General features: G+C 42.2%; 3 protein-coding genes and 1 long non-coding RNA gene across 4 annotated transcripts; all 4 read left to right on the top strand.

Annotated features, from left to right (window-relative positions):
* Positions 1–27,122: 27,122 nt before the first annotated feature.
* PARD6G (par-6 family cell polarity regulator gamma) lies at positions 27,123–92,543 on the top strand. The gene is made up of 3 exons (XM_039711112.1): positions 27,123–27,319; positions 40,534–40,756; positions 89,886–92,543. Exons 1-3 carry the CDS (start codon positions 27,248–27,250, stop codon positions 90,743–90,745), a joined length of 1,155 nt encoding a protein of 384 aa, XP_039567046.1. The 5' UTR covers positions 27,123–27,247; the 3' UTR covers positions 90,746–92,543.
* Positions 92,544–93,600: 1,057 nt separating this feature from the next.
* On the top strand, positions 93,601–100,632 carry BLOC1S4 (biogenesis of lysosomal organelles complex 1 subunit 4). Its single transcript, XM_039711113.1, has 5 exons — positions 93,601–93,865; positions 94,188–94,259; positions 95,405–95,506; positions 96,184–96,318; positions 99,637–100,632. The coding sequence occupies exons 1-5, from the start codon at positions 93,653–93,655 to the stop codon at positions 99,733–99,735; spliced, it is 621 nt and encodes a 206-aa protein (XP_039567047.1). The 5' UTR covers positions 93,601–93,652; the 3' UTR covers positions 99,736–100,632.
* A 3,554-nt stretch (positions 100,633–104,186) lies between these two features.
* LOC120503008 lies at positions 104,187–107,953 on the top strand. Its single transcript, XR_005627632.1, has 3 exons — positions 104,187–104,491; positions 104,946–105,004; positions 107,823–107,953. It is a non-coding gene; the product is annotated as an uncharacterized LOC120503008 (long non-coding RNA).
* A 3,141-nt stretch (positions 107,954–111,094) lies between these two features.
* GLIPR2 (GLI pathogenesis related 2) lies at positions 111,095–136,571 on the top strand. Its single transcript, XM_039711163.1, has 5 exons — positions 111,095–112,229; positions 123,375–123,483; positions 126,942–127,045; positions 133,987–134,064; positions 135,016–136,571. Exons 1-5 carry the CDS (start codon positions 112,217–112,219, stop codon positions 135,174–135,176), a joined length of 465 nt encoding a protein of 154 aa, XP_039567097.1. The 5' UTR covers positions 111,095–112,216; the 3' UTR covers positions 135,177–136,571.
* Positions 136,572–143,403: the final 6,832 nt, after the last annotated feature.

Below are 143,403 nucleotides of genomic sequence, written 5' to 3'. Positions count from 1 at the left end.
TGAGCACTTTTATACAGTGCATTGAATATGTCTCTCTAGCTTTATCTCCAGGAGACAGAGCAAATATCCCCAGATTGAGGGTAGTATAGGGCACTTTGCAAAGTGTCTGAATCCAGAAATAATTTGGAGAAGTGCTGCTGCAGGGTGTAATTCTCTCTCTGCCTGCTTTTTGCTCCTTTTCTTCCACAGAAAAAAAAGGGGGGGTTATTAGAAACATTTCTGTTACCCATCTTTGAAATGGTTCTGTGCTAAAGCTAAATGGAGACAGGAGACGTTTCTCTCCTCATTATCTTCAGAGTGACCTCGGCACTGGTTTTGCCTATGGAATGCAGGGGTACATCTGCTCCACATCAAAGTTCATTCCACATTTTTCTGCCCTCTGTCATGCCACATTTGCAGTACATTCCCCTCTCTTTCCTTAATTTTCTTTTGCTTTTCCCCATTCTTGGCAGACTTCAAGGACACTGGAAAATTCACCATAGCATGTGTTACAAAAACAAAGAAGAATAAGCCTTTGTTATTTGAGGATCATCAGAACAATTTCTGATGAATTATCAGCACTCTTGAATGTAGCCTGCTTTTCTAATGCTGTTATTCATATAATTTCCAATATAAACTTTTTCCATCCACTGTTTATTTTATTAGGTTTTGGTGAGCTTTGCTGCACATGGATTGCAGTTTGGATTACAAAGGTACCTTTAATTCTGCAACAGCAAACTTTGCTCTGTAAAACATGAATTTTTCTTTTGTTTATGGTGCAGGGGTGCCAAAATACACACACACACACACACAAAAGAAAGTGTGACAAATCTCAATAAAGGTCCTCAGCATAGCACACAAGCATACATTTACTAAAATGAGATGCTGCTGAGCTCTCTGCTAGCAGATATGTTCCATGAAGTGTACAGGCAGGTCTCTGGAGTATTTTCCTCACAAGGATGGAGCCAAAAGATTATTTGACTCTGATCTGAGTAACCTATGAACCAATAATGGCCAGAGTAAACTTAAAACACCAGATAATTTTGTTGCCTGGTCTGCACCTTTTAGCCATCTGCACTGTGCTGCAGATACTGATGTTCTTGGGATCCCTTTTTAGTAAGTTGTTTCATTTCCTTTAGGACAGTGTCTGGAGCTCATCTTCTAAAGGGCTAAATGATTAGTGTTCTAAAGAACAGCACAGGAACTACATAGGTTTTAGTCCAACTCACCGCCACAAAAGGTTGTACTCTCGGGCTGCTCCCTGTGCTACAGGTTAGTGCATGCAATGTGCAAACTTCAACTTCCTGCCATTAAAACACCCACTCTGGCTGCAATACTTCCATTTCAGATGCACTGGAATAAAAACCAAGCATATTTTTAGGGTGCCACATTGGGCACAATAGAACCAGGTCATGTAATTTGCAGAGCAGATGGAACTAGGCTGCCCTGAGGGTGGCTGCCATGAGCAGCATGGATAAGACCTTTTCTGTGCCACTTGGCCTGGCCACACAAGTGCTTCATGTCCTGCCACAGATGTTGTTGTGACTGCAGGGATGTATCTGAAGACAGTGAAAACTTCTCCACCAGTGATGACAAGAAGCATTATTCCTTCTTACTGCACAGTGAAGTACACAACATCCCTGAGTATCAGTTCTGCTGGACTAGAAGTGAATTGGGCTTCTATGATGAGCATATGGGTAAAAATAAATGTTCTGGGCATCCTCCTTATTCCTTCTACTCCAGGCTACTCCTGCTACCCTCTATACAGAATTTGCATGTATAATTTGCATGCATTCGAGATGGGAGAGGATTTTTAGTTTTACTCAAACTCTTGGATGTGACTTTGGCATAGGAAGCTCAAAACCTAAAGCCCAGAAAGGTCAACTGGATCCTATTTAATTTGCACATCTTTTATCCTCTTCAGGCTTTTTAACAGATATCTCTCTCAAAGAACAAACTTAAGTCCTTTGCCTAGTGTTGCCTTTTTTGTGTTGGAGGCCACTCACTGGTGTAACACTGGATCAGCTTTCAACAGCTTCACCAGTGTGACAAGAACAATTTAAGGGCTGAGATCACTATAAGGCAGGCATGGAAGAGAGTCTGTGGCTCTTCCCAAATTCATTGGTGGTGTGCTTTTTCTCATAGTTCCCATCTGCATTACATTTAGTGCCTCATTTTCCAGTTGCTTTTGTTTTCAGGAAAACAGAAACAATTTGTGCCATTACATTGCATTTCTTGTCTATAGTCAGACAAAGGGTAAAGGGTGAGAATCCACTGTGAGCATTCACAGAGTCTTCTCTGAGCTCCTCACTTCTCTGTTTTTGAATTCCAGGGATAAAAAAAACCCTCTGCTATTCTCTTTTGCCTGTGAAGAAACATTTCAGTTTCAATCTTGCCTTTTAGGTTGTTCTGCTCCCCAGCCCACTGCTGGTTTTACAGAACACAAATAGTTGGAATATGCCATCTATGGGCCTGAGGAAGGCTTGCAAGCTCTAACAATTGGTTACAGAGGCCTGTTTTGCTATTTAAAGAGGGAGGCAAGCTGTATATTCCATTAAAGAAGTAATGACAATGTTTGGAGACAACTCCCATCCCTCATCTTAAACCACTCCCATTCTAAATATAAACCTGCCTGGCCACAAAAGTGCTTCCTGTTAGGAACTGAATACTGATCATGTCTGATTCAATAGCACTTTACAGTGGTGATATGAAGGAGAAACAGATGAAACAAAATTCTCCTGTTGTTTTGGTGTTTTTTTTCAGTAAAATATAAATTAATGTCTTACTTCACAGCTCCTACCAAAGTCCCAGCTGCTGAGCCAGCCTAGGGTTGTCTAAGACCAGAGCTGGACTTTCTGTTACTCCTGTCAAAGTCATATTTGGTTCATTTGCCTTATTCAGCACCTTTTTTAAGTGAGACATCATTTCAGTCAATAAAAGTCTGCAAGGTGAAAACTTCAGATAGATCTAACAGGGAACGGAGGAAAGAATGCTTGTCATGAAAGTGCACAGCATGACAAATCGTGAGACGTCTCTGTATGTAACCAAACCTCAGCAGCAGTGAGAGGTACTTAGGAAGGGACAAGACTAATATTCTTTTTCATGAGGCTGGATTCACTGTTTTTCACACTGAAGCTGCTCCAGTGTTTCAATGGAGCCAGAATCCAACCCTAGTCTATGGTGTGATACACTTCAGTCCTTCAGTGACATGCTGGAGGAGAACAGAGGATCCAAGGTACACAAAGTAGTCATTGCATGCAATTTGTGGTAACTACTCATGTGCATGCTTTAGACCGAGGCTGATTGAATTACCCCTCAATGGGAGACAGTTAGCTGATCAACTCAAATTCCCTGAAATTTATCTTGACCTTAGAGCATGCACAGGGACACTCATTAGCAAGCACAAACTCTGGCAAGGGCTTAACTTCCCCTCACCACCCAGTGGTGCAAATTCTGCTCTTTGTTACACGTGCCTATAGAACCAGACATGTCAGGGACTGAGAGGAGTGAAAAGAGGTTCATGTCCCATTTTAAGTCATGGCCAGCAGGAATTAACTCAGTGAGACAACAATATCAGCCAGCACTTTCGAATTTGGAGTCTTTGGTACAGACCCATAGATCTATATTTAGCATCTTTTGACAAATGAAGGGGCATTGCCTGTCCAGCACCTTTTAAGAGAAATAAACTTTGGGTTTTAAATATTCTAAACATTTAAGCCAAAGAGGACAGCAGTTACTGTCTCCTCAGTGGATGTCTGTCAACTGCATGTCAAGCCAAGTCTTTCCTGGAATGATCCTGTTGCTTTGTGCTGAGTTTGCATTAAACCTGTGTAAACCTGTTTGTTCATCAGTGGCCAGAAAGGTTGTTCCCAGAGCAAAAGTCCCCAAATTCTCATGGGGATAGTGCTCAGAATCTATTTCCTGAAAAATATTACAAAGGGCATGCAGTAGAAAAGGCAACCTAGTCAAGAGACAGCCACTAGCGGGCATTTTACAGTGGACACTAAGAATAAGCAAAGAAAGAGGCCTCTGTCCAGAGACACTGAAGCTGCTCATGCCACAGGCATAAGCAACCTCTGAATTAAATCTGCTGCCATCTTCTTGAGAAAGGCTGACTTTCACTGATGTGTTGGTGTGGTTCACTAGATGCTCCCTCAGAGTAGAAGTGATACAAAGATATTCTTCTCAGTCAGCCTCCAAGTGAGTCTTGGTTATGCCTCCAGTGATGTTATCTTGAGGTTAGTGGACTTGAGAAATAGTGACCAACTCAATTTTACTCATTAAAGAGAACAACAAGGCTGAAAGGAGAAAGTTTTAAAGATGTGTGAGCAGTTTCTATAAACAGCAAGCTAATCTAGATGCAGCAGCTGTTCTGCATTCTCATTTGATTGTTTCTGAATAAAAGTGTTCTTCAGCAGAGTGTGATATGGATTCTCTTGCTTGCTGCAGACAGCATGGTCGTAATGCTACTCTCATACATCTACAGCTTATCCATGAACTGCTACTTTGACCTGATACTCTTTTTTCATATCCTCAGACATTGGCAGCATCTAAATCATGCCAATTTTCTGCACAGCTTCTTGCTCAGCTCATACACATATCTAAATATTAATCTTTTTCTAATCTCCTAAACCTCTCCTCCAGGCTTGCGTTACTTTCTTTGCATGCCTATCACCGATCCAACTTCTTGACAGCATCAAATACAGGCACTTTCAAAGCCCTTCATAAGTAAAATAAGGATCCAGTCTTCCCTTTTGGATACAGACAGGACCCTTGGAGAACTTCAGTGATGGCAGAGAGAACTGTGGGTGGCTACTTGTAAGTTAAAAACCTAAAAGAATAAAATGATAGTTGCTAACTGTACTCAGATGAATGCCAGTGGTCTTCCTCATCACATAGCTCCACAAGGAGCTCTAGAAATTACTGTGGGGGACACTCCTCTGAGCAGCACAAGCTGTATGTCTTCCCTCCTCCTCTTTCTCCATTGAGTGTAACTCACAGAAGAAAGTGAGTGCCTGGAGGGTGTGAGGATCTACCACAGCAGTTGCTAGTGCTCCGTTGGTGGAGCTCAGACCTGTTTCTTGAGACCTGTGCATTTAGCTTGAAACAACATGGACACACCACTGCTGGTGTCATGGTATTATGGGGTTTGTGTGAAGTGAAGCACCAATATGTGCTTATGCAGAAGTCCAGAATTAAGTGGCAAAACAGTTTGCATATACATCAGCCCCAGTTTCCTGTTCATTATTCACAGTTTGTTAGATGGAACAGGTAGTTCAGTCAGAGTTCTGCTTTTCGAACCTGTATGGTTGCTGCAAGTGATGGTTACATTATTATGCCAGGTGCAGAGGGATGAGTAGGAGTACTTATCTTTTCATCCACAAATAAACATTTTTCCAAAACATTTTTTAAGTAGCCATCCCAGCATTTAGATTTCCTTTTGCTTAATTCCATTGTTTTTCCTGTGGGTTTGTTTAAAAACAGGAGAGGAGAGGAAATTCATAATTTAGTAACTGCTGTAACCTTTCCAAGGACAAAAACGAGACCTGATCATGCCTGTGTGCTTTTTGGTAGACACAGGATGGCAGAAAAATAGACTAGTCTAGATTAGACTAGAATCTCAGTTTGGAGACATAGTGTCTCACCTTTACTCACCATAAGTGCATTCTTCCAGATGCATACCCTAAATCTGATATGCATAAACCACATGCTGTGAGCTGCTGGGCCTATCAGTCCAAAATATCTATGAGACCACAGAATAAATCTCATTACGGCCTGGTGGCTGTTGTACAAAGCTTTAAATACATGTTTTGTTTTTACCTTTGTGTTTTTGGGCTTTGGATGGGAAGCATAAAGTTAATATTTCCTTCACTTGGCAGGAGATAGCTGCACACCCCACACCATGTTTTGTTCCTCTATTTGTGGCCGGCTCTCTTCTTCCGCTGCATTGGTACAAACACCTGCAAAACCCAGTGTTTCCAGCTAGCTGAGTGAATGAAGCCACTAAAAGAGCTTACAAAAAGAGCAGCCCTTGGAACCGTGAAGCAATTAACACCTTCATGAGGGTGATAAAAGAAGTAATGGTGGCAGGGACAAAGAGGCTTCCCAAGGTCACAGCAGGGTCGGGGCAATGCCAGTGGCAAAGCCTATGGCTCTCCCTTCCAGGACTTGGCTTCAAGTCACCTCTGCCCTGGCTCAGCACTGCTCCCACTGACCAGAGCACAGGGTACATGCTGCTCTTTGTGACATGGCCACCTTGGTTGGCAAACAAGAACTTTGGGGTTTAATTCTGCTTTCTTTCACTTGTTCAGATTCAGCACTTCCAACACATCAATACTGTAAATAAAAGGGAGACATGAAACTGAGGGGGTTTTAGGCTGCTACTGCAAGTGGTTATTTATTTTCCTTTGTTTTGTGGTCTCACTGGCATGCTTGTCTCATTTTACAGTCCAGAAATGTGGACCTCCATCACATGGTACTTGTCACTTAACTCCAGACGAGATCTGACGTCTCCTTTTGTTATTTCTAGAATAACAAAACAGAAGAAACAGCTGATGTGTATAGAGAAATTTCATATCTTGTGATTTCAAAAGAACGACATCTTCATATGGTCTTTTTGGAGAAGAAGTTTTGCTGCTTTAGGAGTCCTTGGACTTCTTCCATTTGAGTCTTGGTGAAAACTGGGTGACAACCGGTGCCTCTCTGCTCCTGCTGCATGCTGGGCCTTCTGTCTGCTCACTGAGTTTTACCAGTGCCAGAAACTCAGAAATGGTAATTTATGCCTACTGGAACAAGCATTGCCTGCAACAAGAACACCTGCTCCTGTGTAAGAGACATTCCACTGTGCAAGGTGATCAGTCCTGCCTGTCCTTCCTTCCTGCACTATAGTACCTGATTTGAACTTGCCCCAGAAATCCTGGTTTAAAAGCTTGCACTGTGCTTGAGGATGGACCACTCTGAGACCTTCAACATACCACTGTAAGCCCAGATGAGAAAAAGGATTAAGGCTTGTGCTCCAGGTGTGCAATAACTCTACTCATCAGAGACTGGAATCCAAACAAAGTCAAGGCATGTGCTTACATACATTTCATAGTGAAACACCAATTTTCACTCTCATGTAACAAAGTGCAGCGAGTGTTTAATGGACATAAACTGGGAGCAGTGAAAACATGGATAGAAAGTACCAAAGAAGGCAAAACAGGGCAATGTCAGTCTCAAGGAACAAGTTCTAAGAAAGCAGGACTGGGATAATACTAGGTTTTTAAAGTTGCTATTTACCAGATTGGACATATGTCTACTTGAAATTAACACCAGCATTAGTAAAAAAAATCGACTTAAATCTGCTTAAGTCAATAGAAAAGAGGGTTTGTCACTGAAATGTCTGCCAGATGAAAATTTCATGTCTGAATAGGAAGGTAGATTTGGGATTTAAAAGGGCATTCCATACCAAAACAGGGAAGTCCAAATGCCATGTTAAATACTCTGTTAAATGCTTTGTTAAATAGAAATTTTTTTCCTCCCTGTTCCCACTCTTGCAAAAAATTGGTAAGTGGGATAAACAACACAGGACTCTTTCCTCCCTTGGATATCTCTGCTGCCGGCTGAAGACAGCACAGCACTCCTCAGATGGCAAAAGCAGGAGGAATTCCTTTCGTAACATCTGCCTACGTGAGGGTCCTGGAATTTGCATCTTCCCTGAGCCTGCTTTAGCTCACCTCCCTGCCTTCTTGACATTCCCCTCTTGTCCAGCAGATAAGAGCACATTTTCAGAATCAGTTTTGCAATTACCCATCTTCTCAGTTTTCTTTCCTGACCTTTAAAGGGGATGCACCGAATAAATGCCTTTGTACAAGTGCCAGACTTTCTGCAGGGTGGCTGTTTCAAAGGAATAAATATGATCTTTTCATAAATACCATGTCAGGCCCATGTAACTCACAACTTATTTATTACAGTCCTAATGCACACCGTGGAAGCCAGGGCTAGTGTTGCACAAGAACATCCATCTAAAGCATTTCAGAACTTCAGAGCAAGGTAGACAGCTAAATTTTTGTGCAAGCTTGTGCTGCTTGGCCATTGTTGAGTGTAGTTTTTACTTGAGTTTAGTGAAGCATTTAAAACTATTCAGAGTTTAGAATCAAATAATAAAAATATTGCAGCCTGTGAATTGTTTGTTAGGTATGTATTCTTGGTATTCAAAATCCAACCTAGCCACCTAGGTAAAAGGACAGAAAACTCTTCTGTTACATTGAGTGTTATCAGTTTGTCCCTATTGACTAAGTATTTCCAGCCTCCTTTCCAACCTTTTGGGGTTTGCACACCCCCACAGGGCTCACCTGAGCTGGACAGAAAGCTGCCTTAATGAAAAGCTTTCCCACACTTTGCTGTTGCCATGATATTCTCAGGATGGGAAAATAGCCCCATCTTTGGTGTGCATTGGCTCCACACTTGTGTCCCCAAATATGGGAGGTGGGAAGCTAACAGAAATTCCTTGTTTTACTGAGAAGCTCAGCAAGGACCACCTAAGGGGTGCCCATACCCAGATGGCAGTCAGCAAGTAGTATTGGTTGGGAAGCATGGCTGGGTGACAAGTGTCACCGCTTCATTTAACCCCTTCGTTTCCCAAATACAGCAGGGTATGGGAGGGTTTCACCCAGTATTGAAGAGCCATGAGTTCAGAACATCACACCCTGCAGATGGCTTTCCTGCCATACATGTGTAGCATAGATAGCTAAATCCTCCTTCACTCCTCTGTCTTCCCCTGGTGCACACGTGCATGGTGGATTGTGAACCTTGAGGAGGTGGTGGGTCCTTGTGCTTCAATACAGTTGGGGTCAATCTGGTTGTGCTCAATGCCTTTGCTCACAGTTTCTGCTGTGGAAACTGTGTGTGTAGCTCTAACAGATCAGGGACACATATTTTGTGCTTAGCAGAAGCAGAGAAACCATCTCAGGGAGTTTTTTGGTCCCACTGAGTACGCCTTGGCATTTTTACAGGGCTGGGTTCTTACTGAAAATGTGGCTCTAAGACCTTTGGTGGAAGAAATTTGTCCTTAAGATGAAAAAAAATTTCAAGGCACTTTCTATCCACTGTCATCCTGCACAATAGCATATGATAGCATTTGATACATCCTGAGACAAAAGCTGACATACCATAGCATTTGATACATCCTGAGACAAAAGCTGACATACCAATAGTAAATTCACAAGATAAAAATAGTTAATGAGCAAACTGCACTTGCTTCACTCTGTGTCTCATGCATAATCATAGACAGATCTTAACCTAAAAAAATCTGATGTAGCATACGTTGCTGCAGAGGTGAAAACGCTCTCTTCATCTCACACAGTCTGGTTTTGTTTATCAAGACACAAGTAGGTATCAGCATTGGATGCTTAGCTTTCACCTCTAAATCTGGCTTTCAGATCTAGTGGCACAACTTCTTCCATTTTTGGGGGGAGTTGAATTAAACATCAATTCTTTTCTGCTTTTAAAACACTTTGATTAAAGTGTTTTAAAAACAGCAACTCCACCAAGAGGTTTTGAAAGTCAGGTTGCTTGAACGCAAGTAAAAAGAAATTGCAAATAACTTTGGTTTTTTACTGTAATTTTCAGGTGGGAAGAATAAACTAGAACTATAAAAGAGATGTTAGCAGAGCCAAAGTTATTTAGTGTTTAGGTTCAATAGGGCCATTGGCAAGATAAAGTCTTTTGTGGCTCTATATCAACCTTCTTACAAATAATCCAGAAAGCTGTACTATCTGCTGAGCCCAGGGGTAACTTCATTGGTAGTCACCACATCTTATTCAAATTACACATACAGTTGGGTGTTTAAATTACAGGAAAACTTTGTGTTTAAGAGTTTCCGCATCACGCCGAGGCTTGGGGAAAAAAGTCAGGTTTGACACATAATAGGGATTGATGTGCTACTTCAAATGCTGGTGTTACTGGAAAGGAAGGAACTTCCACAGGAAGAGCAAAGGAAATTATACAGGAATCAATAAAGAATGCTAAAAATAGTGCTTGACTTATCTTCCACATGAGTCAAAATACCCTACTCAAGGGATACACATGCTATGTCTTGGCTGGTATATCCAAACTGCTTTTACTGGTGCACAGGTTGTCAGGATTTCCTCCTAAGTCAATGGGGAGAGGCAAGAGTCTCTAGAGGACCGTTCATCTCACCTACCTAAGGAATTGCCAGCAAAAAGAGAGTGCTGTAGAACCTGCCATTTTCCTAATTGCCATCAGCTTCACATGCTTAAAGTCAAGCATGTGCTTAATTAATTTCCTGGGGGGTGCCCAGGGAGCTGAGTGCCTGGCAGGACTGAACAGCTAGCTTGGAGGAAAACGAATAAATTTGCAAATGTTCTGGATGAACCTGATGAACAAAACTGGGAAATGAGGAGAGCTTGCCTGCAAGGATGACTAAGTTGCAAGCTTGGAAGCATAATAAGTCTCAGGAGAGAGAATATGATTAGTCAGGTAATTTACAGGTAATATGCTTTCATGGTTTTCTACTTAGCATTAATTTTCTTAAGCACCCGGCATAAGCTTGCTCATAGGGGAGGAGGGAGGTAGCGGTGAAGAAAGGGGCTGGGGTGGCTTTGTCCTGGGGAATGCCATGCCATGCCATGTCCACAGCTCTGGTCCCCGAATCCTGCCATGCCCAGCCTTGTCTGGCTATGCTTTTGCTTAGACAAAAAGCAAAAGCAGCATCCATGAGCATCCTCTTTCCATCCATCAGACACCTCTGACAGCATCAGCACAGAGCAGTCATGCTCAGAAAGGAGGAACAGCCAAAGCCTTTTGCGTACACATTGGAAAAACTTGATATTTTGGAATTCAAAGCAGAAGCTTCAGCTGGGAAGTTCACAGGGATTTTAGCTGTGCAAAGCAGAAGCAAAACTGAGCAGTGTGAGTTGGGAGATGATGTTGTTAACCAAGGCTCTAACAAACAGTGGAGAATGTGACAGGGAAAATGATGGGTGTATGGCAAATTCTGGGGGAGGGAAAGAGAAGATGTCACTTGGCTTTCTTCACACTTGGGATTAACCTTTCTGCACTGTAGTGGTTGTTATATCTGACTAAGCAGCTGGTCAGATCTGTTAATTAGATCTATTTTAAACCCACGTTTAGATGAGCACTCTTAAAGAACAACAGATTAGATGAAGGACAAATACACTAGTATCCAAGGTCCTTCTGCAAAATGTGAGAAGAGATGGTTCGAGAACAATTAAGGAGGAGATTTTTGTTTCTTAGATACTACTAAAGCCTATTACACAAACTCTTCAGGGCTCTCTACTCTCCTTAATGGGGATTTTGTGACTAGACTGAGAGCAATACAAGGCTCTAAATTTGAAGATTATAGACTGTAACATGTCACAGAAAGTTTTTAACATTGCCCCTTTTAATCAGCACCAGACAAACATGTGCAAGGAATAATACTCTCCCTACATGCCTCCCACCTCCAACCTCCCCATCTTCCAAACAAAAAACTGCAAGAGCCAACAGATCTGCTCTGGCTTGTTTTATTTCACTTTGAGCTTATTAAAATGCTGTGTTTGCAGTTTATATTTGTTGGCACACTGTTATTTCAACGACATTTAAACAAGAACTACATAAGCAACAGGCAGATCAAGAGAATAACTCGTTTCATTCTGTGTTTTGAAGGGATCCTATGTAGTCTTATAATCACCAATTATATTATCTGTGCTATTTATTTGCGTTTGATTTACTTACTTCAGAGGATGACTGACTGACTGACTTCAGCTGTTTCCCTTTGTTTCTACTTGTTTCCGCTTTCAGTTTCTCGAGTACCAGCATGACAAATACAGCAACAACCAAATTAATCTACCAGCAGCAAGTGTTTACAACTCTAAAGGATTGTCTGTGTGGGTGTTTAAATTAAATAGGAAAAAATAAATCTTTATTAGAAACAGTGTTTGTAATGTGTGACTTCACTCTCTTCTCCTCTACAAGGCCAGACCTTGGTATCCAAAGTCTCTGGCATGGAGTGAATGCTGCTTCCACGGCTGGCCATCCCCCAGCTGATGGCTGCAGCCCTTCATGAGTTGGTACCATCCAGAGCATTGTTGCAGGCCTTTGTTTTGGCTTGGTAAACACTCCTTTTAAAATAATTGCTGGTTCCCAAATAGGTTGTTCAGGAGCATTCAAATCAAGCTGTTATTTTCTCTGTACAACTTGTAGCTACATCTGTACAAGTAAATTTATTGTGCCCTGCTCCACGCCCTGGCACTAAGGGCCCCAGTACCATATGTTTAACCTCTGCTACTCACCAAAAAGTGTGCCTGTCTCAAGCTGCCTCCTGGGAACAGTTTCTGGGCCAGGAGATCTTTGGAGGATGCTCTTTGGCAGGAGCTATGCTAACAATTTGACAATACTTTGCAATTGTTCAACAATTTGAACAAAATTGTTTTACAACAGAACGAGCAAGTTCTGCCTCCTGGGAATGGTCCCAGGCATTGTTAGTGGCTGTGTGCTTGGACTAGTAAATTAATATTTGCATGTGACTTCTCTTTGTGCTGCTCAGCAAAGCTTGACTTGGTCCCACCCCAAGTTCCAGCCTTGTACTCCTCCATCCCAGAGCTGAATGTCCATAGCCAGGCAGGACAAACTTGATGCCATCCACAAACTGCCTGAACTTCACCCCCTTGTTGTGTCTTTCAAACAATCAGCCTTTCACTTGGGACTCTAATTTGAATGTTCTTAATAAATGTGAGCCTTTTTTATTATACACTGAGCTTATGCAATTCTCAGGCAATACTTACAACTTTTTTGGATTCAGGAATCAAATTAAATTGACTTCAGCAGTAGAGCCAGTATCACAGCTCTGTGGATGCTCAGCTTTCCTGCATACACTGGTGCCTTCATATGGTGAGGAGTTGGGCCACAACAAAAGAATTTAAAGATAAATTCATCTTCTGTGGAATGCACAAGGCAGTTTTAGCTCTATCTCCTGAAACCAGGCCAAGATGAGAAGGCAAAATGTTTCCTTTCCCATAGTCCAACAATGATAACATTTTTCATATCAGGTTCTTTTAAGAAAAAAATATACTATGCCTGTGTATATGGGAAATAAGTTCATCTGACTATTTCATCTCTGTAATTTCTTCCCTTTCTTGTCAGCTTCAATTTTTCCATAGGCTCTGAGAAATGAGCAGTTCTTTCCTCTTTGTCACTGGAAATAAACAGCTATTTTGTGTGATACTTTTCCATCAGGAAGCAAAGCCGAATCTACTATTCCCCTACACCCTGATTATTGATTGCTTGGTCTTTTGGGTGTAATGGTGCTTTCTCTGCTCTGTCAAGGGTGATATTAATGGTAAAACCTCTGAAAAATGTTCGTGAAAATTTGAATCCTTTTATATGTATATACAACCCAGAATAATTCTGGGTCAGGCTTTACTGTCTACCAAGACCTGCCTCATCCTCACTGGGAGCCCTGCATATCTTTGCTGATCTCCACTTCTCCATCTTCTAAAGTTTAAGGAAGCTGGAGTTACAGCCAGTCACTCTGCAGCAGACCTACTGTAAGTTAGCATGAAAGTGCCAGAATGAGTCAAAGCTTTACTTGCAGGAGAGCTTTGCCTCCCTCTTAGAAACAGCATGGAAAATTGTTTATATCAGATTACCCAAATAGACAGAGAAATGGGGAAAATAGTCTGATATTAGGATTTGATGAAATGAACACAAGGCACTTGGACAGTAAGTGATCTATGGGCTGAAGGAAAGAAAGTCTTGTATTAGGAAATGACAAGATGATGCGTAAGTTCAGATGAAGGGGGAATGGTAAGTTCCTTGTAGTATGTTCTTAAAGACTGGAGGAAAATCTTATCATGATGTGGGGTCTGGTATCAAAGGCCCGCTCTGAAACTTGAGGAGGTGGATACAGACCAGTCTCATGTCACTGAAAAGGCAGAAGAAAATATTTCCCACAGCTTTCTTCTCTAGGAGGAGGAAGTCTTACTGGTATCACAAGACCACAGGATTGTCCCCAGCTGAGGAAACAAGGAGGTGAATCAAAAATTCCCAGGCTTCCATACAGAGAAGAACAATGGTGGGGAATGCCGTGGTAAAAGCAAGGAGCTGCTCCATGCTGTGTCAGACTCTGCCCAGCCACGGCAGTCACTTCAGTGCCATCAGCAACCTCACAACAAAGTGATGGTGGACAGCAGAGGAGGCAAAATGTGGGGTATCTGAAAGGCACAATTATCTAAAGCCTCCTACTTCCATCAGCAACAGGTTTGAGGTCCTTTATTCAGAGGTGGGATGATCTGGATGAAACCCAAGGCAGCAGACAGCAGGGTCCTACAGAGCTTCAGACAAATTCCTGCAGGAAGAAATAAATAAACAAGAAGGACTCCTGGCCTGTTTTTGATGTTCTTTCACTCATACAGGTTAATTAGCAGACAAAATTGTCTTGCAGGCAGCACAGGCTCTTCTTCCTCACATGCTTTCCCAGCTTCTCTGACAGGAGATAATGACTTGCCAACTGTCTTAGGCTGATTAGCAGCATAATTTCACATTTTAGCTTTCCTGTAACTGTGTTGGACGGCCAATCCTAGCTTCCCTGCTCCTGTGAAGTAACTCTTCCTGTTGTAGAGAAAACTCTTGGCAGTGTATTAAAGAGAAAATATACCTTTGGAGATTTTTTTTGCTTCCAGGATCACTATTCAGTCATTCACTTTGAAGCTGATTTAAACTGGGAGGTCTGCTTCTGTAATCTAGTGGCTGGCTTAAAAACTCACAGGTTCCAAGGTACTGCTTATCTTCTCAGGAGTACTCAAATTGCACATGACAAGCTTAGTGACAGAGGGTTCACCATTCTTTCTGTGATTTTATGCCTGTCACCCACTCCTTTACTTAATCTATTTCCAGATCACCTAACTGATAGCACATTTTTCAAAAAATAATTTTAAATAGCAAAGCTAGACATTTCCCATGAGAATCCCCAGGAAGAAATATGTAGGTTTTATCAGTATTAATTCTTAGCATTCTGGCACTTCCTCCCAAGAATTATTGTTCCCTAAGAAATGGTTTTGAGGCAACTACACAAAGTAACTTAAAACATGTTGCACATTACTCCAGTCTCATGCTTTTTATAAAGACAGAAGACCAGCAGCCAGCCAAAGCACTCTTGGTACTTGTCTTGCTTATGGCTATTTTATACACTGTAACCTTCCTAAGGAAGCATAACCCACTAAAGCTAGCTGGAAGGGACTCATGCTCCAGGCAGCTACTTGTAGAAAATGAACAGTACAAATTGATGCCTGATGTAGTTCTGCTGATGGGGTGTTAATGATCTTCCAGCCCAGAAAGCTCTGTCTTGGACATGCTGTATTCCCAGTTGCCTCAAATGATAGATGGTGCATTTTCACACTTGTTGCACTTTAAGGAAAGCAACCATCTTACATGCAACGCCACTCAGCCTGTAGCCTCAGAAAAAATGTTAGCATTGAATGCAAAAGGAATAAATTTAAAAAAAAAATTAAGGATTGGGATCTGCATACGGTACTGCTCGTCATGTGTTGTTCTGGCTTCTAGCAGCTGGCAGACAGAGGTTTCTAGACCTAAAGAACATACCTGCAGCTCTGTGTTTATTAGTCCTGAAAGTGTGTCTTCCCTAAGTGCTTTAGAACTTATTTAATCTTTTAGCTTTCACAGCATCCTATGGCATCCCTCTGTTTAATGAAGTGCTATGGGGAAAAATGTTTTCTCTTCTTTGCTTTAAATCTCTATCTTAAGGTTCCTGTTTTTTGTCTTATGAGCAACTTCCAATAACTACTCATTATTCACCTTCCTGTCCCCAGCATGGGAAGGACAACAACCTCTTGAAGTGAGTCCAGGGCCACTAAGATGATTGGAGAGATAGAGCACCTCTCCTATGAGGAAAGGCTGAGACAATTTGTTTTGTTCAGCCTGGAAAAGTGAAGGCTTAGGGGTGGCCTGTGTCCTTCCAGTAACCTGAAGGAAGCCCACAAGAAACATGGAGAGGGACTATTTACAAGAACATGTAATGACAGCACAAATGGAGAGTAGGTTAAGATTAGGTATTAGAAAAAAATTCTTTACTCTGAGAGTGGTGAGGTGCTGGAACAGGCTGTCCAGACAAATTGTGGGTGTCCCATTACTGGAAGTGCTCAAGACCAGGTTGGATGGAGCTCTGAGCAACTTGGTCCAGAGAAGGGTATCTCTGTCTGTGACAGGAGGTTGGAACTTGACAATCTTTAAGGTTTCTTCCAACCCAAAGCATTCTGTGATTAATTCACTTAATGGTTTTTTATCCTCTCCAGTTTCTCCTCTCCGTCTTTTGTTTTTTTTTTCCCCAGACTGCAGAACTTCAGTTCATCTTCTGTATTAGAGAAGCTGTATCACAGCTGTGGCCAGCTTTGTTGGCCCTTTATGCACCTTTTCAAATTCTGCTGTGCCACCTTTGAGAGATGGGGCTGGGACCAGACACCAGATAAGTGGGTTTATGTAATGACATTGCTGAAGCTTTGCTCTTCCCCTCCTAATAAACCCAGGAGTCCATTTGTGTTTTCCATTAGCACTGAATCAATGTCCCAGGAAATTGCTCTTTCAGAATCCAGGTATCAAGCCTCTGCACAGTGATTACCCAAAAGGCCTCACATCATCCTCACTACTTCACATGCTTCAAACTGCTTTGCATTAAGTAAAAAAGTCGCTGCTTTTCAGGTGCAGGCTTGCCAGCAGGAATCCATAAGAGAGACTACCTGTCATCCACATCCAACGCACCTGGAATGGAGTGCCAAGTGTCCAGGCCAGCTCAGTGGGCAAGAGGAGCAGCCTGCCTCAGGTTGCCTGGCATTTCCTGGCATGAGATCCTGCCTCCACTTCCTTACGGCACTGCCAAAAGTGAGTGAGCTGAAATCTTCCCCGGGTGCCTACCTCAGGCTAGTTAAGTCTTGTTGGGAGTTGATTTCGGTTTGGGATTTTTGTGGTTTGGAGGGGGTTGTTTGTGATTATTTTATATTGTTTCTCCCAGGCAAAACAGCTCTACCATTGCCAAGGAAGAAGCTAGGGAAGGTACCTCTTACCCATATTTAAAAGAAATAAATTGTATGATCTTTCACTTGGAAATTACTAACACTAGCAAGACCTAAGAGAGTATTCATGCAGATGACATTTTTACTTTGTGTTTTGCTGAGTGCACTGAGTATGAGACTGATGGCATCGCCACTGATGTGCACCTAATTTCTTCCAAACGTGTGAGGAGTCCTAGTCTGAACAACTTTCAGAGATCTGAGTGGTTAAATTTGCAGAAAACCTGTCCTGGTTAGCCACTCACAGCTCCTGCAGGTCATGCTAGGCCAGAGCACCCCAGTAGGGTAAAAGCCCCATCAGTCCTGTGAACAGCAAGGACCCCAGGCTTGGTGCGAAACAGCTCCAGGCTGCAACAGAAGAAAAAACATCCAGCTAAGGAGAAGGAATGCAGTGAAGCAAAGGAGGCAGGGGAACTTGAGAAGCTATAGGGGCGAAGAACAGAGCAGGAGAACCAAGATTCACCTTGATGCAAAGGACTGACTTGCGCTGGAGAGGAAGGAGAGTAATGAAGGCAGTTGTTATTTACAGGATCCTGTTTTATCTCTGTTCTCCTGCCTGGATCCAGACTATTGAGCTCCCAGCCCTTACTTAGTGTAGGTACCTTCATTCCTTCCTTTTCATGTCCATTCCCTCCTGTCCACTACATCAAGCACCACAGGTACAAATAGACTGAATCTCTGCTCTGCAGACAGGCATTTTTTCTAACAAATTTCGAGTTTGAAGCATGGAGCAGGCTAAAACCAAATACCATCACTTCCCCCTGAATATCGACTGGGGCCCATCAACATTATGCTGGCTTCTCCCAAACACCCACTCTCCAGGGACTGCTTTCTCCTTGAACTCAGGGGAATAATGTCAGATCCTAGCCAGCTGCATGGCGCCAGTGTAAAGGGAACAAAAGCCAAGGCAGTTGTGGGAAAAAGGCCATTGTTCCAAAAAATGTAAGTGATGTCACTCTGCTCCCTAACAGTGTCAGTAAAGTGTGCTTCCCAATAGCAAGTGCCTCTCTCTTGCAGTTGCCTGCAGTGAGGGTAGAAGGCATAGAACAGATTAATCTGCTTTGCAGAGGCTGCATGATTATCATAAAACACCATTTTTGAGCATAATCTCCCTTTCCCCCTGGACATGGAGCTGAGCAGCACCGTGGTATGGGGCTGGATCCCTTGAAGGGACCTCACCCTACACAAGGGTGTGTGGGCAGCAGCGATGGCGTGAGTGTACCTGTCCTCAGGGGAAGGAGAGCTGCTCGTGCTCCTCATTCCTGTACTCCCACTTACAAGTCATTGCTATTTGCATTGTGACATCTGCTAGAAATCTTAATCAAGGGTTGTGGCCCCAGCGGAGTAGCCCTGAACAGATGTAAGAGTTACATTTCTAATTATCTTAACACCTTTTTGGCAGGGTGTCATAAACACAAGTTAATTAAGACTCGTGCTAAGCCTGTGATGCAGAGTTACAGCTATTTCTCTTCATTCTGATTTACAAAGGAAGAAGATGAGGGACCAGCTTATACCTGCTACTCAGTCCTAAACCCCAAGCCCTCTGCTGGCCTCTCCAGTTTAGCCACTAGGTGCACTCCCACCTGACAGATCATCCACAAGTTTTGACCTGTTGTTGACAAAATTAACAGACTACATCCAGTGCCCCTGCAAAACCCCAACAAAGTTTTCTTACAAAGATGAAAATCATGAAGAATTTCAATGTTTGTTATTGTCTCTACATCACTGCCCAGGAAGTGCCTCCTCCCTCTCAAAAACCTGGGAGCTCACCATGGACGCACTCCTGAAGACACCCATACCCACATGAATCATTAGGCAGGCAAGGAATGACTCTTAGTTGTCCATGGGTTGTACCTCTCTGTCACTCCCAGCATGTGGCCCTCATGACACCTGCACCTACAGCTGAATCCAAGGAGTCAAAGCCAGACATAGCTCCATTGCACCCTACAATCCACTCACGCTGAACTGCCTGCACCATGGTAAAACCCAGCCAGCACGAAGACCTGTGCAGTGGGTGGCAGCTGTAATAACTATGTCCTGTGAGAAACATCCTGGGAGATCAGGGTACTGACACCCTCTGGAGGTGATCCCAGAGCTGTGTGTGTAGGAGGACTACAGGAAGGAGGTGACTCTATTGCAGAACCATGCTGGTGCACCAGACGTACTCAGGTGGATTTTGGGCAAAAAGGGTGGAATAAGGCTTGAGAGACATCCTGCCCTTCCTCTGAACCTTTACAGGAAAGGAGGAAACAACTTCAACCTCTGTTATGAAAGACATCTTCATTCCAGCCCTCTTGCTACTATTCATGAACTGGGTACAAGTATTTCCCGGCTCCTCTAGCCCGGAAACAAGGGAGGTTGGGGCAAACTAGGCTTGGTGGGCATCACTCTTTACCCACAGGCAAAGCATGTGCACCAGCAAGGCTGACTCCCCAGACCAACAACGACCCCTTTCCACAAGCAAGCATTGAAACTGCATTTTATTTTTCAGATCAGGTTCTCTCAGGAAAAGCACAAGCAGAGCTGTCAAGGGAATCTCAATCAGATGGAGAAACTTAAGTAGACTTTGAAGTAACTCAAAGCAGATACTTAGAAATGGAGATATGCAGAATTAAGCAACTATAAAACTCTGACCTGGTGTTTCCATAAGATCTTCATTGCACTAAGCAAAACTTGCTGATGTTCATGGTGATGATAAAAATCCCAGGCACTAATCTTCAATTAGAGGAATCTCATAAATTAAATCCTTTGTCTTTTATTTAATAATCTTTTTATTGCAGAATTGTTCTGGTAAACTAGCCTAAACCTAGAGTGCTGCAATCAGGCACCCTTTATTCAAAACTCTTCAAGCTGTCAAGAGAAAAAAACCAAAGTCTATTTTAGCCCAGTTTTAATACATCAGTTCTGAGATTAATGAGTTTTTTATTATTATTATTATTCATTTATTGTGGATTTGGAAGAATTGTCAAAACTGATCACAGAGAAAGCTTAACTTACAAGTGGGTGCTCTAGTGCTCTACTACTCTGCAGTGCCCTTAGCAGTCAAAACAGTATGTAAGAAAAATACATCTTGGCAAATGTGCAAATTGTTATGGAGCCCTTTCTATTGGTGTCTTCTGTTTTGAAGAAAACATTATCATTGAAAACTGAGGCTCCTTTGTTGAGCTGCTTATTCTGGTGAGCTACAGGCAGAACTGTACTTAGTGGGAATGCTGTTGAACAGATGGGATCCCTGTTTTGCACATGATTCTGGAATGCAATAAAATTGTTTGGTTCTGGGAAACAGTTTTTTCCTCCCATGACACTGTCAAAATGACCAAAAGGTCTGATTCTGAAATCCATACTCCTGTGAGCAATTCTCACTTATGTTTCAGGAAAATGCAAGTTATGAAGGGAACAAAAATACAGGAACATCACCTCTACTTAGAAATATTCTCATTTCCTGATCTTAAGTGGACGGAAAAGTGAACTTGCTTTGGGAGTAAACAGATATAAAGAGTCTACGTACATTGCTAGCAGCAGAAACATGGGAGGGAAAATATGTAAATGCTTCACAACCAAAAACCTGTGCTTACTTCAGCAATCTGGCCTGGAGAAGTGGTGTCAGGAGTCTTCGGAGAGATTTCTCTTTTCAGCACCTTCAGCCAGTAATCCTGAACACTTCCCATCCCTCCTCACCTCACAAAACCATGCTCTTCAGCAGCAGAGGTTGGGGAAGTCAATTGGCTGAAACACAATGGGCCAGATTCTAGAGTGGTATAAATCAGTGTGGCCCCCCAAAAAACCCACACTGAGGCTCTGTTGCTTTACACCCACTGAACATCTGGCCCTCAGCCTGTGGGAAGAGAATATAATGTGCCTCATGCTTCATGCATTCCTAAACAGCTGCTCTGAAGGCCTTCTTCAAGCCTCACATGAGGCTGTTTGCCTTCACTGAGAGCTCTGGAAAGGATTGATTGTGCACAAATGATTTAAATTTCAGCATTTGCAGGGCACAAAGGCATGTTGAAGGACATCTCCAGTGTAGTAAGCCGCTTCTTGGCAAATCCCTTTGCAAATCAGGTGGGTGAAGAAGAGATTATGTCCAGTCTCAGCCAATTAGATCTTCAAAGTGCCTTTCCATACAGGAGTTTGCTTCAGTAGTTCTGACAGGATCAGGTGATTTCAGCCTGGTACAGCCTGTGTAGTAAACATAGATGGAGTTTGCTATGTGAATATGTGACCTTTCCCTCTAACCTTTTTTTTTGTTATTATTTTTTAATCAGGAATGACATATTTGATCTATCTTTATCTTAACGCTGCCACTGGTCTAGCAGATCTGCCAAAAAAATTTTGCACAGAGCAGACTTAAGAAGTCATCTGACAATTTTTTACCTTTTTTTTACTAAGAAGCTTTCAGCTGTAGCTTGTTACAATTTTTAGAAATTCAAGTCAGTAAGCAAAGAGACAAGATTTATTTGTTGTATGACTCACATGGCTAGGATGGTTTCTTTATTAGCAGGTGAGACCACAAACCACCACTTCTGAGAGGGCTTGACTTACTAGCTAGACATAGTGCCTTACAAATTGCCTAAAGCTGCAATTTGGTAATATTTGGCTTGTTTATTAAAGGTGACATTCAGTCACTTCCCAAGTGGAAGTTCTCAATAAATTATATTCTCCCAAATTTCTGGTTGCTCCTTGCAGTTAATTGCATTCCATACAAAGCTAAAAACCTCTCTGTGCTTACCCTCTTGGTGAGGGAGTGAGTCAGTCTGCACAAAATTCATACTCTCTTACCCTGTTACCAGACCCTACACTTCAGCTGCCAGGAAAAAAAGATGGTAGATGGCATTCAGACGAGTTAAATTGTTATCCAAAAGAGATTAAAGCCAGTTTGTGATTGAGAAGAATGGCAGAAATGTTCCACAGGCAGGATTCTCTGTTCGCTGAGAGAGTTAGATAAGCACTTCAAAGCAAGGCGTGATTATATCTTCATGATAGCAGTATTCTCCAAAAGACAATAACAATAACACTAATTTTCTTTCCAGATTTGGTCATGCAAGGCGTGATTATATCTTCATGATAGCAGTATTCTCCAAAAGACAATAACTTGGAAAAATTAACCACACTAATTTTCTTTCCAGATTTGGTCAGCTTAACTCCACTAGAAAATTTGGTAACTACTACCAAAAAATTACTCCAGTGTCATAGTGTGTTTCAGTATTCATAGTTTCAAACAGAAAAAGTGCTTGGGAAGATAAAGATGATGCCATCTACATGAATTATTTGATAGCACTGGACTAATTAGAAGATGTATGCTGCACTTGCCAACTTCCAACTGTGATTCAGTTTCCTGTAGAAGTAGAACCAGCAACAAAGGTAGAAGAGAATGAGGCAGATGCTTGCACACCCTAGGCCTGTGATTAGCAGTACTTCCTTTAAATTAATAATATTTTAAAAGTATTTGCAGTAATCATTCTAACATCATGAGTAGCTACTATCTGCAGAGCAGCATATTGTAAACAAAGTTTTTTACCTATGTGGAAGTAGAAGGACCTACTTCTAGACACTGGAAGAGGATGATATCTATTCCTCTGCTGCAATGCATGACATCTGGGAAACATTATTGCTTTTCCTGTTTTTCTCCTTGGTAAAGAATAGAAAACCAAGAATCAAAGCAATTGAAAGGGTGCTAAAGATCATTAAATTCAGCAGAATCATGTACAGAACAAATAAAGTTTGAATATTTTTGTATTTCATGGGAAATTGAATCCTTGTGAGTCATGTAGTTAAAGCATATTTTGGATGCAGAATGAGGAGCATGATCCTCCCTCTTCCCTCCTTCCAATCCTAAACTCATGCCTGGCAACAAAACTCACCTTTCCCATCCTTGTAAAGCACTGCTGCTTTTAATCCCAATTGAGGTGTAATTTGAAAAAAAAGACACAAGATCTCATAACCCACCTTACTCCCTCTCTTGTGATGCTCAGAGTTTGGCTGCCGGGATTCCGGTATCCTGGCAGCTTTGGTTCCTGCGTTATTTTCACACTGATACATGTCAAAGCATAACTGGTTATATAACATGGAAAATAATGGGAAAATTTTCAGGTGACACAAGAGCATGTTGGTTTGATCTGCTGAAGCCAGAGTACCTGTGTGCAGACAGCTTGGGGACCTCCATTTGCTCCCCCCGGCACATCTCTCAGGATAAATACTGGGAGCTACAATGGCAAGTGCTCATCCTCGTGCTTGATTTTGAGCTCTGCGTGCAGCTCAGCAGGTGCCATTCCCTCAACTACTGCTCTGGTCTCCCCTCTTCAAGTGCTTTGTAATAGTCACACAAGAGGTTTCCTCAAATGCTTCATCATCCCTGGTAGAAAAGGAGCATCAAGTTCCCCATGCCTTGAGAACAATCCTGCCCTCTCTCTGCTCTTTCTCCTCTTAAATGCACATACATCTTTTGTAGGCCGCAAGGCAAAAGCTCTTAAAAGGAAAGAAAAAGAAAATATTTCACTGCCACAAGGGATGAAAAGATGGAAAACCATTGGAACATCTGGTCTCTGGTCCTGGAGCATCCATTACTGTTATGGCTGGTAGCATTATTCTTCTTGCTCCCCTCTAGGTAACTCCTGCACTAGGGCACTGGATGTTCCCTGGCATTGTATTCTGTGTTTGATGAAGTAGAAACCATCTTCACTGTGGCAGGAACATTGCTTGCTACAAGCAAAACAATAGCTGTCATCCTCCCTCTTCCCTTATTTGTGCTATGCTTCATTTTGATTTACATTTAAAGAAACCAAAACCAGTCTGTCGCTTCAGCAGTTTCCCCAAGCCCTTCGGATGTGCTATTAGTAACTCTTGCAAGTTCAATGCAGGGTGTAGAGTTAGAAAAATAACTCCTTGCATGTGAGTCTGGGGTATTTTTTTCCTCTCAGAGCACGTAGATGACTTGTCAATACTGATGAGGCACACAGCAAGTCAGAGGGAAGCCCCTTGCGAGCTGAAAACCAGTATTGCAGGAATGAGTGAAATTGCAGAAATGTGAGTCTGGCACATGTTGCAGCACTTTTTGTTGGTCTGGTAAATAAAAAGCAGTGAAAACAAGAAAATCTGAATGTTTTTTAAATGGCCTGTTAGAATCCCTGCACTGTCGCTTCCCTGCCCAGTTTTGGGCAAGAAACAAGAGTATTTGGTGAAGCACTGCATGCAGGAAGGGGCTGGGTGACAGCAAATGTGCCCCCCACCTTCCACATGCATCTGGGAGCAAGGCTTCAAGAAAGGGATGAGAGACAGGCACGTGGGAAGAAACGGTGATTTAAAAGCTCTTCATGTCAGAAATAGGGTAAAGTAACCACAGATTACTAAAACAGATGAAGATTTATAGAAATTGTCAAAGGAATGCTGTGCCCTTGGCAAGCGATGAGAAAAAAACCCAAAAACAAAAAACCAAACTAAAAACGAACTAAAAAAACCCCTGAAAGGTGGCTAAGCAAAAGCAGTTAAATGAAAACCATCTTTGTGACCCAGTCTGAGGAGGAAAACAGCTGGCAGGGGCTGCAGCTCCTCGTCCAGCCCGGGCTGGGGCGGCCTGGGAGCAGCCCTGGTGCTTTGGCTGCTGCTGGTGCACAGAGCCCAAATCACTGCTCCGTACAGCACAGCACGGCACGGAGAAGGGAGGCAGGAGAACAAGGAATTTTCTTAAGCTGTCCTAGTCGTGCCTCAGCTCTGCTCCGGAGGAAATGGACTAAAGCTGCAACTAATTTGGAAATAGCGAAAAGGAAAGTGTATCTTAGAGAATTTACAAGACCGGACTGAGTTGGATTTCACGGAGGTTTGATTGAGAAGCATTCACTTTTAATAAATTATTAAATGCTATTAAGAAACAATACTGATAAATCATACTGAATTTATAAATACTTACAAAATATTCTATTTTTCTACTAGCCAAAGAATACAGCCAGTTTCTCACACATGACCCCCAGTTTTTGCCTAATTAATAAGCTATCCAGAAGCTGTTCATTTCTCAGATCAGAGTGGGTTAAAGGTGTCTACACTGACCTACAAAAAGATGGATATTTAACTCAGATTGAGAAAAAACAGCAGAAATCAGATTTTCTTGAAGTAATTTGAAAGGAATCTTTGCTACCAATAGCCTTTTTGGATATATAAAAGCATATTTCTTCATATTAGTGTATTCCCCTTGTTTCTAGAATAAGTGTTTAGTGCAAGGCTGAAAAGAAAAAGAGAAGCAGTAATCTACCATTTCTAAGTTCTTGTAGGACAGAACAGAAAAAATATTAGCTCCACTCCTCAAATAAAGTAATTTTTGTCCTCAATATACCTCTTAGCTTCAAAGACAGGGTAGATGAGAAGAAGAGAATTGTCTCTTCATGTGGTGGTGGAAAAATGAACAGGATCTGCAATGGCTGGGGAAGGGAGAGTGGAAATCCCTTTAGCTCTGCTGGTAAATAAACCCCTGTTTTGTGCTTTGAAACATGCATCTTCATTCTTTATTAATTCAGTATGGGTTACCAACTTTTATCTCACCAAAAAAAAAAAAAAAAAAAAAAATTTTAATTGAATTCTCATTCTGGTTACACAATTCGGTAGCATTGGTAGTTTGAAGAGTCTTTATTAATATAAAATAGATGGTAATAAAACATTGGCGTTCCCTGAAGGAAGCATAAAATAAAAGTCAAGTAAGTTTAATGTGTACTTCTCAAATGGGCACCACAAATGCAACAAGCACAGAATTTAAAATTAAGACTAAAATTGCTTGCTGGTTTCTTCCTATTGAGAACTTGGTTTCTTCAAAAAAACTAACAAAACAACAACAACGACAACAAAAAAAATCCCAAAAAAACCAAACCCAAAAACAGACCAAAGAAATTGAAACAAAAAAAATTCAAAAATTGGACTGAAGAGCAGTCCTCCAGCCACTGATTAACTTCATGCCAGTGAACTGGCCTTGTTGCTCCAGATGTCGAAGCACTAAATCATACAGATCCAGCTGCTGGACTTTAAGATTCATCTTCACACCGAAACATGCCAAAAGGGTTGTTCAGCCTCTGAGCACCCCGGGGATGCTGTAATCTCCACAGCTTGGCCTTGGCCATCACAGCAGGAAAGCAAAGCTGCTGCATTGCTCGTGCTAAGATGAAAAGAGGAAAGAGCAAGTTCATACAAACATTTCCTTTCTCAGCTCTCTAGACTTTATTTTTGCAGTTTAACTTACAGCAAACCTTCCAAACACAGTGCAAGACCAGAACATGTGGCAAATGTTCATTTCAGGTCCTTTTTCCAATGAGATGGAGCTAGTTTGTATTTGGGGCATGTGCTTTGATCCTCCTACTTGGAGTCACATGAGAAGTCAACTCAGTTGTTGTTTTTTGCCCCTAAATTCGTGGTTATTCCCATCACTGCCATTGACACCCGCCCAGCAAGCCTGGAGAAGAGATGGGTGGCTTTTAATGTCTGTCAGGACTTTGTGCTCCTTGCTTAGACGGGCAGACGATCCTAGGAGATGTCGAGCAGCAGAAAACTGGTTGCACAGGTCTGCGCCGTGTCCTGAGCTTCTGTACATCACGACTTGATGTTTTGGGCAGGATTGTGTAGGAAAAAAATACCACTTTCAAAGGCTACCAGTGACTAAAAGATGCTGACTGAAGGAAAAAGGTCTGTTAAAATTAAAAAGATCCTTGGCAGAAGACGTAAAGAAGCTAAGTTCCTTCGAGATTCTCAAATTAATAACCTACCTAATTAGTGAGAGCTGCTAGCAGAGGGAGGCAGTCCACCGATTTATTTCAAGGAGGGCGTGGTGGAAACTCTCCTCCCAAACCTGGTGCTCTGTGGTCTCAAATTAATGACTCGCAGCACTTTTCAGATCCCAACCCTCTTTCAAGAACAATCAGCGCCATCTGGAAAAGTTTGTGCGGGTCTCTTTTGTGGCGCGCACAGCGGGCACCTCCGAGCGCCGGGGGGCACCCGGGGAGCCACCGGCGGGCGGTGCCGCGGGGGCTGCGGCAGCGGGGCCCGCCAGCCGCCCGGGACGCCGCTTCCCGCACCAATCCCCGCGCGGATCCCTGCGGCCGCCGCCGCTGCCGTTGGCGCGCGCGCGCCGGGAACAAAGTGGCCGCGGGAGCGGAGCGGGAGCGGCGGGAGGCGGCGGCGGCGGCGCGGGAAGGGGAGGCAGCGGGGCCGGGAAGATGAACCGGAGTTTCAACAAATCTCAGACTCTGCGGTATCTGGAGTGCAGCGCGGTGGAAGTGAAGAGTAAGGTGAGCAGACCGCGGCGCGGCCTCGGCCGGGAGCGCCCCTGCCCGGTGGTGCTCCCGAAAATGAATGGAGCCCCCCGCCCCCTTGCCCCGTGTCTCCCCTCCCCGCCCGGAGCCGAGTCCCGGCTTAGCCCGCAGAGCGGGGTCGGGCTGGCGGCGGAGAGGCGGGATCAGCGCTCCGGGCGCAGCTCCCGGCGAGCCGCCCCTGCCCGGCCGAGGCGGCGGCGCGACCCTTCCCCGCCCGCCCCCGGCGCGGCGCCCGCCGCTCCTGCTCCGTCTTTTGTTCCGCCGCCGGGGCTCCGGAGGTAACTTGGTGCGGCGGCTCGGGAAGCGCCGCTGGCCTCGCCTGGCGGGCGGGCTGGGGCTCGGCCCGGGAGCACCGGGAGGCGCGGCGGCGGTGCCGCTCCCGCCCCGCCCCGGGGCGTTTCAGCCCCCGGTGCTCCGACCGGCTCCCGGTGGGCGGGATGGGTGCCCCGACGCCTTCTGAGGAGAGGACGCCTTTTGGAGGGAGGAGGGCCGGGTCCCCCCGCCGGTGCTGCCGTAGGTGCGAGCCGCAGGAGCCAGAGGGAGACCTGCGGGAAGCTTCCCCCTCCTGCGGCGGCTGTGCCGGGATGCCGGCACCGGCCTCAGCTTGGGCACGCTGGTGGTGCTGGGGCGGGAGCCGAGACCGGCAGGGCCGGCACCGGCCTCAGCTTGGGCACGCTGGTGGTGCTGGGGCGGGAGCCGAGATCGGTGCCGGAGCTGCCCGCCGCGCATCGTGGTGTCGGGTGGCCGTGCGTGACATTGGTCGTGCGCAGCTCCCGTCGAGAGACTTCGGTCGCTCTCGGTTGAACCAGCGCATCAAAATCTTGCCTGTGCCTCTGAGGGCAAGAATTTTGCGTTCAAGCAAAAATGAGAAATCTCCCCAAAAGTCCGTGTTTTATACACGTGTAACAGGCAAGGTGTAAGCAATGCATAAGTTGAAAAGAGTACGGATAACGTTAACCTTTCCTGGAGTCCCTGATCACCTGCTGAGATGGTGTTGGAGGTGATGTCTTTGGGACTCTCTGCTTGGTGCTGCTCATTTTTGTCCAATTTTCTGTTAAAATTTTTGTTCAGATCAAATGGCCTTGAGCAACACACAGAGCAGAGATGGGTTCAGTGGGAGAAGTACCTTGTATCCAAGGGAGCCTCCAGTCTTTTTTAAACATGGCACCTGAAATGTGGGTTCAGGCCTTTATTTCCTAACCTGCTGCTGCCACTTGAAAGGGCTCAACTGACCTAGAAAGTTCCATTCTGCTTCCATAGCTGGAAACTGTTGGTTCGGCTACTACTGGTTCTAAGATGTAACCCACCCACAACATTCCTTGTGGCTCCCAAACGCTCCAGATCCTGTCTTCTGAATTATACCCCTTACATTCTATGAGTGTTAAACTAAAGCCTTGACCACATATGAGAATTTTTAAGTTCATCCTCTCTCTTGTCCTTCAGTGTTGCCGTAGCTTGAGTTTGTTCCAGTAACAATTGGAAAGCAACCTTGTAATAAAGAGCTCATAGCTTCCCTTACAGCTGCAGGAATTCTGTAAGTGAATCCTACCTGATTCCATAGACACAGAGTGATGTATAGGGAGACTGTAAGCCTAAGAATCACTGCAGGTTTTTGGAGGGAAGGAAAATTAACTTGTATGGGTGGGACTGAAGGCCTTCTGTAGCTCGGGGTTGTCACTGCTGATGGCCCAGAAATTAGTATGGAGAACTCTACTGCACTGGAAGAAAACTTAAAATAGAAGCTAAATTGAAAATACCCTGTTGAGGGCCTACACCCAGCGATGATCTGTGAACCTGCAGTGTGTGTCAGTGGAAGCCGTGCTGTTGAATTTCCTGGTGCTGGTGAGTTTTACTGTTAGCATGACTTGGGCACAATAACAGCTAAGCTGTTGATGTAGCAGGCTGTCGGTGCTGACACTGCAAGATAGTTTTATTTTGCTTGTAGAGCTCTTAGGCTCCCTCTCACAGAGTTACTCTTCAGTGATCTGAAGGAAGTCCAGTGAAAAGCTCTGGCCAATGGTACCTGGTGAGGTGCTGTATAAAAACCTTATAACTCTCACAAAAACATGGTGCTCTTGTAGGATGGGTTGTGATGCTGGTGGCCTTGTCCCTGTGGATCACTGAGTTGTTGTGCTGTAATCATCTAGAAATACAGAGCGTTGAGATTTTTTTGTCTGCATGGACTATCTGAGGCTGGGGGAACAAAAAGGTTCAGTAATGCTACTTTTGGTAGCCCTATGTAGTCAACCTTTTAAACACTTAGTTGCTTGTGTTTTGTAAGTATGAGGCCTGCCTGGGCTTGCCTGAGAACTTGAAAGTTGAGTCTGAGAACTCATGATTTTGCAGCTATCGCCTGAGAGCACAGGCTGCCAGGTGAGCGGAGGTGGGTGCAGCTCAGCCTCTGCGCCAGGGCATGCTGCTGGCCGGGGATCAAGGGATTCTTGGTGGCTTTTCAAAGGCTGGGGAAGTGGCAGTCCGTGGGCAGGTGGAATCCCTTTTAGCAGAGGAGCTGAGTGTGAGAGAGTGCTGCTTTTACACAATGGTGTGAAATAGCTTTTCTCCTCTGAAGATTGAGTTTGATCAGAAGGAGCTCTGGGAAAAAATGGTTGTGGGGTGTTGGATGGGAGATAGTTTGCAGATGCTGGGGTTTTGATATCCCTGCCTCTGTTGTGATAACCAGGTGGTTCCTTCCTTAAGGATAAACCAGCATCCTTCTGGTGCCTTGCATTAGTCACAATTCAAAAATGGTTCCTGTGAAATCTGATTTTTCTGGATTTTCTGAACTTCTTTCATTTTCTCCAAAAAACAAGTTATTGAAAGTTAGTTTGTGCTCTTGATTATTGCAAAGGAGGGGGGGGGGTTTGGCAGTGGTAAGTCCTATGCTGGGTAAGACACTTCTCTGGAAATCCCCAAGTATCCTTAAGTTATAAGGTTCTTGATGTGTGCCAGAGGGTTGTTAAAAACAAAGAGTGTGTGTATCTGTGTGTTGGAAGGGGTGGGAAGGAGGAGGAGAAGGAAGGAGCATCTTGATGGCTGAACTCATGCCAGTTTTCAACATCCTTCTTGTGCCATTGGGCCAAAACCTGCAGGCGATATTCCTCTTTTTTAGTCCAGTAGGCCTGTGAGGTTTGTGGATGATTGGATTTCTGCGGATCTGAACCAGCCTGCAGCTCTGCTGAACCTAGCCTGACCCATCACCCCTGCTGGGAACGTGGCCCAAAGCATGCTTCAGCCCACGATTCCTGTGTCCGTGGACTTTTCATGTCTGTCACTACGTGGTGGGGGGGGACACTGGCAGGGATATATTCTCTGGCTCTGTCATTGCAGAAGGATGAGCTTTGTGGCACTGTCTTGTACCTTGTGCTGTATGCCAGGTCACTTTTCTCTGGGTTACTGTCAGGTGCTACAAAAGCTTAATGGGTCTCTGTGCTGCAGCAAATACTGAAGGGGAAAACCCTCTGCCATCTGTGCACACCTCTGTTTCAGACATGGCAGTGGTGGAAATTGCTGCAATAATCTTCTTTAAGGAGTCCCCTTCTGTCCAGCTCCCCCTGCTTTTTCCCTTGTTACCCTCATCCTCAAAGAGCTGGCCTAAAATCAAAACACTTAAAAGCTTATTGCTAGATAGAAAAGAGGAAGGGTAAAGAAAAGAGGAAGGGTAAAGAGAAACCTGCTTAGAAGTTGGCACATGTCATAAGAAAATATTAATTGAATTGTAATTATACCTTAGCCCTTCTATCCCATCTTTCATGACAAAATAAATTAGAAGCTCAGTTCTTATCTAGGTGTTGTCTCTGTAGCTCAGGATTAATGTTTCAGCCCTTTTAGACAGGATCTGAAAACACATTAGCTTGCTGGCTTAGAACAACTGTGTATTCTCATGTGTCTAGTACTCACTGGCTCCTTTTCTCTGTTGGGTGACAAGTGAAGTATCTGTCCCCTCTCAAGAAACTGCCTCTAATCTCTGAAAAAGGTTTCCAGATGACTCTTTCTCTCCCCTTTTTTCCCTTTTGCCAAGAGCTCCACTGCCTGCAATGTGTGGGGCTTTTTGTGTTTGTTTTGTTTGGGATCTTGTGGCCACAGGCAGAGTTCTTAACCTATTTTTCATTTTCTGTCTTTAGCTTTGCAGAGAGGTTACAGGCATCTTTGCTCATGAATATAAGCCTACAGAAGAACAAATGCTTTTAAAATAGGAATTCCTACATTAGTGGTGGGACTTCTTTTGAATTATAACTCCATGTAGCCAATCTTCTTTTGTCTTGCTCTGAGTGAAAGGAGATTTTATTTTTTTCTTCCCTTGAATACCATATGCAGTTTTTCAAATGGGAGGGTAACTATCAGCCCAAATGTGTATTTCTTTTCCAATCTCTTAGAAATTTTGGAATAGTAGATGTATGAGATTGCCTTGGGCCTTTAAATAATAGCATTTTGAATAGTTTGTGAAAGTGTGTTTGGGTTTTTGGGGTTGGGGTTTTTTTTGGGTTTTTTGTTTTTGGTTTTTTTTTTTGCTTTGAAACTGACAGGTCCATATTTCTGGCTTAAAAGCAGCAGAGTACTGTTTTTCTGTTACTACTATATGAATTCCTGTGAACTGTATGTACTAGTAAGAACTAATTTTCATGATTTCAAACTTGGCTAAATGTACTTGTCGTTCCCTGATAAAAGTGCTTTGCAGAAGAACCCTTTGTTGTTGATGAACCCTCTCGGACAATGGATCTTTTGATAGTGGCTGAGGATTGTAAAAGCACAGCTACCTGACTCACGTGCTGACTGTCACATTTCTGCCTTATTGATACTGTCACGTTTTCTTGCATTGCAAACTGATTTACAAATTAACAATAACGTGACTAACATCCTACTACTATAAACAAACCCATTAAGATAAATAGAACCAGTTAATTGTAACCATATTTTTTAATACTCTCTTTTCCTATCCTGTTTTGACTCTCATTAAATGCTGGTGTTTAGATGGGTACTGCGAATGGATTGTTAATAAATTTTCAATCATTTTCTGATGTGTCCTGAGTAGACATGATACTGTTACGGTGTTCAAAGACAAAAAACGTGTTTGGGGTCAGCTGTGCTCCCTGCTCTTACGCAGTCACTAGCAGCTGAAAGACTGTTTGGTCTGAGGCACGTGTAGCAGTCAGTGCTTTAGTGAGCCTGCCCAGCTGGCAGATAGATGTAGCATTCAAACAGCTTGTGGGTGCTTTGTGCTGCTCACGTGTTGGCCCCCCCTTCTTAGAAGAAGTGTGCCTGTGCTGTTGCATAAAGAGTGATGGTTTAAACATTTTGCATCTTCCTCCCTGCCAAAGTTGCTGGTATTGCATGACTGTTGCTGAACATGACTGTTCAGCTATGGCAGTGTATGTATACACATTGTGTATTTGAAATGTATAGAGTGTAACATCAAGCAGTGCAGCAACAGCAGTAAGAGCAAGCTTGCTTTTAATAGCCCCCTCTAAAGAGATTTTAAAGGTCTGGTTCTGCACTGTCTGGTGCTAACTAACAGAGGTCTACAAATTGTGTTTTCCAGCCTTCTGTACTTTGATTTCACTCTAACCCTGAAGCTGTACAGGCCTTCTGAAGTTTTAGGAGAAGTTTTCCATGCGTAGCACACTTCAAAATAGATCAAAAAGCAGCGCTCTTTTAAAATGCTACAGAATGTTAAAACAGACTTTAAGTCTGCTTAAAGTTTTTAAGCAGTACTTTAAATTCTTCCAAGTTAAAGTCATACTTGTCATACCTGGCATAAAAGTAAAATAAATGCAGTAAAAAGCCCTGTAACCATCTGATTTAACTTCTGTTTTTGAGCTTGAAAACATATTTGATTATATGCAAACCAAATGTGGCACGGACTCAGAAAACCGCAGTGCTTCCCCCTCTCAAATGAAGACAGTGTGCCACAGTAATAGCAACTTGAGACAGTCTGGATTGTTGCAAAACGTGTCAAGAGAAAGAGACTGTGAACATTAATCTCTTAAGAAGTGTTGCCTCTGTTCCTTTCCCTCCCAGTTTGCTGGGCTTTTCACAGCAGGTATTGTGCTTATTCTGATGTGCTAAATAGCACCTACTAAACTCCTGGTTCCTCTCTCATTACAAACAGATCTTTGTTCTTCATAGTAGGATAGCTTTCTGAAGTGGTCATAGCTAGTTACCCTAAGTCTTTCTGCAAGTGCCATGAGAGAAAGTGACCACAGCTTTCAGCTGAGCCACAGCAGCGGGTCCTGTGCATGCTTGCTGCCCTTCACAGATGAGAGGCCAAACCTTTCAGCTGAAAAGTGTGGCCACAAACCAGACATCTTGGGATAGTTCTGTTCAGGTGGCTGCTGCAATAAGCTCCAGTGCAGTGTAACTCACTTCTCTGACCTGTTCTCTGGTACTGTGGGAGCAGTAGTGCCTCTAGGAGATGCGGGGAAGGCTGGAACACTGCTTTGAGCTACCTGGTGTCACAGAGCATGGTGTGGTGGAGGATATGCTCTGCTGCTCAGGTCTGATGTTGTTTCAGGTCTGTCTTGTCACAGAAAGATGGTAGTTCCTCCAACAACGTTCCTGAAGCAAGTGTACTGGTATGGGCTTGGGTACCAGCTGTGCTAACTGGATGGATGGCACTGACCAGAAAGCTGCTATCTTGTGTTCCAGTATTCCCATGCTTTCCCATTCTTGATCCTACCTCCAGCTTCTCTCCTGTTTGTAATACTTTTTAGTCTAGTAACTTGGGAATTTCTGATCTGCTTAAAACTTTGTCCAGCCAGTCTGTCTTATGTGAGTAGTCTTCTCAAATTTAGTCTCGCCACACTGAAACAGTCCTAAAGGATACTGAACAATGGACCTTTCAACTTTAAAGAGCACCTCAGAAAATTATATGTTGTTTACAGCCAAGTCAGAAAGGAATGTCTCCTGTGTGAGGTTAACATACCTGTGGAGCTCTGTCTAACAGGCTCCAGGACTAGCCACCTCCAAGGAGTGCTTCAGAGGTGCAATTAATAGTGCCTTCCTCTGTAGTCCCTTATCATTCCCTTTCTGAGAGACTTTGTGTGCACTTATTCTGAGCTTTTAGGAACCAAGAAAGGTCTTCCAAGGATTCACTGCTTGCCTCTAATTACCTTTACAATGGCAGGCCATGAGTTAAAAGATGAAATGTACCTTGGGAGATGTTGCCCTCCTCTAAGTGAAAGCAAAATCACCCCATACAGAGGTATTCCCATTCCCACTGGAAATGCCTGAAGTTCATTCAAGCAGAAATGGCTGGTGTGCTGCTCCAGCCCCAGGGCCACCCAGCCTTGTGCCATCCCTCCTGCTTCCACCCTGCACAGCTGTTCCCAGTCCCCCTTCAGGTCTGGCCAGGGGTGTGCGTGCATCTGCATCAAATTACTTCTCTGCAGCTGTTGCTGGCACTGAGCTCATGGGGAAGCCTCTGGCAGCAGCTAAAAGGCTCCTAAATAAGTTTGCAACCAGCCAGACCCTTACTGATTGCAGGTTTCCTGTATCCATGTAGATACCTCTCAGTAAGTGTTCTGAAAGTGGTTTGCTCTCGCTGGAGACTGGAGTAGGGCAGGGCTGCCTTTCTGCAGGAAGCTACGCTGTTCACCAGAGCAGATTGCTTTGTCCCTCTGGGTGGCAAGGTGCCAAATCTTCTTTTTCTCCCAGAGCAGATTGCTTTGTCCCTCTGGGTGGCAAGGTGCCAAATCTTTTTCTCTCTCATGCTGATGGTGACATGCCATGGATGTGTGCATCCTGTGCTGTGTTAGTGCTTAAGCTCTGTGGTATGATAGAGTATGTGTTGCACAGGACCATCTCAATCTGCATCATTTGCAAACACACTTGTTGGTTTGCTCCCAGAGATGCAGGGGACTGGAATAAAAAAGGAGGATATTTGCTTTTGGAAAGGTAGGCTGGGCACTTAAATCACAGCTGCATTTTAAAGGCTTTGCTTTCCTGCAAACAATTGTTTCTGGAAGAGAGTGGCACTGGGGGTTTCAACATCGGGAGGTGAGGCAGTGAGGAAGGCTGGCAGTGCGCTGCTTGGAGGCAGCACTGACAGAGGTGGTAGGGAGAAAGCAGCTACGTGGGTGACCTGATAGGAGAGGAGCTACTGGAGCAGGGCTGGCAAAGAAAGGGATGATGGTTCCAAACAAACAGGTTGAAAAAAATTGTTTTTGTGGATAACTATTTTCACAGACTGCCATGCAGTGATGAGGCAAAAAAGCAGTGTAGTGGTCTAGTTCTCAAAAGTTGTGAAATAAAGTAAGCGAGGCAGGGGAAAGGGTAACTTTGGCTTTAAGTTGCCCTTGAGCTGACAGCCAAGTATCTGAGAGACTGAATGTGAGGTGCATCTCAGGAGCAGAAAGTGGTCTGATGGTGATGGGAACAGAGTGAGAATTTCTTTTCCAAGTAGATGCAGAAGAGAGAAAAGTGTTCCTGAGCCTGTCCTCGCAGACCCCTGGAGAGAGTTGAAGGAGTTACAAAGGTTGTTCTTTAAACCAACAGAAATGTGAAACATTGTGTCAGAGAAGCAGGAAAAAGAAGGGGAACCACTGGTTTTCTTTGGTAAGAGAAACTATTCTAAGTGTTTAAGATACTAAAGCATGGCTGTGTTTCTCTGGGAGAGTAAAAGGAGGGAATAGAAGGAAGTATGGCATGATGTCAATCAGGGAAAATGTTTGGGGCTGAAGCTAGTGAAATTGTGTCCCTGATGGGATTTCCATGAAGGGTAGACAGAAGAGGAGGTGTCTTGCTCTTGTGACTCCCTCTTGAAAGAAACAGCAAGATCTAAGCAGAACATGAAATCTCACACTTTCCACTAGCTCGATCATATTAGTGAAGCAGAGCTGCTCTGGAGCAAGCCATTGAAGAGAAAACTTGTTGCAGAGAACATCTGCCTGCTTGGTGGCTTCTTGCCACTAGTGACAGCCACTCTGAGGCTAGGAGCAGAGCCAGAGAATGCTGTGTGAGCTGGGAAAGGTGTAACTGGGGGAGAAAAAGGAAACAAAGAAACAGAGACATGAATGTGACAGCAGAGCTCTGAAGTCCCAGTTGAAGTCAGCAAGCACAAAACCATTTACTTTTTCCCTCCTCCTCTTCCTTGCCCTCTGCTCATTCTCACTGATAAAGCATGCCTGATTAGGTCTTCCCAGTTTTGAAATTCTCACATGTAAGCAGAAATTACAGTCTATGCAAGGATGAAAGTCTTTAGTTTTCTTTCTGTTCTTGACTTTTTTACTTCATGGGAGAAGTAGGTGGCTAATGTAACTCATGTTTATTGCTAAATGTTGCTCTTTGATGTCTTCTTATTACAATAGCCTGATTTCAAAGTCAGCAATAAACTAGAGGGATGGCACCTCATAAACATAGGGCTTAATTTTTGGCTCTGTAAACATCTTGAAACATAAAATTTAAAGGGAAAAAAAAAAGAGTTGCCCTCTTTGCTTGCAAATAACGCCTTCATTTCATAAAACAACAGCTCTCTAAGTAAACAAACCTCAAAATCCTGCTCCCTCATCTCCTCTGACCTCTTGTACCCTTTAGCCAGAAAAAAAGCCAAAGAAAGCAGTTGACTGCTCTTGATCAGCCTGTGTAAGTTTTGATCAGCTAGCTGTGTCTTCCTTCTTCTTTAACACAACTTTTATCAGAACATTTTTTCTGGGCATCTGTTTTTGTTTGGGGTTCCTGCCTGATGCATTTTGTTGTGTGCTTTTTGTCATCAAACTGCAGACAACAAATACAGTGATTGGCTGATACTTTGAGGAACTTGGGGCGGAGGTTATTTTTGTGAAACAAAATGTGCAGTTGTTTCTAAGTTATTTTTTTCAGTCATAATAAGCTCTGTCAGACTAAATTCTTTTTAACTTCCCTGCGTTCCTCCTGTCCTCTGACTTCTGCAATACTGGATGCAGTATTTGCATTAGTTAAATAGGCCTAATTTACTTCATTATGGAAAACTAATCTGCTTGTTAAAACTGTTAGTTTATCAAACAGTGAAATACAGTATTGTTCTGGGCAGAGACTTTCCGGGCAGACACCAGTCCTTGTGAGTCTTTCTGTGAAGGGATATGATAAGATGAACTTTGTGGCTTAGCGAAGCAGATCAGTCCTTTTGGCTATCAGAATCTGTAGTTTCTGTAAGATACACGGTGGATGTTATCTTGAAATCCTGGCTGAATACAATGCAGAGCACCCAGTCTCCAAGCTGAGTGGCACTGCAAACTCCATTATTACTGTGATACTCTCTATCAGCCTCATTAGGGATGATGAATGAGCTGAAGCAGTTTTTCCCCCTCTTCTGAAAAGACCTGCTGACAATGGTTGCTGCCTGTGTATATACACAGGGTGAATAAATCAGCTAAACTATTACTACAGTAATACTAACCTTTAAACAAAAAGAAAGTCATTCTCATTATCTGTTTAAACCTCTTGACTCTTCCCTCCGCTTATACAGAACCTCCTTCTAGCTCCCTTGCCTTAAAAAGCTGGGTCATGCAGAAAGCACAAGTGAAATCTTTCGCATTTGTTTACTACTGTGCTATTCCCAGGCAAATGAAATTGACCCTTGGGCTTTCCCAAGGCTGAACATGTGAACAAGTCAATTTGACTGGACAGCATTCCTGTCAGACCTCAGTGCCCCAAGCCTGCAGTGGCATTCCCACATGTCAGGCTCCACTGATCAGTAGTTTCCAGTGTGCCTGCAGGGGCTAGGCTGGGAGGCTTGGCCCTTTTTCCAGCTGTCTTCTCATGTGGCAATTTAAGCTGAGCTTTGGGTCATACCAGCCAAGTGCAAGTAACCATCCTTGGTTCTCTCCTCTGTCCTTTTCCATGACACTTTCCTGCTGGGTGCAATGTCCTGAGCTCTGCCTCAGCTGTGTTGGGCAGAGCAGGATGGGTTCCCCCAGCAGACCATGGGTCCCAGGGGGCTGTGTGGGGTGGGTGTTGTACTGCCTGGGTAGGACTGCACAGCAGCTGCTTCTTCCACAGTGCCATGTGTGCTAATGGTCCTGAACAAGCTGTCCAGTAAACAAATGGGCTACGGGGAGTGGTGTCTGAGTGCCCTGGCATTTTGGCTAAGGGAATCCCAAGGAATCCCGGGATCCTGTTCAGGTGTGCAGAACAGGATGCAGTTCTAAGCAAAACCTACAGGGTGTCTGAGTGCCCTGGCATTTTGGCTAAGGGAATCCCAAGGAATCCTGGGATCCTGTTCAGGTGTGCAGAACAGTAGATGCAGTTCTAAGCAAAACCTACAAAGATCTTGGTCCCTCCCCTTTGGTTTATCATGTACGTAGGTGTTAAACTTGACACTTGAAGATGGTTTTTTCCAGCTTGAATCTAAGAAAAAAACAACTTTAGGATTATCATGTACGTAGGTGTTAAACTTGACACTTGAAGATGGTTTTTTCCAGCTTGAATCTAAGAAAAAAAAAACAACTTTAGGACACTTTTTAAATAAAAAGACTTCAGCTTTTTCTTTTCAGTTTGAAGTGTGTCCACAGAAGTAAGTTGCTGCTCAGATTTTTCTGGAGAGGAGCAGGGGGTGGAGGACAAAGGAGAACTTTTTTCCTCCATTGGAACCAGCTGTGGTTTGTTCGCCTTTTGTGCATTTGGATGGGCACTCTGAAATCCAAACTGGAACTAGCAGTTAATATTGCAAACAAGCAGCATAATTTGACTAAACAAGCTTTCAGATGATCACAACTAGGCTTTGATGCTCAAGAGTGGGATTTTCATAACTGCGGAAGTAATTTGAGAACATGCTTGTGCCCAAAGCCAGTAGGGTTATGTTGGCTTCTTTTTTTACTTTTTGCTTGAAGATGATTATGGTGATGATTCATACTTTTGTTAGTCTCAGCAAAAGAGTGGCTTGCATGTATGGTTGATTTAACAGCTGAGAACCTCTAAGCAAGTCATTCTCCATTTTGAGGAAGAATTTGTCTAGAGAAGATTCTCCCCCTTCTTATTTCTTTTGTGTGCTTGTTAGTTTTATGTCTTTGGTTCTAGCCCTGGTCTTGGCTGACTTTGCAAATAAGAACTTCCATGAGGTCCTAGTTACAGCTTTACTTGTTCTTAGATTTGTGGCTGCGGTTCCATGTGTTCATGAGTGAGTTAGGATGGCTTCAGAGGTTCAGTTGATGAACAGTAGTTTACTCATACTATACAATCTGAAATATTAAGTTAAATGTACCAGAAAGGTGATTTAAGCTGTTTAGTCTAACTAGATGCCTGTCTTCATTATCATGATTTCCTTAAACAGAGGATCAAATTCTTCCCTCCGCTTCTTAACAGCATACTTTATTTCTAATATCAGAAATAAGGACCATTGAAATCATCTCCTCAGTCACTTTGACTTACTTAAAACAGCTTCATGGATTTATAACATTTTCTATTGTCTTGTGCCAAATCACACTCTCCTACCCCTGCTTCTTTTTTTTTTTTTTTTTTTTTTTTTTTTTTTTTTGACAAGCACTTAATGGTCTGTAAAGCTTTAAAAATAAAAACCAGTGGAGTGACAGAAAAATTAAAGCCATGAAAACTAACTTTCCTTTCGCTGCATGGGTTGCCAGGAAATTCAGGGGTCATGTAGAGTGAGTGTATTTTCTAATAACAAGCTGTGTGCTCACATACCATGCTTCTTTAAAGGTCTTGTGGTTGGGATCCCAGTGGTATTGATGGGAAATGTGCAAAGAATTTTTATAAGGTTGTTTGAATAGCTGAGTAACTTCTTTTGAAAGCAGTAGAGTGAATACTTCTGCTATGGTGAGAAATGGTTCTGTGGATGCCTGAGATGATGATAATGAATGATGGATCTTCAAAGTTAAGTCCTACAAATGCAGTTATCCTCTAGAGGATTTAATGAAAATGTAAATTTTTAAAAAAAATCACGTTTTAAAAATGTGATTTTTTTTTTAACATGGAACACTTGAGTGTACCTGTGATGTCTTGGTAGCCATGATTGTGTTCTGATGGGATGACCTAAAAAGCCATTAGTAGACTTGTAAGCACCAACATATGACTGTATTCACCACAGAATAGATTTGAATAGTAGAAGTTGGACTTAATCTCAGAAGTCTTTTCCAACATGATTGATCCTGTGGCTCTCTCATTCTGTGAAGAGAGGTGATCTATACCACGTTCAAATGCCAAACTGGAGCATTGGCCTGTGGTGACACAGCTGCTGATGCTCTGTTTGCTTTCTCTTGCAGTTTGGGGCAGAGTTCAGAAGGTTCTCTCTGGATCGCTACAAGCCAGGAAAGTTTGAAGACTTCTACAAACTAATTCTTCACATCCATCACATAGCCAACCTGGAAGTGATGATCGGATATGCTGATGTGCATGGAGACCTTCTCCCTATTAATAATGATGACAACTTCTTCAAGGCTGTTTCAAGTGCTCATCCACTGCTCAGGGTTTTTATCCAAAGACAAGGTAAGATGCAGTTTCATTTCAGTGCCTCAGATTGTGCTGCAGCAAGGGAAAGAATGGATTTGTGCACCCATTTAAAGGCTGAAATCATGTAAGAGGCGTCTAGGAGCCATCTTGCTCTTCCTCACAGGCACTTCACTGCAGCTGGCAGGAATGGCATGGCTTCATGGCAGGGAGAGGGACTGCACTGCTGCCTATAAGATATTTGAAGGATACCATGCTGAGAATCACCGTGAGCCCCTTTGCTGTCTGAGGTGAACGTACCTCGTGCCACTGGTACCCTGTGCCACTGGTACCCTGTCATCACCTGAGCATGCCAAGTGCACCGTTCTGCTTGGTGGAGGGAGGGGATCTTAGTACTACTGCTTCACATTAAGAGATCTTACCTATCCATCTTGATTGTCAGCATCATACCCACGTTATTCATGCCTGTGTGTGAATGCACACAGATGTGTAGTTCTGAAAGGAAGAAAAAATTGTCACAAATGACATCTTGTTTGACTATGTTAACCTGGCAAATGATGAATTTTTTTCCCCTCTGTCCTTATACTAAGGAATGCTGATTCTTCCCATTTTGGATCATCAAGGAAACCTTGGGAAGAGCTGCCTGAATGTCAAGATGACATCAGGTTTAAGGCCTGTGTGTTATTCTCCTTAAGGACCATGTTTGTCAGTCTCTTCAGAAGAGGATTGGTTTTTATAAAAAGGTGTCTTCTCCTTAAACAGAGCTCCTTAAATCCCAGAGGAATCTAACACTGTGTTAACACTTCCTCCACAGTGGTTTGTTTTGGTTTTTTTTTTTGGTTTTTTTTTTTTCAGCCATTTAGTGATTTATAGTACAGGGCCTTTTGGAATTAAAATCTCATCAGCAACAGATTCAGAAACAAGACTTGATTTGAGATTTGGAGCAGTCATGTGGCTTTTTTTTGGCCTGGACTCTTGCTGTGTCCTGATAAGGATTTAGCAAGAGGTTCCAACCTGCTCATTGGTGTGAGCTGGTGGAGTGTGTTTGATTTGGTGTCATCAAATACGTCTAGGACTGTGTGTCTCCTGTCTGCTCAGAGCATATTGTCTGCCCCCTTTTAGATGTGATTTTTAGATGCTCAAAGAGCCAATTGAGAAGAGGGTTTAGAGCATTTTGTTTAGCTGATCTGTCTGTTAGGTGAGTGGAAATGTCTATGGGAGAAAACTTGCTCCTCCTTCTTGTGCAGAAAGTGCAAATGTGTATCACAAATCCGATTAGGTCTTCTTGCAATGCCTGTTGGGGCTTGTGAATGTTCGTGGTGGGTCAAGTGATGAGCAATCCTTTGCTTGACTTTGTCATGCCTACTTCAGTTTAAGTTTATTCATGTCTCTGGATCAGTCCTGTTCAGAGCACAGGTCTCTGTGCTCTGGACAGACTGCTGAAACCACTGGCCTAACCCTGCACTGGGAGGGGCTTGCCACCAAAATGCTGATCACAGAAACAGGCAAATCAGAGAATTGTTGTCTACATATAGAAAAAATTCTCTCTCTTCTTCTAGGAAAAGTGTGCTGGTTATTAAGGTTTCTAACTTTTAACCTTAATGGAAAAGGGCAATATTTCCTTTTTAAAAAGCTTTTATTTTACCTGTTGTTCAGTGAAAAGACTCATGCAAACAAGTGAAGGAAGACAGGCCTATTCTTCCTCACGTGTGGTAGAGCCTGAAATCTTTCCCAGCCCACCTTCTCCCTCTATAAAGCTGAAGGGAACAGTAAATTCTGCCCCATCCCTTTGCTTGGTGCTAACTTTCATAGGGGACTCCTGAGGTTAACATTTGAGATTCATACTTGTGGATGGCCCCTAACAGTCATGCTCATCGCCTTTGCTTAGACAAAGCCTTTAGAAATTTTTCTCTTCAAGAATGAAGGTGAAATCTTCATCTCTTTTTCCTTTGCTCTGCTGGGGTGATAGAGTAGTGCTGGTCCTTCCGCTAGAAACCTGCACAAGAGAACAAGGTGACTAGCACCAAGGAATCATTGTGCCATTCAGGGGAATGTGGTGTGCCTGCACCCTAAATTGTGACTTCAGAGGCAGGAAATTAGCATGACAGGGATGCTAGTAAAATATGTGAGCATTGCTCTCTTGGGGCTTTGAAGGAGACTGCAGAGCATGGGTTCTCTAGGCTGTTGGATCAGGGATCACTGCCTTTCAGTGGGAGTAGTCCTGGGAGCTGGCTGCCAGAGGTTGTTCTCTGTGTTGTAGAGTAGGGAGAGTTTCAGGGAAGAGAGCAGAAGTATGCAGGCACAGGAGGACTGAATAGTTGAAGGTCAGGTCTCTTTTTCTAGCAAAGCAAACTGTTTATCAGCTGCATGATTAGTCATCCTGTCTGTTTTCCCAGTTTATAGCTGAGTTACCCTTTCTCTTGTCAGGTCAATTTCACAGTCATGTTAAAACACTTAAAACATTCTCAGAGTGGCAAAATAGGTAACTTAGTCTTTGCACAATAATCAAGCAACAGCTTCCTAGTTTGATGTTTTCCATCTGAGCTTAGTCTTGCACTTTTTCAGTTCAAAAGCCGTTCTTTCACTTGTCCCTGGAGGAAAACATTGTGCTCATTGCTTGGACTTTTCATACCAGGTTGGTATCCAGGTATAGGATGACTGTTTTATTCCCCTTTCTCTCTCTCTCTTTTTTTTTTTTTTTTTTTTTTTTTTTTTTTTTTTTTTTTTTTGTTAAAATCTCCTGAGTGCCAAATTTTTCAGGATCACAGTAGTCCCACACTGGGGATGTTAGTGCTTATTGGCCAGCCATTTTAATAAGGACTAGAATTGGTGTTCCCAGTGTGCTTGCAACGATTGCTGTTGATAGTTTTTGTGTCTTGAAGAATTTGGGACATTTTCAGGTTATGTTTGAGTAAATTAATCTGTAGCAAGTTTTTATAGCTCATGGCAATTTGTCTGCTTAAAGTATATGGTGCTCTTTTTTTTTTTTTTTTTTTTTTTTTTTTGTCTCCAATACCAAATTACAGTGTGGACAAAAATCCTAATTAGAGAACCAGGCTATAAAAAGAAAAAGCAGTTTTCCTTTGACTTGCTTTCCCAGGCTGCAAGTATGGGTCATGTCCTCTGTTGTAAACTGACGTGGCTCTTTTGGCTTTGTTAGTACAGTAGTGATTTACAACTGATGCTTTGAGCATGAGGATTTGTTCACTCAGCTGTAACTGATACCAGACATGCACAGAACTCCCTATGGAAGGTGCCTGCTGCTGTGGAAGGGATAGATGTCTCAAAGACCTTAGAACAATGCAGGAACTTGAGGATGTGTTTGACTTGCTCCATAATAACTTTTGCATTTTACCCAAGACCTGTATCAAGGAAGAGCTTATCTGATGATGCTGATCATGTTTTTCAAGAGTGTTTGGTCTGTGTCTGACTTAAACAACAGCACTTGAAGCAATCTCTTGTATACTGCAAAAATATTTAAGTGTAACCTATGAATTCAAGCAGAAACATAAACCAGAAAAACTGAAAGGAGTTAGTGTTATATACTGTGAACACATTACACTATTTCTTGTATGATTAAATGGAATGAAATTATTATCAAATCTTGCTTTAATGCCTGTCTTACAGAGGCATTGTATGTGTTCAAACTGATCTGTATTGGAGCATTCTAAATAGAATGGAATAAGTAGCAGAATTATAATGAGTTCTTAATTGTTAACCTACCTCAAATGACTCCTTGAACTTTGCAGGGGCGTATAAGGGTGTAAGTGGACGTCTACCATGTAAAAGAGATTTGGGAATTTCTCCTCTTTTGCTTGTGTTACCTACTGGGTTGTGTTCAATCTGGTAAGTTCAGAAACTCAAGCAAGTGTGGCAAAATGAACAAGCTGATCACTCTGTCAGTACTCTGCAGTGCTTTTTTTCCAAGGTTTCTTTTTTTCCCAGGTGGGATGTCTAGGACCAAGTGTAGCAAGCAGAGTGAACAGAGTGGTTAACTGAGCACATTGCTGTAAATCTGGGGTAATGATTTTGATACTGGGAGAACTGATGATGGCTGCTGATGTCCAGACCTTCACTTCTACCAGGGATAGCCAGGTTTATAGGGTTTACATGGGCAGTAGCAGAAAATCTGCTGTAGCTCAAGTTGCAAAGGAGGTGGGAGAGGTGGTGCACAAGCCTATCTGGTGTCATCCTGATGCCAGACTGAGGTCAAATGGACTCAACTGAGAAGCCTTTCTGCTTTGTCCACAACAGGAGAAAATATAATAATAACAATATTAAAAATATAAACATAAATAATAACAATATAAAAATAACAATAAATTAATAAAGGGGGGGCACTTTGTCAATCGTAAAGCAAATTCTAGATCAAATTCAAAATCTTTCCATCAGTAAACCTAATTTTAAAGCTTTGTAAAGGTTTAAATGGTTTCGTTGTATGTGTCCTGCAAGTAGGATGAAGCACTGAAGTGGCAGGTGACAAATTTGTATTTCAGGTTAACTTTGTCAAGTATTACACTTCCTGCAGGAACAGGAAAAGCAAAAAAAAAATCTGAACAAGCTGAAGAATATTCTAATAGCCATTACACTAAATCACACTTCACAGCAAGATGGAGCAGAGCTTTACATCATAAATTAGTAAAACCACAAATTAACTGCAGCTGTTAATTGACAGGGATGGAAGTTAGAGAAGGCTGATGACTTCTGATATCTGTGTTGTCTTGCATTTTGCAGTCTAGAAAACTGATAGTGTAAAAAGTCATCAAGTACCACCTTCAGAAACTTGGTAAAGTGTCTTTTCTTTTGTAGTTATATTTTTTAATATTCCATTACTGTGACAGTAAACCAGCACTGAACACCAGTCATTGCTTTCCTCCTTCAGTGGTTAAAACTGCTGTCTACCATCAGTTCTCACTTAAAGCTTGATCCAAAATCAACAGGGGAAAATGTGCATTTACCTGGTTGGGTTTGGGATTTGGCTTGTTTTAATGTAAAGATTGGAAGATGCTGTTTTTCTTCAACTGCATGCAGTGACTAATTTAAACTGCTGTGCCATGCAATATATTTGTGCATGTTCAGAAGCAGTTCATAACTCTGCAATTTGTTATTTACCTGGCAAAGTTTTGTGCAGCTCTAAGTACCAACATCTGTGCTTAGCTTTCTTGTATTATAAAATCAGAGCAATCACATTCAGTTTTAAATAAAAATGTGCTAATGGGAATCATGCCCAGGTCTGCCTGAAAAAGCAATGGTTGGTTGTTTTATTGTCTTTCATACTCTGAGCAGATAATCCCCAGGAATGGTTGTTGGCTGTCTAACCACATGTGTTAAACACAAAAACTGGCTTTGAGGCAGCAGCTATTTCCAGCTACCTAAAACTTTTAACTCTCTGCTCAGCCTTCTAGAGTGGGTACAGTTACAAAAGTTTGAGTTCAATTCCTTCACATCTTTTTGGTTCTTCAGTAACCCTCCTGTTTGTTTTGCAGCACAGGCATTGACTTTGTTTTCTCAAAATGTATTTCTAAACAAGAACAATATGATGTTACTGCTGTTGTCAAAGGTATTTTATATATTAATACAGCAGTTTGCAGCACTTATTAAGGGAAAATACTGAACTCCTTTTGGTTGAGCTGAGCAGATTTTCACAATAATCTTCTAGGAGTCTGAGAGAATAGAATAAATTTTATTAAAGTGTGCAGAGGAGGTGATTTGAGGTCTTCAGTTTATCTGCTCCAAAGGAGGGTGGGAGGGTGAAGAAGAAACTCTGCTGACACTCAGTGTAGCTCATGGGTGCGCTGGAGGATGTGGCTCTGGTGTTGGTCAGACCGTCCCAAGGCTGCTTTCCTGTCTCCTCTGCCCTGGCACTAACGTGACCCAGTGGCTGAGCTCCCTGAGCCAGCCCTTGAGCAGAAAACAAGGTGCTCGAGTGAGGAGCTAGCATGGGATGGGCAGATTTAAAGCAACTTAACACTGCCATGAAGCCTCTGCTTCCTGGGAGGAAGAACATGTCTGCTTCTAGCCTTTGCAAGTGTGCAGTTCCACTGCATTTGGAAAGGAGGAAAAGCATCTTGTCTTAGCTTTGACAAGATTAGAGGATGGCGGTAAATTTTGTGCTAGTATATAGGAATTGCTGCTAGGCTTATATTAAATCCTTTCATGACTTTCTTCAGAAACATTTCTGGTTTTGAGCTGGAGGGGTCTTTGAAAGCTTGTCAAGCCAAGTAATCTTTGTCCCACTCAAGTCCTTTGATATTTGAAGATAAGTAAAATGCAGCTGTTTGTTCCAGTGAAGTCTGGCAACAAATTACTGTAGCTTCTCTGTTCCACCTTTCATGTGCAAATTATGAGACTGGGTAATCATTACCTTTCTACTGGTTTATTAAGCAACTTTAAAAACATAAAGTTTTTAATCTGGCTTGTCAGACATAAACAAAAAACAGGCTTGGATTTTGTTGCTTGCATGGCTAGTGATACCTGGTGCCTGAGCAGAGCCAGTGTGAGGCTGCTTCTTTCTTTCTCCTCAAAAACTCCATTTGTAGAGTGTGAGGATATTTTATTTTCATCACCAGTTACTTTTAATTGCAACCAGAACAGCTGCTAAGGAAGAATTTCAGTGAAAGAGGGATGGAAATAGCATAGTCTACAACTAGGCTTTGTGGGGTCAGTGGATAGCTGATAGTGGGAACTGTTGCAGAAATATGTGCTACATAAATATTTGTAGTTGCAGTGCACAGTAAGCACAGAACAGAAGCCCGGCAAAACCAGCAAACATTTGTTGCACTTCCATGTTAAAGCTGCATGGGATTTGTTTTCAGTTTCAAAGTTTAATAACTTAATAATAAATACACATAACCAACTATATTAAGAATAAAAATAGACTTTCACAGTCATAAAAATTGCATCAAGCAGCACCACACACTGTGCTGAATTTAGGCTGAAGAAACTTGTTAACAGTGGGAACTCGTGCAGCCTTTAATAGGAGCCTCTCCTCAGCTCCATGCCTAGCTTCAGTTCCTAACCCACATAAGAGTGAGCAAATAAACACTCTTCTGTCCCTCCAAACTTCTGTTTGTTGTCTCATAGTTGTGGATTGCTGCCTTACAAGTACTTGAAAAAAACAAAATTCAAGAACTTCCAATTATGTGTATTCACAGTCTCAAGTAATGCTATTTCTTGGTTTGATGTTTTTTCTTTAAGATAGTGAAGCTACTCTGACAGGTGGCTTGGCTGTGTAAAAACAGTGGTGAGGAAGACTTGTCAAATGATCCACCTCTGTTATGGTCCCTGTATGAGGGGAATTTTCCACTATTTACCTTTTCTTACCTTAGTAGTCAAAACAAGTGATTCTGTTTCCTGCTCATGGCTCAGGTTTTTTCCTGTTGGGCCTAGTTGTCATTTCCCTTCTGTGAGTGATGGAAACAAGTACAATGTGCAGATAAAAATGAGAGTGGACAGTCTCTTCTTTGACTCTGATTTTCCTGACAAGACCTCAAAACTGGAAGTAGCTTTCACACAGCACATAAAGGTACATAGCACAGTGCAAATACAAACATTAACTCAAGATTCAGGCCTTCAGGAATAGGTATTCTGCTGAAGTTTTGAAGTATTCTAAACCCTTAAGTACATTAAAGGTCTTAGGACAACTTAATTGATAGACTCTTGCACTGAAAACAAGCATGCAATGAAGGATATTTCTGCTATGTGTTTGTAGTAGGCATTGAAAAATTAACTCCAAATATAGTTCAACAAATATAACTCCACTCAAACTATTTTTTTAAAATTAATGAAACCTTCTCATGTGTCTTCAGTCTGCCTGTGTGGTTGGGATTGTGTGTTTCAAATTTAAATGGGTCAGTATTAACACTGCATAAGAACTCTGGGTATTTTTCAGCTCCAAGAGAGAAAGCAGTTTGGGGGAGGTTGAATGAACCCTTTCTTGAACCTGCCCCTGATGATGATCTCTTTGGATCTTATTTTTTCCTCTGCGCTATGTTTAGAGTAGTAACGAATCCTGTGGGAATATTAAGGAAACTATTAACCTAGAAAACTTCACTGTTGTTCTTGCTCTTCAGGCCCCTGCCATATGCTGATATTAAGTAACCTCTAAAAGCTCCACGTGAATAACTTCCTCACCACTGATCTGCCCTCCCACCCCCAATATTTTTGTAGTTTTTCTCTTCTGCTTTTTCTCCCTCTTTTTGCTTTTTTCTCCCTCTCAGCTGTTGGCTTTCTACTCCTTGCCTCAGGTTTTTAATTGCTCTGCAACGCTGTTGCTCCCTGGGCAGGAGAATGTGTTAGGTGAAAGCACACAAGTGCTGGTGTTGCTTTACTCTCAGCACTAGAAAAAGACTTGGAGAGCAGTGACAGAACAGGTATGGAAGTAACCCTGAGTGAGGAGAATTGGCCTTTTGCTGTGAGTCTTTGACCAGTTAGTTTTCTTCTCTGATTATCCCTTTGCAAAGGGATAATCGGAGAAGATTCTCTTTTACTTGAGAATTAAAAGAAAGAGGTTATAAACTGTTGAAGAAGAATGACTATTGAATTGGAATTGATATATAAATAAGAAATTCTGTACAGTCTGGTGTCTTGAGAAACCAGCTGGAACTCAGTGGAGTTGGGGAAAAGCTCTGTCTGCAAGGGCACTGCAGGGCTGCCCAGCTGCTGGTAGGGGCGAGCTCTGAGCCAGCCTTTCTGCCTCCTCAGCTGCTGTGGGTGAACACAACTGCATCCTCTAAAGATGAGTTACCAGCTGGGATTTGAAAAGGGCTAAAGCTCTTTCCCTCATCCCTGGATGCCATGAAGGGGTCCTAAGAGGAGGTCTGTTAGTTATGGCCTGGGATGGACACTGGTGATGACCTGTTTGTTCACTTTATTGGCCTGGTTTAGTATGGCTTTGTGTTTATCCTGACAAGCAATTTGGTAGTTTTAGTAGTATGATGCAGTGATTTTGTACACAAGTAATGTAATCTCTACATTTTTGCTTTTGTGTGCTTACTGAGGTTTAGTTTGAAAAGCAGCTGACATGAGTAAAGGGAGGAAAACCCATTGCATTAACAAAACACATTGTGTTAATCAGAAAACCATTAAGTTTCTTGCAGTTTGGGAGAAATTCTTTCTGACTCTGAGTGAATAAACGAATGCTTTATAATAGAGCCCATAAATAACTCCTGGGGTAGTACCTTTGTGGCTAATAAAAATTAAAAATTGAGTTTCCTAAGCTTGTATTCCTTGAAGCAGCATGATTTTAACATGCCTTATCCTTTGTGGTGGTATGTGGGGGGGAAATATAAGACATTTGGAACACAGTATGCAACAAGAAACGTTAAAAATCTTGTTTCAGAACTGTTCCTAGCTGAGACAAAGAATATCAATAGCAGGAGGAGTGTTTGTACCTGAATTATTCTTCAGTCACTTAAAAGTGCACTGAACACTAATGCAATGTAATCATTGCATTTTAAAATCCTTGCATGTTGGAGGGGAAAAGGTAGCATGTAGGGAGACAACATTTGGGCATCAAGTCCTGGTACAGGATTTATCTGTGCTGCTTACAAAATGTGAGATCCTTGCTTCCAGTGTTAAACTGAACTCGGGTCATACAATGCTATGGTTCAAAAGTTGCTTCTTCATCCATGAGGTTCTTTAATGAGGGAGTTACTTTTCTGTATGGGTAACCACATGATGTCTCCATTTATCAGCTTGTACCCAAAAGTATCCCAAATGTTTGCCATGGGCAGACAATAATTGAGGACAAACTGTGCTGACAATGGTCTGTAAGTGAGCATAACATGTTCATGGGTGACTGAAAATGCTGATACTGGTCATGATTTTTGCTAGATCTGGCTAACACTTCTTGTGTAAATAGACCAAGCCCAGAGGCACATCAGATTACTTTTTTTTTAGTTGGTCTCAGTAGTTGTGTGGCTGGTGCCTGTCTGACCTCATCAAGGTATCTGTGCTTGTAATGGGCTGTGACTCTGAAAAACAGGAAACTTTTTTTATTTAACTTAATTTAAATAAACTTTATTTAACTTCTGTTGAAGTCTCTTACCTTTTGCTTGTGGATGCAAAGGTTCTGTTGATAGTATTGTGGAATATTCCCTTCCCTGTTTTTTTGGCTGACTTCAAAGGACATGTGACAGCATTACCTGGCAGCTTTTGTCACCCACGTGTAGAGTTAACATTTCTTGCCCTGAAAGAGAGGAATTGAATAGCTGTCTGCAGGCTGTCCTGAGGGTCCCAGCCTGTCCCCCAGAAAAACACTAGTTCCTGTGCTGTATTTTGCTTAAAGTGGGATTTTATTTTTCCTTCCTTGATATGCTTGGCTATCATACCATAGCAGGCTTCCCCCTGCCGCAGCTTCCAGTCACCTGGCAGGGGACATGCTGAGTAACAAAGGAGGGTGGTCCCTGTGGGTGTCACAGAGGGTCTGTGTCAGAGGCTGTTCTTTGCTGTACAGTGCTCTCTGTTGTACAGGTGCTGCTGGGCTCTCTGGGGTGCAGGCAGGTTTTTAGCTCATCTCACAGGCGTGCCATGTCATCTATGAGGGATGGAGAGAAGAGGAGAGGGGGAACTCTGGGAGAAGCTGCAGACTGGATATCTGTTGTCATTGAGCATGTTCTGCTGTGGGCAGAGTGGCTTGGCAGTACCTCAGAACCCATCTCCTGTCTCTGAAACATTCCCAGAAGCAGCTGGCCACAGGAGCCAGCTCATGGGGTGCAGATCACAGGAAACAGCTTGCTGCAACAAACTCATCTTCCTTTGCTCAGATGACCCCTGAGCAAGGGTACGTGTCATCTGCATCAGCTCTGGCAAGTGCACAGTGGTGGTGAGCAGGAGAAAGGATATTGTTGGAGGTGTGCGCCAAGCCCTGTCTTACAGTGAACTTCACCAGTGTTGATCACCAGACCATGTGCAGAGCATCCCTGCAGCTAGTTTGTCCTGCCTCTGGATGCCTGGAATAATAATTTCCCTGGTGGATTTTTTTAGCACTACCTCATTCGGTCTCAGTTCAGCTGGTAAGTGGCGGCAGTGTCCCACACCCTTCCTCTCACCAGTTGCATCCTGAGATCCCAGAGCTGTGTTGCATCATGAGGAAGCATTGGAGCTGCAGAGTGTGGCCCGGGTGCCTTTCTACCATGATGGGTTTCATGCAATGTGTGGGTAGCACACTCCTGAGTCTTGTTGGTCTGGTTTATGGGTGTGTGCTTATCTTGGAAAATCAGAGTTCCTAGCACCATCTGCCTTCAGAAATGTTATTGCCTCTGTTTCAGACCACTTCGGTTCCATGTAGGTGTCCCAAGGGAGCTGAAAGAGATCACTGTGATGAAGATGCTTACCTATGTGCATCAGCAGCAGCTGTGAGAGAATCTGCTAGTGTAATCTAGGTTAGCTGGGCTGCCTGCCAGCATCTTGCTGAATGGTACCTTCCCATGGTGGCTCACAACTGGTGTGAACTGAACAATTCCAGCAAACCAGGTCTCCTTACCTCAGAGACCTCCTCGCACTACCAGGCACGTCAGTGTCAGTAGCATTCATTGCTGGATAGCTGCTTGCAAATGGAAGTAACAAGCAGATGTTGCATCCCTGCTCAGGAGGGATCACTGTGGAGGGGATGCTGCTGGAGGCATTTCAGGAGCTGTGCTGAGATGCAAAGATCTGAAAAGGTGGCTTGCTACAGTCCTGTGTCTGTAAGGTGCACAAAGGCTCTGGCATGGCCTTGCATCCCTCCTGCATGATAGGACTGTGTCAGCTCTGTGCCATGCAGTTATGGGATCTCTGTCCCTGCTCATTGCAGGGGGATTGGACTAGATGACCTTTAGAGCCACCTTCCTACCCAAACTCCTCTGTGATTACTCACATTTGGTTCCTGCTGTCTTGCTGAGACATTGTTCCCTGCCTCTTAGTGTTTGTACTGTTTCAAGACAAACATAAGATTTGCTTATGTTATTAGCTTTCATGCAGCCTAAAATAAATCAGGAATGCTTATTATTGCATGCAGTGAACCCTGTCCTGTTGGACATGGTGTTTGGCTACAGCACACATGGATCTGTGAGCTGATACAGAGGTTGGTGCACTTTGGTGCAAAGCATCAGGGCAGAGTTCAGGATCAAAAGGGAAGTCTTGTCCCTGTTCAGGTGCAGTCTGGGTCTCTTTGGGTTCACATGGAACCTAACTTCCAACTGTGTACTTGGCTGCTTCATTAGCTTGCAGGAGATCTAATGGTTCTGAGATTGCTGTCTTCATATCTCTGAGTTTTCCTCCAAAATCCACTTCCCACAAACACAAAGTTCTAGTAAAATTCAAAGGGGGAAGAGAGAATGCACAGGAAATATCTATGGGAAAGATGGGGAAAAAAAACTGGAGGGGAAAAAAAAAGGCAAAATCTCACTGATTTTAAGAAGAAACACTTCAGTTCTAAATTCACATATTTTATCTGCAAAACCTGGCTTCCTGGACCATTTACCTAAAAACTTTCTTAATGTAGTTAAAGCATGAATAATTTAAAAATAAATAATCAGCTTAACTCTATAGCATTTAGCATTCTCAACCAACTGGCTTGAAAATAAAAGTGCAGAAACAGTAGTTGTTCTAAAGAGCAATTTGGGAGACTTAGGTAGCTGAAATCCCACAATCTGGCTAGAATGGCTTTGGAGAAACCCTATCAGAAAGGCCATCACAAGGAGACTGGATGTTGAATTTGGATAGTAAAGTACAGTATACAGTTCAAGCATGTTATCAGTGTCAATGGCACTGCAAATTCTGCCATTTGGAAGAAACAGAATCGTTGTAATATTTGTCTACACTTGTTTTTACCTAAATCTCAACTCTGGCAACTTGAATGTCAGTAAAATAAAGTTTTTTTGTAAGATGTGGAAGAGTAGAGCTACTGAAATATAGCCCCTGAAGTTGCTTGCAGTGTAGAGCTTCTGTGGAGAGCTTTGTTTTTTGCTCTTCAGAGTGGTGCTTCTTTTGGAAACAGAGGCTGGGAGACTGATGATTGCCAAGTTGCCAGTTCACACAAGTGGTGTGTCTGCCAGGGTGGTGGCACAGTCACTGCCACCAGCCACTCCTGAGTAATGTAATCATTTCCATGATAAAGCAGATGAGCTTTTGCAACTTGCAGAAGCCTGCTTTCCCAACAACCGGAGGTGGGTATGCTTCTTTTTGTGCTCTTGTAATGTGCAAGCTGTGTACCTCATTATCATCCCAGCAGGAGCTGGGTGAACAGCTTTTACACTGGTCTGATAAGATTTTATTGAGGACAACAATCATCAGGTGTTTTTAAGACATTTAGATCCCCTGCCACTTAACTGTTTTTAAAGATGGGGGAAAATACTAAGGAGTTTAGGTCTGTTGTCTAGTGCACCTTCAACTGGGAGTCCATATCAACTGGGAAATAATTGCCAACTAATAGTTTTTAAATGGTTATGATGAGTAATCTGCTCAGAACACATGTATACATTTCTGAGTGGTTTACTTTGATTAAAAACACTGTCAAATGCATAATTCTACGATTTTAAAAAAAGTTGTTCCCTATCTGTAATTTTCTCTATGCCTCTCCAAACATCAGCATGGTACCACTGCTACACGGTACTGCTGCTGCTCTTTATTTGTACTCTGATTCCCAGCCCTCCCAAGGGGGCAATGATCAGTAACAATCTGAATAGGCAGCAGCCCAGGACCTTTGGAGGAAGGTGAGGTTCAAAGCTGATGGGCCAGGTTCAATTAAAGCCTTATAAAGACTCCGAGGAGACTAATTGTTCCTCCAAATTGGGTTGGAAGATTCTGACTCCTCATATATGACAGTGGTTGTGTCTGACAGCTCAGAGGATCTGATGTGACCAATGCAAGACAAAAACGCTCCTGTCTGTGGCAACTCTCCTGCCCAGATGTGTAAATTGGGAGCTGTTAAACAGCTTCTTCTCTGCAGACGTGGAGTGTTTGTCTGTTTTGAAAGCAAAAGATGGAGTTTAAAGGGAAGTCTTTAAACACAACCACAGCCATCTTCCTCATGGTCATCTCTGTTTGCATTCCTCTGGAAATGCTAAATATGGTGTGTTATGCCTGTAGTTTAAGTACAGATTTACAGGAAGGAAGGGAGTTTTATTTCAACTGTTTTGAAACTGTGTGGTACAATCTTTTTTGCATTGTAATATATTTACAAGAAGTCTTGGGCATATGTTACTCCCTGTGCTCTTCATATGGAAAAAATTAGAGAAAAACATCACTTTGTACATCCATTTAGTTACTTTTTTTGCCCGGCCCTCTTTGAAATGAGGAATTTTCATTATTCTTTAAAAGAACCAACCAACCAACCAAACCTAACAGTGGTTGTTTTTTTATTTAGTACGTTGACTGCTCTCTGCAACTGCTGGGATGTGTTACATGTCCAGTTTTATTATCTCAGCAGCAGTTGGGTAAACAACTCCTGTGCTGGCGTGACACATTTAAAGCAGTCAAAAGCTGCTTCAGAGCGCATCACTTCTGTAGGTAGAGAGAGGAGCTGTGCTGTGGGTGTGTGTGTACCTGTATTATCTTTGAGAGGGAGGTGAGATACTTGCTCCTTAAATAACAACTCTGGTCTTAAGCAAGCGTTTCATAATGAAGTTATTTGACTCACCAGCTACTGGGAATAGCCCAGGTCCGTTTTGCTCATGGGGAAACAGGGCTCTGTGGGAGAGGCTTTGTGAAGGCTTAGCACAATTCTCTGCCTGCAACTGCTTTTAGTCTGTGTTTTCTCTTGTGGCTAGAATGCAGTGTGGTGGTAAATTGGTTAAGCTTGGGCATGAGGTCCTCTCCTAGGCTGCTTGTGCAGCTCCATGGTTCTTTTTCAGAAAAAGGAGGAAGAGACCTTATTTTGGAGTGCTGCCACTGTGTCTGCTGAATCATGACCATGAAAACTGCTGAAGGGGGTCTGTGCTAAATAACAAGTGTTGTATGCCAGTGGTTATTTTTGGTGGTTTCAATTACAATCCTCCTTTCTCCAAGAACCACACTGGTGTTTGTGTAAATGGATGCTGAACAGCAAACAGCAAAGCCATTGAGTACCAGAGCCAAATCTGAGGAAGAGTGGACACGTTTGCAGCAATGTGCCTGTTCTTCTCAGCTGTTCCACCCTGTGACCCTCAGCCTCTTCCTTGTGTAAACATAGATGGAAACAGTCAGGGACATCTGTATTTAGGAGCAATATCAGCAGCTTAGCTGGGAAGAAGGAGCGCAGAGGATGGAGCAGTTGTTAGGCTATTCAGGCTTTGTCTCAGTGGGAAAGTATGAATGCATTTAATACTGTATTTGCATTCCTGGCTGGCTGGGACCCAGCACTGACCACAGTGCCTGCTGATGCTGCAGGGTTTGCTCTGGCCTTTAGTACATGGATGAAGGAAGAATACTTCAGGAGCTTATTAGTAGGTGGAGAAGAGCAACCTTCTTTCTTTCCTTTCACTTTTTTCTCTTTTTGTTTTTCTTTCTTTTCTTATTCTTCCAGCAAGACTCACTGTTTAGACATCTTGTGAATAAATGGAGGAAACTTTTTGACTTCTGTTTTGAGGGGAAGCCAGGAGTGACTAACATTCCTTAATCTGATTTTATTGCACATTCTTGTCTTGGATATGTTTTCTCTTTTTTCCCTAAGCAGAAGAAGAAAACAATCCCTGATGCAAGTGGCTTCTAAGCTCTGTCTTCCTGTAGCTCCACATGTAGCTCTCTGTATCCGTTTGGGAGCTGACTTCACATATTGTTTTTCTTTTCATGCAAAAGATCTTTCTGCAAACTGTGGCCTGAATAAAAACAGGAGGAGGGAGTTCAGATACTGGGAGTCCCTGGTGTCAGCTGAGGCAGGCAGCAGATAATCCCTGCTCTGTTCTGTACATTCATTAGCATTCTAGAAATACCTGACCTGTCTGTTTCCTGATTAGGAGATCACTAGTCAAATGCTTATTTTCTCACAGGAAACAAAGTATTCAGAATTTGTCTGGAAAAATTTAGGAATGCCTTTCCATGTACATAACTGGCTTTTTTTCATCTGCATGTGTTGCTGGTCCCTGTTTGTCAGGGACCTCTCTGCATCCTAGTAAAGTTTTTGACACACAAACAAAGCACACTAGCTTGCTCCCTGCACCCCCATTTATTTAAATTTCTGCTTCTTCCTTTAATTGGCAGATGTTGGAGATGGGCTTGACATGAGTTGAGAGAACTGCAAATTATTTGAAGGGGAGGGTTATCCTAAAGGAATGTGATCAAAGCTGGCTGTTATCACTGAAATATGATTGTTGCTATTGATGCTTGCTTACAGCTTGTTAAGTCTTATGTATGTGTAAAGTTTCATTTGTAGGCACATGGCTTTTAAGTCAGATAATGAGTTCTCAGTGTGCTCTCCTAAAGTGAAACACTGCTTCCTTCCTTTCTGTCTGCCCCCCACAATGTGAAGTTTAAAGTCTTCAGCTAACCAGGAGTGCTCCATTCTACCAAAGACAAAATGTGTCCTGTTTGTTTAATAAATAATCAGCTGGCTTTGATTTTTTGGCTTTATTTAGTCCAAGTGCTTGGGGGTGGCTAGATGGGAATGTGATGTAAGGGGTGGAGACTTCCAAGGAAAAATTCAAGGAGTAGAAAATTAAAGTAGCAGCGTATATCCTCCGTGCAAGCTGGGGAGGCAGCACTGCAGCACATGCTGTTGCTTGTCGTTTCAAAGAATGAAACAGTGACTTCCAAGAATGTATGTTATAGATAACATGCTCTTAGCTAGGTAAACTTCAGCTGCTTTATTTAGTTGTGACAGGATGTTTCTATTTGCAAAGCCCTTGCATTCTAGAGTCTGTGGTCAACTTCTGAGACACTTCTGAAAGTTGTCTGTTTTTCACAGTTACCAAGGAAAAAAGAATTTGACCTGAAAACACGAGCAGTGCAAGTATCTAAGGGCATAGTGGTACAGGCAGCTGCATTTTGGCTGCTCTTTCTTGGCTGAACATGACCTGGTTTTGCTCCAGAAGCCACATAGCTGGGTTAGTGTGGTGCCAAGCTCATAGTCCTGTGCCTGGTGTCTGGATTGGGCTGGGAGAGCAGCCATCCTCTGTGGACAGGAAAGCAATGCCCTTGGCCTTGGTCCTTTGTGGGTGAATTAACAGAACTATGTATATTTGGTTTACTTTCACTGCACTATGCCCTATTTCTGGGTGAGGAAGTGGAGGAGGGGAATTTACAATGTGAGGCTCACACCAGTTATTTACTATACTATAAACAGACATTTTCTCTACTGCACCTCAATTTTTGGAGCATATGTGGTATGAACAGTTCTTTACCAGCAAAGAAAAATAAGAAACTATTATTATTATTTTGGCTGCACAGGTGCTCTTTGAAATAAGCACCTGTGCAGCCAAAAGGGTCACTGGGTGACAGCAAACAGATGCATGCCCTCAGGGGGCAAATTTTTCCTGAAAAGTTTGTATGGTCTCTATCACCATGCATTACAGGAAGAAAGAAAATTGGTGGTTTCCAGGCTAACCTCAGTCCTTGGATGGTGACTCACAGCAATGGGGACTAGAAGGAAAGGTGGCCTCAGTGAGGAGTGGGACTGAAGGAGGCTGTTGCTTGAGGGCAGAGAAGCAGACCCTTCTGAAAGCACAGGGGTCTGGCTTTGCTGCTTACACGGTTTGAATCCCCCTTTGCATGCACTGAGTTACCCTGGTTGTTGCTTTCTGAACCAGCTGGGAGCGTGGTGCAGACAAGCTCTGTCAGCCTCGAGAGCATCAGTGACTGTGGCGATGGAGGGAGGAAATGAAATGCCAGTGTATTGATGTGAAAGTCCTTTGGAAGAGGAGGAAAACTTACTTGATGCAGTTTTTCCACTTATACTCAATTTTCTGCCATACAGCAGTCTGTGCCTGGCAGTGTCTTTCAGATTGCTATTGCACAGAAGCTTGTAAGACTTAGAATTATAGTATGCATACTAATAAGAATTTATTGGGTTTTTTTTCCCTTGAAATAAACAAAAACACTCCCACTTGGTATCTCCTAGCTGGAGAAAAGCACACTGTTCCCCTTGTGCTTTCCTCCTCCCTATCTGAAGCACTCTTTTGTGCTGTATGAAGTTGCTGCAGATCTTCTGTGTAGATCATGCAGCTTTGTTCCCTCAGCTGCCAGAAGTGTAACCCCTGTCTATCTTCATGTGGGCAACAGTGGCTCTCTGGGAACCTGGGGGAGACATGCATGTGAGAAGAGGGAAAAATGTATGGCCCTGTATAAAGCAATTAAGCTGAGACAGTAACTGGAGTCTTGGGAGTGTTTTGAGTATTGCTTGAAGTTCTTCAAAGCATGTAAGGGTGTGTGTATGTGTGTGTTTGTGTGTAATTTACATTCTCTGCAAAAGCTTCCCATGAGTGACAGTCTCTTTTTAAAAGCGAGATTATTATATAGGACCAAGTTATGCTTTCAGACTCTGCAGCCTAGCAGAGTATCCATCTTTTCTTGGCCTGTGGCCCTCCATGGCACTGCCCATGTGCCTGGTGAAGCTGGTGGTAATGTCCATTTTCTAGGGAAGGTTCCTCAGCCAAGGAGCTTTTAAGTTCACAGTGGCTGCTGATACCCCTCCCACTCCACCAGTAAGTGCTTTCAGCTGGACCTGAGTCCTTGTCCTGGCTGCTGTTTCCCATCCGTCTGTGCTCCAGCAGCAGCCCAGCACCTGGCCCATGCAATGGACTTGCAGTGCAGTGTCTTCTTCCTCCCAAACCGCTCCCAGCCTTGAGCTGTTTCATAAGCAATGCTGCAAGCAGTAGGGGAGCTCTTCAAAAGCAGTTGTAAAAGCTGTTCTTTAAGTCAGTGGTTTCATCCAGTGTTGTCAATGGCAGGCTAGGGAATGTGACATAAAATCATGCTGTAAAAATTGCATTCATCAATAAAATCAGCACACCAGTAGCTGAGAAGCAGTTTGGCACAAAGGAAGCTTCTATTTAACATGCTGTGCCCTTTTTTACTATTAACCTTTATCCTATGAAAGAAGGGTCCAGAGGTATGCAGCAAGAAGGCAAAGAGGCTTAAGAAACTTTTTTCTTTCTCTTGTTTCCTAAGTGAGCAGATGAACTGAGGGGGAAAACAAGTGTCTGATACTGGTATGGGGTAAAGGCATAGGAAGTTTAGTATGCCTGTCTTTTATATTTTGATTTGGATGAAGAAGGCACTTGTGAAGTGAGCTTCTTGACTGTATTGCCCTGTGTTGCTGAGTGGCATCAGGAGATGCAAGCTGGATTCCTTCTACCTAAAACAAAACCAGAGGCTGCATTCTCAAAGCCCAGCTGGCTCACCTGATGTGCTGGGTTCTTGATCAGTGGCAGGAGACCTGGTCTGAAATAAAAGCCTTGTAGACCTTTAATAATCAGGCTGTTGAAACCTTCTATATCATTATTCTGTGGGTTGCTTCAAGTGGGCCAAGCTATTTGGAACTGCAGAGCCAGCTCTAGTGTGGTGGTAAGAACAGATTGCCCAGAGGGGAGGCTGGAATTGGTGAATGATAACTTGCTGTGGCTGCAGATCCCCTTGTTCCAGTGGAAACGTGTGGCATGCTTTTGTGTTCCCTTTCAGTGGATTCACATTTTTGGGTGGGTGGGGTTTTTTGTGTTTGTTGGGATTTGTTTGTTTTTTATAGCTGCCTTCCATGCTGTCAGTGAAAGTTGTCAGAAGCCCTTTTTTCATCATCTTGCTATTTTCCCATCCTGGGAAAAACTGATTTTTGCCTTGCTGTAGAGAATTGCACTAAATGGTCTCTTAGAAGCTTTCTCAGTCCCTGCATACCAAGCAGGTTGTATGTGGTAGGAGTTTTCCTTGACTGCTGTGTGTTCCTGCAGAGATATTTAGAGATGCCTCTGTGTCTTTCACTGTAAGCATATGCTGTTGTTGCAGTCTTAGCATATTTTACCCAGATTGAAATGATGGTTAGGAGAGTGAATAAGACAAAAATCAAAAATTAAGTGGGGGAAGCAAAGCCATGCTTTTCCCCAGAGCAGGTTTACAAAAGGTAACATAAGAAAGATTGGACCCACCAGAAAAGAAGTACTATCTTTCCTCATGGTAAACACTGAAACTGATTGCCCAAGAAACTGGGGATGCCCCATCCCTGGTAGTATTTCAGGCCAAGTTGGATGGAGCTCTGAACAACCTGGTCTAGTGAAAAGTGTCCCTGCCCATGGCATGGGGCTTGGAACTGGATGGTCTTTAAAGGTCCCTTCCAACCCAGGCCATTCTATGATTCTATGATTTTGCTAATTCTTCATTCTTTCCCTCTCCTTCTCCCCCGCTGACATTTGAAATTGCCTAAGATGGAATAGGAGGGAACATTATAGACTGACATAAACAGTAAATAAATAAAACCTAATCTTAATGAAGAATGCTGTGTCCTAAATGGCACACACCTTGCATAAGCTCATTATGCTGTGTGTTTAAATTTGGCCAGCTCAGGAAGCAATTCTAACTATAACCACCATTAATTTCCCTGTGACTGGGTGGTTGGGACACGCTCCTGACACAGGAGAGAGAGGTGCATTAAAGGCTCTACGTTTGTCTTGTTTTGAAGTTCCAAGGCAGATACAGGTCAGTGTTCTTAAGCCCCCATCAGTAAAATGGAGCAGTTCCACAGCTTAGCAACTTGGTCTTTCACAGGGCTCTCCATTACTGAATTTGTAGCTTGTGCTCTGTGTCTTGCCTCTTCTTGGGGAGTTTGCTGCTTGCTGTGACTTTTGGCCATGCTCTGCCCTGTTCAGGTGCACCAGATGTTTGCTGTAAGTAGCTGACTGTGAGAAAAGCTTCTGTCTTTGGTGGCTAGACTGGTTTTTGCTCTGATGATGACTTCATCTTTTGACTATGCAATGTGTCTCAGACTAGGTCTGCTGGAGACACACCTGAGTAACTTCAGTTGTGGAGATTATTAAAGAAAAATGTTCCCCCTCTAGTTATAATAAAACTTCTGCCATCTATTTCCTGAGTCTTCGTGCAAAGGCAGTCTCTGAGAGAACTATTATGTTAATTATTTTAAAAAATAATTTCTCCCTTGTTGTTTGATCAGCATTCAATGCCAGCGTTGCTGGATCAGGTTAAGTTCAGAAGACCTAGTTTTGCTGCTTTTATATGAGGGAAGGAAATGGTATGCTACTCTGTCCTAGAAAAGGAAATCCTCCCTGGATCAAGGCATAAAAACTTGATTCCATTTAAACGTGGCATGTTATAGCAGGAAAGGGCTGGAGTGCCTTGAGCCTGCTTAGGTTTAGGGTTTTTACTGTCCAGTCCTGTTTCTGTTAACTTCTTAAAATGGTCTCTGCTGGAATTCACATGTGTTGGAAGCTGCTGTTCACCTCCTTGATCTTCCCATATAACTTGGCAGTTGTAAGATGAAAGGAGTTCACAGCAGACTCTTGACTGCTTGGTCTCTTCTATTTAGTAAGTAGAAGAGACTTCATTGATGTACTATGAACCTCTGGACTCAGAATTAATTCAATCTATAATTAAGTTTGCATTACATTACAACCTTGTGGCCATCTGCACTGGGCTGTACCTAATTTATAGCAGATGCTTCTGCCCCCATGTCTAAAGAAGCATTTCCTGGCTGCAGCCTCCATCTCAGGGCCTGTGGGATCTGGCATCAAACATTGTTTGTGTTCATTGGTGGGGATAGAAGAAGGAAAGGTGTGGAACTCCTCCTGCTTAACAGCATCTTTTTTTCTGCTCCTTAGCCAGAAGCTTTTGCATGTGGCCTTGGGTGCAAAATCATGTTCCAGCAGGTTGAATGGGAGGATTAGTAAGAGCCAGCTGTTGGCAGGAGGGCGTCCTACTGTCAGTGTCATGGCGTGAAATCGATTGGATCACTACAGCTCTTGTGTCTTACTGGGGAACTTTTTAAAAATGCGTTAATCACTGTGGGAAATCTGAAATCAAATACCAGACACTTCCCCCACCTCCTCCAGCCCTAAAGTGAGGTGAAAATCCTGGGAATTCTTGGCTTTGTTTTTGATGACTGCTGTATGGGATAAATAAGGACCTGGTCTTTATGCAGTGGGCTTGTGTCCTGCTGTGTCTCAGCTAAAGCTTCCCAAAATTTCCTCCTTCAGACTCTGAAACAAAGTTGCAGTCTTGCTGGGTGAAAAGCAAGCACCTCGTAAATGGCAAAATTTTGAAGAATATGAGATGTCCCCAGGGAACTGCTTACAGTGAGAAAATTCACTCACTGCAAGTGTTGTGGGGTGGCTGCTGGAACATGTGAAGAGTTCTGCATTTCTCATGCCTGATAAAATTATATAGCACAATGTTGCAGAACTCTCGACCTTAGCTAGCAGGCAACATGACTGCAGTTCGTTTGGTACTGGCCAGTCTCCTCAAGACAGGAGATTAAAGGACTTTTAAGATGGCTCTTCAAATGCCATTTCAGTAGATGGTTGCTTGTCCTGATGTTTTCAGACTATAAATTTGGCAGAGTACCTTCTAGGGTAGCTTGTCCTTAAGTCTGTGTGTGCTCTGTAAACCAAATATTTTTATATCTTTGAGTTTGAATAGGCTGATCACTGAGATATGAGTCTGGTGGAGGTAGTGACTAAGGTAGAAAAGCAATGGATCATTAATGTGTGGGTTCTCTTTGAAAGAGTATATTGTTTTTCAGAGTTCTTCCATTGTGCACATTGGGTGTTTATCTTGGTTTGCAGTCATCAGTGATTTTCTCCTTAGATAAGTGACCAGCAGCTGAGCTGTCAGGCAAATGATTTCATGCCTGCACCACCCCGACTGGGCACCTAAATGAGAATTCAAAACACAAACCTAGGGCTGTATATTGTGTGGCTGCTGCATTTCATAACTGCTGTGAAACAATCACAGTGGGGCTTTTCCTTTCCAAAATATCAAGACAATAGAGATATTTCTTCTAAAGAGAGAACAAATGGAAGAGGAAGGCTCTAATTGCCCTTTAAAAACAAAATCCCTATCTTGCTGTGCTGCTTCTGGTTTAAAACTAAAATGTTAGATTAATCTTTGAAGCAATGCAAGAATCTCCAAGTGGTTTTCCTCTATACACCCAGCACCCTCTTGATTTAGGAGCAGACCTCTCTCTCATAGGGATGAGCCAGATTTTGTTTGTTGTTGCCATGAGCAGTGAGATGGATTCAAAGTTGAGGAGGCAAGAGGAGCAGCACACTGATCTCCCTTCTCCTCTTCCAAAACAAATAAGGGTTGGATTTTTATTAAAACCACAGTTAAGTTTTGTTTCTTAAATGAAAAACACACTTTATTGACTTTTTAAATCAGGTCTAGCCCTTCCAGTCATGTTTTGTTATTAAGCGTGCCCTTCTCTTAGTCTGTCTGAAATTACTTGCAAGTGGAGTTTAATAAAGAATATGTTTTGATGTTTTTATAGTAAGGAGGGAGGAGATCAGGCTCTAGTTGATCTGCTAATGAGACTCTTCGAGGAAATCTATCCCCAGTGCTCATCTCCATTTCAATTACTTCTGCGATGGCTGACCTTCCCCTGTGCCTTGGCAGAAGGGCATTTGCTTTGCCAGCAGTCAGGGGATGAGATGCTGAAAGCTGTTCTCATGTTTGTCTTGCTGATACTGGCAATACTGCTCCTTCCGTCCTCTGCCTTCTTTCAGCAGCTGCCTCTGTTGAATGAGAAATGCTCTGTCCTGATCTGCTATGTATGAAGGGAGAATTCATTTTTTGGTTTTATCTTATTTCTGTCTTCACTCAAAATGCCTTTGCTGTCTGACTGGGGAGAAGAAATGAACGTGGTTTTGTGCTTGAAGCATCCAAGATGAATGGTGTTCTATCCTTGCTGTAGAAGTTGGTTAAATCTTGTATTTGAAAAACTGTTCTCTGGAACCTTGCTTGCTTGCAGGTCTGACTTAGAGCAGCAGGTGTTAACCACTGGTTTCCCTCCGACACTGATGCCACTTTGGTTTGCTGTTTTTGGCAACTGTTTCTGCTTGCCAGCATTCCATAGGTCTCCTCAGCACATGGGGCCAAGCTGTGACTTCACAAGGATGCGTAGGTGGCTGTGCAGTGTGTTGCTAAAGCTGCTTTAATTTCTTCACAAATATGTCTGTGCTGGCAAGATGCAAGCTGCCTGTCACAGCAGTCTCACAGCACCACGGCTGTATGGCACACCTGACTTCTTCTTCTCTTACTGCTGTGAAGAAAGGGACTTTTGCTGACTAGAAAGACTGGAATTGTTGGAATCTGGAGGAGGCGAGTGGCAGATACTGGGAAATGTCTTCTCCACACTACTTGCTGCAGAAGAAGCATTGCGTTTTGCTGATGTGAAACTGTGACTTGGTTATTTTGTTTCTGTTCGGTTTTTTCTTTCACGCCTGGAGTCTCAGCAAACCATCCTTGCTGGGAATCCACAGGAAATGGGTGGCTGGAGATGTGTCAGTACCTTCTGAAAACATGTCAGTTGTGTGATGTCTGCTCTTTCAGCAGGTGGTGCTTATACAATGAGTGGCCTTACATGGAGTGTGGGAGGGCAGATTGAGTGAGGAGTGGTAGTGCTGATTTGACATACTTGAAAATGCTCAAGCAGTTTGTTGGAGACTTTCATGATCAGGTCTAGTGTGATAGAGAATGCCAGGGGAGCCAAGGGGAGAGAAACAGATGCCGGAGTCTGGATTATACATCCCACAACCCCCCTAAAAAAGGGCAGGATAAGCAAATGCAATAAACAAAGGACTTAATTATTTTCTGTTAACTCTGGTGAAAGTGAAGGGTGAAGTTTAAATATAGGCAAAAACCATGAATGTTTTCTCAGTAAGTTTCTCATAAAACTCTGAGAATTATGCTATTTTTTTTTTAATTGACATGCCCTCATGCTCCTATTTTCAAGCCCCAGCTTGTCAAAACCGACATGCCTATTCCTATTCTGTTCTTGTAAACTCCTGACTTTGTCATAGGTGAAATAATGGAGCAGAAGCTGTGAAATGCTTCTGCTTGCAGTCCAGGCCTTGCAGGCAGATGCCTTCAGAGCTAGAAAGACAGAAACAAACTGGGAGCTCATTAGATGGCAAAGATCTGGTGATACTGATCCAAATGTCACTGCCCCTGGCCAGAAAATCATATAAAGAGGAGTTATGTGGATGTCAATATATGAAGCACTGATGAGACTGGGAAAAGGAAAGGAGGTGAAGAAGCTGAAGGCTCATTTTGGCATGAGAATAAATGCTTGTGAACTGACAGAAATACACCTGTGTGCAGCTCAAATGGTCTCTAATCAAAGGAGCATGTGATTTCAGAGAGCCTTCCCATGACACAAAATAAGAAAAAGCATCTAACTGGCTTCAGGAGACCAATCTTTAAAACCAAGTGTGTTAGTGAGAGATTGGACACGTGCTCTGTGAAATTCCTCCAAACCTGAAAGCTGACAGATACCTTACTCTGCCCTTCTAGGGCTCTTGTTTCTGGGCTGAGGAGGAGCTGTATTATGAGGGAGGCTTGTGCTGCTACTGAGTGTACTGTGCTACTCTGGAGAGTTGTAAGAGACCTATTTATTCAAACAGGAATAAGCTGTGACAAATATCAAATCATTGTAGTGATCCAGCAGCACTGAATACTGACATACAGCTATAGCTGCATCATGTTGGATTTAAAATCCATGCTCTTAAAATCCTGCTCTTGTGAGGATAGACCAATTTTGCCAGAAGTAAGAGTTGGAGTGTGTACTCCTGGAGTAATGTGGCTGCACTGTACAGACACTCACTGCAGGAGATGGGTAAGTCTGGTGGTGCTGACTCAGGAAAGGCTTGGTGATAATTTTAAGTCATGACCATATTTATCATGTGACAAAGCTTTATAAATTGAGTGGCTTTTATAGTGAATCCTTTCAGCCTTTGGCTACAGCGACGGTGAGAGAGGAGTGAAATGGCTGATTAATCATCCAGCTGTTGAGGAAGTATATGCTCAGTTTTTCAAGTTATGCAGAAGAATTTTTAAGTGGGTTGAATCCAGTATCCAAACTTGAATGGGCATGTTTTCAGGCTAAATGTCGGGTACAGTTGTACTGGAATACCTTATAGCAAAGGTAGGGTGGAAGATCTTTTGTCTTAATTACCTAAACAAGCTTAGGCTGGAATATGTTTTCGCAAGGCAGTGTCATGTTTTGTGGGATTAAGTCTGTAACCTGGTGTTATCAGGCTTGCTTTTTCTTTCCCTAGGAAGCAAACTGATCACCTCTTCTGGATTGCTAAAGTTGTGGACAAGCGTGCTTAATAAACTGATGGTGATAGTTCAGTATATAATTCTCATCATCCTGTTCCAAATGGTTGTGTGAATTATGACTCTCTTTTGACAGAGTTGCATAACTAGTAAGTTGACTGAAAACTCACTGCTTCCTTCCTTCAGCAGCTGTTTGGTTACAGCATAGCAGTCACCACTCCTGAAAAAGAAATGATGTTTTGGGAGAGTCTGATGTAAGTGGGAATATGAAGGAAGTCAGCAATGTGACACTGGTTATTCAAAGGAGGTTAGATAAGGATTGTTCCAGGCATACGGCACATGGACATTTTGTATGTCTTGGCTTTTCCCAAACAAAATGTTTGTGCTGCTTCTTATGCTCTCCCCTTTTCCCATATCTGCTCTTCTCTTCCTGTTGAGAGCCTGTTAGAGTCTTCCTTCAATTCCCATCTTTTATTCCTCAGGAGTTCTGTAGAGTATACGCACTCAAGTGATTGATAAGCTTTTAGTTGCAGAACTGCTTTTACTTCCACAACTCCCAAGAGACTGGTGTGGTTTTGGGCCAGCCCTGCTCTTGTTCAGACATCTCTTAACATGTCTGTCAGGTGTGCTTTCTTTCCTATCCCTCTCTCCTGTTTTTCTTGATAGCTGTGTGAGATCATCTTTTACCACCACCTCCAGCACCCTTATCCCTCCTCCCAACACTTAGTATTTGTTACTTGAGAGAACAGAGTCACGGGAGTGAGATTTTTCTCTGTGGCCTCATGTTGTATTGCACTGAATAGTTTATTTAGTTGTTGTTTTTGCACTGGGTGTATCAGTTCAGGGAACAGGAATTCTCTGCTGACTACAGTGTAGCAGCTGGCTCAACCTCCTGTCTCCTCAGCCCTTAGTTCTGTTTTTGTGCTCTAGGAGTGGAGCTGTACAACTTGATTGCTTCAGCAGCTGAGAGAAGCAGGGAGAATAGGCATGAAATTAGGTTAGGATCAGAATTTATTTTGCACAATGTGTTGCTGGGTTGGAAATGCCATGTCTTTTCCTAGTTTTAAGCAATGCTTCTGTCTTTCAGCAGCACCAAAGTTGAATGGTGTGGCTCCTGCCCACTTGCAAGTTAACCTTAGCCTTCATAGAGAAGTCACCAAGACAGGGTGTGATAGATCTATCCCTGTAGACAAAGAGCTTATAAAGCACTATTCATTGAACACCTGTGTAGACTTTGGGCAATGCAATCCACCTATCTGTATGTTGCCAGGAGTGAGTCTCCAGAGGACATCTCAGCACTGTTAGGCTGCAAATGCTGGTGCCAAGCTCTGAGCAGTTGAGGCAGACACTGGCCTCCAGAAGACTCGGCCCAGACCTTGAAGGCGTGACCAAAATAGAAGTCAGGATTCAGTGTCTTGGTAGAAAATATATAAATCTCTGAAAGATAGATTTGTTTTTTTTCTGCAATTGGGCAGCACATCAGGCTGATGTTTAAACAGTAAAGTTCATGAAGCAGATCCAGCTGCAACTCTACTGACTTCAGTGGAGTGATAGTGATACATGACACATTGTAAGGAGGCCTTACAGTGCAGAGTCCTTAATGTATCATTTGACAATAAAAGCTACAGCTTTCTTTTTTCTAGAGATGAAAATGAAAGATTTTGGTGTGAGTTTGGAATAGGATTTTCTACCTGCATACTGTCCTCAGTGGAAAGAAAGGAGGATACAAATAAATCAGCACTTGGTATCTAGATGGGGTGAATTGTAAACTTTTTCTTTATAGGCCTCCTGGAATCTGCATTATGAAGAGCATATCTCAGACTGAAGTGAGGTGTTTGAGGAAATGTATGTAGTTCTTTTAACAGAAATCCTTTCAGTTTTTAGCACTGGTTTTGGTTTCATCCTCTCCCAAATAATGAATCTCATTTTTTCTCAGTGCTGGCCACAGTGCTCTTTTTACTTCATGAGCTGATGCCATACCCTCTAGTTTTCTTATTGTCTTTCTCTATGGCCAGCCTTCTAAGACTATACAGACTTTGACTCTTGTAAATGCTCTCAGTGCTTCTTTTCCATGATACATGCTCCTTTAGCTCAGCACTAACTTCCTCCACACCCCCCTTTTCGACTCTTGTAAATGCTCTCAGTGCTTCTTTTCCATGATACATGCTCCTTGTAATGTAGTCTTTAGCTCAGCACTAACCCCCTCCACACCCCCTTTATTTCCTCTCTCCTCTGTTCCTGTTAATTTTTATTATTTCTCTTTCTTCACTGTGCTCCTCTAAATATCTCTGTAACTGAGTGTCCATGACAGCCTTTGGCTGTCTGTGTGTATACTACTGCCTTGTATGCTTCTGCTGTAAAATCCAGATTCTTAGAATGGATATATATAAAGTTGACTGTCTGAAGAACAGGCTGTACTTGCTTTTGTTTTTCTGGAAGTTAATTTTTTCACTTAAGTAGCCACTGTTTCAGTGAGCTCAGCAGATGGTCAGATGCTTTTTGCTCCTGCCACAGTAGCACTTAACACTGCTTTCCATCTGCTGGCATATCACCATAGCTCTGCTGGCCTTTGTTAGTGATGCTGACCAGACCCTAAGTATTGCTTTAAGATCCTGTCAGAACCTCCTAGGACAAACAACCCTGGTTTTTGTCTGCTCTTACTCCAAATCTCACTCAACATCAGATCCAAACCTTTCCTTTCTTTAGATGTTCCTTCAGAATTTAACCAGATTGTCAAAGTGAGCCGTGGCACTGTCCCTTCTCCAGGTTCCTCTGCTCATACTGAAGCAACTTGCTGTCAGTCCTCTGCAGATTGGACTGAAGGATGTCTGATGTTTAGAACAGAACCTGGGTTACAGCCCTATGTTTAGGAACTTGGGGTTACATTCATAAGTGGTAAATGCACAGGTCAGCTTCTCTTTCACACTGCAAGGCAATGAGGGGCCATACAGACAGCAGGCATCCTTTTGGTTCAAGTTGTTGGCTAGTAACTGTAGCAGCAGCACATCCTGCAGTCAGCAATCTGACTTTAAAGGCCTTTTCTATACAGATATATTCACACGGAGTTTATCACCCCTCTGATGTTGGCCACATGGCCTAGCTGCAGGGAGTGCTCTGCAGAGCTTATCATCATCTGTGCTCCAGCACATGTGTGCGTGTATGTCTTTGTTCCAGAAGGAGCTTGATGAGGGCAGAGGTTCTTCGCTGTCCTTTTGATCCTGGGGCTGCTCAGGGATTGGTAGACAAATTTCAAGGATTTATTCTGAAGCCAGGACAGATGAACAGCCAGTTACTAGCTTGCTATCTTTGTGGTTTTTGTTAATAGTCCTTCAAGCGTTTTTCTTATCTCCAAAGCAGAAGTCATGACTTTACTTCCTGCCTGCTTTCCTCAGTAGCTGCTTTAGAGGTGTTGTCTGTATAGTCAGGTGATAACAGGCATAAGATTGCTGATTACTGCTATAAAGGTGTCCAGAAATAGCTGATACAGAGCTATCATATGTATTTGACTTTATTTAACAGGCCTCTCTTGACTTGAAAAGAATCCTTCACAAAGCAGTCTGCAAATCAAACTTGGAGCAGGGAAGGCTTAGGCTTCTGAGCTAAGACAACATAGGAAACATTTGTCTCTAAGGACTGATGTTTTCAATGTGTGATATAACTTACTCATCCTGAATTGGTAGTCTTCTACTACAAACTTGCACATAAACTGCATTAAATAATTCTGTCATACCATGGCATGGCTTATGGCAGCCTGAGATGATAGAGGCAGGGACCAATTGGATTAGCCACAAAAGCTAGATGGAAGTGTAGGCAAGAAGCCAACCCAAATTCAAGCTTGAGTGCAACGGGTATTTAAAATTCTCAATCTGAGACCAAAACTTGTAGCCTTGAACCATGGAGGCATGCTGGAATTGCTCATGAATTGAATCTGTCCTTTCTGCAAAACTAGCAATAAGCTGGATGTGGTCCTCATTGCTCACATCTTTGTTCATAGCCCTTCTTCATGACTTAACAGTATTGATTCTTCTTTCCTACTGCTTCTCAAATTGTTTCCATATTGCTTTTTTACTTTTCATGGTGTAAACAGAGAAAAACTTTCACACTGAAAATCTGTCTGTGAAAATGGAATGTAACACTGACATGAGCCTTCCCTTCTCTTAGGTTGCCTCTTCACAAGCAGAATTGCCAATAAAGTTCAATTGAGGCAAAGTTGGTTTTTGGGTTGAATCCAGATTGTCTTCAGGCCTGTTCTGTCTAAACTTGGAAACTGTGGAATGTTCAATACAGTGTGGCTGTCTTCCAAACAGCAGTGGGCCAAAGCAAATGAAAATGTGTGATTGAAAATTGTGAAATGCTTGTTCATATGTATGTATGAACCTAACTCTAATATATATATATGAAAGACATTGCATTATTTTTACAGGAAAATGTTGAAGATTGTTTACAAATCAGTGCTTTCTCTGCTTGTATTTTTTCTTCCACAAGGTTCAATGATCTCTGTATTGTGTTTAGAATTTGAAGACCCAGTGTACCAAAAATATGGATCCAGTCCTGCCCTGAAAGAAGTCTGTCAGGAGAGACTGGACAGGGATGCTGCACGAGCAAGCAGTGTGGCAGACCAATGGCTGACAAATTATTTGCTTCTTTAAGCAGTTCATCTGTCTATGGCCCTGTTTTTTATTGGTGTGATGATTGGGTTTTTGTCTCCTCAAGCTTTCTGTTGTGTAGAACCAGCTGCTAGAGTGTTGCCTGTATTAGTACAACCAGCAGTAATCAAAAGCAGTTCGCTTATCAGCCAGGGCATCCTGGACAGCCTAGTCTCTTGTCAGGATGAAAGAGCTGAGGGTGGAGTTTGGTTAGCAAAGATCAGTTTGTCCATGGGAATCTGGCAGCACTGGAGGTTTCAGACTGGGCCTGTTGGGTGAGTTTGGCAGAACTACACTATTGGTACGAGTCAGCCACCCATGAATAGGCAGAAATGAGATCAGTCTGTGTGTTACAGCTCAGAAATGAGATCTGTCTGTGTGTTACAACTCGGAAATGAGCCAGCTTGTGTTCTGAGGGCCTTGCTGCCCTTACTCAGGAGAGATGTGGTGATATCCTGAGCAGGTGTGTTCTTTCCCAACACTGGACAGGAATCTGGCTTTTATTTGGGTTGGGAGCTTTCATGAGAAGACCCTCAGTGTGTCTACTTCCCCTGTCCCCATTTTGCAGTGATTAATTGAATATGAGTAGGACAGAGCTGTGCTTAGCCCTGGCTGGAGCAGGTGGCATCCACTTGTGCATGCTGCAGGATGGTAGGTGTCTCCTTGCAGTGGCAGTCCCAGCTTTGCCAGCTTTATTTCGCTCTCACACTTGGATACTAGTGACTCTTTGCCTGCATTTTGTGCTCATGTTTGAGTTTCAAGTGACTTAACTTTTAAGGGACCTGTAAAAGTAATACAGCATCTAAAGTATAAAATATTACAAAGTCAAGCCTGTCCTAAAGTGAAATGACAGCTTTTGGAAGCTGAAGCCTGGCAGCTCAGTGTCAGAATCCATATAGCACTCTGAGCCCTGACAATGACATTTGAGAGGGCAGTAGCTTGACAGAGAGTACACCTTCTTTTGCACGGTTGTCCTCTGAGAGGACAGGGCCACATCTCTCCACAGGGCCACATCTTCCTACCCTAACAAGTAGGAATGAGCAATGTTCTTCTGTGTGTCCCATTCCTCTCGTGTTAGTTGCTGGTCACCCTTCTGCAACGATTCTTCATCCACAAACTTTAGGTTGGTCTTCTAGATAAACATCTGTGCTAATGACACGCAAATTGATGTGGTGTTTCAGGTATTGGCTTGTGATTGGAAGTCCTTTTCCCAGTAAATTTTCAAGTCTAACAGTAAACAGGAATTCCGGCACTTTCTGCACCCCACTGACAGCATAACTTCTTCTGATGAAAATTGTTTGAAGGATGTGATCTGGCTTTTTTTTAATATATATTATAGGTGCCAATAATACAGTCTGTAAATTTTAGAGCTAGAATCTCTTGATAGCAGAGGGGGCAGAGCAACAGCTTTCATGCTTCATTAGACATGTGAAGGGGGGAAAATAAAAATGTTGCAGGAGGGAAGAAGTCTGATACAGTAGTCTGTCTTTCTTTTCATTGGCTTTCCCTGCTAGAGAAATAGAGAGAAATTTCTCAGTATTGATCTTGTGTAAATTCCTAGAAACAAAATACCTTCTCCCTCATTCTGAGTCAAGCTCCACAGTGTGAGAAGTCTAAAGGTTCTTGCCATGCTTGGCTGCCTTACCTTGCCCCTAGACTGCAAGGCTTGATACAGAAGTTGAATTTGGAAGCAGTTTTGTCAGGTGGTGGTGCCGGCTGCCACTGAACTGATGAAAACTGGCAGTAGGCAGCAGAGCTGGCAAAGCCCCTGTGAGAGGAATTGTGGTTCAGAGTTTCAGCCAGTTTCAGTGACAGCTTAGTCATCTAAAGAGAACTTGCTGTGCAAACATTCTGCCTAAACCAAATTCTCAAACTTTACAAGTTACTCCAGTTGTAAATGCTCTATCAATCTAGTCACTTTAATTTGTTTACCTCCGTTGTAATGTGAATGATTTCTTGAATGGGTGTAGTGAGAACACTATTATAGAAAGACAAACTGTCTCTTGAAGAGTCTGCAAATAGTCGTGGTTGGTGATAAGTTTGTGCTGACAATTAATATCTGCATGAGCAAATAATTCAAACAGCAATAACTGCAAATGTCAGTTAGGGACACTTCGAGTGTTCTGCTGCCCCGTGGGCTGACACCTCAGAAATGGAAATCAGAAAGTCACATTCAGAAAACTGTTTCCTCATGAGAAGAAATGAACATAGGTCTTGTAAGGCTGCCTTCCTTGAGTTTGCTAAGACACAGTTTCTGTTGGCTTAGAAAATAAGGATGTTTGAAGTCCCCTCACGAATAGGGGGACTTAGCATAAACTTAGTATTTTATTAGAAGGAAATGAGGCTCTTGCAAGGCTTTATTTTGTGGATTTGGGGTTACAGTGTTAAAAACCTATGACACCTTTGTTTCTGCCTGTTAACCTGTTGGCTGCTGATAGGGCATAGAGTATACACAGTGAAGGAGAAAAACCCAGGGGATTTAAGCATTTTGGTCAAACTGCTGTGCTTTACTTCAAGTCTTACTTAAGGCATCTATAAATTCCAGAGGCGAATAGGGGAGAGTTTTTACTTACAGCTCCTTTCTTCCATTTGTGGCCTTAAGGAAAGCATCCTAGAAACTTACAATAATACACGCAAATTAAAAGGCTTGAAAGGATGTATATGTTGCCTATTGTCACACAGATTTAAAACTTCCTATGGAGGGGAAAAAGTGACAAGATATGTCTCCTGATTTGTGAATCAATGCAGTGGAAGGGGTTTGCATCCTCATTTTTTGCAGACCATTTTGAAAACATGCAATTGTTGCATGTGATACTTGCTCATACAAGTGTCCAGCTTTTTATAAAGCATTTCTGGTAGTGAAGGCAGTTGGCATGCTTTTGAAAGAATAAATCCTCTGAGGGTAATAGATCTGTTGGAAGTAGACAAAAACCAGCTTAAGAGTCTTGCTTCATTAATACACTTTCTCTCAAGTGGCTGCTTAGTGGTATTCTCACAGCTTCCTAGCCAGCCTTTGGTGTGACATTCATCCTAACTCTGCCATGCCATAAACTTGGCTCTGTGCTGCTCCCTCACTGTCTGCTTCAAAGGTGCAGTCGATGCATCTCCATTAGCACTTTATAAAAGTTAACTTTTAGCTTAAGATGTGAATAAGTCATGTGCAGAGTGTATATGCTGTGAAGTAAGAAAGACTTCCTTAAGTGCACTGCTGAGTGTCTTTAGTACTGCTCATCAGGTAGCAGGGGGGAAAATTGCTAGATCTTATTGAGCAAACTGATGTGTTGAGAGCCCTTAGTTCCTCAGTTTATTCTTAGCCTTAGCTAGTAAATAAGTGCCGCCTTGTACAGTGTTAACCATCTCATTTGACACATAAGAAGTCCTCTTAATTATTCAGTGCCTTGTTTATTGATATTTCCCTCAAAACTCAGTTTGACCAGTACAGAATGTGTTGGGGTGGGGGCTTTGTTTGTTTTTTCCTAACTAGCTTGGTCACAGCTTACAAATTCTTGATGGTGGTCAACTGTAGCTGCTGAAATCCTAAACCTTCCTCAGGCTGTCAAAATCAATCAGGTTGAATATCCCTGCCTTGCTTCTGTCTTTGCTGACATGCTGTGGTTTCTGCCCTGTGAGTGCCCTGTGCCACCATGCCTGGCTCCTGTTTGTGAAGGCTTCCTCCTCCCTCTCAGAGACTGGACAAGGTGGCAGCCACTCTGAACTTCTGCATTTCCCGTGTCCAAAATTCTCACTTTGCTAAAGGCCTTGCAGAGATCAGGCAAGGACAATATGGTATTCAAAAGAATTTACCACTTGGTGGGATTCTAATGTCTAGTATTCATCTTCAGTGATTGGGATAACTTTTTAAGATCTCTAATTTTCAGACATATTAAATAGTAAATTGCTTCTGAGCTGGAAGTTTTATGACCTGTGAATTGGAGATTTGCTGTTGGCCACACTTAACTGAAAGTACCGAGACACGAGCTTGTTTAGGCTGGTAAACATAGCTGCTGCCTCACCAACTGGTGACATTATTTCCTTCTGGATATTCCCTGTTGGCCTGCAAGTTGCTGCCAAGGTATATAGAGTGACTCACTCCTTGTAGTGCTTCCAAGATGGAAATTCTAAAGAGTAAGCTTGGAGGTGACAATAGTAATATTTTTTACTTGTTAGGCTAGGGGTGAGCCCAAAGGGGACACATTCATATCCAGTAACTCCCCAGCTAGCGACTACCTTTGCTTACCGAGTGGATTTTTGTGAGGCTGGCTTTCTGTTTGGGAAATTCGCTCTGTCAGGCTTGTAGTTTTAGGGAGGATTTTATGTTGCTCTTTGGCAGAAAGCTCCCATTGTGAAGGAGCTCGGGCTGACGCTGCACAACGTGAGGAGTCTCCTACGCAGCATCCTCCCACAGCCTGCCAGCCCGAGAGCGCAGCGCTGGTGCTCAGCGGAGCAGCGTGGAGAGCACTGGGAGCTGTTGGCTAACGTGATTATGAAGTTAGGAATCTCCTCCTCACTTCCTGTGGGCTGTGTAACACAAGAGCAAGACTTTTTAATTAACACAACAATCTGAAGCGAGCAAAAGAGCGGAGCTCAGCTAAAACAGTTTTCCCAGCTGTTTGGGCAAGTAGATGATGTGAAATGTGGCATGTTAACTTTACATTGGCCTTTGACTGATCTGACATGAGAGGCATAAAACCAAACAGGACAGTGGTGCTTTCCCAGGAGAAATGTGTGTTACAAATGAGATTGTCCCTTCTATTGACTGGCTTTTTTGATCTCTGTGATGCCTAGCTGGTCTTGAATGCTTCACCACTCTTTCACTGTACTTCAGGTAGTCTTAGTATCAGGATTGTCCAGATTTTTTTTTCTACAGACAAGCAGGTAATAAGGGCCACAGCCCTTTTATTTCTTAAACTTTCAGTACTGTGTCTGTGTACTAAAAAGTGGAGAGTAAGAGTTCAAGTGGATTCCTTTCAACTCACAAATCATTTGATTTGCCATGGTCGAAGGCCTGACTTGTGTGAAATGAGCTGATACAGACAACAGCAAGACGATCTGTCTTGTCTACAGTTTTAGCATGGTGATGTGGTTGTTAAATTGTGTCCACGCAGAAGGAAAAACTGGATCTGAGCAGATAAATACAGAGCAGATAAATACAATCTGCCTGGGTAAGGAAAAGGAGCCCAGAAAAAACAATTCTACTTCTCTGTTTTATTTTATTTTTTCTCACTGCAGCTCCCTGAATTAATGTGGTGTTAGCTGCTAAGCTAAGGACAGGCATCTTTAACTTTGGAACTTGTTTAACCTGTCTCTTTGACGCTCTCTATCTGTCCTTCAGCATGGGAGGAAGCTCTGGGATCTTCCTGGTGTTTGCAGGAGGTGCCCTGCACTGATGCTTGTACAGAACAAAAAGGTGCTGCGCTTGGGTTTTTGGCCACCTTAAAACATGTCCATAACACTTAACATAAGCACAAAGAAAACTTCCTTAACCTTGAGAGTGAGTTGTTGGTTCTTAATGTTCTACATCTTAATCTCTACACTGCAGTTGCAAAACTTTGTCAAGCTGGTAAACTGTAAATAAGATGTTCCATTAGCTTGTGTGTTATTAAAATATGGCACAACTTAGTGCTGAGTGTTTGTATCCCCCCACCCCCAAGAGCACCTTAGCAAGAAAGCATTTTAATCACATCAATGTCTGAGCCATTGTTTTGTTTTATATAGTTATTTGTCTTCACATTTCACGTCCTTGGAATGCTTTTCTTCTGAAGATGGAACACATCATTGAATAAATATTCTTGTCTTGGTCACCATTTGGCTCCTGTTGTGGGAATTTAGTATGCATTTAGTAATGCTGCCTGATCTTATTATTAAAGATCTTGGCAATTCCTGATACTGTCTAGCAATTTAAGTGAGGTGAGGAAAGATAGAAAAGGGACACTAGGCTTTTGTCTAAAGAAAGCAGAAGGTGGTTTTAATTCATTCTTGTTTCATATGGGAGGCGAAGATGTGATCTGGCTGCTCACGGGTAAAGCCCCCAAGGGACTGAAAGTGGAGAAGGGTCTCAGAAGCAGACACAAGAAGTGGTGAGCCAAGGTTACTGGTAGCAGTTCACTGTCTGTGGGCTGGGACACAGCTTGTGTGGAAGCTTGTCAGCTCAACAAGCACTTGCCTTTTGTATGGAGAGTATGCTTCTGTTGAAAGCATTCTTGGAAACAAACTATGCAGTGTAATGAAAATAAGTCCTAACATACCTCATCTGTTCTTTCCTGCCTTTGAACCCTGTAAATCCCTCCTCTTTTCTTTAAAGCTGCTGGGCTTTGCATAACCTCTGATGTATTCTCCAGGTTTTTAGTTAAACCATTTTAATGGGAGCTTAGTCTCCCGTGAACAGTAAACTTTTATTTTTAGCATTTCAGGATTCACAGATGAAAAGGACTTTATGTAATTAGTTTTCTTGTGTGGGATGCTTTTCTTTAAGGTGTCTTTTCTGGAACTTGAAATGGTAGTAAATCAGGAGGAGCAATTCCACACTAAGGAGTAGTACAGCAGTAGTCTGGCCACAATTTAATTTTACAGCTACAGTAAAATTCATGTCCTAACATAGTTTGTGCACTTAGAGCAGGGATCAGGCTATGAAGGCTGTATGTTGTGTCAGGTAGATGTCTACCCCCTAACAATCAACAGGCAAATGCGGTGGTGACTCAGTGTTGTTATCTCTTGTGTAACAGGAAAACTGAGATCATTAAGGGAATTCCCAGTGGCATGAATACTGGGTGTACCCGTGGCATTGGGAACCTCCGTTCATTGTGGCAGGAGATTGTTAGCAACCGAGATGAGGGCTGAACTGGAGCAGTGTCTGTGTTTAGCATCTCTGGGGCAGCCGTGCCAGTCAGACCATGAGGAGAAGTGCCATCACTTGCTGCTGCTACTGACAGAGTTATGCTTTCATTAAAAAAAAACAAAAAACAAAAACTTGTTTGGGTAGAAGCTGTATGTCTGTATTTCTGTGTTTGGTGTAACTTTGCTGGTGAAATACATGGTGTAACTGGTGCTCCCATGAGACATGTCAATGCTCACATCTGCCAACACTGATACTCATTAAGGAGGTAAAATGGTTGCATGAGGACTGAATTACATTTAGTAAATAAAGAAAAGTTTTCTTACATTTGAGCCAGTAAATGTCAGTTTGACTTGCCATGTGTCATGTTTTGTTCTGATATCGTGGAACCTGATCTAATTCTTTAATTTCTGAATAATCGCTTCCTGTCTGCCACTCCCTTGTTTGTATCATGTGCTCATAGGAAGAAGCACTTTTTTAAAGGAAAAAGTGCACCAGCCACGAGCTTACCACACTCACATAGTGATGGAGCATCTCAAAAGTGGGAAGAAGCCAGGTTTTAAGCAGTGTAAACATAGGTGGTGTACGTGGGATATTTTCCTCCCATTTGTTTTTTCAGTGTTGCAGATCCGTGCTTAATGTTCTAGGAAAAGAGAAACTTCACAGTCCAGTCAGTGGTCATTGTGGGATAAGCCCCTCAAGTATGCAGGTGCTGTGAGTGTCAGCAGATCTTGGGGAGTCTCTTCAGGTGGAAAGTTTGCCCAAGCTGCAGCCTTTAATTACTTTGTGTACCTAATTGGGTATGGACCTGCAGCCAGTGATGGAGAAAGGAATACAGCATTATAAAAATGTTACAGAAATCACTTAGCCAGTAACTCTACACAGCTGATCCTTCTGCCTGAATCACCATGATCCTTTAAGCTGCTTCTAAGAAAAACATGCACTTTACTGACAGTATTGGGGATGAGAGTTAAGGGCCTCTTGCTTCTGATGATGGCTGGAAAAGATTTTTGCTAATCTAACATTAAAAGTAACAAGTTGATTTTGTTTTAAGCAGTGTAAGCCAAGATTCTTGTATGTTAGGCAAGGCTTCATTTCTGTTTTGAGGACGAGGGGTGGGGACATAGCTGTAACCCTCTTCCTTCATGATGTTAAGGCACCAAAGGAAACGAGATGATGTGGTGCTGAAGCCCAGGTAAGAGCCACCATTGCAGCAGGGGTTATGGGAGTCACACAGAAATGTGCCATGTGTGTGTACGAGTGTGAAGACCACTGAGATTATGATAAATATCACACTGAGAGCCTGTGAGGTCTTTTTTCTTTAAATGTCTACTGTTATACTGGGGAAAGAAAAGATATATTGTGGAGCCTCTCCCTCCACCAAGATGGCCAGCATGTCCTCGGCTCTGTAGGGAGGCTGTATGGGAGGCAGAGACAGGCAGCCCTCCTCGGACTGACTTTTTTTCCTTAGCTTGTGGGCAGGGACTCAGGGCACACCAGTAGCAGTGTTCAGCTGGGGGCATTTGTGCATTGGGGATGGGGTTGGCATTTTGTTTCCCAAGTGGGAAGCTCTTCCCAGCCTCTCTCTCTGTAGAGCAGGTTGGCTCTGCACTGCCTGGCACACGGCTGGGCCTCTGCAGGAGTGACTGAGCTCTACAGAAAAGCCTCCTTTGCTTCTGCCCTCATCATCATTCAGGAAAATTCTGACTTTGCACTCCACAGGCAGCTTTTACTGCTTTGCAACCTGTCCTCAGGAAAGAAGGCTTGCTGGCTTTTGCTTTGATTATAACCGGGAAGATGATTTCTATTTGTGAGGTGAGCAGCCATGTCATCTGGAGGTGGAAGAGTGCCGGCAGCTTGGGGAAGTGTTACAGATGCAGTTTGAATTGTAATAGACTGGGCCCTTGACCTTGCTTCTCCTCTCTCTGCATTAGAAAACCAAACATTAAATATATTTATATAGTAGGTGTCTGTAACTGCTTTTCCGCTTTGCACCGCAGCAGCACTTTGAGGTTGCTCCTCGCTTGTCCCCCACCACCTGAGGTGCCCACGATTTTGCTTCACTTGCTGATGCTCCTTTCCAGTGCCGTCATCTCCGTGCGGGACGCGCGGGGTTGCGCTGGCTGGACTCCTTGGCGTGGATGATGACTGGCTCAGACCTGCTCCTGCCAGGGCTCCGTGCCGCTCCTCCTCCTCCTGCCCGCGGGCCTGCTCCTGCCTGCCCCGGCCTGCTCCAGCCTGGGGAGCGGGGGGCTGGAAGACGTGTTTCTGCAGGGGAAAACATGTCTGCTGCCCCACCAGAACACAGGAGATAAGCTGTCTGGCATTCCCACAGTCCCACCAGCCAGGAGGGCATCCCGGTGCATCCGGGAGGCCGCAGGTGGAGGCAGGAGCCTGCCAGTGCCGTGGGGCCCGGGGCATCCGGGGCAGCGGCTGTGCGGGGCTGATGAGGCGGCGCAGCTGTCGGCGCTGGCCACCGCCGCTGTTTGTCTTGTGACTAACCTGACTGCAGCCAGCAAAGTTTGGGAGACTCCCAGAGGTCGTGACTTGAAAGACAAGTGTTGTAATTAATTTCTTATGCCACGCTTGTTTTGAAGCCTTTTTAATTCCATGATAAGAGGCAGAATCTGGACTTCATTTACAATGTCCTGGGTTGGAGGCAGGAACCAGAAAAGTGCTTTGAGAAGCACTGCAAATGTTTTTCTCTCCCTCTCCCCCCCCCTTTGCAGGATGTATGTGGCATTATCACACCACAACAGTGAAGCTATAAAAACATTGTGTCCTTTTTTATGAAGAGAGAAAACACAATCTTAGAAAAATTTTTGACTGCATAAAACCACATCTTTCTCTGAGAAAGTCTGGTAGCAACTTCAAAACAGGATATAAAGAGTGTGGAAGAGACTGACATTTATTTCTTTGAGACTTATATTTCCATTAAATATGAACTTCTCCACAGTTGGGTGATTTTTTAAAAAATGATTTTTACTGGGAATTTTGAAGAATGAGTGAAAAGGCACTTCCTAGCTTGCCTGTCTGAACTAGCTTGGGATGAATAAGGTGTTACTCAGCAAAAGAATGCGTGAGAAAGAATTACTTCAGAATAGAAAACAGTCTTTTTAGTAGTATCCTTGTTTGTCACAGATTTAATGTTTGTAGCCTTTGAGGTCTCTATTGCCACCTTTGAATAAGTGCTCCCAGTTTTGGGATATCTGTTCCTTCCAAGAAGGAAAACTGCTTGCATGCTACAGAAACATGCTTAGCAGGTAGCTGAGCACGGGGCAACAAAAGAATCTTGATCGGTATCAGTTTTGCTTTTAGCTAGGAAGGGAGGATCACCCCAGACTGGAGAGGAGGAGAGCACCTGGCAGAGAAGGTGTGCCTAAGTGGCAGACAGGAGCAGAAGGGAGTGTGAAGTACCACAGTGGCTTCGGGTTCCCTCGGGTGAGCCACAAGTGTGTTAGCTGGGTAATAGAGATCCTACCTTCCTCACCTGTTGGCTGTTGAAATGATCTTTGATGCTGATCAAGTTACCTCTGAACAGAGAAAAAGGCTGTGTTTTAATATTTTTGTCTGTAGGATGATGGTTCTGATCAGGTTCAGTATTGCAGCCCTTAAAAATAATTTCCTTTTACCTATGCCTGTGTAAATAGTCTCATCATGTACATAGACCACCTTCATGTGGTGCTGCCTGATATTGTGCTGCCTTTTCAAGCTACAGTTGAAGCTTCTCCAGAGATTAGTATGAGACAAAATTTTGTTTCTTTTCAGAGGTATAAAATTCGTATTCTGAATTCATGTGATCCTGAGGTGAATGTATTTTTATTGCTTGTGTTTTTTCCAAATATTGCAGCTGTGAAAAATAGAATTACATTCTCCTGAGTTTGCTCCTTGGCTCAATCTGTAAACATTTCATGCCTTCTACATTTTAGACTTGTTCAAGAAGTAATATTTTCTAGTACCAATTGGGAAACTGTTCAATATAATTTACCACTTTTTGTATCATTAGTGAGATTTTTATTGTATATACACTGGCTAATAAGAGTTATTGTAGTTTCATCTCTCATCAAGAGTTTCATCTCTTTTGTTTTGCATAACACATACACATTTTCTGTGGGAAAAAGTGATTCCTTTAGTGCCTGTTTGAGGGAGAAAATGGTGTTCCCCTCAATTGCCTGATCTGAATGAATAGGACAGTGTTTGCAGGTGAAAAATTGAGTGGTTGAAGTAGAATAATTAAAGGTTGCTTTTTAATAACTTTAAATCTTAACGTTGATAATGATAACTTGCTCAATAGATTGTATGAAATTACCGGTTGGGGAGGGCAGTTTTGAGGGTGGTTTTTTTGTCCCCCCAAACATCTTTGAATAGGTTTGATAGCCCTCCCATTTTGGTGCCATCAGCTGAACTACTACAGTTGTTGATGGTTGCTGGGAGTTGTTGGATACACGGTGCTAGGCTTCTTGTGGCAGGCCAGCAGGAGAGTTGTTTGCAGGTGATGCTGTTGCCCTCTGCATGCATCACGGATCCAGTACTGCTGCTGGGTGTCCTCACTGCTGACTGTCCTGGGAAGCCAGCTCACCTCCCTGGGGCAACACCTGTGACCTGGCATGAACATAATAATGATTGATATCTGAGAAGTGCAGCAGAATCATGACTCCTCCCAACTTCCGACTGACCTCCTGCAGGAAGTGGGAAAGATTAACTAATACTTTAAAAAAAACTGGCAATGAAGCCAAAGCTCAAACCCCACAATTTTCTAGTGCTGCAATAACGGAATCTTGGCATAATGTGGTTTGTGGAAAGCAGCAATGGGAGAAAAGCTGTTCTTTCTGGGATGTTTTAGGATAGAAGAGAAGTCACATATCAAACTTAGAGGAAGAAAACCCTGAAAATCCTAGTAATCACTATCTGAACTTCCACTGTAAATTTGGAGTCCTGTAGTTGGCTTATGGGACAGTTTGGAAAGCTGGGTTTTGATATTTCTGAGGACAAGGATAGCATTGGGAGGTACATGCCTGGATGCTTACTTATATTTGGTAGCGCCCATCTCTTCCAAAGGCCTCCCTTCTTTCATAGGGCAAACTTGCAGATCATGCTTCTGCTGCATTGAAGCAGGGCTGGGAGTCAAAAATAAGTGCCTCCTGCTGGGAAAGGAAGAGATTCAGCAAGGGAACAGTGGCCTCTGATGACAAGCAGTGAGAAGTGCAGGAGGCCATGCCAGCAGCACAGGCTAAAGTCCCAAGGAACTGATTGTCTCCATCCTCAAGGCAACAAGCTTTAAAATGTTTTTTATACCTGTCTGACACTGTAAAGAGACTAAGATTGATGAAATGCTAGTTTTGAGTGCTGTAACATGCTAAATCAAAGAACAAAATAACATTTACCTTCTTGAAAGAAGGTAGGATATTACAAGTTTATAAACATGTTGGAAGTAGAAATACATTTGTATTATTCATCTGTATAAGGTTTTAATCCTAACCTACTAATGAACACTTCCTAAGCAGGAAGGCAAATTTATCTCTCTAGTGCTGACTGAATCACTGCAGAAAGAAGGTTGCCTTTTGCAAAACTGTAGTTTATTCGGCCAAGTTCCTGCTTCAAAAGTCCTGTTGAATGTTAATGATAAACTGTAACATTTAGGTGGTCTTCTAAATGTTGATGAGATAGTGTCCAGTTTCTTCTGATACAGTTATATGAGGGAAGAGAGGGAGTGAGTATCTGTGTGTGCGTCTGTGCATGTGTGGGATACATACTTGATTTTTGACAGAATAGCAGCTACAACTTCTTTACCTAGTGTGGTTTTTTTTGTTTGGTTCACCCAGAGGTTGCTGGCAGCAGTATGGCTGGGGTTTTTTTTAATATTCCTGCAACACATACAATGCAATGTTAGCATTGAGATAACCTTCTTTTCCTCGCCATTAAGTACTCCTTGATGAGCAGTATTGGCACTGGTTCTCCCCTCAAGTCATAGTTCATTTTGTATCTGTTTCCTCTTAAATCCCGTCGCATGCAGTCAGCCTTACAGGTCATAAAGGAGAGACTGCCAGCTTGTTTGCTGTCTGATTGCTTTCACAAATGCTTCTGGTGTTGATCTTTCTGAGAAAATAGAAAGTGATTGCAATTTCTGTCAAACATGGACAGTGTTTTGTAGCCAGGACACAGAAAGGTAGAAGGGTTAAACATGACAACATTCCCTTGAAGTGGCTTTATGACTGCTGCTAATTTGAATGCTCAGTAATAGAGATCTGTTGGATGGAGGGGTTACCCTTCACTATTAATGACTCATTGGCCTCCTTCCCAAGCTGCCTGAAGTGCCGCTCTCCCTAGTGGAAGTAATTTTGTCTTTGAAGTACTTTCCAGGGCTGTCAACTAACGTTCCACAGTTCCCAGAGGAAATAATAAGCCATGAGTGCATGTACACTGAAAATGTAGAGTCTGGAACGAACTGTTCCTATAGGAGCCTGGCAGTCTGCTTCTCTGTGGAATTCAGCTTGTTTATACAATCTTATCTGGCTAAGCTTTGGTATTTTATCTGGCAGGCAGTTCCTATGAAAAGCAGCTGTCCAAGCAGTGGGAGTGGTGCTCCTGGTGGTTTTTTCAGAAGGTCTATAATTTCTTGTTTCATGTAAATTACAGAAATACAATACTCTCTTGGCTACAACCAAATGCTCTAAGCAGTTTTCTTAGCCTTATAAATAGCCCTTTAGTAGGCTCTGCTGTATGTCCTGTGTGACTTAATGATAGGATTCATGATGCCCACTAGGAAGGTGTAAGGTGTTCTGTAAAGCCACAGGATGACTACAGAATTGTTAGAAGAGCACCTCAAAGTTATAGGTTTTACAGGTATGTTTTTATCATCACCACCATCACTGTTGACAAGAAAATGAGCACAGTCTCCATCTCTGCATGAAGAGATCTGTACATGCATCTTCTCTAACTCAAAGGTCCCTGTGGGTGAGTAGGTCGTGACAATGCTATTAGAAAAAAACAAAAAAAAACAAAAAAAACCCGAAAACACCCCACCGACCAAACACACAGTAACAGAAAACATTCAGCCAAAATACTTCAGATTTTGTGTAACTCATTAACAGAGAAAATGTTTCTTCAAATGTACTGAAAGCTGAAGCTTTTGGGGAAAAGCTTTTGGCTATTCAGTGCCTACAGAGGAGTTTGAGGTATTTTATGTGTAGCTTTGGGTTGCAGATTCAAGTAAGAGAGAATTGAAAAGGTCAGGAATTCTTCTCCAACTGTGGTAAATTATGTTCCTCATCTCTTTTACAGGAACAGTATTTTCAGTCTCAAGCAAATTATGGGCACAAGTAAAATTCAGTCCAAGTCTGTTAAAGTTTAGTGGTTATCCAGGATTATCCATCCAGTTCATAGTGCATCTTATCTGAAAGAACTGCATCTTGTAGATTAAAATGATCCATGTAGTCTGATGTATTCCAAGAAATGAGGGACATGTTCAAGACCTAAAAGACTAATTCTCCCTCTGTCACCTGCATGTAAGTAACATTTAAGTCTGGCCTCCTTAGAGACATAAGAAAATATGAGACCCTGTAAGATTCAGTGCTTTAAGCATTGCTCAGATGTGCCATTTGATGCTGCTTCTCATGCTAGTTCTATAGACCCCTTCTGTTCTGCAAAAAGGGAATTTGATATGGCAACAAATGAAAAAAATGAGCTCTGTTCCATATGGTACATTCTGGTCTTGCCTGAAACCTGGCATCAAGCACAGTCCATCTCTTTAGCTGAAGTGGCATTCCTGCTTGCAGTCCTTTATGGTGAGAAACTCAAAACCTAACAAGTTGCTGACCTTCATTAAAAGAGTGTCATCATAAATTATGCACTGATACAGTTTCCATTTCAGCCTGACACATGCCACCTGAGCAGTTTAGTATTGGTCACCTTTTTGTGACCACCCCATAGTTGATAAAAGTGAATGATGTTGGCTAACTGCTCTCAGTTCCCCTCTGAAGAAGGAAATTTTATTTTCATTGTGGTAGGGATTGATGACTTTCTGCTGCCACAGCAACAGCTGATGATGTTAAATTTCAGTTGACATACTTTGCTTTATTCCTGCAGCAAGAGTAGTGGTTCTAAATAACATTGAGGATGTAGCTGTTTTGTTCTATAGAATTGTTTTTTCTTTTTTTTTTTTTTAAGGTTATGTCTCAATTGAATGTAACCACTAGAGAGCAGGATATCTTGAATTCAAGTAATGTAATAATCCCTGTATTGTCAAAGAGCATGTATTCTGAATTTGAATTTTTTTTTTCTAGAAAATAAAGTTTGTATTTTTTCTTAGAAACTCTTCAAATTAGCCTCATTTCTCCAACCTGTAATAGCTTTTAAGAGTTTTTACTTGTTACAATTAGATTTCCTCTTCCTCATATAGAACCCCATTTATAGTCAGAGTTGGAAACTACTGCTTGGCACTGTTTTAAAAACAAAAACTCCAGTCATCAGCAGGATATGGACTTCATTTTTTAACATAGTCCAGCCCTGTAATACTAAATCCTAGTACAGTCAGTGAAGGTAACCTGCATCACTTGTAATGTAATCCTTGCTCATGCCTGGTTTGTGTTTGGAGGAAAAAGTTAGCATTTTTGTGGTGAGATGGGCTTTTTGTTATTAAAGGGGGTGGTTGTTTTGAAGCTGTTCAGAGGTTAGGAATGCTGGCAATCATCTGGGGAGACTGGTTAGTGGGCTGAGCACAGGTGAGGAGGTCACAGGCACAAAACAACCACTTCTTTTGTGCCAGTGCCCTGCTGGTGGTTCAGCTCAAGGGAGATGCTTCAGAAATTACTTACGTGTGTTAGGAGGGCCATCATACTTCTGTGACTTTGCTACTTTATCATCACAAACTTGTATCTTGTGAGAATTAACTCTCTAGGTTGTTGTTAATTTAAGGGAAAGAAAACAGTTTTGTCAACAAATATTCACAGATTAATTATTTGGTAAAACTTTTGCAAGTTTGCCCTGAAGTAATTAAGTATGAATATACTTTCAGAGAGAGAGAGAGGGAGATAACAGCTACCTGTGTGTTTCCAGGGGATGGATGGCTAACCAGGGCATGTGTTTAATTTTACTGGCAGTGCAATGATCTGTACCGACCTATCTAATTTTCTGAGTCTTTAAGGAATGCAGGTTTTGTTTTAAGCTTCTTTGCCCGTACTCCTAGAGACAGTCTTAAATGCACAAACCCATGTGTAATTTTAATTGGCATCTTAAACTGAAAATTTGTGATAAAGGTTCTTTTGGACCTTAAGGCACAGCAGTACAGTTCTACAGCACTGTATTTCAAGTAAGGAAGAATTTGGATTCTAGAAGCCTCAAGCTGTTTTCATAGGACTATCACAGAAATTTATCAGTGAATTGTGGGGGTGAGCTGGGTACAGTGTTGGAGACTGTGGTGATGAAGATATCTCTTGTACACCCATACTTTACAAGGAAAAATATTTGTTGTGAACCTTTGGAATCATCCACCAGAAATAGCTGAATGTATATGGTGATCTTGTTGATGGAAGAAGAGGAGCAATACCTGGCTTTGGCTGCAGTAATTTGCTACTGTACTCAAAAGAGTAGTCACTGCACTGACTGTTCACCAGGTGGACTTGAGAAGGTGCCATCTCTCCTCAGTCACTGTTTTGGCTGTGAATACCCTTCCAAAAACCAGCTGAGTTTGGGTGATTTTAAGGACTTCCAATCCTGTGCCTCACTGGTCTAAATAACACAATAGGGCCTGTGAAGCTGGTACAGCTCTGAACATCCTGGGAAGAGAGAGAAGAGGTGAAGGTGAAATTAAACACAACAGATCTGTCAAAGGAATATCTCCATTTCACAAAAACTTTTTCTTCAGGATGACCTTCCAGATGCCTTGTGATGTCCTCAGGCTTACTATAGCCAGTGTAAATAAGTTATAGGAGAATGCAGAAATAATATTTCTCAAGTCTTTAAATTATTTTTTTCCAGCCCAAAGGACTATGTAGGATCACTGTATGACTTAGACTGGAAGAGACCACCTCTGGAGCCCAGCTAATCTAACACCCTGCTCCAAGGAGGCTCAGTTAGGTCAGGTTGCTATTGAGCACTTTTTTTAGTGTCCTTTAATTAGTGTAACTTAATGTCACTTAATTGAAATCTGTCAATAATACATCTTGAAAGAGGACTTGAAAATGGAACCTTGCAAGACATAAAAATGCAATTATAAGCTTGTTTTTACTACCACCCTTTTCCCTCCTCCAACCTTTATCAGGTGTTAGGAGGGAAAAGGGTGTTAGTAAAAGACCTTTATCAGGTCTTACTCTTTCAAGCATTGCTATGCAAGGTTAATTTGTCACAGAAGCAATTTTCTAGGGGGCAGTTCTGTAATTGTACTTTTTATGGTACTGCTCATCTTCAACAGGAGAATAAACTGAAAGTCTGTTAGTTTATCTGAAAAGAATGCTTAAACTCCTGGTGAAATAACTTTCTAGCTAGTGCATGCTTCATGTCTAAAATATGCACAGTATTTTTATTGTGAAATGCAGAGATGCAATTTGTACACTAACAACTTCATGACTTAAGTATTTTTAATGCAAAGCACAACATGAACTTCCTATGTGGAATAACTTAGTTTACTTGGATGAATTAAAGGTGATCACTTTTCACATGCCCTTGAGATAACTGCCACAGAGACTGAAATATTTAAACAATCCCTTAAACTGCAGACCCCAGAAAGGCATTTTCCTGTGAATCTTGCTCTCAAGGCAGTATGGGTGTGAATCCATGTCCATTCTGTGATCCTTAGCATACAGACTAAGCAAAGGAGTTTCCTTCTACCTGCTTCTATTTCTGCCAGGCTGCATGCTTACACACTACCCTTTGTTGTATGGCACTTATAGCATTTTTTATTGCTGTCAAGTTAGCTGAACTGAAGTAAAAAACTCCAGAGAGAAAAGTGATGTACCAAGAGATGCATACTAACAAAACTCCCTTACTAGAAAAGCCTAGGCTGAAAACATATCTAACTATGCCTCTTGCACTCTTGCTTTCCTGTTTGTACCTAAGGTTAAGGCATTCTATTGGGTATTAAAGCACTCCCCAATTCAGACTTTTAGGTTAGGAATGATAGATATGCTCCTTGCCCACTTGGGAGGTATGTGTAAGATTACAGTCCAGCTCTGAAAATACAGCCTCACGTCCAAGATGGTGTATCAGGCTTCAGCAAGAAATTGCCTTCTGCACAGCTGACAAGAGTTAAGTCAGAAGTCTCTTTTCTCCAAAACATAGAAGAAGTATGGGGAGTCATTTTAAACAATTAATTCATTCTGAGTGTTGTGCTGATGGACATAAAGTGAAACAAAGATTGGAGTAAATGAAAGAATCAATTTGATTTTTTCCCATATTAGTATTCTTTTTTTCATATTATTATTATTTCCATATTGCTATTAGTGCCTTCACTGAACCAATTGGAGGAGGAGAATGGCCTGCACATTGAATTATTCTGTTTGATACATTGGTACTGTTTCTCTTTCAGATGAAGTGGACTACAGCAATTTCGGGACCAATACGCTGTCGAGGAAGAAGAAGGCTCTGGTGACACTGCGCAATGACAACCTCCGCCGGCGTCCCCACATCAACATTAGTATGCCTCATGATTTCAGACCGGTGTCTTCCATAATTGATGTGGACATTCTCCCCGAAACACACAGGAGAGTGAGGCTGTACCGACACGGCTGTGAGAAACCCTTGGGGTTTTACATTCGCGATGGCACCAGCGTAAGGGTGACTCCTCACGGACTGGAAAAAGTTCCCGGTATCTTCATCTCCCGTATGGTTCCTGGTGGCTTGGCAGAGAGCACAGGCTTGCTGGCTGTGAATGACGAAGTCCTGGAAGTCAATGGCATTGAAGTAGCAGGAAAGACTCTTGACCAAGTCACAGACATGATGATTGCCAACAGCCATAATCTCATTATCACGGTCAAGCCCGCAAACCAGAGGAACAATATTATCCGGAGCAGTAGGATGTCTGGTAGCTCTGGCCAGTCTACAGACAGCACTGCGAGTCACCATAGCTTGCCTACATCCCACGTGCTGCAGAACTTCCACCCTGATGAAATGGAGAGTGACGAAGAGGCTGACATTGTCATCGAGGGTGGTCTGGAGCCACAACACATTCCGAAACTGCACAGCCTTACTTCCAGTAGCCTCTCTCGAATCAATGGCAGCAGCCTTAGCCACAGACTTCAAAGGGACCTGGTGCTCAACAGCAGCTCTGGCCGAGAAAGCAATGGCAACATCCACAAATTACTCAGTTCCTTAAAAACTGATCCCCGACACAGTCTGGTTATCCCCAGAGGAGGTATCGAGGAGGACGGAACAGTCATTACACTTTAGTAGCAATTTCTGCAATTCTCCTTACAGTCTTAAGTGCCAATTGGGACAATCTACTTGTGCAACATGTGCACGAAACAGGGAGCTGATATTCTCACAGACCTCATGGGTGCAGAAAATTGTTGCTTTCTAGGAAATGTGACATCTGGAGTTAGACATAAAACTATCATGCACTGCAAAATTTGTCAGGAGAAAGCCAGAGTGCAAATCCTGGTTTATGTCCCAGCCCTGAAGTGAGAACACAAATTTGTTTTAGTTGGTATAAACCTAAGCAGTCTTATAGGCTACCCATGGCAGTGTTATATACTCGGGTTTGAAAGCATGGGTAGACATATTTATACATGCATATATATTAATTAGATTTTAATAGTAACAGACATGTCTATTTGAAGTGGAATCTGGTTTTCTTCTAATACCAGCTAAGGAGAGAGTGCTTCCTAATAGCTATCCCATCTTCTTCTGTTACATACAGCCCTTCTGCCGACTTGTTTACACTGTCTTTTCAGCGTTATGTCTAATCCAGACGAGCTCTGTAAAAGCAGCCGTTTCCTATTCCGGTGGTAACAGCGTTCGGGAGACGCTGCAGACACGTTTTCCAAAGGAAGCGATAGAAATCCATGTCCATGCAAACCCGCGTGCTTCCCCGGGCCGTGGCCGCCTGCCCATGGGCGCCCCCTGCCGGCCGGCGGGCAGCGCCGCTGCCTTCCTGTCTTCTCCCACCGTATTTATTAGATGATACCTCCCTTTTTTTGGTTTGTTTGGTTTTTTTTTCTCCCCCCTTCCCGCATCATCTCTGTTTTTTCAAAATCATGGTTCATGTGAGTTTTTAGGTGTGCAAGCCTCAGTGCTGACGCAGGTCCTTGCTGTACTTTTGGGGCAACCCGAATCCACGAGGTCTTTCCTTGACAAGAGATTGCCCTGCAGAGGAGAGGGCTGCTGACTCTCTCTCAAGCCTAACTTAGAATAGTTCTGTTGTTTTTGGACTCCTCCAGTAATAAAGCTTAATGTCTACACAGGACTTCTACAAAGTTAAAATATACTGGATATTTGTGAAGGCCAGACACCTTTGCTGGGTGGCCAGGTGGCTAGTGAGTGACCAGTGACTGTTGAGTCAGTACCTGTCTGCTTCTGGAAACACCATGAGTTTTATGAAAGTGGTCTAATCTAAAATATTTTGTTATATCTTGATCAGTGTAAGGAACAAAATATAAATGTTTTAAAATGTATTTTTCTACTTTTAGCTTGTGTCATTTGCTCTTTGTTTTTAACTTTGTAGTACATTAAAGCTTTTTTTTATATGGTGGAATAGACATTTCCTAAATATTTTATGAATATGAAAATTCAGGAGTCTTGGTTTGGAAAAATTACATTCCGTTTTGGAATCTGTAATGGCTGGAAAGGATGTGTGGACTAATTAATTGTCACTAATTTAGAATACCTGTGGAACAACCAGTCTTCTGCTCATGGTTAAATATCTTTGGGACATTGAACTTAGTTTATTTCTTTTAGATTTGCTTTAAGAGTTTATTTTAAAAGTCTTTCACTTACTCTAATTAAAACTTTTCTAGGTATCAAAGCAGCTATAGAGCTGTACTTATTTTTCCCAGCACAGTAAGAATAGAACAATGATCCTGTTCGTCTTAAAACTGTGTTTGTACTTTACCAAAGGTTTTCATTTAAAAGAATAAATCTGATTATTGGTGCAGTAAAACAAATGAATAGCTGGATATGCTTCAGTCAATCAGACCATCTTATCCGGAAAAACTTGTTACACCTTAAATAAGACTACTTTTATGAATAAGTGGATTTGTCTGGCTGAAGTTACTCATTTTACCTTAGTTAACTGATGAAAATGTGACCTTGTCTGCAATAAAATGTTCGCTGTCTTACTTCTACTCGGTATTTTCTCCCCATGCCTCAAGCATTTTCTATGGAAGTATCTCCCCTCCCTATGAAAACAAGGTATCCAGTTTGGGTGCCTCTTCAACCATGCAACTATTTTAGTGCAGTATCTTTTCTCCTTGCTGCCTTTACTAAAGATTCCTGTTACTCTGATTTCCATGGGAAGCAAGGAGCTTCCTACCCTCCTCACAGCATGGCCTGCTGCAGACCTCTGGGCTTTGAGGGATAATTCTGGCTCCATGGAAAGAGGCCAGGATAGCTCTGATGGCCACTCTGCACCCGTTTGCCCGCAGCCTGCTGGCTGTCACTGCCCATAGAAAGTGTCCTGGTACCATCTATCCAAACTTTCCACCCCATTCATGCAGGAGCGAGGAAGCATAAGTTGTTTCACACGCATGTACAGATTACAAACTGAGAAATCCAGCTGTTGCTGTGTCGGCCTTGGATCCAACACTTTGTGAAATAACTTTTAAGGCTTGCAGACATTTTGTGCAGCATCTTCGTGGGGAAAATACACACACACACAACCCAGCTTCTATTCTGATGCCCCGTGACCGCAAGTGGAGCTATGTTGTACACTCAGTGAGCTCCCTTCCCAACTCACGCCTTAACGGGAGGAATCCGCCTGGAAACGCGGCTGGGCCGCTCGGGTTTCGCGGGCCGGGTCCCTTCGGCTGTGGGACTGAATTGCCGAGCGGGGCGCTGAGGGTGTGTGGTGAGGGAGCAGGGCACGCCAGCCCTCGCTGAAGGCCACATCCTCCACAAAGGCTCCCGCACACCGAGCCCGGTTCCTGTCCCGGCCCCAGGGCAGAGGTGGCTCGGAGGCGGCGGAGCCTGAGTCTCCTGCAGCCCAGCGCGACTCCCTGCCCGGACATCGGCGATGCCGGCGCTCTGCCCGCTCGCAGGGCCGGGGCCGGGCCGCTCCCGCCCCGCCTGCCGGGAGCGCGGCTGCGCCGGCCCGCCCGGTCATGTGAGGGGCGGTGCATCCCGGTGGGAGCGGGAGGTGGGATGGCGGCGATTGCTGGCGCTGGTGACCGGGCTGGAGCCGAGCTGCCGGACGCCTGCCCCGGCGCGGACAGCGGGAACGTGTCCCAGAGCCAAAGCAGAGCCTCCGGCCTCGGGGAGGCGGAGGACGAAGATGCCTCGGAGGCGTCGCTCAGCGCCACCGCCGCCGCCTACTCCGCGTACCTGCTCGCCGACCGCAGCCTCTTCAGCGAGCAGGTGGGCGAGGGACCGGGCCGGGGGTCCCGCACAGCTCCCGGGCACAGGGAAGGGGTGCCAGGGGTGCCATGGGAGCGCAGCCCCCTGGAGCTGGACACGCTCCTGGGCTGGGGCTGGGCAGGACAGGACCTGCCGGGGGTCGCGTCCCTTGCGCCGAACGGAGCCGAGAGAGGGAAAAGCCTGTGGGATTTCTATGGGACTGGCTGTAGTGTGACCGCTGTCTTGTTTGTGAGTACTCGGTGGTCTTGTTTGTGAGGCTGGCCGGGGCTTTGTGAATGTGTGTGTGTGTTTTCAAGCACTTTAAGTGACCTCTGTTTTGCAGATAGAAAGCTTAGACAAGAGTCTAGAAGACTTACTGACCAGGGTGGATGAATTCGTAGGAATGCTGGATATGGTATGTATAACTTGGATGTGGTTATATTTTCAAAGTCAGATTAAACACAGTTTAATTGGTGTTTGTAAGTAAGACACAGACAGAAAGAAGCTTTTAGTCTAGGCATGTTCCAGTATGAAAACACGTTTGATAATTAGATGACTTATTTTGGTAATCAGGTAACTCATGGATGAAAACTACCAAGCTTTCATGTCAGAGCAAAATGTGTCCATATAGCTATAGAATCATATAGAACTTAGGTTGGAAAAGACCTCTAAAATCATCAAATCCAACCATTAACCCAGCATTGCCATGTTCATCCCTAAACCATGTCCCAAAGTGCCACATCTTCTAAATACCTTCACCACTTCCCTGGGCAGCCTGCTTAAATGCTGGACAACCCTGTCAGTGATTAAATATTTTCTAACTGCATATTTGTGTAGCTGTATTTGTATTCTTGTTTAAAAGAACAGTTTGACATTCTGCTTATTTTTGAAAATACATAAAGACATCCTTTGTTGGTTTTATAATGGAAGTATCTAATCTGAGTTGCCAAACCACCAAAGCTAGATTTGTCTTTAGGGGACCCTCTTTTCAGAAAGGCAGCTTTGTTTTCAGTTTTCTCATAGGATTACATGAGGGAACTGAATGGAAAGTTTCTGTAAGCTGCACTAGTAGGTAGGCTGTCTTTTAAAGTGTAGCACATATGGTTCTCCTGCACGACTCTGTTGTAGGTTTGGGGTTTTTTTTTAATACCAGTAAACTAAGATTTTTGTGGCCTGACTTTTTTAACAAACCTGAGGAAAAGTACAGGTAGTAAAACTTAAGACAAAAGTTTCGCTTAATAGACTTAATTATTTAGTGTGTCTTAGAAAATGTTATATATCACTTCAGAAGAGATTGTATTAGCCTACTTTTAATATAAGTATAAATGTAAATATTAGTCTCTGCAAAATACACGTACTTCAAAGTTACTTAGAAACTGTACAAAAAAGCTATAGTGTATTGATTTTAATCTAGTGTTTTTATACTAATTTATTCAGGTATTTTTAAACTCTAAATTTTAGGCTGTTCATTGGAGCACAGTTCTAGTTTTCAGAATAAAATCTACTAAACATTTTGTTTCATTCATTGATTTTTGTATTATTTCTTTGCATTGTCTTTAGATTCGAAGTGATTCCTCTCAAGTTGTCAATGAAAGTATACCTCAAATATACACAAAAGCTACAGAAATGAGGCAGATATATAGGAAGATTGACAAACTAGAGGTATGTATTTGCTGTCTTCTAGATGCATTTTGTTTCCTAACAGAGGAAAACATCAGTGTCTGCATATTTGTGTGTGTATATGCACACATGTGGAGTGAACTCAGGTGGGTTGTGCTCTCCATGTCCATTCTGGGTTCAGTACTTCAGGGTTAATAAAGAGGACTACATTTATGAAGAATTTCTGGGGACTGTGGGAATTCTAGACGTGTTTTAGATCTTTTTGTAGCATATTTTAAAAAAATAAATTGTTCGTTGCCTGTTTGAAGCAAGGCAGTTTTTTGTGTTAGCTTTCAAAGTTTCAGAAACAAATAGAATGAGAGATCTCTTGATCCCTAATAAAGCTTCAAAACTGTGCTTCAGATCCTTGGTTTTTCTTTTGGTAGTAGAAAGGCAGGTAGAAGTCTAGATTTTGAAAAATCCAAGTTAGTTATTTGAAAGGTAAGTTGGAAAAGGAAGATTATTTTATTGTATTTAACCTGATTTTAAGCCTTTTAAGTATCTCAAGTAATCTCTAGCATTAAAATGGACTTGTAGGCAGAAAGGAAATTGAGCATGAAATTTTTGACTCCTTTAAGCAATGGATCTTTCACCACTGTTTTGCAATACTGTTTAATAGTCCTGTTTTATTTTGTTGGGGAAAGTGTCATATTTATTTTGAGGTTTTTTTTTTACACCAGGCTTTTGTGAAAATGATTGGGAATAGCGTAGCTGGACTGGAAGAACGGGTCATAAAGGCAGAAACAGACCTTGGAGCTTTTCCAAGCACGTTCAAGAAGATCTTGCACACAATCAGCATGCCATCCTTCCTTAATGTAAGTAAAGTTTTGCTTCCATGTGACCAGCTTAGTTGCTCTGCTTACTAGACCAGATGGTTAAAATAATAATAAGTTTGCTGCACATGTGTATCAATGTAGCTGTACACTTTTAATATACTTTATTAGGTTTTTTACAGGGTTCTCAGACTTCTTTAAAAAAAAAAGAAAAAAAACAAACTTAAAAATTTGATTTCTTATAAGGATTTGTGTAACATTGCAAAACAGGGCCAAGCACACAAAGAAATGAATGTGAAGGACACAAACAAGCACATAATGCACAAGGATTTATACTAAAGCACCCCTGATCTCTGGTGGTATGCAAAGCAAGTAGGAAGAGCCTGTACAGGCAACACTGCTAAAGGATCCTTCTGCATTGATAGCATCCCCACACAAATGTTACCAAAAAAGAAAATTAAAGCTAATCTGCACAGTATTTTTTAAATAAAGATTATATTTGTATTCAGTCCACACAGTTGGATAATCATGTTTCCACCTGGGTGAGCTTTCTAAGGGTGCAGTTTTCTCCATCTTTCCTTGTGGACTGTTCTTTTACAAAAGGCTTGAAGCACCCTCTCTGGTATATTTCAGAGATGCCTTACCTAACACCAAACTGCCATTGTGCCTGGGGTTCAAAATAATCTTTTGGTTAAAAAAAAAAAAATCACCTGAATTCCTGATGCTTCTTGACATCACCTAGTAGTACACCATTTGTAAGTTCTACTCTTTTGCATCTTGTCAACTCAAAGATTGTTTTATCTTTTAGTATGTTCATTCTGTACTAACTCAGTTTTCTGTGTTCTGGTAAGAATGATGAAAAAATAGCTTTATAGAAGGGGAGAGGAAGAAGGCTTTTTGAGGTATTTTTGTTCCTACATCTTCCAAGCATATATGGCAACAGAGAAAAATACATATAAAAAGAACATGTGTTGTCTTGTTAAGGCTCAGTTCAAGGTACTTGTTCTTCACTGCTGTTTACTGTGCAGTCTTTAAGTTAGTTAATTTCTCATCTCATTCCTTCATTTTCCTTGGTGTCTAAGTTTAGAGTTCTGTCATTTTTTTTCTTTTAAAAAAACCCTAAAAACAACAACACAAAGTTGCACTTTATGGACCAATTACAAAACAAAGAACCTGCACAAGTTGCTTTGAAGAATATTCAACAGTATTTTCCATTTTTTTTTCTATGAACAGTTATTAACCATGTAATTACAGTCTTCACTTGAAAAGTTTGCAAATTCAAAGAAAGTTTTGCTAGTTCAAAGTTTTTTAGTGTTGTATGGGAACACTTTGTCAAATTAGCACTTTTTCCACAATTTAAAAGGTAGAAAATCTTTGAAAGTGTCAGGAGGGGGAACCTGGCATCTCCAGTGGTTTCTTAGTTTGATTATGGGTAGCAATAAAATAACACTCAGAACTTACTGGCATTATTTGATTCACTAAAAGGCAGGCTACTGTTCCTCAATGGTTCTGGGTACTGCATAGTAAAATACCTATTTCCAGTAGTAAACACAAGCAAGTGTGAATGAAAATGCCTATAGAGATTTCTCCAGTTGCTTGATATTTAACTGGCTCAATACATCAGTGGTAAAATACAGGTTTGGAAAAGAAGGTTATTCTGATGTCATGATTTTCACTGTAGCTGTAGTTCACATTTTACTGCTAGTTTTAATTTACTCAGGTACCCTCATTCTCTTCCCATTTAAATGTATTTGGTTTTTTACACAAAGGCTGTATTTTCTCTTTCTCAAGATGTGTGTCTATAATCTCCCTTTCAGATTTTGCCCAAAGTTCTTCCCTTGTGAATACCAGTCAGTGCAAAGAACAGTACTATAAGGTTTCTAATATCACTAAGAAAATGTAGACTCTCAAAAGGTAAAAACATCTGCTAAGCAGCTGCAAAAATAAGTGATCATAAATGTGTGCTTAGGCAGTTGTGGCTACTGTGCCTGCCTACAAATTTCCTCACTGGATTGAAATTGCCCTCTTCTTGCACAGAGGCAAATACAGCACCTTAAATCCATGTCAGGAGTTACAGAAAACCTGTAACTTTGCTTGCAGGTTGTTATCTGATAGGACAGTACAGGGTAGGAAATTATTTTAAAAATCAGAACTTTGATTTTGAAGGGGTCTTTTACATTTGGCAAATTTTGTGATATGGACAACACTGATAATATACAGTGTTTATAGATCAGATCTTTGTTTATATTTTTTAATTTCATTGGAACTTGAATGGCAAAACAAACTTAGAGAAATTAATGGTATTGTAAAATTAAAGACATAATTTAATATATCAGCAATTTTGTATATAGCAGGAGAACATGTACTTGCTTCATATGGAGTACAAGTATACAGCTCAACTGATACTGAGAAATTTCCACTTTGTTTTGTAGGTATGGTTACTTACATCTTCATTTTGAGGGTGTAAGACCGTTCTAAACTCCAAGACTATCAAACAATGATATTTAGTGTACTTTTAACTTTTATTATTGGTGAAGGCTAATTTCCTCATTCCAGACTGACAGGGCTCTACCAAATAGTTCATCAAAATCTTTTTATTAGTTGAAAAGGACTTTTAATGAGTGAATTCTTGATTTCAAGCATTCTATTTAATGTCAGGCATTGAAAACATACCCTGTGTCTGTGCTGTGTTGCAGCATTATGCACACATAGCAAGGCTGACACAGTAGTCACTTGTGGTCCTTGATTGTGTCTCTTTCAATGAGCCATTCGATACAGCAAAACATTGTACACTTAATATTTAAAAGAAACATGTACCCCTTCCCTGAAAAACAGTGTAACAGCTCTTTTCTGGTCCACTACCAGATTATTTTTAACATTGTGTCATATGAAGAAGCTCAGAAGGAGCAGCAACTTTCTTGAAAGAATAATTTGCTAGGTGTGTTCCCATAGGAAGACTTTTTGAGTAACTAAATGAGAACCTAGGCCCAGAGTTGACTCAAAAGAAGCGGCTGAGGAGAATGAGAAGGCTGGAACAGAAAAGGTAAAGGTGTATGGCTTGGAAAGGATGGAGGTTACAATGACTCTCCCATCAGCTGGATGGTACAGTTTGGCTCCTGCAGTTCTGGCATATTGTATGTGTTCCAGGACTGGGTCCTGTTTAGGAGCTGGAATGGCAAAGGTCAATGGTTGTGTCTCTTCATTAACATTAGGAACATGCAGGACTATCTGAGCTATGATTAAGAATTCATTCAACTAAGGAGATACGCCTTAAAACTTTTCTTCTGTATTTTAGCTCTGCAGGCTTTGTTTTAGAATGCTTTATGAAAAAAGTGAAAAATAAACTTCTCTAATTTGCAGAAATCGTCTTCCTCACGACAGCAGCAGACCCTCTATGAACCTCCAGTTCTCTTCAAGACTGAAGACTATTTTCCATGTCTTAATGAAGCACCTTATTGATAATTTTTGCTTTGGGATTGATATGAATCAGCCAGAATAGAGAGAGCCAAGTGAACAAAAGGAATGCCAACCTCAGAACAGCTGCATTTTCTAAGCACTATTGATGGCATATTGCCATTCTTATCCTCATTGTCTTCCTTCAGGCAATATTTTCAGGTAATCTTTCTTTGTGCACATAATTTCAAAAGCCTTCCTAAAACACCATGTAAATTTTCAGATTATTTTAGGGAAGGAATTTAAGAATATTTTTGCATTACATTTTTTTAAATATGGAAATAATAGGAAACATGCTATTGTATATAAGTTTTTTAACACGTAAATGTCTGTGCTGCTGCAAGTGTAAAATAGCTATACCACAACGATGAGGGTTTATTTGTCCTTTTTCATAATGTGCTGATTGAGGTGAAAGAAAAACTATGCATAAGGTTTCACATCTATTCCAAGGTTTTAAGCCTGGTCCCTGCAGTTTGTACAGAGAAATGCACCACATTGGGGTGTACTTGTTGCAGGGGCAGGACATAGAAGATCACCAAGGAATCAAGGGCATGGCTCAATCTATGTGGTGTAGTCCCAGTTCACAAAGCAAACATCCTGCTCCTGATGATCCTCAGGTCACAGTGAACCAAGCTTTTCATTATTGCATCATTGTGTTGTTTGATGTGTAACCAGGTGGGCATTAAATAAATTTGTGTATATATATAGAGAGAGAGATATATATAGATGTATCAAACCTGCTGTCAAAAAGAACAAGTATCTAAGCTGGAGAGGGATGACCCTGGACTGAACCTCAATCAGGCACCTGACCAGATTGCTTTTCCTTCACAACTCTCTGTGGATACTGAGGCTTCCCATGCTTATTGCAATTTATATTATCAATAAACTAATAGCTGGCTAACCCCTGTTGTGGTCTTGCATTTCACCAGACAGTATTTACCCACCTAACAGATGTTAATTATAAATTGATGTATTCCTCTGAAAAAGTTTTACCTCTGCTGCTCTGTTGCCCATGTAGCTCACTAGAATACTCAAAATTGAAGTCTGGGAGGAATGCTTTAGAGAAACTATTTCTCTATGTTGCATGCACAAAACAGGTATGAAGTTGCAGAGATTATATATTAATAGATCCTGTCTCCAAAGACCAGCAGAGATTGAGTTCTAAACATCTTCAGTATCTGAAGCAGCATTTATTAAAATATAAAACAAAGATTTTCAAGTCAAAGTTGGTTGGCTCCAAAAGTAGTTCTGATGTAAAGCTTACCTGAATTTTAACATAGGAAAATAATCACATAAACATGCAGAAAGAAACAGACATGACTTTGAAGCAGGGCTCCCCTCCCATCATCCTTGTTTTCATAAATAATCCATTATTCAGATGTTCCACTAGAGCAACAGTTGCATTTCTAAAAGGTGTGGTGCCTTTCAGTGTATGCATAAATAATGCTTGAAGTTTATCGCTCCTCAGTGAGGTCTAATAAAATAACACAGTGTAGCAACAGAAGGCTACAGTCAAGTACTCTTAAACATACTAACACTGGTATTAAAAAAAGTTATCTTTAGAGTAACTTTGTAATTAAATTATTCACCTTCTCAAATAACATTGCCCTCTGCTGTGGGGAGCCAAAATGCAGTTCCCTTTAAACAGATGATGTTTGAAATATTAATAAAGTTTCCAGCAAGTTTATACAGCTGAATATTTTCACACAATACTGTTCATATTAATAAGAGTCAAAGTTCATATATCCTGAAGTGGGCATTTTTGTTGAACTGTTTTATATTAAAAAAAAATAGCTGTATCTTTAAGGCACACCACAAACAAAAATCAGACTGTTCCTATAATTAGTATAGTTCTATGCTGGAAATTCTCCAAAATATTTTTATTACTGAAAATGATGGGCAATACATGGAAAATTTGTTAAGGAAATGCTATAAAAGACAATAAATAAATTGTGGCTTTTAAAAATACATGGTACAAAATACCAAGGTCACTGTTCATCTGTTATGAGATTAAGCTCATGATTATGAAATTAAGGCATTCTCATCATACTGACAAAATGCACTCTGCTGTTGGTTTGTTTCCATCTTGGCTGACTCCTTATTTGTGGTCAGTCTCACCTTACAAGAACAGTGTAAAAAACATCTCAAGTGTTCACTCAGTAAAGAAATAGAATATTTCTTTATTCTGTCTGCTGTTACCTTGTATTACTGTAAAACCAGTAATGACTATATTGTGAATTCGGTTCAATGTTTATTGGGTTTGCCAGCTGTAAACAAAACCTGAATCTCAAAATCCACTGATACCAACATTCACAGTCCCAGAAGGCTCTGCTTGCATCTCTCCCTACACCATGTTTTCCTCTTGCCTGAGTTCCAAGACACAAGCCAGTAACTATGGGGCTACATCACCTGTTTTTAACAGGAGAACTCTTCATATAGAACTGGTATAAATCAAGATGTGGTTGTGTTGTGCAGCTATAGGTTGGGTACCAGGCACATGAAATGAGCTAATGTTTAATATCAACAAAGGAGTCTAGATACACATCTTACTTTTCCTCTATGTCATTAAGCAAACATTTTAAAGCAATCCTAGCAAAAGTAATGCTAAAAGTTTTTATATTCCTATAGTTATGCACATTTTAGGCCAATGTTAATTAGCATTAGCCTAGTGCTAATTGAAACTAATGCAGCTTTCTAAAAATCGTCTGTTTGCTGTACAATGTATGTCAATATGTCACAGAAGCTGCATTCGCAAGATATTCACAGTGAGTTTATATCATAGTCAGGTTGGACTAATGTTAGAGCCCTACACTTTTCATAGCTCTTGGACAAAAATCAGCATTATCTGTCTTACATAGATATTTAATTATATGATAAACTGTGCCTGAAGTCGGCACATAAAGTTTGATATTTGTATTTAATTATTTTTGGACCAGCAGATTTTGGTCCAATCAAGCAGTGCTGCAACTGCAGTAAAGCCCAAAGAAATTAGAGAAGGATGCAGATGACTGAAATGAAAACAAACAGGTTTGATTATTTATCTGATAAAATAAGATAAATTACTTAAAGATGCACTGCATTGCATTGACATAAAAACCTGTGGCATTTCATTACTTCTGCTGACAATAACCTTCAGGGTTAAGTAGCTTTACCTACAACACTAATAATTAAGTAGCAAGCTAAAGCTGTGAAGAGTGATCCTCAGTGAAAGACCTAGCAGAATGAGAAGGAAGAGGAAGATAGCTTGCACCTTCATCTGTGAAAAGAACTTTATATTTGGAATTGGTAAATAACGCTCCCTTTAAAAAAAAAAAAAAAGGAAAATGTTTTTTAAGCGATTACTTTTTAAACTACCTCATTTTTCATAGAAAAGAAATTTGTCTTGGACCAGCTACCAAGAAAATCCTTGAAAAGCCAAAATCCCTGTCAGATACAGCTATGGTCAAAGAGGAGCATAACAGAAATGGGTATCTTTCTAGGCACTGCAGCTAAATCCATCAGGATGAGGAGTTTCCAGCTGCTGGGATTCCCATCCCTGTAGGAGCTGAGCTGCGGCTTTGTCAGCTCAGGCAGAGGCTTTGTGTGGCAGAGCAGAGGCTTTGTCCACTCAGCTGCTGTTGTTGATTCTGCTTCAAGCCGATGGGTGGTAGTACAACCTCAAGATGGTAGTACAGACTCCAGCTGATCTCAGGGATTTGGGGAGTTTTCTTGACTTTCTTGCTTGATGTTATCTACTCACAAACTTTCAATGCTGGTCAGTTTTTGTGATTTTGAAAAACTGTAAGGGGTATGTGAATGGTGCACGATGTCTTAAAAGTACTAAGAAACAAGCAAAACAGAAAAAAGGGTTCAGAAGGTGTTGCTCATACAGTACAATGCCAGGGAGACAGAATGCAACCACCTATAGATACAGACTGTGAAAAGGAAAAATTGAAATAATGTCTTTGGAATTATGTCAGACTAGAGGATATGGTAGGGAAACCAAAATATCCTGACTAAAACTCACATGGAAGACTCAAAATGGTATTTCATGTTTGCCAGCTTTAATATTGCCTGTAGATTCTTTAGTGGATTATTAAAGTGATAAAAATACGTTAAAATTGCATTAATAATCATTCCAATGTGCTATCTATATAAGATCTTAAATAGTATATTTTAAAAGTATATTGAAAATACAGATATATAAATGTGCTGACAGACCTAAGAAAGTGAACTGAATGTTAGCAAGGATTTCATCAGAGGGTTCATAGTGAAAAGACAAAGGGACAGAATTCATGGGGGGAAAGTGCACTCACTGAGAAAAGAAGGATAAATATCCAATTCAATTTGTCATCTCCCACTGTTTCAGAAGCTCTAGGTTTCATGAGAATAGCTCAATGCCTACATTATTTAAAAATAAATTAATTGCCATCTGTTCCTTACAGGTGACACGGTCAGGAGTTTCTTTACAAACAAAGCAACCTTTAAGAAAAAACAAAAGCAGAAATTTCCACAATCCTAGGACATTAAAACTGAGGGCTGGCACTAAATATTACACAAGCACCTGAGAACTGCAGACTGGCAATAAAGCTGTTTCTGATTGATTCATAAAAATGAAATTACAAAAGAGGAAAAATGAATGGTAAGAGCCCTATGCAGGAATGGAAGAGGCAGAAAACAGCATAGCCAGTAGATAAACCAGGGCATGTGCCAAGGTGTGAAATTGTGATGACAGAGCTGTGAGCAGCATCAACAGATGAGGGCAAGATCCCTGAACTGGGAGGTAAGAATGGAGATCCGCAACAGACATGATGTATATATGTGATGTTATTTTTTCACAGTTTAGGAGCTTTTTTTTCCCCTCCAGTGTGCACTTTTCCCAAGTACATATTTTTAGGAGGGGCTATAACTGTGGACCGGCTCTAGTGTGTTTGTCTGGACCAGGCTGCTGTTACTGCCTCTGATTACTGCCTCTTTCTCAAAAGAAGTAGGACTTGCAGGTCATTGGACTGTTCTGGCTAAAAATCAGTCCTGCCAAGCCAAACAGTCCAGCCCCAGCACTCATGTCTTAGTACAAAGGTGAGGGGTGGCTCTCCTCTACTCCCAGCCATCCCCCTGAGAAGGCAAGCAAAGCACTTACCCTGGCAGTGTGTCCCCATGTACAGCTGGGGAGATGCCTGCTGTGGAATTAACGTCTGTTTCCTTCATGTGTCTTTGATTAGCCCTTTTCTCTACAGGGAAGGCCTTGCAATTTGTATGGAAACACAGAGGGAAAGAAGAACAGGAAAGAAATAAGGTATTGGGAATAACCTTCTTGTTGTCATTACAGAGATGTCTGTGTGTCCTGCTCAGATGCCTGCTTCCAGCAATATTTTTTCAATTAAAATGTGATGGTTCATCTGCTAGTGATACACAGCACCCTTATTCTTGGTGTCACACTTTTGTGGAAGTGTGCTTGTTGCATCTAAAATACAGTGTATTATTAAGCAAAAAATATTTGGGAGGAAAAATACTAAACAACATAATTGAACAAAAATTGTATTTTCTTTCTGGATTTATTAGCTTGACTTCTGAATTTAATTGTGTTTCTGTAATTGAAGGACAACACAAAGCAGTAATGACAGAGGAATCTTGCCTAAGGAAAATCAAGTATGATACTGTTAGCTAACAAGATAGATGAGCAGTGCCATTGCAAACTCATTACATGTATCTGAGATAAGTCAAGATTCTGCTAAGTGAGTTGGATGAAATTGTGAGGACAGACTCAATAACAGAAAGAGGTCAGCAAAAGCAAGGTTATAGCAGATACCAGTGCCCATCTTGAATAGCATTTTGTCTCTCATTAGTTTGCACTATGGGACTGCCTCTGGGTGTAAAATGGATTCTTTTGGGACTAATACAGCCAGAGACTTGCTCAGGAATTTAGCTGACTTGCTGCAACTGCTGTTGGGTATTCATTCCATGCTGCTGGCCATGCACTAGTTTTAGGCCAAGATGAAACTCAATGAAACATTAAGCTACAAATCAACCTGAACTACTGTGCTGAAATACTTGCTAGCTCAGTCACAGCCCCAGGGTGGCAAATGCCACTCTGCAGGAGTAAAAAGACTGAACCAAAGCTCTGGGATGAATGCAGATGTGATGGTGCTTGAATATGGATATTGTGGGGATTGTGAAAAGGCTGATGTAAATGTCAGGTAAGAAAGCTGCTGGAGAGGAAATGATGGAGAGGTAGACATAGACCTTCTAGCTGGAGTAAGTTCAGTTCAGGTCCACAAAGACAATTAAGGGACTGGAACATCTCCTGTGAGGAGTGTCTGAGAGAACTCTGATGGTTCATCCTGAAGAAGACTCAGGGGTGATCTCATTAATTTGTATAAATACCTGAAGGCAGGGAGTGGAGGAGAGGGAGAGAAGCAATTCTCAGCAGTGCCCACTGCTAGGACAAGAGGCAGTGTGCACAAAAATAAAATCTCCTTGCCAAAGCACCTTCTCTGTTGCATCCCACATTAATATTTTTGAACCCTGTTCCCACAAGCTTCTTTTAATATCCTCTAATTCTTGTATTGGAGGACACAATCAACAGTCATGAGCCATCTGTGTTGCTCATCCTCTCATAGTAATGTCTGTTATTTCCTTTTCCATGATTTCTTCCGTTGGCTGAGGAATCACAGAATGGCCTGGATTTGAAGGGACCTTAAAGAGCATCTGGTTCCACTCCTCACCATGGGCAGGGATACTTTCCTCAGGAACAGATTGCTTAAAGCCCTGTTATTTTGTGTATGAAGCTTCCATGTCCTTGCTGCCTTTTTCTGATCCTTTCCCACTAATCTGTGTCCTATCTGAGATCAGAAAAGTAGGACTACCCATGTAATTTAGGGCAGAAGCAAATCAGAGGTTTAAACAGTACTACAATCTGCCTTTTTCTTGTTTCTTCTCTACTTATTTCCCTATGTCAGATGTGCTTTCTTATCTTGTTCTGAATGTTTAAACTGATGGTTTCCAGGACCTATCAGAGTTGTGTGATCTCATTTATGAGTAACTACTCAAATTTACTTTCTGACTCATGTGGTTCATGTACAAGGATATTTTAATGTAATAGCTAAATCTGTGTCTGTTAAACAGGAGCTACTTCCAATCAGTAGGATGAGGTTTTGCTAAAACAGAGGTTATGTGGATCAGGTATAAAAAGTATTAGATTGTGGGGCAATGCACAAGAAGGCAAAATAGAGGTGCTGCATTGGTCAGTGTGTTTCTGTGGATACACCACTACTGAAGGTCAGCAACTGGCCTAGTTGTCTGACCCTTTTGTGTATTTGTGCTCACCTGGACTGTCATTTACCTTTTCTTATCACAGCTACAGAGCAGTAGTCCTGGTAAAATAGTGTTTAAACTCAACCTGAGGTGCTGTGCTGAAGCAGAGAGTCCATGAAACATGCTCCAGATACTATTCAGCTCACTGAAGCCTTGAAGGAGAGAAGTAACACTTTGAGGAAATGACAGAAACTCTCTTTCTTTTCAGTGCTCCCAAATCCTTTTTTGTGTCAAGTCTGTCCAGTGTGCCTTCTTCTCCCTCTCTTTCCTTTAACTCCTCTGTATCCTGAGACTGAGCTGCCTCTTACAGAGCCCCTTTTCTCCCTGGTAGGGTGGAGGGGAAGCACTCTGAGCACCTGGACGGGGGGGACGTGGGATTTCCTATGGAGGTTCCTGCTTTGAGCTAGTTGAGAGCAACCATGCTGATTCTTTTGTGAAGTGAGAACCTCTGTAGATCAAGATTTGTTGAGGAGCATCCCAAGTCCAAAGCAGGCATTTCAGTGCCCTGCTCTAGTGAGATCAGTGTACTGTTACTCTCAGACATTTGGATGATCCTTGAGGATCTCAGCTGGGCCTCTTGAGAGAGCAGCAATGCTTGTGTTACACTCCTTTGGGCAACAATACTCACACATTTAGTTCCCCAAACCTTTGCTTGGAACCCAGCCCTTGAGACTGTTGTTGGTTCCAACCCCTACTGTGGCAGGGGGATTGGAACTAGGTGATCTTTAAGGTCCCTTCCAACCCAAACCATTTTGTAATTCTATGATGATGATTAATCATGCGCTACTTTTATCTCACAGTGTGTAGGAAGAAGTTGAAGTGAGTGACTATTCTGCAATCACAGTCTGCTGTTTTCTGTGTAAGAGTTTTGTGGATGTGGCCATCTGATAACACCACAGTGCTTAGAAAAGAGTGCTAGCCTTACTTTTGCACTCTTCCTCTTTCCAGCTCAGTTAGTTTCATTTTCTTCAGCAACTGAGCATTATGGTCAAACTAAAAAGCTGTATCTTGTCTTGCAAGAAAAATTAACATCTCCAACTATGTTCAGGTTGACTTTTTTTGGTCTGCTGCACAAGATGGCTTAATTCACAGGTGAAATGGCAATACCAATATAGAGCCCAGAAGCAAAGCCGGGCATAAGTGCAAGAGAAGAATATTATCAAATATTCTACCATCATTTTTTTGCTCCATTTCCCTTTTGTATTTCTAAAAATCAGCAGCTTTCTTGTTGCCTGATAGCTTTGTGCATAATTTTTCAGTTTACTCGTGGTTCTTGTAACTATACATGATGTTATTCCTATGTGATGTTTTTATAGTCATATAAATACTGTTGGGCCTTAGTGTTGCTTGTTAAGGATGTCTGGGGAAAACAGATTTATTATATTTAGAATTTCTCCCAAACTTTTTGTCTGCATGGTTTTGACTTGTGGAGAAACTGCTCAGTGTTGTATTTAAAAGCAAAATGGGATGCATCCACACCTTCCTGGCAGGGTCTGCGTGTGACAGTGTTGTCAAATGTCTGTCCCAGTCTGTGTGGACACCTAATTGTACCTGATAGATGCCAACTATGAATGGATAATGACTCAAAACATTGATGATGACAGGCATTTGTATCAACTGGACCCATCAGAGCATGCACATGTGGGAAGGTTCATCTCAGGCTTCCTTATATGTGTCTGAACCTGCCTGCCAGCAGTTGGGGATCTGCACAAGCAGCAGCTGGCTGGCTGCTACTTCCTCACTTGCACTGCTGCTGGAGCAGAAATGTGCAGGCTGAAATCCATGATGCTACTGGGGCCCTTGCAACAGGCACACGGCTGCTGTGGAGCCCTGCTTAGGGGGGTGCCCTTGCCAGACGGAATGGGGTAGGCAGACCTCTGGGAACACAACAGGTAATGTGGGATCTGCCTGGGGCTCCTTGCTCTATCAAAAAGACATCTGTTTAATCCTGAGTTTCTACAGATTTAGCCATATATGGTTGGCTGGTGGAGTGTCCTGGAGGAATATCGAAGGCTGTCAGCACATGGCTGTGAAGACCAAGCTGGATGAGAAAGCAGGCAGCAGCAGCACAGTCCCAGCTGAGCCCAGAAATCCACACTGCCACTTCCAGCACTGGCCTTGCCAGGTCTACAGTCTTGGGGCAGCCTGTGGGGCACCACAGGAGTGTCTGTGGCTACCCAGGGCTGGTCACAATGCAAGCAGCAGGTCACATGGGGCACAGAAGAAAGAAAAAGTGTTGCAGGAAGCTTCCAGAAGAGACAGGAAAGCAAAGAAGGGAAGTATCTGGAGGCACCAGAGGAGGTTATGAGACTGTGTACGTTAGGGTTAGTCACATCAAGGTAAAGAGAAGTGGCTGATATAGGCAGGTGAAATGGATTTGCTTTGTTAGGAGACAAGGGAAGATAGAATAAAATGAGGAATGTTTTGTCATCTGAATGGCCCAGTCAGTCTGACACCAAAATTTTAGCCACGGATTTTCAGGATGCAGATGAAATTGCTGTACTGCAGATGAGTTATCACTAACTTCCTGATTGTAATGATTCATACATATTTCAAATTCATTTTTCCTTCTCATGTGCTCTGTAGCCTATTTCCAGAAAGAATATTTATTACACCAGTTTACTAGGTAAGTGTTATTTTTCTTAGCCAGCTCTTTCTGTTCTGCTTTCCTTTTAACAGGAAGATGAAACAATTAAAAATTAGTCAGTCCACATTGTACCTTTTTTGCTCCTTTTCCAGAAAATTCAGTAGATATGGCCATACGAGGCAGAATACTGAACTCCTCTGACTGCACAGGGCATTTCTGTAGCTGTAATGTAGTTTCCTATGTCCACTATTAGATAATACCCATGTCATCCTAATATTTCCTCTGTGTAAAGGAATCATGATTTGGAGGTCCTTTGGCACATCATAAAGTAAATGGAAAATCCTGTTTGTTCACATTCACATTTGTTTGATACTGCCTGAAACTGGTAAAAGGATATTAATGGCTTACACTTGAAAATTATTTCTAGCAGTGGCTTTTATTTAATCATTCCTATTATTTTCAAAGGCTTGTTTGCATTCTTAATTATTAGTGTACATACCTCCTCTAAATTTCCATCTGATAATATTCTTCAGTAATATTCTTTAGTGTGGAACTTTCAGATGATGTTAAAGTAATAAAAGAGCCCAGCTCCCTCCTTCCTCTTTGCTTTTATATGTCTCGGCTTACACTGCTTTCCTGTCTTTGATGAGTCATTGCATTTACTTTGTACTGATGCTTTTACATTCAGGCTGGAGCATTGATTTTGGTTTCCTTGTTTTCTGATCAGAAGAAGCACAATTTTTTTCCCGTGCAGATATCACTGAATTTTTATCAGATCAGACAAACCCTCGTTTCTATGATTTCACAGGATATGGTATGCAGGTGTATCTGGTAACTTTTGAAAATGCTTAGTGCTGTTTCCTACTAGTAGTCCAGGTCCTGAAGTGATGTTGCTTTATAATTCAGCTGAATATTATAAAGATCTAAAACATAAACAATATAAAATAAAGCAATCAAGTATGAGAATATAAATGAACATTTCAAATACCAGAGACTTCCAACTATACAAATATTAAATCCCTTTTATTCCTTATCACGGCCATAGGGTGGCACTGGCTATTGCTGAGCATTTATGTATGTCCTAGGAGTAGCCCAGTATTTTAAGTTTAGCAGATCATTTTCAGAGACTAGGGATCTGGTTCATTCAGACTGATCACTGGTTTGATCACTCCTGCAGTCAAGTAAAACAGCAGCTTTTTCCTGATGGGGCTCTGATAGCCCAACTCCAGCTCTCCACCCTCCTCTTCATCCAACTACTGCCACTTGCAGCAGAGAGACTGGGAAGAGATTTCCTTCTGCACCTTCTTTGACTTCCTTCTCTGTTCTGCTGCCTGCCTTGCTGCCAGCAAAGGAAAATATCAGGCAGCTGTGAAAATTAATGTGGTCTCACACCCTGCGGTTTCCTCTTCTGGGTGGTGCTCAGTTGTCCTCATGCCTCTTCTCTGTGAACCCATCAGCTGTTGGTGACACTCCCTCAACCTGTGTTTCAGCCCTGCCAGTGGAACCACCACAGGAGGAGCAGTGTGTTGGTGAAGGGATGTTGGCTTTCCCCACCTGCTGCTGCTACTTGCATAAGAAGGAAAACACCCAACCCTTGCATCTTTTTTTTTTCTTTACTTACTGTAGAGCCAAACCTAGAGGTAGACAAAGGATTATTAAATCCTGATGAGCCAGCAGACTTGGCACAAAACCAAGAAAAACCTTGAAATATTGAAAGGCATTGTAAAAAATTGGGAAGCATTAACCTCAGATGATTTTTGTGATGATGAGAAGATGAAAGTTGGAAACACGTAACTGAATTACTGTTTGTAGATATGCAGCACTTCTGAAGTTAAATCAAAGTATCATGTTCACTGTAGTTAAAGTAGTTAATATTTGCCAGATTAGCTTGAGGCATTTCGATGTAGCGTGTAGATAACAGTGGCACAGCGTGCTTACACAGATGAAATGAGACATACTCACATCCAATGCTTTTCACAGAAACACACCATCAGCACAGCTCCTCTTTAACCTGCAAAATCTTATTTTACTAATACCTTCTACAGATTATGTTGTAACAGTGCAGGAAGTGATTCATTTTAGACATACAAATGTAGTTATACTTCAAAGTGCTTTATCACTTTTCTGTTTCAACTTTACGTACAGCAAGTGGGTAAAACTTCAACAGCATTTAGCTGTATGAATTAGCCCCATGGGCTATGCCCACTGTGGTAGCAGATCTATTTGTCAGCAGAATTTCTTCTCACAGCCTACTCTTATCAGAAGACAGATGCGATTACTAAGCTAAAATGGTATGTGAAAACATATGGTGTTTTGGAGCTGCTTGGTTACTGTGGTGGATAAATAGCTCCTGACCCTAACCAGGAACTTTTCATGAAAAAAGAGCGGTGTCCCTATGCCTTATAAAGGCATGGGCAGGCTTATTCCAGCGCTCAAGAAGGGGCGGTAGCGAGGGTTTTTTTTCCAGCAGCGGTCGCAGGCGAATGAAGAAGTTGAGCTGAAACTGCGAACACTTCATCCCGGCACTGAGCGGCAAAACTCTGTCAAGAGAGGAGGAAGCAGGTGAAATTAAAAAAAAATAAAATAAAAAAAGAAACCCACTTGGTCATGGGGAAATCAGGTGAGCAAATGCCTTCGTGCAGTTGGCTGTGTGTTCGCACAAAGTCCGTGCCTGGTTTTATGCTTGGAAAGCGTCGCTAAAGCGTTCAGTGGCTTTCCTCGGAGAAGGCTGCTTTCATTTGTGCATGGTACAGTCTGGGAGGAGCTTTCTCTCTCACAAAGGGTTGGATTGAAAAAAACGAAAAGAAAAGCGACCCCCCTCCTAGCCCTGCTCGGTGTAGAGGTAGTTGTATTTCATATACAACTTTATAGTATTTTGTAACCTAAAGTACTTTTGCTTTGCTGTAAAAAATGACTTTGAATCCTGTAGCTTTAAACTTATTTTGTGTCTTGCTGTCTGACAAAACTTATTAGCCTTGCAGATAAGCAGCAGGATGCTTCGAGGGGGGTAAGCTTTATCACCCTTCCTGTCGGAAGGATTTAGATGTAAGATCTGGTTACTATTTAACTGCGGACAGACTTGTTCGGCTCCTAAGTCTCTCCCCAGCTGTGCGCATATTCTTTAAGCCTTGCCCTGCTGCTGCTGCCTGTGCTGTTGGTTCTTTTCCCACTGCTGCTTGCTGTCTGTGTGCTCTGCTCTGTTTGGACTGGAGAGACTTCTCCAAAGCTTCCAAGGAGCCAGAGACTTTCAGAAGGGAGTGCTCAGTGCCCTGGGTTTTCTCCACAGTTGCCCTGTTAACGCCAGGTGTAAAAAACTGTCCTGAATTTCTGAAACAGCTGTGAAACTGGATGGGACTTTTTGTTCTTGTTCTTAGGGCATTGTTTCTGTAACAAATCAGAGCCTGGTGGTATGTCGTCTGTCTGTCCTGTGTGTGAACAGCACATACAGGGACATGCTCAGCAAAACCTAGTACTTGATTAACTCAGAACTATAGGCCTCTTCAGAGAAACTTAAGGAAAATCTTTGTGTGAGTAACGCTTTAAAGGGCCACAGCATGAGTGCATCGGGATTTCCTTTTTTAATTTTTATTTATTTTTAAAGGTCAGCTTGCTGCATGAGATCTGAGTTGTCTGCAAATGTGACTGTAGAGGGTTTACTGGTATGACACCCAGACCAGACAAACCACTTGCTTTTTTTTTTGGCAAAGTCCAGCTGCCAGTGGGTGGGTTTGGCCTCATATCATGATAGCTAGATTGGGATAAATAACCCTATAACAATTTAAATAAGCATAGTTGCTGTGAAGTATCAAGCTCAGCACTTACCATGCTAAGTACAAATACCAAATCAGTGTAGTTAGTGCCAGTACATTATATTAGCAAAGCATATTGAACAAAAGTAGTAGAGGTACTCCACTGTGCATCTCACAATCCCCAAAGGAATGAAAATCTCCTTTTGTTTTAATGCATGAAAATTGCTAAAACAGTCATAAGGCAATTACCATCTTCATTTTTTCCTCCTGCACATTTATTGCTGTGCATTAGTTGATTTTTATAAAGTTAGGAACAATGGCAGACCAGAAACTCCCTTTGCCAAGGCTTGGGTAATGTTTGCATCCTTAAGTGGTTATACAAAATAAGCTTGAGATCTAGGTATGTTTTCTATTAAGAATGTTTTCTATTTGTGTCATGCTTTTCACCTTAAGTGGTTATACAAAATAAGCTTGAGATCTAGGTATGTGTTAAGAGTGTTTTCTATTTGTGTCATGCTTTTCAAACCAATGTTAAACTAGGTCTAGGCTATTGTCTTTGAGCTGTGTGCAATATTTTTAGATGAATCATAAAACTGAGATCCTGTCCTGACAATTGGTGTATTGACTAAATCCCATCTGCCCTTTCTAGTTCACTGAAGTCTTCAAATTCCTGTCTGAGATCATTCAGTGTGGTTTGCCTTGGAATGGGGAGAGCAGCTGTTGTACAGAGTAGTGCTTCCTCTGTGTTTTGTGTGAAATATAGAATGTGTTCCCGCTCTAGTACTCTTAAGGTGTGATGCAGACAATTTTCTCTGTACTAGGATACGTGAACATGTAACAGGTTGCATGACATGAACTGTTTTACCTCAGAACAGATTCCTTGCTCCTCTCCTTGGTCAGAAAGGTTAAGGCAGAGATTTCCTGAAAGTTTAATTTAAGGATGCTCTAATTCATGACAAGTGGGGCCACTACTTTAATAGAAATGAGCAGTTTCTTTAATCTCTTGGTTTCAGCAAATCTGTCTTGAGGTCTAAGTATCCCCATGCAAAGAAAACCTGCTATTGGAAATTTCAGTTCTTCAGTAAAAACTCTCCAGTAATGTTGTATTACTAGTTGTTAGATTATATTTGAAGCAGTGTTCATTCCAAGTGTCAGAGCTAGAGACTTAGCATTGCTGTGTTTCATTGGATAGAGCTGAGTGTTGAAACCTTCGGTGCCTCTGACTCAGCTTTCTTCCCTGAAAGCTGCAGGCTGATGAAACCAAATTCATACTGAAACTTCCTTGTCAGGGTAAGAAAATGCCTCCCGTGGTCATAACTCCTGCAAATACTTAAGCCAAACACAGAGACCCCCTTTGCCCTCCCCCAGGTCTTCCCTTTTCAGACACCATTTGGATTAGTGAGGAGTGCAGGCAGCCGTCCCCACAGATCCCAGCTAGCTCTAACCAAGAAGACAAGGATAATATTTCTGCAGGACAGGAGGGGATGGTGAGCTGGCAGTTCTTGGCTGCCCTGTTGCTGAGAGTGCCCTGCTGGCAGGGCTCTGAGCCCGCTGCAGCTGTGCGCGGCCGGAGGCGGGGTCCTGCGGGCAGCCCTCCCCCCATGGGAGATTCTCCATCCGTCCATCCATCCATCCATCCATCCATCCATCCATCCATCCATCCATCCCCGCCAGCAGCTGCAGGCGATGCTCAGGACAGCAGCTGGCTGCAAGATCTGCTCCTCCGCTCTAGAGCACGTGGATCTCTGCTGAGCAGTGGGAGTCTCTGAATAGGCTGGGATGGTGGTAGGAAAGGCTGCTAAAAGTCTTATTTCTCCCACTTCCCCTTCCTTCAACCTCGTGGGGGAAGGGAGCTTGTCCCGCTTGCTCCCTACGGGGTAATAGCTCTCTTTATTCTGGCAAGTGTGTGCAGACGGTGTCAAGGTCAGGCTCAGTAAATACTGTAATCATTTTACAGAATTTGGTTTTATTTTTCTGCTGTTTTCCCTTTTTTCTGCCACTTCTGCAAATGTAGGCGGGACTCCATAGAAAGGGCTGGGAGTTACCCACTGCTCTACGTGTTGAGTCAGTACAAAAAACAAAGAGGGGCTGAGAAAGGGTTTTAAGAAAAGGCAAAGAGACAGGAACCAGACTCGATGCAGTTTTCCATGCTGGTTTTAATCTCATTTAGAAGCATGCGCTGGTTTTTAACTCTTAAGATGCATCTTCAGTGTACTGTAAAAAGGACTGTTGTGTTTTCTGCAGAACGAGCTAAGTCTTCAGCTGAAATGCTGATTTGCACTTCAGCATCCTGGTAAGAGACAGACATAGCAGGTCATGACAAAAATACAGGCATACTGGACAAGTGACCTGTTTCCTTTCTGAGAAATCAGATACTCCCGAGCTGCCAAAATGAGAAAGAGTCATGCTGGCTGCTTTTACAGGACTAGTGGGGATAGGGAAGATGGATTGTTCTGAACTGCTAGAAACTGAGCTTTTGTATTTGGTAACATTAGGACATTTGCAGAACTTTCCAACACAAGTTACTGTCTTTTTCTTTACACCAGAACTGAACTGGAGGGGTGGTGGGAAAATGACTTTTCAAAGTTAATTTAATTTGTAGTCCCACATCTCCAGTTGTATGCAGAAGACATTGATTGCTGGGTTCAAGTTCAATAAGTAGCAGAGAAAAAAAAGTCTTCCACGAATATGTCAGGCTTTTACAGTATTCTGGGTCAAATTTTTACCTGTCTGTTGAACCATCAAGGTTTTGGTGGAGGAGAAGAATGCAGCAGCCACCCCATGCCATAGTGGTTGCTCCTGTCAGCTGTTGGATTATACCCTTAGCTCCTTGTGTTCAAGGCAGATAAAACTGAAACAAGTGGGAAGGGCTCAGGAAGAATAAGATAGAATATGACGGTCTGCAGTAACTGAGATACCTACCAAGGTTTTCCATGCCATTGTCCTGTATCAAAACCCCCCCCCAAAAACCAACAAAACAAAACAAAAAAGCCCCACCAAAAAAAAAAAAAAATCCAAAAAAACCAAGCCACAAACCAAAGAAATCCCATGCAAAGCCTGCATTTTCTGTCTGTACAGTTGGTAGTGTCTGTCTTGCCTGGGTTTGAATTAGCTTCTGTTGCTGCTCTATGTGCAGGAACAAAAAGTATGAGAAAACAAGTATTTTGATTTTAACTGTTTTGTTGTTTATTATTTATCTCAACAGGCCAGAAGGCTATGTCAGATCTCTCCTTCTGTAGAGGCTGTGCTGTTCTCTGAAAGATAAGTTGGAGCCTATCTCTGTTCTGTTTTTACAGGCAGATGTAGGCAAGTTCTGCCCAGTCTGTGAAGGTCTGAACAGCAGCCAGAGCTGGGCTAGGTGGCCCTGCAGAGGGGGATGAGGTGAGGCTGTGTGGGTGCCCAATCTCACTGGTGCAGAACTGGCTCCTTTTTAAGCAGGTGTGAGGAGGTTGTAGGAGTCTGGGGTGTTGTGTAGGAAGAAAATATGGGCCTGTTTAGGTCACTGTAAACATTGAGTGTATCCCTGGAAATGTTCAAGGTCAGGTCAGATGAAGCTCTGAGTAACAGGGTATAATTGAAAATGTCCCTGCTCATTGCAGGAGGATTGGACTAGATGATCTTCAAAGCTCCCTTTCAATCCAAATGGTTCTATTAGTCTGTGATTCTATTAAATAAATACCTTTTAAAAATATTTTGAATTGTGAGAACTGGAGTTTAACCTCTTGATCAGAGGGATGAAAAACAGATGGTGTAATTGATTGTAAATGTGACTAAAGAAAGATTTCTGCACCTCCCTGCCTGACTTTGGGTACTGGATAGGGGAGTTCACACACATCAGTGATCAGAAGAAATGTGCATGGCCATATTTCCATGCCTCAGGGAGGTGCATAAATAAACATACTTTAAACATTGCCACAGCTATCTTGGATGTCCTTGGCAGAAAAGTACTGTGGGAGGATATTGGAGCTGATGAGATTAAAACTAGTTCAGGTATGCTTACCCCAAACCATGATAGAACATGAATGGTAGAGGTGTAAAATGCAGGAGCATATCCCCGGAGACGTGGGTGTTGTTCTGTCTCACTTTGATTCTTGTTTGCAAAATTCTTCACTTTCCAAAGACTTTGGTTGGCACCACACAGCCAGCAGTGCTATGTAAAATGAGCTTGGCACTGGGTAAAAACAAGGTTATGTCAGTTGCTGTCCACATGCAGAGCATAAGAACATGCAGCATCCAAAATATGAATAGAAAAAAATATTCCATTTCAATTAAATTACTTCTTTTCAATTACTCAAAACAATTGATTTCTGTTGTTACTCATTAATAAATATAGTTTTGCCTTATATTTTTCAATAAATTTCTGTAATTATAAACTCTAAGCATATACAGCACTGGGGAAAGAAGAGATGGAGAAGATTACATGAATTACTTCTCCTGCATAGTGTGATTCTAACACATTCAGGTCACTTATGGCTTTGTGTTTGGAAGTGCATGTGCCCTAGGGATTCTGTGGCAGTTGGATTTAAGAATAGGAGGTGTTTCTGATGGGAGTCTCCTTGGTCTTTTTAAAAGGGATAGCAGCACGCACATTAGCTGCCTACAAATGTTGTCCGTGTGGCATGATTACAATATTCAGGTGTCCTTCCTGGCAGAATAGTAATAAAAACAACACTTTTGATTGTCTTTCATGCAAAGCCAGGACTGGCTGCTCTGGAGATGATGAGCAATCAGTTCCAACTTTATGTAAGATGAATGCTCCATGGAAGTGACTGCTTGCTGTTCCGATTGTTGGTCAGTTTGGAGGAGACGGGCTACAAGCCAAGGATTTCTTCTCACACCCTTGTCTCCAGTGAAAGTGAAAACTTGCTTCTGTCAGTGCTCAAGACCCCAAGACTGCTGATTAGTGCTGCTTGTTTTGTAAATACCTGTATCACGGAAGGCTCTGCTGCCTCTCAGAGCTGTGCAGCTCCAGTTTACCAGGTGTTCCTTTTTAATCAGGGCAGTCAATTGCCTTACTGTTTATAAAAGGCCTTAAGTGAGGAAGTAATCAGCACTGTCTATTATAGCAAGAATAGGATTTGCAATCAAATAGTGACACGACTGATGTCATTGAAACATTACTGCATTGGCAGCTTCATATTCTCAGGCCACATGCCCCAGATTGGGTTTGGGGGAAAAGAGTGTGTTACGTTGTGTGGCACAGGTAATGCAAGGTTATTAAGTTGCAGTTTGCTGTAGAGCAAGCCCAGATATTAAAATGTGTGGTGTTCTTGTCCATCAGATGCAGTTAACTCAGACATCTCACTGTTGTCCTGAAGCTCATCCCAGTGATAAGCAAGTGTGTGAGCAAATTCAGGCAAAACTGAAACATCACAGAAACTCCTTCCTGAAGGATCTCCTGAGCAGAAGAGAAAGCTATTTTGAGCAGCAAACATAGGAACGTTCCAGGAAACTACTCCCATTTAAACTAGTATCTAATTATAACTCCCAATTCCCTTCACTTCCATCAGCAGTACTTTCTCTTCTAACTTTTAGTAAGGTTACAGGATAATTCAGGTTGGAAGGGAAGTCATGTACCACCATTATGATATCTCTCATAAATGACTATTGTGTACAATGGAGACCTTGCTCCTTTACTGAATTCTTGATTGTGTAAAAGGAGACAAGGAAACCCCACCCAGGATACAATACTTTCTAAACATAGTATGATTTAATCTTTTCTTTCCTCCAGGATTTATACATGGTTTCATTTATTCTGCAAATTTCCAAGCAATCAGCCAGTTATGTTAGAGAAAAGGGGAGTTTAACACTTGGGGAGATAAGTTTTTATGGCTGGAAATATTTCATGAATTGGAGTGTCAGATCCATTTTCCCAAATGACATAGAGCTAGTCTTGGAATCTCCAAAAGGAGGGCAAGAGAGTGCCGTTAAATATGTGGAGAAAGAAGCATGGAACATTCACTCCCTGTGTTGCTGCAGACACCAGCCAGCATGAGACCACCCTGAAGCATTTGTGGCTTCAAACCAAAGTGCTGAGTCAAAGTGCAGTGGAACATGACTGTCTTCTTAACATTTCTCATATCAGTTAGACATCTATCACTTCTCCATAGAAGGAATGCTATTCTCACAGTGGGAAAGATTCAGCTAGGGATGGTTTCCAGAGAGTTACATTTCAAGTGTGGATAAAGATTAATAATGTCAGCTCTCTTAAAAGAGTCTAGATGCAAATGTGGTCTTTAGAAGCTGGGATCTCCTTTACTTGAGAATTTTGTTTGTTTCCAGTCGGTGAATATACTTTGAGAAGTTTGTTCACAATAAAAGTATCAGTTACCTGAGACAGTAACAAAGGACTTTTTGATGTAATTACTTTACAGTTCCATAAACATTCTAATTATTTTTTTCCACAAACCTGTCGGGCATACTAAAAGATGCATTTGCTGCATTCTTATTCCATAACCCACTTCTGCTACCAGGAGAGAGTAGAGCAATTCTGCAGAATCCAGGGAAACTGAAGGGATTTTGGTTTTAAACTCAGTGTTTAAACAATTACTTGATTACTTCTTATGTGTTTTCTATCTACTTTTCATCTGTCCTCTCCATGTATTCTGGCACTTGGCTTCTGTTGTAGTTTAGGAATGGTTTTCTCCAGTTTAGTGTTCCTACTGAAACCTCCCCAAATGATGCACTGCTCTCTCATTCTCCTCTCTCCCCTCCCATGGGTAGCTGGAGAGGAGAATTGGAGAAGCAAAAAGCAAAGACTTGTCGAGAGAAGAACAATTTACTGGAAACAGCAATGAGAGACAATTTACTGGAAACAGGAAGAAAACAAAGAGTAACAGCAACAATATTAATAGAAATATGTACAGGACAGGTGAGTGATTCATATGCAAACGCTCACTACCACTCAGAGACTAAAATAGCTGATCATGCCACACTACCTTGACATGGAAGAGACCCCTTCCCCCATACCTGGAAAATTATGAGGGGTGGTATAGAATAATCTCCAGGTCCTAGCTGTGGTCCCTCCTGGCTATTGCAAAAATTAGCCCTGGTCTGGCTGGAAGCAGGACTGTTTCTTTCTGCCTGGTTCTGGGCCCAAAACAGTAACATGGAAGTAACATGCAGTGTCCTGTTAATAAAAGAGCAAATTTCTAGGAGGAGGAGGTGCAGCTGACAGCTGCAAAGGTGATGCAGGGCAGCTCATGTTGTGGAACGCATGTTCAGACAACTCACCTTTGTTTTGGTGCCCAAACTAAAGTAGAAATGGCAGAAGAAGACAGCTCTAACAAGAGGCTGTATGGATTCAGGCATGAAGAGCTCTTCATGCAAGAAAGACTGAGTAGATTGGCACTGTTTAGAGACAGTAAGAATAGAGAAATAGGATTCTCTGAAAAACAAATGTGATGGGAAAAGGCAACCTAGATTCCTGTGCCTATTTTTGCCTGCCACAGAAAGCTGATCAATGAACCTGGAAGTCCAAGAGCATAACAGCTGTAAGGTATGCTCTGTACCACATCATAGCCTAGAAATTCATTGTCACATGCTGCCATTATCTTAGCCAGTGTTCCAGAAGAATAAGAAATGGAGGCAAATAATTGAATATTGAGGAGCCAGCAACTGTATCTAATACCTTCAGTTGTTTTACTTATTAAGGTGTGTAATGTGTGTAATGATTCATGACCAAGCTTAACTCTCTGGCAGTAGAAAATAATTTTTTTTCTAGCAGCTTAAGCAGCTTACATGAAGGGAAAGAAGTACGTCTCCACAGCTGTTTGGGAAACTGTTCCCATTTGGGTGGGAGCCTGAAAACTCCCACTAACTTGCACTTTTAATGCCTGGCTTCTCAGTATGTGGAACACCAGTAAAATGGAAAAACTTAACATGCATTCTGAAACAAATCTGAAATATATCTGGCACTTGGGCGTCCCTCTCCACACATCATCAGGCACGGGAAAAGCTGTACAGAGGGAGGTGATTAGCACATGAGCTTGAGTCACAGAAGATAAGCATTTCTATAGCAGCCACCTTTGAGGGAAGGGGAGGATGGAGGTTCTCCAGGGACAGCATAGCAATGCCTGTTGCAGCTAGAAGCAACTCAGTTTTGTCCATGACTTGTTACTCTTTTTAAGTCAGAAAGTTAGTACAGAGCTACATTATGCAGTATTTCTGTTAATGTATGGACTGGGCACTGGTGAAATCTGTATTTCAGTTGATTTTTTTTAAATTAGAATTTCAATTTGATGTTGTCATTGAGAGCAAATTATTTGGATAGAAACTTCCGTATTTGCAGGTCAGATTGTTTATCTACGATTTCAGTGCTGAGTGGGTGAGATGCTAACTCTAGGTGATAACAGGCACAAGTTCAGCATGGTCTCAAGAGAAAAAAAGTAGTCTGGAGTATGTAATGCAACTTTCAAAGCTGTGTTTTTCAATGTCTTTATTTATAGGTTGTCTTAACATTTCCTTGCTGGAAACTTGGACCCCCTGCATCAGGGAAGGGCATGAACTGGATGTAGGCTTGCTTTCCTCAGTGACTTCTGATAGATGCTGTAGAAATTGGCTACCTCTGTAACAGAGCAGATGAGAGGTTTAGGACTCTGGCCTGATAGAATCAGTGAGCTGTAGTAACAAGAGTGATGGGACAGGTTCATTAGCAAAAAGGAGTTTGTGTGCTTGAATACCAGAGTGGAGGTGCTTGTTTTCCTGGTGATGTGCGACTTGTGATACATAAAATTGAGGGAGAACTGAAGAGGAGGAAGGTGGTGAGCAAATGTCACTTTGTTCAACAGGGCTGCTGTGTTACACCAACAAACTGATACCAAAAGAATGAACCTGAAAGCATGTTATGGAGAATATGTTAGATATATGTCCACAATGACACTTTGATCAGGAAAGAGTCAACCCAACTTCAGACTGTGTTCAAAAGACTTAAGGTACTGCATGAAACCGTAATGGCTTTCTTGTGTGCATTGGATACTGAGATTATTTTAGGCTGTATTATCTGTGTATTATTATCTGCTGTATTATCCCAGTGCTATTGAGGAAACTGGAGAGAACTCCAAGAGCAGCCTAAAGCATGAGGGTGAGCTTAGGAAAAAGTTCTGAGAGCAGCATGTGCAAACTGACAGCTCTATTTTGGGGAAAGTGCATCATTACAAACAGCAGAAGAGAATCATGCTAATACAGCAGAGAATGATTGATTTTAGTTGTCAGGATCAAGTAGTGAGAGGAAGTTGAGAAATCTAAGGTTAATAACAAGAAACTCTTTCTAGTCATAGGAGCTGTTTGGGTTTCCCAAGTGTCTTACGAGGAAAATTATGGTAGTCATGCTAACTGAGATATTCAGAAATGAAGCTGATGAATCATTAATAAATATAAAAACCCATGCCATAGTAGTTGTTTCTTTCCTTACCACTTGCTGTTTGTGAACATTTGTCTTGAGCCAAATAAAGGTGCATTTTGAGATTTCTATGAATTTGTACTGTAAAATTAATTAGAAGAGTGGTGTATGTTTCCAAGTACTTGCAGAGATCTAAACATTTTAGTATCTTCATTCTCTTTAGGTGGTGCCCTGACTAATACAGACAATTCTTGCATAGAGGGACAATAATTTGCAATTTTAATGCATCTCCTCAAAGGACATATTTGTTGCTTACTCTGAGATTGGAATGCTGATGCACTGCACTGATAGCTTAAAATGAAAGTCAGTCTAACTGATTTCAGTTTTAAATTGACAAAATGATTGATTAAATCATCTTGCTATAGAGGAAAGCAGTAAGTATCACAGTTTTATTCAACCTTTGGTGAGTCTGTAGCTTCCCAATGGGAGTGTCTGTTGGAGTTTGTTTCTGGATGGAAGTCAGTGGTTCATTTCATCCTGCTGCCAGGTAATGAGGGTGGTACCCTTAAGTTCTACTGTCCAGCCGGCATCAGGGCTTGGGTTCAGAGTATGTTTTTCTGTCTTCACTAATATCTGTATTTGACAGACCTTTCCATTTTTTTTAATGTGATTTCAGCTTCCAAACAATTTGCTGAAGAAGTCTTGAAAGTACACAATGACTACAGGAAGAAACATGGAGTCCCCCCATTAAAACTCTGCAAGAAGTTAAACAGAGGAGCCCAACAGTGAGTTCAGTCCTTTCTTTTCTCTAATGAGATTTGTGACACTTTTATCTGTTGGGTTTGACTGTGTTTACTGCAAAGATATTTGCCTTTTGACATGCTGATAAACAGTGAAGACTTACTGAGTAGAAAGTGAGGGACTCTACTCTTTCATCCCCTCTTTTTCCATCATATAGTAGTAGCTGGTCACATGGACATATGACCATCACAGCTGTACAAATGGAGCCTTTTTCAGATGTGGACTACATCTGTCTGCACTGGTAGGTGTCCTCTGCAGAGGGCAGTTGTCTAAAACATGCTTCACCACCACTTCTGTCAGATGAGGGATTGTCATCTGCAGGAGAAGATCTACTCCTGCTGAAATAGTGGGAAAAGAACTTTTTCACGGTAAGAAACTGTGACTGGTCTAAGATCAGTGGAATCAGGAGGAAGTAATTTCTGATTAATTTATATATCTCCCAGCCACAAAAGTAAAATATTATATGTCCTCTGTTCTGTCAGGAAGGAAACATCTTGCCTCTACTCCAGTGTTCAAGACTGCTCTACTTCTCAGTCTAATATGCAGTGAATCCATCTTCCTGCTCTCTGATTTGAGTCTTCCTTAAGAAATTCAAGTCCAATACTGCTTGTCCTCTTTACTGTAGTTACAATAACCAGATTAATTCCCTTCTCTTTACAGCAATCTTTTTCAAAAAGTAGATTTAAAAATCTTCAATTACTTTTCATGCTGATTCTCCCAGTACAAAGGAGATAACTGAAATAGTAAATGCTGATTAAACTATTCAGAAGATAAATTATACTAAGTAGTGGGCAGTTTGATCCCTCCTCCAGACATAAAATCTCCTTCCATTGGCTTTCCACCGTGACCATACAGATTCCTCTATGCTGGGTGATTGGGAGAGAGAGATGCTGTAGTCTTTCCAGAACCTGATTTATTGTCCCAGCAAGATGGAACACAGATGAACTGGCTCCTGACTTCTAGATTTCTCCCAGATGTTGTGCTGTACAACAAACCATGTAACTGGCATGTGGACATGTCATCAAGAAAAATCTTGAAATATTGGTGTTTTCACTTTTTTTTTTTTTTTTTTTCAGTATTCCTAAAATGTAGAATGCTAGTGACTCATTCACCAACTTTGTAATCTGCTGGGACTTTCCTTCTGTTCTTCTAAGGGCTTTTTTTGTTTCTGTTTTTAATGCTCACGGTGAAGAAGAGATTTCATTGACTTGTCAATAGCACTTGTTGGGTCTCAGAAGTGCAACACTCAGTTTGAACAAGTCAGCTTGCATGAATAGTTCAGATTATTCTATCGAATATGCATTGCTCCACATTTATCTCTGAGTGTGCTGCTGCCCTTGCTGGGTATTTTTAGATCCTTCAGAAATTTTTCACAGCCCTCTTTGGTCTCAGCTGAGGCCCTCCTGCAATGAACAACAATAGGAAACCTCTCTTTGGTTGAGGTCTGTAACTTGTAAGAATTAAAAGACATGTTCAGAGACTGATAAAACTGGTTGATGCAAGAACAAGAAATATTTTGGTCTGAATAAAATATATGAAATTTAAGAAATCTCATATTTTTCAAGACAGATTTTTTTATGTTCTTAAATTAAAAGAAGATTTTCACCTTTTCTTTGGGTATATCCTATTTATATATCTTTGGTGGTATGTATTTGGGTACTTTTCTCTCTGGGTGCTTTTCTGTGCTTCTCTACCTGTGTTGAAAATGGTATGTTTCCTACTATTTTCAGGCCCAGTTATTGTGACAGGTGAACTGAGTATTGAATTCCTGCTTTAACAAGAGATGAGTCAGCCTCAGCAGGTGTCTGTTTATCTCTGACTGTAATGAAGCACAGGGTGATGATCTCAGATGAAAATCTCATGCTTTCAACTGCCTGAGCTGGAGTGGATTAATCACCTTTTGTCTCAAATCCCTGGCAGCTTCATCCATCTGCAATGTGTACCTAGTTTCAGTCCTGCCTCTTACTTGGGATATGAGGATCCTGAGAAAAATTACAGGACTGTAGAGACAGCACCTAAAGATCCTCTGGTCCAGGATCTAGCAAACTGACAACTGACAAGTTTTCATTATTTCTAAATTAATGGATGTAGCTAATTACTCTTCTTTTTGCTTTGGTGGGAGGATTAGGGCAGAAGGAAATTAGAACCTAATGACTGAAGTACTAGCTTGGGTCAAAATGTTCAGCTGGACAAAATTCATGTCTCTGGCAGATGCCAGTAATTCATGATTAGGGAAGGAGTAGGAGGACAAAAAAAATGTGATCCTTCCTCCATTATTTTCTTCTGGAAATTACAGATTTATCCTGGAAATTACCATTTTACTAAGCAGTAATTGTATCCTCATTTATTTGTTGCTGTTGTTTAATATGCTGTGAAGATTCCTCCCCACATTCATACACTGTGAATTTGCCTCTCTCTTTTTCAAACTCACATGTGCTTAGATACCTGCATTGTCCTGTGGAAATGACTTCTGCTGCACAGTGTGGAAAAAGAGCTTTGTCTCACTTGAATTTTAAATCTGTGACCTGATGACTCTCTGTTGCCACTATAAGAAATAACAAATGGTCTTTCCAATTTCCCTGTCTCTGTACTGAAGCCTTTCCAATGTTGAATAAAGAGAGTAATTGCTTTACCCGTGATGTTCTTCTTAACCCTATTGTTCTAAGAAAATAAAATACATCCCACATTTGCACACATGTCAAATTCTATAGAAACAGTGCTGCTTATCCCTGTGTTGGTTTACACAGTTGTTGCCTCAGAGTCTCCATGTGATCCCCTTCTCTTCCATCTTATTGCCTGGTACATTGCTCTTTTTTTTTACATTTTACTTTTTTTTCTTTTGTAAATGAAGGGGATTTACACTTGGCTGCTTATCCCTGTGTTGGTTTACACAGTTGTTGCCTCAGAGTCTCCATGTGATCCCCTTCTCTTCCATCTTATTGCCTGGTACATTGCTCTTTTTTTTTTACATTTTACTTTTTTTTCATTTGTAAATGTAGGGGGTTTACACTTACTTTGACTGAATTCCCACTTGTGGTTTTTTTCCAGTCTCACTGAGAACATTTAATATACTCCTGTGAGAGACCTAGAAATGCCAGGAGGTGGCACTTGTAGCAATTGCTGTAGGTACTTCCCTTTCCACCACCAGCTGTAGCTAAGGATGGCTGTTGGATTTTCAGGTGCTGGTTAAAATGTGGTGCAAATGGATCTGCCCTTTGATTTCTTCTAGGTCCTTCTCAGAATTTATGCAGATGCTCATGAAAGACAGGGAAAATGTGTTTTTCCTTTGCCTAACTCATTGATCTATGTAACCTTAAAGCATCTCTGGCTTCAGGGCTTTGCAACTTGACTTAAACCCGTCATCTTCCAGCACAATTCCTTGCTTGCATATCCTTCCTTTCCTCCTGTGGTCCCTGACTCAATGTGTGGATTCCTTTGCTAGGTATGCAGAGGAACTGGCTACCACGAGGGTCCTCAAGCACAGCTCTGAGTCTGCTAATGGGAATTGTGGAGAAAACCTGGCATGGGCATCCTATGACCAATCAGGTGAGCTCTCTTCTCTTGTTTCATAGACACCTGATAAATGCCTTATCTCAAGTACTTTGGGTTGCATCTGGTATCAAGAGTGCTGGAGTTTCCTCTATTTCAAAAATGTGTGCAGCATAGCCCAGCCCATGCTCCCTGGGGACAGGCTGGTGGCTGCAGTCACCTATGTGTCCTGAAAGTGAGAAGCATATGTGGGCACAGAGGGAGTAAGGGACTCCTTACTGGTGGTGTGTTATGTCTCTTGGAGGAAGGACTTGGCAGCTACACTGCTCCCTGTGTCCCTTCTGTGGAGCTGTCTTTAGAGCCTGTGTCTTTAGAAGTACTTGTGTGTCCATGCAGGAGAGAAGGAAGTCAACAATTCCCCCTACTTCACCTTTATCCTTAGTTTGTCCCAGCCAAAGAGAGGTCTGCCCACAGCCCAGCTGTGGTGAGGGAAGTGGAAAAATGTCTCTTGCACACTGTACAGCAGTTCTTGCTTGTGGGGGCAAAAGCAGGGGACTGGACACCAAAGTGACAGTGGCTAATGTCCTTCCACTAATATCTTCCACTCTGTCAGCAAACAGCTTTAAGCCCTTTTTCATTATTACATTTTTTAAAACTATTTTACTCCATGTATGTTCTGATGGTAAATGTAATTTGTAACTGGGAGCCTTTGGTTTGGTTGCCCCAGGAGCTGAATTTTGGTCAGGCTGACAGCCTGTTGTAAGCCCTCAGCTGGAGAGAGATTCAGCAGGCTCTTCCCTTCTGCCTCCTTCCAGTGAGTAGGGCTCATGCCTCAGCCTGCTGGGACAGCAGGTGGGATGTATTAAAAGTGACCACTTGCTTTCTTTATTCCAATCTACCCCTGGAATTTCCAGCACAGCCCCAAAGAAACAGAAGCTCGTTTCTGTAGGCTGGAGGCTCTGTTTGAAGGACCTGGAAATTTTAGGGAGTTTTAGTCCCAGGGATGCTGTTTGGTTCCTCTTCAAGTGCCAACTCTAGTCCCAGTTTTCCTGTTGAAGAAGAAACCCATGGTGGAAAAATACAATTTGATCTGCTCATATTTGGCATTCTGTCCTTTGCAAGGGTGTGAGGAAAGGATTCGGAGCAGCATGGGAAAACACAGATGTCCAGCAGAGTTTGCATAGTGGCTATGACTCACTGACTGAGCTTAGCTCTCTTGTTTGTGTTACTGGCCTGTGCTCCTTCCCTTGAGGTTAAAGCCACTGAATTCCCTTTTAGAGAGCTGGAAACATTGCTCACAAATCCTTCTACAGAATGTCTGTCTTTTCACTGGATCTGGTCTGTTTTCTTCAATGCACAGTTTCCATACATAACTTTACAGTTTTGAGAAGCTTTGCTGGTTTTTATCCACAGGATTAAATACCATGTTGAGCAAATTAAGCTACATCCTCTTTTGTTCTGCGAAACATTTCTACATTTCCAATGCAACAGGATCACTCGGAGTACCAGAATGAGAAAGCTAGTTTTTCAAAGGAAGTTATTTTCTCAGCTAGGCATAGTCTTCACCTCTGTGGAGTTGGTTCATTCTTCCTCTTTTTTTCATATAGTTCCCTCTGGATAGTTAATTTGTACCCTGATCAATGAGGCAGAAATTTGGATTAAGACATCCATTCAGAGGCTTAACAAAGGCAGGCAGTGTCTTCTGGTTTCTTTCCCAGATAAAGCAAGACTCAATAAACCTCTAGAATACTTTGTATTCTCTCTCAAAAAGTGATGCTGTTGTTTATTTTGGCTCTTGCTGAGTTCTGTAATAATGCCAGAAGATGCATTTCTTGTTTCAGGGAAGGCTTAAGCTTTCAACTATAAAGCCTTCTAATATGACTCCTCTCCTGGTACTAGAATACCTTGAATTCTATTCAGGATTTTAGAGTTACATAGCCTAAAGCTGTTGCTAGAAATATGTTTATCCCTGTAATCCAAGAAAGAGTTGACAGCTGTTTCCTCCCTCCAGTCCTGCAGGAACTGCTCTGTGGCAGACTTTTCTTTGTCTGTGTTCAAATAAGTGAGCTGTCATCTGCCACTAATGCGAGAGACCGCAGCCTGCCTTGGCAGCTGTGCTTTGTCAGGCTTCTCAGGATTCCTCATCTCATTTCTCCTGTGTTGGGGGGCTGAAGGCAAGCACTGGATGTCTGAGTTCTGTTTGGGATGGATGGTGTGGCTGAGAAGAACCTGCCCTTTTGCTGGTGGAAGCACTATGGTTTATGAAGTCTAGAGAGTTTGTAAGAGAAATCCAGTTAGCTATCCCCCAAATCTGTCACGGGAGGAATCAGGGTCTCCCAAGGTTGGGACTAGTGTGCAGAACAGCACAGGCACTGTCTGTCCAAGCCCTGGAGGATTGTGCTCTGACTGAAGGCCTGCCTTGATGTATCTCTTGCTGTCTAACACCAGGCTTATACAATAGTGTTAAATAAAGGAAAAATAAAGTAAGGACCTGCATGAGTGGTATTGAAAGCAGAAAATTACTTCTAAAAGCCATTGGTAAGACTTTAGTCTAGGTAGATCTTTTATTTCAAAGGCAATGTTAAATCTACCTCTTTCCTCTCAGACTGGTGGAAGGAATGTTGTAAAAACTTAGTTTTTAAGTAGATCACAAGGTGCTGCCCATTTGCAGAGAAATATGGTCTGTGTGATTCTATTAGGATGATTTTAGCAACTTAGTGGGATTACTTGAGGATTTAAGCATTCTTTATATGAGGAGAAACAGTAAGGCTGGGCCCAGAGAAATTAACTGGGCCCAGTTGAAGTGACCTAAATACAGGAACAGGCTGCCACAGCATTGTGCTCCCAGTGGTGAGGCTGGGAATGTGTGTCTTGCACAGGCTGGGAATGTGTTTCCAGCCTTACACACACAAACACACATATAGCATAGACATTTGTTTATGTGCAGAGCAGCACAAATAGATGCAGTCAGTATTAAAATGAAAATGAACAGCACTAGTGGCACTTCCTCTTTCCTTTTCCAGGTGATTCCAATATATGTTCCAATATACGTTACTGGAGTAGATATAAGTAAATTAATATAGTATGTAAAATACAAGTATCTATTTCTCAGTAAATGATTTCAAAGTGGATATAATGTATGTTGTATAGTGTTAAATTACATATGTGTGTATATATATATATATATATATATATATGTATATAATAGAAACAGAATTCCAGTGTGGATCCCAGCAGTAGCTGAGCTCAGACACTCAGTCTGCCCAGTAGCTGTCCCTGGATCCCAATCTCACCAGTAGCTTGCACCTGGACATACCAATTCCTAAGGCTGCAGTTCCACTCCAGTCACCAGCACACACAGCGCATCTCACACACACACAGAGGCCCCTGGCTGCTGACCAGAACCACCCTGCCATGGCCATACACTTCTGCAGCTCCCCCCAGAGCCCTTCACCTGCTCACCAGCTGGTCCCTCTTGTGCTTTGCTGGTGCTCCACAGATGCAGAGGTCCCCGCAACCCTTGGTCTGGTACAAAGGCACTCACACTCTCAACATCCACACAGAATGGAGCTCCTCACCCACAACAGATAAAAATGACATTTAATGAGACAACAGCACAGCTGAAAAATACAGAGCTTGGCCAGGTCACTGCCTACATGCAGTGGCCCCTTGATAATAAGGGGGACATTATTTAAACTGTTAGTCCTACATATGGACTGAGCCCTCGTGGTCACTTCTCTGACCCTCTGAGGAAGCTTGAGGCACAGTCAGTGTGGCCACGTTGCAAGTATGTAGCTTGTGTAAGTAAAATCAAATCCCTTTGCTGGTTCTGGTCCCAGTCTTGGGCAAAACTAGGACATTAGTTCAAGGATCGTTGCAGCAAGTTTTCACCTGAGGAAGATTGCCCATCTAAATTCATTAGAGTGAGATTCAGCCTGTTCTGAAATGAACATCCAGTAAGCCGAGCTGAGCAGGTCATCAGTGAGCTCTCCCTCACTGGGGGAAGGGTGGAGTCAAACTGTGTTTCCATAGTGAAAGTGTTGGAACTCTGAGTGTAGTTTACAGCAGTGCAAAGAGGAAGGGTGATAAAAAAAGCCCAGCAGAATATTTATTAATCAGTCTCACAAGCAGAGCAACAGAATAGAAGCTGCAGCTCTGACTGCAGGGCAGATCCATGTGCTTCTTGAGAGGAGTAAACTTTATAATTTCTGCTCTGATCAGGAATGAGGAATGTGAGCAATTTCTTTTCTGTGTTTTTTTCTTTCTGACTGAAAAGCATTTTGAACAGCAACCAACTTCCTTTGTTTTGGGGGAACTTTGGGAGCAGGGGGAGCAGTTTTCAATAAAACATCAAAAGCAATCAAAACAGACTCTAAATATGACTGCATAATTTATTCCATAATACATTTAAATGGAAATATTGTGGTCAGTTTTCTGGACCAGTAAGTCTGAAGATGCAAGTGGCTGCTAAAGCAGGTAGGCTCAGTGCACTCCTGACCCTTGTGCTGTTTTCTCTCTGGAAGCCTGGAAGTCACTGGGTTCAAAACAGGGATTTTCCTTAGTCTCCTGTGTGCCAGCTGTCATTTTCAACACTGGTTTGGCTTGTGTCCCACCAGGGCACTGTTTACTGCTCTACAAAGGCCAAAGAATCAGAAGAAAAGTATTTCAGAGGAGAGAGAGACTGTTTAATCACTAGGTCCCTATGTGTCTTCTCAGTTGGTAACAGCTTCCACATTGGATCCCCCCCCACTTCCTGTGCCATGTGACAGATACCATTCATTCCCTTCACTTACAGGACACTTCTCTAAAATGATTTCAAGACAAAGTTTGTCAAAAGTTGCATAGTCCTTGGGTGACCTTCTCTTATGCTGGAAAAAAGTCAGTCTTTATTTTCCCACAGTTTACGAGGCCACAACTCAAGGATGGTGACAGCAATGCTATTTAATGAAAACTTGATCTTGCATGTGAAAAATGTAGAATAGTGATCAGCTTCTCTGCTTTAACTGCCTGGCCTCAGTCAGTTGAAAGCTTTCAGCCTTGAAATCTGGGAATTAACACATGATATACTGTGCTGCCCAACTATGCTCATTGTCTTTCAGGTACAGGATTGAGGCAGTCTTACTTGATGCCATTGTTATCTCCCTTGAACTAAAAAGCAAGCAATTTTTCAAATGATAGTATTCTTTAAATTAAAAACAAATTAATTTTTAAGAGATATTGTGTTTTCCAAAACTTCCATGTGCCCTGCAATACTTGCATTATGGAGATTTTAAGTTCTGTCACGTGCAGCCTAGGCACACTTCTCAGAGCTACAGTAAACAGAGTGGGGGTGACTTTCTCTTTAAATACTGTTTATACTATATCACACTGATACATTAACAGAAGGAATAAAAAGCTGGCAGCAGTGAGAATGCAGTCCTACATCTGCTAAAATCTTGCTTATGTAGTATAGTCACTTCAGCACTAGTACACATAGAATACATGGGCTTCATAAGGCCTGATCTGTCAGCAGTCACCTTCTGTAGTTCTGTTACACCCAGCTTACCACAAACCCATCTAAATCCTTCATAGCCATGAAATCTAGAGTGGGACAGCATGATCTGATTGGTTTGTTGTGTGGTTTTTTTACTATGTGCTTTTTCTTTTCCTCTTGTATTGCATAAAAGTCACTATTTGCACTTTCTTTTTTTTTTTTTTTTGTCTTCATTTTAACTTCAGTGTGAGTAAGAAACTAACAAATAAGTATGTGTTGCATACTTCAACCATAATAGAGGTCTACTGGGTTTGCTTTTCCCATGCAAAGAGAGAAGGAAAAGAAGAAAACAATTGTTATTCCTGAAACTTTTTCTTTGGGAGGCAAGAGATGTTTTGTTACCTTTTTATGTAGAAAAAATTATTTACTCAGCACTATTCCTAATGACCAGTGTGGCATATAAGTTCATAGTCCTGCAAGTTCATAAGCCTCTCTAGAGACAGCATTTCATTGAATATTTGCTTATCAGCCATGGCTCTGACAACCAACTTGCCAGGCTAACAGCATCATCCTTTTAGCTGACTTCAGTCATAACAAACTGAAGCTTAAAGAAGTTGATGTAGTGTCTGACTTCTAGAAGTGCACAAGTTTAAGACTTTTTGCTGTAAAATAGCAAAGCATGAGTCATTGCTCTTCTGCAGCCAACAGATCCACCAGGGACCAGCATTCTTCATGATGGCAGGCTTAACAGCTTTGGCAGCTTGCTTTGAAATCTCCTGGCCTTGTGTGGACTATACATCCCGGAATGCTAAGCAGAAATTTAATTATCAAGTTTGCTCAGGGAAAAACCTGACCTCTCTCATCTCCCCAGTGTTTGGCACAAGAATTTCCTAACAACCAGTAATGGAAAACAAGTAACATTTGGCATTTGTCTGCATTGCATCTGCAGATGCTGGTCTGAGCTACATGGCCATAGTCATAGTCTATATACAGCTGTTGTCAGGGAAAGCCTTGGGTGGAATGAGACAATGCTGGACACACAGACTTCCATACAGAAACAGCTCCTAAGTATGAATATTTGAGGTTTCTGTAGCACCCCAGATTATACTGCCTCAAAATGGGCCTTCACAATGGCTTTAGTGCTAGGTAGAAACCACAAAAAATAATGCACTCAAAAATCAGAAATATTCAATGCTGGTGAGAACATGGAAAACTAAAAATACATCAGAAATTTAATTTTTCTTTTGTTTATCTGGAGTTGGAAGGGGTAAACATCCACAGGTGTGGCTTTTTGCTTAGAAAATCTGGCACACTTAGGCATTTTCAAACGCATTTCAAGAGGAAGAAGCTGGTGCAAGCTGTATGTATGAGCCTGATGACTGGAGCACTTATCCAAGATGAGGGAGATGTGTCTTCATTACCTTCCAAGCTGAAAGTTACAGAAGATCTTACTGGCCAGGCTGTAAGTGAGCTACAGTTTTGTGTTTATGTCATGATTCTACAGCACATTTCTTTTGTCTTTCAGGAAAAGATGTGGCTGACAGATGGTACAGTGAAATAAAAAATTACAGCTTTCAAAACCCAGGGTTTTCTTCTAGGACAGGTAAGTCCAGACTGGGAACTGTCTCTTCAAAAAAGAAACTTCTACTGTTATGCTAAAAACTGACAAAATATAAAAAACCCTGAGAAATTAGAAAATAAGCAAAATTTTGGCATTTTTTAGTACTGCATTTTTCCTCTGACTTCAAAGTTTTAAACAGGCAACTTATTTTTAAGGCAAATTAATTTGTAAGAAATGCTAAATTGGAATCATATAGGAGTCTTACTAAATGTACTGTGTTGTTTACATTGACATGTGATTTCTGCTGAATTATATCACTCCACTCACAGAGATCACTTCAACTAAAATTTGGAGACTGGGAACAGGTTGTTGGCTGCATATTGACAATCTAGTGCAAAATGGATTTGAGAATGTTGTTTCTCAAATAGCGCTCAAGCAAGAGTGGTACCTGACCTTGTTTCAGATTAAGAAAATCATGCTTTTCTCCCTGATTTTGGGATTTGCCTATGGATAGTGGGAACAACAATGTGGGGGTGGCTATTAAACTAGGCAGAAGAAGCAACAAAAATAGTGGGGTTTTTGAAGAGTTGCACATGCAAACACATGGGGGAGTATGAGGCAGTTAAAGCAAGTGAATAATAGTCACTCCCAGAACTGCTGTTCACACTGTGGGGAGTACAGACTGTGATGTCTTTGACAAATTTTGCATCAGACACTTATCCAACTACTTCTTTCACAATTCTCCTGCTACATGTTCTTATTTGGATGAAGAACATGGAAATGGGAATAGTAGTATGAAAACGCATCAGGTTAGGGATTTTCAAGACAAAATGCTAGAGGTAGGGTTCCTTTTCATGTCCTTAGCTTGTTCTCATGTTAAACAAAAAAGCAGCTGTGTATTGTTCTTTTTTCCCCTACCACCTCACATGTTAAAGAAAATGTTACAGACTTAGTATCTAAAGGGATTGTTTATGTTTCTCTCTCTTTCTTCAGGTCACTTTACAGCAATGGTTTGGAAGAACACAAAAAAGATGGGAGTTGGAAAGGCATCTGCTAGTGATGGCTCAACATTTGTGGTGGCTAGATATGATCCAGCTGGAAATGTAGTAAATCCAGGGTATTATGAAGAAAATGTTCTTCCTCCAAGAAAATAACTTTATTTTTTTTAAGGTAGTCTTATTGCTTAATGACAAGTGAACCCGGATTTGGACCTAACAGTGTTGAAATGAAGCCCAGTTCAATGAAATCTGTTTGATACTTCTGTTCACGTCTCAGTGTGGAGGAAGCAATTAATTACATTTTGCTTGAGTCAATATGCACATCAGGCCCCTGCTGTTTCTGAGGGGACCTCAGTTTATTTGAGGATGAACTATAAGCAGCATTTCTGAAGGATAAAATGGGTAAGATTTAAAAAAATTGTTTGCATGAACTCTGTGTCAGTATGTGAGTAACCACATGTTGGATGTCTATTTTTTTTTAACAAGCAAATTTATAGCTTTCTGTAAACTGAAGATACCAGCTTGTAATTATATTATATGCTCCCATCTGTCCAATCCTTTTTAGTAACTGTACCTTAGTTGCTCTGTCTTTACCTCCTGCTGTTGTGGGACCTACTCTCTGCAGATGGAACACATGCAAAACTTCCTGAATGAAAGGTATATGCATAAAATGTAGTGGAATTCAGACCTGTGTGTTTTTATTAATAGGATGGATCTCGCAGAACACTAAAAGGCAGCTGGCAAAATTATGGCCATCAAGCAAGCTGTAACTAATGCATGATCTAGAAAAACACCCTATAATTTTTTAATCCCATTTTAGATGCTGATGTGTAAAATATGTTCAAGATTAGTATATATAAAGTTCAAAGTGCATCCTACAGTTTACACTATGTACCTTGTATTATAATCAAATTGTTTACTTCCATTGCATAAAAATAAGATTCTACTTTTTTGATATTTATGCACAAAAAAGTTTCTTTGATGGTGTACTTTGAATTTTATTTCTCAGTAACTTATTTTTAAGGAATATCTTTTAAAGGTGTCATGCTATGCAAGCAATAACATTCTCAAATCATCTCATCTTTAATAATGTATCAGTAGGGGTATTCACATTGTCATAATTAAGAGATGTATGCTCTTTATTCATGTTATTCAATAATAGTATTATTTCATGTGCTGGATTGATGCCTTGAAAACAATGAAGATTTAATTTCCTTAAGAACAAGCCAAGCAAAAATTCTGGGGACAATTTTTCTCTGATTAAATGTGGGTTGAGCCATTTTGGCCAGGTTCATATACTCCCAAACTCAATTTGGGAGTTTGTTTTCTTTGTAAAAGTTTCTCTAGACTTTTGCTGGGATTCTATATGCCATAATCTGGTTCATGGACAGTGCCATTACAGAAATACTTGTTTTTGTTTACACAGTTATAATAAACTGCACTCTTATGGCTTGATTATATGTCACTGGGATGCTGTTTGTTTTTTTTTTTTTTGCTGTAACCAAGAATTTGACACATATCATGAACAACTGAAAAATAAATATTTTTGAATATGAACTACTTAAGCCTTTGCTGTTACTTGATTCTTTGTCAAATAATCATTCAATTTTATTTTCAGGACACTAACATATGACATGATTACTTTTGTAACATGGGGGGAAATAAAAGCAACAACTATCCTAGTCCAGAAAAGAAAGAAGAGACCTTCTAAGAGAGGCTAAATCCTCACTTCATACAAAGACTGAGTGAAGGGTTGAGGCTGAAGAGGTGTGCCTCTTTCTCCCGAGCTCCTCCTTTGTACCTTGTTTCACTCTGCTGCTCCCTCTCTCAGCTGACGTGTTGTCAGTAAAGAAAACCCACTTGAGTCCCACTCAGGTGTGTGTGTGTGTGTGTGTTTCAGGAGCTGCAGCCTTGGGGCCTTCCTCCCCTCAGCCCTCAGCTGACAGGAAAGATGGGAATGAAAACAGAACTTTCTGTAAAAAATAACAGGCTTGCTGTAACTGACGTAAAGTCTGATGTTAAAGAAATTGGCAGTATTAAATACTCTGTTTTTTTCCCAATGACTTTCATGCTATTGGCCCTATAATTCCTTGAAAGATTGATGCAAAACTGTACGTATTGTAGTTGAGTGAGTCAAGTCAGAATCTTTCTCTGCTGCCACCTAGGTTTTATTTTTAAGTTCAGAGAGAATTGGGAAGGTAGGTAAAGAGAGAAAACAAACCCAATCTTTACTTATCTTTATTTAAAATGATAACAGCAAGTGGACTTCTGGAGGTTTTTAGGCAGATAATTTTGAGGGGACATCAGAAGAAACTGGACATGGAAGAAAGACGAAGCACTCAGATTGCCTCAGTGCTTGCTGGATGCATTCCCCAAAGAGTCCATGTAAGTATGACTGTAACAATTAAAAAAGCCCAAACTGTTAATTTATTTCTTCATGACCCAAGTTTATGATGCTGATACCTTCTGCAAATGAACTCTGGCTATGCAGCAAACCATAGTGTATGTAGGAGTCCAAATGCAAAGGGAAGGGTAACGATGTGACTCACTCAAAAGCCACATGATTTTTGGGAATTGTACACTGAACCTTGACTTGCCAGCCATGAGTATTAAAAGGAATCTGTGTTGGTGTATTGCCCCACTCTCTAGCATATCTTGGAGAGTTGTGGAGGTTGGGAGATGGCAAAGAAAGGTTATCTTCTGTCAGGTTAGAGCAAAACAAGATGTTCCTCAGCCACAGTTTTAGAGGTAGAAGTAACATTTGCCCTGGGAACAAAGAATAGGCTAAACTGAGAAAAATACCTATTTTTAGAGGCCTGCAGATGATTTCTAAGGTCTTTTTGCAGAAGGAGGAGGAGAAACAGGAGAAAGAGGAGGAATACTTGTTGGTCTGAGGCTTAATTTCTAGTCTTCTGGGTTAAATAATAACAGAGCATTTGGGGAAGTACTAGGATTGGTCTTTAAAAAGGTGCTGAAAAAGGAAGTCTGCACCAAGTATTTTCAATTACCAGCTTCCCTTCTTGACCTTCCCAAAAGGACAAAACCTCTTCCTGAGGAGACTTGAGGCTGTTGGTTGACCAGGCGTTCGTCATGACATGACAACGATTACTCTCAATCCAGCCAGCCAAGGCTGTCCTGGGCAGCATCCAAAGCAGTGTGGCCAGCAGGGGGGATTCTGCCCCTCTGCTCTGCTCTGCTCTGGGGAGACCCTCTGCCTGCTCCCAGATGGACAGATGCCTCCATCCCTGGAGCATCTGGGGCCTCTGGTGTAAAAAGGATGTGGGCCTGTTGGACTGAGCTCACAGGAGGCCATGAAGATGGTCAGGGGGCTGGAGCCTGTGAAGAGAGGCTGAGAGAGATGGGAGCTGGAGCACCTCTCCTGTGAAGAGAGGCTGAGAGAGATGGGGCTGATCAGCCCGAAAAAGAGAAGGTTCCTGGAAGGCTTTGGAGCATTCTTCCAGTGTGTAAGAGGGACCTGCAGAGAGCTGGAGAAGGGCTTTCTACCAGGGCACGTAGCGATGGCTTTAAACCGACAGAAGGTGGGTTTAGATTAGATATTAGGAAGAGATTCTTCACTGTGGGGATGGTGAGGCACTGCAACAGGCTGTCCAGGGAAGCTGTGGGTACCCCCACCCTTGTGAGTGTTCCAAGCCAGGCCGGATGGGGCTGGCGAGGAGGATCGTAACTAGATGATCTTTAAGGTTCCTCCCAGCCCGAGCCGTTCTGTGATTCCATGTTCACATATCCACTTAGTCCAGCGCGTAGTTCGCCGCTTTTAGCCGCTTTTAACCTTTCTCGCTGGAGCTGCGGCCGTGCCCGGTGTCCCGGCCCTTTCCCGGCCGATCCCGCCGTTCCCGGCGCGGCCCGCAGGGGGAAGCCGAGCCCCGCGCATCCCGCCCGGCCCCGCGCTCCCGCCGCCCCTCCCGCTGGGATGCATCCTCGGCAGGATGCTCTTAATGCCACGGCAGCCGGTGGAATAGCTCAGGCTGGGGGCTGGGGCTCTGCTGCACGAACTTGACTGAAGATGCGATTTGGAAGGGGTTTAACTGAGCCCACCCAGATATACAGTGAGATAAAGTGATGGGAACAAGGAGTGGGTTATATTCTGTCCTTTTTTGCTGAGCCCAGTGCCTGCACCTGTAGCTCTGGCTCGGGGGCTGCAGGTCCACCCACAACTGCATCCAAAATTCACATTTAGCTGCCAGAAAACAAAGAAATAACATAGAAATTCACAAAAAGCTTGCGTTTATTGAAGTGTCCCGGCTGACACAGTTCTCAGTGCTGTTCTGTAGTCCTGACTCAATGGCTAAATGCTCTGTCTGGCCTTAGGCACAGGGAGAAGGTGGTGCTGGATACCTGTACGTGTACTGGCACGTGTCTGTCGGTGCACTGGGAGTGGCAGAACACAGAGGAGGGAATCACTACCTGGAACTCTGCTTCAGAGCAGCTTAGCTGGACCTGTAGTACTTTCTTTCTCCCATCTGAGGGAAAGCAGTGTCCCTCCGGGCTGCAATAGGGGATGTAGAAGGCTTCCTCACTCCTCCTGGCTCCACTTTTCTTCATTTCCCCCTGTTTTGTTAGCTGAAAAATGGAGAAGAAACCCCCTGCAACAGAGACCTGGCTTCTTTGTGGGATTGCCAAGAAGGGTTCATTTGCCTTATAACAGTGACAAACTCCTGTGCAAAATTACCTATCCTGTCCATTTCTTACTCAAAGCTGCTTGCAATGCCTGGCATGCTTTGTGTTCCTGCTGTGCACCGGCTGAGTCTCCCCTTAGAAGCCTCAATACAAAAGCTATGCCAAGTGTAAGGAGCATGAAGGGATTTCCCCCTGGCCTTCCACCACAGATACCTTACCAAATGCCTTCCTCCAGACAGAGTTAAATTGTATGAAATATGTTGAATCACCATCCCTAGAGATATTTACAAAATTCAGAGTTTAGGAGCATGGTTTAGTGCTGGAATTAGCAGTGCTGGACTCATGGCTGGATTTGATAGTCTTAAAGGTCTTTTCCATCATAAAAGATACTATTTTCATCTGTTTCTATGAATTGTTTCTCCAACAAGCCAGCTATTTCTCTCCTATATTTGATAATTAGTGACATATTGTGTCCCTTTTGGCTGCTTGCCCACTTCCCTTGACAAGTGCAGAGCTTGCATGTAAAGCTCAGAGAGTCTTATGCAATTATTTTGGTTTGTGTCGTCTCTCTTTTCCTTGGTTGGGAATTGCTAGTGAACACAGTGCCTCCAGGCTGTAATTTCCTGTTGCATATTTTCTGAAACCATGTGAGGGATTGTTCCTGATGAGCTTTCCAGGAGCCTGCTACAATTGAACTTGTCTAATTATCAGCCAGTTATAGCCTTCAGCTTCTTGCCACCCTTTTTCTCTTGTCTTTCAGGATTGTTTTATTTCCCCCTCCTGGGATTTGAGTGTTAATATGGATCATGGAGTCTCTGACAGTAGGTGTCACAAGTTTGTCTGGGTTAGCACAGAAAAATGTCAGGAAGAGAGGGCTCTGAGCAGTAGGGATGCTTCATAAAGGGTTTGTACAGTGCCTATACCTTAGACCAGGGCTTACCAAAGGACAGTCCAGGACACAGTGATGACTGCTCATGAGAATGCATCACCCTTATGCTACTCTTCAGTATGGACATGATCTGGTGGGCAGAGATTGTTGTGAAGGGCTGAAGGAAGGGCAGGTGGCTCAAAGAATATGGGAGGATTGGCAGAAATGTCAGCAGGACTTCCAAGGATTTCCACTTCTGTGCACGTCTGGTTCATGCAGTGGAGCAGACGGAGGAGAAGCCCCAGCTGTGAGTTGAGGACTCCTAGGGCTAGAAACATCATTCAGCAGCACAGAGTTGGTTTTGACAGACCTGTGTACCAGTACACCCTGCCTACCACACAATCAGCTGAAAGGTACACCATTTCAAGGAACCTGGTCATAATTTCTGCAGGCTGCTTTATTCCTGAACAAAGCAGCATTCACTGCCATGTATCCAGTCATGTTTCTATGAGCTTTCTCCTCAGCTGCCTCCTTTCCCAGCCTCCTGTGTTTCAGGTCTTTGTGGGGCCATGCTCTAGCCTGCAGAAGCCTCACTAGGACGAGCCAGCCTGAAGGTGGTGTTTCTTTCTTTTCTGGGGACTTGGGTAGAAAGAGGCAATTTACGGCTGTGTTTGTGGAGCTGGGCATCTGTCCAAAGAAGGATGCTGGGATCCTTGCCCTGGTTTTATGTGGTGCAAATAGCCAGGAGTGGTCTGTAAGAGCTTAGAATTCACCTCTTCTGATTGCTGAGAGATTTTCTCCCCAAAACTTCAGCTGGCACTGTGGCACCCTCAGGATCTGCAGCCACTCTGAGTAAGGAGAGGTATTGTCATGAATTCCCAAAAGGATCACAGTCTCCTGGAGGCAGTGGTATTCAGAGCTTTCAAAGATCAGAGACAGCTTGAAAGATCATCATTCTTTTCCCCAGCCCCTGGACTGCCAGCTTAGTGCTGTCACAAGGCTCTGCTTAATATTGCTGTGCCTTTACAAGTAAAAACAGGGTCTGCTTGCTGGCACTGTACCTTTCACACAGCATCTCTGTCCCTCTCCTCCTTCAAATAATAGGATTTAATGAGCAGTGCTGAGTATTTGTGTTTATGTATAAAAACTCCCATGCATTTATCAAGGAGGTGTCTAAAAGCTTTGGAAAAAAACAATAAAAAATTTCTTTTATTTCTGTGTCTTGTAAACTTCTATAAAATTGAATTCAAGAAAAACTCAGTGATTGTTTCTCTCTTGCTATAACTGGTTTCAGTGTGCCGCTGTACTCAGAAAAATACATTATATATGTTAGCAATTGTTTCTCTATGCCCATCACAATAGCTGAGGAGTTAAAATTGCTAATGATCTTTCCAGCAGCCCAGCTATTTTTCAGCTGCTCACTGAGGCCATTAATCAACACACCCAGGACCGCTTGAGCAACATTTGCTAGCAATTAACCTATAGGTATGGGATGGTTTTTTTGCTATTACATTTCTATTCTAGTCTGCACATCAAACAAAAGATGTATCCTAACACTGCTTTTGCTAATTGCAGAGTCTAGAAAACAAAAGTTCTCAGGCCTACATAGACCAGCTTTTTAAAAGAAAAGAGGGCATCCAATATGCTGGGAAAATGTTACATTAAATACTTTCTCAGGTTGCTGAACACTACCTGATCTCTTCTTTCTACTTGTTTTCCCTATTATTATATAGATGATAGAATTGACATCTGAGATGTGTTGCTTTTAGTTACTTTGGATTTTAAAATAATACTGATTGGAATACTCCCCTGGGGAGAAAAGGAGCTGTGTGTGTGTGTGTTCCCCTGACCTTTACACTGCCTTTACACTCAGTGATGCCACAGAGTAGTGGCATCCCCTCCTTTTTCACTAGCAGAATGCAGCACCAAAATATTTCTAGTATTACTTCAGTGGTGCCAGTGAAGTTACACCTGGGGAAATCTCCCCCTCTAATATACTCTACTCTGCAAAAAGTATTTGACTGAAAGGTGTTACTGTGTGACTTTGCAGGGTTTCTTTATGTCACAGAAGAAAGGAAACAGGAAAGTTAGTGAGAAATTGAAGAAACAATTTGCCTCTGAAATGATTGCAGGGGACTTTTTCTGGTTTTGGTTTCAGGGTTTTGCGAGACGGCAAGTTAAAGACGTCCAAGGAACAAACACACCACAAGCAGAGCTGGTGCAGTATCCTCCCTGTATTGATATGACTGCAGAGGACCAGTACCTCCCATCCTAGCCTCCACTGGCAGTTCTCTATGGAGATGTCTAGAACCCTCAACATTGCCTAAAGCTGGAGTAACATCAGGTCCTGTAGCTGTGATCACAAGCAGCTCAGCTAAAGCAGCACATGCACCAATGGCCAGGTTGCCCCAGCGGACCCATTTCTGTTAGCCTTGATGAACACTGAAGGGAGGCTTTTCTACCTGGAGAGGAGTATTTTTCATGTGTACATCCTTCTGCTGGTGGTATTTCGGAAGTGCAAGAGGAAATAGTGCAGTCCTCTAGCACAGCCAGCAGTAGCTCTGGACCCTGGCAGCAGAGGAAGGGCTAGTAAAAGAATTAAATTATCTGCCATGCTGCAGAGCCTGTTCATATCACTAAGATATACTTTTTGGTTAATAATAAAGATGGGAGGGTAGTAATAAACTTATTACAAAAGTATCCACATCAGAATTACTTAATTTTCTTGTCAATGCAAAGTTTCATGTTTGCGGTTCATTTTCTTTCACCCCAGACCCTCCAGGAAATGTGCTCATGCTCCATCTTAGGTTAGAATGAAACCCAGCATCACCAATTTTGGCAGCATTTGTCATCCAGACATGCAATTCTAATACGCAG

The sequence above is a fragment of the Passer montanus genome, unplaced genomic scaffold (genome assembly GCF_014805655.1).
Source record: "Passer montanus isolate IOZ18808 unplaced genomic scaffold, ASM1480565v1 scaffold24, whole genome shotgun sequence".
NCBI lineage: Eukaryota > Metazoa > Chordata > Aves > Passeriformes > Passeridae > Passer > Passer montanus.
The sequence above is the reverse complement of the archived record's forward strand: the minus strand, read 5'-3'. Positions and strand labels throughout refer to the sequence as shown.

Excerpts from the sequence above, each read along its gene's own strand:
- PARD6G (XM_039711112.1), top strand. The coding sequence starts at position 27,248 with ATGAACCGGAGTTTCAACAAATCTCAGACTCTGCGGTATCTGGAGTGC. Across the intron at positions 27,320-40,533 it reads CGGTGGAAGTGAAGAGTAAG|TTTGGGGCAGAGTTCAGAAG; the intron begins GTGAGCAGACCG and ends TTTCTCTTGCAG. Across the intron at positions 40,757-89,885 it reads GGTTTTTATCCAAAGACAAG|ATGAAGTGGACTACAGCAAT; the intron begins GTAAGATGCAGT and ends TTTCTCTTTCAG.
- GLIPR2 (XM_039711163.1), top strand. Across the intron at positions 127,046-133,986 it reads GGCATCCTATGACCAATCAG|GAAAAGATGTGGCTGACAGA; the intron begins GTGAGCTCTCTT and ends TTTGTCTTTCAG. Across the intron at positions 134,065-135,015 it reads AGGGTTTTCTTCTAGGACAG|GTCACTTTACAGCAATGGTT; the intron begins GTAAGTCCAGAC and ends CTCTTTCTTCAG.
- BLOC1S4 (XM_039711113.1), top strand. The coding sequence starts at position 93,653 with ATGGCGGCGATTGCTGGCGCTGGTGACCGGGCTGGAGCCGAGCTGCCG. Across the intron at positions 95,507-96,183 it reads GGAAGATTGACAAACTAGAG|GCTTTTGTGAAAATGATTGG; the intron begins GTATGTATTTGC and ends TTTTTACACCAG. Across the intron at positions 96,319-99,636 it reads GCATGCCATCCTTCCTTAAT|AAATCGTCTTCCTCACGACA; the intron begins GTAAGTAAAGTT and ends TCTAATTTGCAG.